Genomic DNA, 135,197 nt, shown 5'->3' with positions numbered 1-135,197 from the left:
TCTATCCATCCACCCATTCATCTATCCAACAGTTTCCAAAGTCATTTCCTATTGATTCTCCGTCCTCAATATCTTTGACACCGCTCCCTTCTGTCCGTTTCCACTAGCATCACCCAAGGCCAGGGCATCTTTGTCTGTCTTCAGGTCAACTGCAACTGCTCATCTATTTTTCACCCAATAGATAAAGTGACCTTTTATAAATGAACATCAGATTATGTTATGTCACTGCTTAAAACCCTGTTGTGGTTTCTCAATGCTCTTAAAATACAGACTCTAATATTTCTTAGGTGGAACTCATATACAGTAAAGGATATAGCTTGATGCAGACCGACATATGTGAACACACCCAGATGAAGATCCAGGACATTTCCAGTTCTTCGTGTCCTTCACAGTCAATACCCACTCCCCAGAAGTAACCACTGTTTGAACTTCTGTGCTATAGATTGGTTTTATCTGTTCTTGAACTTCCTATAGACAGAATCATATGATATGTACTCCTTTGGGTCTGCTTTTGCTCAGCATATGTCTGTGAGATTCATACGTGTTATTGTATCAGTCACTCATTCTTTTTTATTGATGTTTGGTATTTCATTTGATGAGTGTACCATGACATGCTAGTCTGTTCTGCTGTTGATGGATATTGGGGCTTTTTCCAGTTTGCGGCTCTTATGAATAAGGCTGTGCTATGGCTTGAATGTTTGTGTCCCTCCAAAATTCATATGTCAGGACTTAACCCCCAAGGTGATGGTACTAAGAAATGGGGCCCCTGGGAAGTGATTAGACCATGAGGGCTCTGCTCTTATAAAAGGATGTGAGGGAACTAGTTAGCCCCTTCAGTCCTTTCTGCCAAGAGGCACCATCTTAGAAACAGAGTGAGCCTTCACCAGATACTGAATCTGCTGGCCCTTGACCTTGGACTTCCCAGCCTCCAGAAGTGTTAGAAACAAATATCTGTTATTTATAAATCACGCAGTATAGGTATTTTGTTATAGCAGCAGGAAGGGACTAAGACAGCCTGCTATGAACATTCTCATACAAGTCTTTTGGTGGACATTGTACATATTTCTCTTGGGTAGTGTGGTAGGTAGAATAATGCCCCCCAAAGATGTCCACATCCTAGTCTTCTGAGCCTATGAATGTGTTGCTAATCAGCTGACCTTGAGTGGAAAGATTATCCTAGATTATCTAGATGGGTCCAATGTGACCACAAAGATCCTCACAGGTAGAAGAGGGAAGCAGAGTGAGAGGACCAGAGAGACAGCAGCATGAGAAAGACTTCACCAGTCATTGCTGTCTTTGAAGATGAGCCAAGAAACACAGGCAGCCTCTAAGAGCAGAAAAAGGCAAGAAAATGGGTCCTTTCCCTTGAGCTTCCATAAGGAACACAGCCCTGCTGCCACCTTGATTTTAGCCCAGCGGGATCCATTTCAGACTTCTGACCTTTGGAACTGTGATAATAGATAATAGATTTGTTTTAGGCCACCAATGATAGGAAATGCATACAGGAGTATGCCTAGGAGTGGAATTGCTGGCCATCGGACAGGCTAAAGACTCAAATTGTTCGCATGGTCTCCACCACCCAGCAAGGCTGGCCCCGCCAACATGGCTGCCCTCATCTGGTGCCACTCTCTGCCCCACCCACCACACTCCAGCCACACCAGCCTTCTTGCTGTTGGGTCAGGTTCCTTGTTCTGTATTCTCTATGCACTCTGTTCCTTTCTTTCAGGGTGCTTGTCAAGGTTTGCACGAGGTCTTCATTTTAGTGTTTATTTAACTTTGTCCCCTCATGCCCCACCCCCAGACGAGAAGTTCCATGTGGGCAGGCACTGGGCCACCCTTGTATCCTCAGCACTTAGTAGGCTGTGTGCCTGGCACATAATAGGCCCATGCTGTGAATTGAATTGTGTCTCCCAAGGTCCATGTATTAAAATCTTAACCCTCACTGTGACAGTTTTAAGAGGGTGGGAAATCCTATAATGGCAATTGAAAGGAAGGACCTTGAAGAGGTGATTAGATTGTGAGGACCATGCTCTAGTAAATGGATTAATCCACTGATGGTTTAATGGTGGTCATGGGCATGGTTCTGAGGGTAAAAGGAGAGTCAGTGAGGAAGTTAGTCTCTCTCTCTGCTTCTGCCATCTGCCACGTGACACTCTGCTTTGCTGTGAGGAGTCACTCCCACCAACAAGGCCAGATGTGTTCCCTGGACTTTGGACTTCCCAGCCTCTGAAACTGTGAGCAACATATTGGGGTTTTTTTGTTTTTTAGAAATTACCCAGTGTCAGGTATTTATGTTATAAGCAATAGAAACAGACTAATACAGCCAAAAATAGCTATTTGCTCAATGTGGAATGAACTCTTCCTGTCTGATAGGAACAGGGAGTTGTCATCTGGATGCAGTAAGGATGTCAGAGAGTGAGAAGAGGAAGGGGAAGGAAGGAAAGAGAGAGGAGAAGAGAGAAAAACTCACACTCTGAGGGTCATGACGGCCTGAGTTCTGCCTCCAGCTTTAGTCTCATTTCAGCATCCCCAGGGCAAGAAGACTCTTGAAAACCATTCTTTCACATGACAAATGCTGATTTCTTAGTGAGAAAGGCCTTTATAGACAGCTTAATGCCTTTCTAGAGACCTCTTGACTCATGCTTACTGCCTTGGAAACAGTCAGTCTGGCCCCAGAGGCAGGAGGAATATTTTAAGTAGGGGAGGTGACCAAGACTCAGAGAAGTGCAGTGAGTTGCACAATGCCACCAACATGTTAGAATCAGAGGTGAGACCCAAAACTGGGACATTTGACCCCCAGTTCAGTGGTGGGGTGGGATAGGGTGGCCACATTTAGCAAATAAAACAACAACATATAATTCAATTTGAGTTTCAGATAAACAACAGATATAAGTACATCCCAAAGATAGCATGGGACATACTAATATTAAAAATTATTTGTTGTCCATCTGAAATTCAGATTTAACTGGGAATCCTGGATTTGATCTGGGGGTTGGGGTGGAGCTTCAGGAGGTGGTGCGGTTGATCCCTGCTTTACTACCAAGCAGGCCTTTCTGGGGACCTGTCCCATGCTGTCCAGACACAGCCTATCTGTTCTGTGGACAGAGCTGGTCACCCTCTGACTCGTTTGGCCGCCTCTCTCATCCTCTGAGCAGACCCCAGCCTTCTGCCAGGTCTCTGGTTCTCAACTTAATACCTTAGAATCACCTGCCTAGGCTGCGACTCAGGCCAATTACAGCAGAATCCCTGGGGTTTAGACTCAGGCATCAGGAATTTTTAAATCTCCCTAGGTGATTCCAACATGCAGCCAAGGCTGAGAACCACCATCCTAGAAGGATCTGCTCTTTGCTGCTAACATTGCGTTAGTGCTGCCTCTGCCTACTGGAAGAGCCTTGGGACCTCTGAAGTCTCAGCTGCTCCTGCATTTGCAAACCACCTTGGAGTAGGTCTTTCTTCCCTTGGCCGTTTCTCAGCCCTTTCTGGTTGATTCTGAGGAGTTTCCATTTCAGAGAATGAAAATTTATGTCTATCTTCTTGCTCATTAGAAAAACAGGGGTGGGAGCTGCCCGTTTGGGATCTGAAGCCCTTGCTGTACTGACTCCAGTGGTGGGGATCTAGACCACTCAGGGGCCTTGGGGTTCCAGGGGAAAGCCCAGGCAAAATCCGGGTTGTTTTTTGAGCTGCTTTTCTGTTCTTTGAGCCCGATCCCTAAGACTAGGTTAGATGTGTTGACTGTGGGTACCTGTACCCCCTTAGAATTCTCCCCCAAAGTGCACAGTGTCCTTATGATTACTTGTCAGTATCTCTCTTCCCCACTAGACTCAGCTCCAGGAGCAAGGGACGGGTCTGTCTTGCTCCCAGCTGTGTCCCCAGAGCTTGGCTGGTGGCTGGCTCAGTTAATACTTGTGTAATCAGTGGATGAATCCTTAGCAATCAGAACTCCAAACCCACTGCTGTACAGATAAGGAAACAGAGGCACAGAGAGGGGAGGGAACCTGCCCCAGGTTGTACAGCATGGTAGAGGCTGCATTAGGACTAAAACTCAAGGTTCTGAGTCCCACTCCAGGGCTCTTTCCACTCGGTTCCTATAGGAGTGTCGACATCCCTGCACCTACCCACCCCACCCCTCTCAGCCCTGTTCTGAGCCATCAGTTTCTCCTCCACTCAGGATACCCCCCACCTCCACACACATACACACACACATGCGCGCACACGCACGCACACACACACACACACACGTGCACACACACACACACACACACACACACACATACGCTCTCTCTTCCCAAGGCTTCCCCTTCTGGGAAGGGTAGCATGGCCGTGGCAGTGGGCAAGGGGGAGGAGAGCTGTATTCTGTGGGAGACACAGGAAGTCCCTCTAGATGGAAGCCTCCTCCACCAGACAGACTTCTTTGTGAAGAACCCCTGCTGGGTCTGCAGGAAGCCGGGTCATCTGTTTTAATAGGCCTTGCCGGAGGTGGCAGAGAGCGGACTTTGCCCTCTCCCTCCTGCCTCCCTTGTCTGTGAGAAAGGGCTGAGCCTCCACCAAGTTCACAGAGCCTGCGCCTCCCCAGGCCAGCCATGAGCCTGGAAGATTCACACCAGCATTTGCAGCCAAGTGGAGCCGGCTCCGAGGTCTGAACCCCCCTGTTTTGGTTGTGAGACTGTCTTTGAGGCTCAGTTTCCTAATCAGAAACATGGGTCTGATAATATCACCCTCGTTGGGTGGCAGTAGGGACCCCAGGTGTGGTGCTTGTGTGTAGTAGATGTTCAGTCAAGGTGAGCCTCTGCCCTGGGCTTTTGGCAACACGCAAAGCTAGATGTGAGCACAGTTAGCAGAAACTCAAGGCTGATCCCTCAACTGAACAAATCGATGTCATCCAGCCCCTCCTGAGATGTAAGCCAGAAGGTGGCCCATTTTAAAACTCATGAATGATGATGGCTTCCTAATGGGCCCCAAAGGGACTGAAGCCCCTTTCAGAGACTTCCCTGCCTTTTGAAGCTGATGTCGAGAAGGGTGAGCAAGCACTTGGACCCCAGAGCACTGGAGGCAAGTTTGCAACGGGGCCTCACAGAACAGGACCAGCTGAAGGGGGTGGGGTGAATCCAGGAAACCTCAGGGCCAGCTGTGAATCTGTTGGGGCTCAGAAAATGATACCCCAAAGTGTGTCACTTTGGCATGCTAAATACTTTAAATAAAGGAGATCAGAGGTCTTCAGAAGCAAATTCTCTCTCTGACCTTCTACTGCCCTCCTGTCTCCAGGCCCTATTTCTCCCCCAAAGTGAGTCACAGAAACCAGAAATCCTCTTCCCCAAGGCAGGTCATATAAACGAGAATCCCTCTCCCCCAAAGCCAGCCAGAAAACCTAGGAATATTACTCTAACCTTCCCCTGCCTTTCTGTGCAGGAGCTGGCCATAAACAAATTATCTCATCTGCCTTGTCCGATAGTAGGTCAGAGCACCCTTGTTACAGAGGGGTCCTGCTCTCTACCTGGGGGCAAGGAGTGCTGCACAGAGAGGCCAAGAAGAATCTGGACAGACAGGCCTTGCCGAGTTTCCCCACCTCTGTCACCATCAGATCATACCCTTTCGTTCAATCACATTTCTACCCCCTGTCCACACTTCACCGAACCTAAGCACAACAGCAGACAGTTTTCCCTGGGTCTTTGGGTCTTCATTTCTGAAGGCTCCCATGTCACATAAAACTCTGATGAAATAGATTTGCTATGCTTTTCTCTTGTTAACCTGTCTTCCATGATGGGAGTGTCTGCTGTGACCCTTGTGATGGGCGAGGAAAGATATCACACCTTTCCACCCCAGCAGATCTCAGACATTTTTCTTAGTAGTTCTGTTTTTTAATTTATTGTGGTAAAATATACCTAACATAAAATTTGCTCTTTTAACCATTTTTAATTGTACCGTTCAGTGGCATTCAGTGTATTCACATCATTGTGCAACCGTTGCCGCCCTCCACCTCCAGAACGTCTCCATCGTCCCAAACAGACTCTGTACCCATGAAACAATAACTCCCTCTTCCCCTCTCCCCCAATCTCTAATAACCACCAGGATTCTACTTCCTGTATCCATGAATTCGATTGTTCTAGAAACTTCCTATAAGTGGAATTTGACTATTCTAGATACTTTACATAAGTGGAATCATACAATATTTGTCCTTTGGTGTCTGGCATATTTCACTTAGCATAATGTCTTCAAGATTCATCCATGTTGTAGCATATGACAGAATTTCATTCCTTTTTGAGACTGAATAATATTTCATTGTAATGTATATATCACATTTTCATCCGTGGCTGAAAACCACATTTCATGTATTGATGGATATTTGGGCTGTTTTCACTTGTTGGCTATTTTGAATAATGCTGTTATGAACATGGGAGTGCAAGTCTCTGTGCAAGCCCCTGCTTTTGGTTCTTTTGGGTCTATGTCCAGAAGTGGAATTGCTGGAACATATGGTAGTTCTATGTTTAATTTTTCGAGGAACCAACATACTGTTTTCCACAGTGACTGCATCATTTTATATTCCCGCCAGTAGTGCACAAGAGGTTCAATTTCTCCTCAGTCTTGTCAACACTTATTTTCTGTTTTTCGTTTTGTTTTGTAATAGCCATCCTAATGGGTGTGCCGTGGTATCTCATTGTGGTTTTGATTTGCATTTCTCTAATGATTAGTAATGTTGAGCATCTTTTCATGTGCTTATTGGCCATTTGTGAGTAGTTGTGTTTTTTTTAAATTGAGATAAAATTTACATCCTGGGCTGTCAGGTGGCTCACTTGGGAGAGTGTGGTGCTGATAACACCAAGGCCACCGGGTTCAGATCCCTATATAGAGATGGCTGGTTAGCTCACTTGGGTGAGCAAGGTGCTGACAACACCAAGTCAAGGGTTAAGATCCCCTTACCGGTCATCTTTAAAAAAAAAAAAAAAATTTTACATTCTAATCCTAAGTGTACAGCTTGGTTATTTTGCATATGTATACAATGGGGTACGCATGATCTGGATCAAGGTTTAGGACATTCCAACATCCCAGAAGAGTCCTGGATGCTCCCTCCCAGCCAGTACTCCCCAGAAGAAACCACCATTCTGACTTCCGTCACCGTGGATAATGTTACCTGTTGCAGAACTTCTAATAAGTGGAATTGTAAATCATGTTTATTTTTGTCTTGGCTCCCTCCACTCACTGGGTCTGTGAGATTCCTCCACATCACTGCATGTAGCAGTAGCTCATTCTTTTTTATTGCTGTGTAGGACTCCACTATATGAATATATTACAATATATTAAGTTAATCATATGAAATTGCTAATGTTGACCTTTTTATCTGTAAATGAAGGCCATTTCATATGGTGCAACCTCATATTTATCCATTCCTAGACGGCTGTTTGGTGCTATGAACGCTCGTGTGTATGTCTTGGTGAGCAAATGTACCCGTTTCTGCTGAGTATCTCCCCCTACGATTGCTGGGTCATAGGGGATATGTATGTTGGATTTGGTCAATTCTTCCAGGTTTTCAAAGTGGTTTTACCAATTTACACTCCCAACAACCACGTATGAGAGTTCCAGTTGCTCCACATCCTTGCCAACAGTAGGTCCTTGTCATTTCTTTCAATGTTGGTCAACTCCCAGCAACCTTCTGAGGAATGCGGCCCTGATTGGCTCCTTTCTTCATCCACTGCAGTGGCTCCATTGGTCACAGCTGGTTGTCCTGAGCTGACCTCCAATCTGAAGGCACCTCTACATGGGCTGGCCAGGAGGCCAGTTAACCCCCTATTGGGGGCTAGCCTAAGCTCTGCCCCATGGAATTGGTCTATAATGAATGGTGTTAGGACCACCCAATCAAAGCCTTTCTTCAGGGCATATACCAGCAAAGAGTAGGCGACATGGATCAGGACTGTTGTGGTGACCCTGAGTCACCCCAGTGGGATGATTGGGGGCCTGGGGGATAGTGGAGCTGGTGCATCGGCCACTTCTTATATGGCTTTTCCTAGTCCCCACCTATGCCTGTTACACAGTATTGTCTGTAGGTGCCCCAAGCAGTGTCACTGGAGAGCATTTGGCTTCCACATATGTAATGTTTCTCAAATGCATGTGGAACCATTGTGATTAACAACATTCAAATTCTCGGAAAGCATTTCTGAATTCACAGTGGTCTTTTGTGCTATATTTTCTCAGCCAATGAATACATAAAAGTAGAGCTTTTAACAAATGGGGTGGAAATAGGTGAAGCCATTGAAATTGAAGAGTTCAGAAAACAAGAGTTCAGATGGGCCCTGGATATAAGCCAATATGGCCATTTTGGGTTCCCATTAGCATAGAAGGCTTCAAGTCTCCCACCCCGGGGATTCATCCTTCCCTGTAAGATCCAGTTAAAATGGCTAAGTCCCTGTCCTTTGCACTGGGCAGCCTAGCATCCTTCTCAGTGTCTCCAAGAATCTTCAGTGGATGTTTATGTATGACCTCCTGTTGCCTCTTAGTCCAAATTTCTGCAACCCTGTCCTACTCCCTGCCTGCTGCTGCTATTTCTCCCCACAATGCCTCAACAAGCACAGGCCCGATGCCATTTCTCGGGGCCTGCTCACCACCCACCTCTCTGGACCCTCCTCCCGCCTCTCCCAGTTCCACAGCCTCCCACCCGCCTCAGCCACAAGGAGAAGATGCAAAATTGCTTTTGCAGGGTGTCTATATCTTGATCTCAGTTGTTGTCATTACAGAAGAAGTTCTAAGACAGTGACACTCAGCGTGGCCAGGACGGCCCTCTCAGAGGAGTCTGGGAAATCTGTAGGGCACTTTTCTTTGTCATAATGGATGTGTGTGCATGTGTGCAACCTGTTTCAATGTAAATGCAAAGTTCATTTTTGCATGCTTTCAGTATACACAGAATGTTCTAGGAACGCGACTATTGCATACACAGAGGGAAGACTGTCCTCTGTTTTGTTCAGAATTTTGCCAAGACTCATTGCCCATTTCACGTTCCCGGCAACAGTGCCACTCATGGTGTCTGAGTCACTGTCACAACCACCTGTGTCCGTCTGCCTTTGTGGCTGCTGTGGTACCTGCGGTGCCACCTCTAGGAGCGAGTGTGGGGCCACGTCATCCCATTTCCTGCTGTGGTCAGCTTGTGCATTTTCATCCTGAAATTCATGTTATTTTTATCATAAGTGACTTTCCTTTTATTTCTCCTTCATATTATAGTTAGGATATTACACTGATTTTTTTTTAAAGCACCTGTGAGAGTAGGTTAGATTACTTATGAATTTCGTTTCAGCTGGGTAAAGCAGACACTACAAAATATCTGTTGGCCAGCGGGGGCCGGGGTGGCCAGCCTCCGCTCAAGGGCCCATCTCTGCCTAATTCGAGAAACCCATTTCTGAGCTCTCGTCGATTGGGAGTGGTTTGTTTCTGAAATGAAGTGCTCAGCCCGCTTGGCTGTGGAAGCTGTTGCATCCTTTATTCTTTTAAGTAGCTCCTTTTCCTCTCCCCAGTAGTGTTCTGGGTTAACACGGCCACTACCGATCTCCTTGCTGCCAGCTCTCTCCCCCCACCCCCCACCCCCGCCATCAATCTTCCATAGAGAGGCCCCAGGAGATGTTCCCAACATACAAGCACTCCTCAGCTTAAAACCCTCATGTGGCTCTGCATCCCCCATGGTTTAAGTTGGAGTCCCCTGAGCCGCACGCACGGCACAGGCACAGTCCCGTCTCAGCCCACTCCTCCCCTCCCATTTAGCCATCCAGCCGCGGTGGCTCTGCCTATGTGGTGCCTCCGTCTGGAATGCCCAGTCACCACCCTCATGCCCCCATCCCCCCTGCTACCCTCCCCTCCACTTCCCGCTGTAGCCAGGGACTTCTATACTTCCCTTCATTAGAAACTCAGTCCTGCAGTCCCCACCTCTAGAAGATGCCTCTGAAAAATCGGCTTCCACCTGGGCCTGGACTTGGGCAGAGGAGAAGTGGCCGCTGGGAGAGGGGGAGCAAGATGTCAGATGGTAGAGGATCCAGTAAAGAACATTCCTCTTCCCCATCCAAGTTTGGAACCAACTGAGAGACACACACACAGTCACAGAGAGATCAAAATATCTCCCCACATCTGTGACTGCAGATCGGTGGCCAAGTGATCTTCCTACTATGTCACCATTGAACTTGACATTCACCCTCCAGAACTGCTCAGTCCCTGGCCCCGTGGGGATGCCAGAGACTGCTGACTGCCAGGCAGAACAGACCAATAGCAGCTTCCAAAAGAGAGAGGGCCGGCTGGCAGGCCTAGGGGCTCCTCCCAAACTTGGCCCTGACTTGGAACTGACTTGGTAAGTCAGTTCTCTGCAGGGGAGGAGGAGGGAGTGAGCAGAGAGAGAGGCTGGAGTGTTACTGTAATTCAATGGACACTCCTCCACATGGAAACGCCGTGATGGGAGGAAGGGAGGGACGGAAGGGAGGGTGGTACTTGGAGGTGGGGAGGCCATGGCCTGAGCCACCAATGCCCTGCTCAGTGTTGATGGCGGGTCCCAGATGGAACAGGCACTAGGAGAGAAGGCAAAGGCCAGAGGAGACTGTCAGAGTTAAGGACTGTGCAGAGAACTTCTCTAATTTAAAATAATATTTTATTATCACCGAAAGTGTGTGGGGCAGAAAGGTGTGATATCTTTCCTCGCCCATCACAAGGGTCACAGCAGACACTCCCATCATGGAAGACAGGTTAACAAGAGAAAAGCATAGCAAATCTATTTCATCAGAGTTTTATGTGACATGGGAGCCTTCAGAAATGAAGACCCAAAGACCCAGGGAAAACTCTCTGCTGTTGTGCTTAGGTTCGGTGAAGCGTGGACAGCGGGTAGAAATGTGATTGAACGAAAGGGTATGATCTGATGGTGACAGAGGTGGGGAAACTCGGCAAGGCCTGTCTGTCCAGATTCTTCTTGGCCTCTCTGTGCAGCACTCCTTGCCCCCAGGTAGAGAGCAGGACCCCTCTGTAACAAGGGTGCTCTGACCTACTATCGGACAAGGCAGATGAGATAATTTGTTTATGGCCAGCTCCTGCACAGAAAGGCAGGGGAAGGTTAGAGTAATATTCCTAGGTTTTCTGGCTGGCTTTGGGGGAGAGGGATTCTCGTTTATATGACCTGCCTTGGGGAAGAGGATTTCTGGTTTCTGTGACTCACTTTGGGGGAGAAATAGGGCTTGGAGACAGGAGGGCAGGAGAAGGTCAGAGAGAGGCTTTGCCTCTGAGGCTGCTTCTGAGGCCTTCTGATCTCCTTTAGTACTCAGCATGCCAAAGCACGATACTTTGGGGTATAATTTTACAAGCCCCAGCAGCTGTATATGTACATTGTAGAAAGTTGGAACACCCAGATGAGCAAAAATAAGAAAACAAAAGCACTCTTTTCCTACCACCTGGGGAGTATTACTGTAAACACCTTATTGTCTCTCCTCCCAGATCTCTTTTTATGCCCATATAACTTTTTTTAACCAAAATAAGATCATATTTCCTCCTCAGTTAACAATCTCAACCTCTCCCTGTCAATACATCTTCATCTTATCCAATGCACAGTCCATATTCAGATTTTCTTCTTGTCCACCAAAAGTCCCTTATACTGATTCCTGAAAACTAGGGTGTAGTCCAGAACCCTGCAAAGCCTCTGGTTGGATGTCCTTAAGTATCTTTTATTCCAGCAAGTCCCTTTCTCATGACAATGACTCGTGAAGCCTGGACCAGTTGTTTTGCAAAATGCCCCACCTCCTGGATTTGTCTTGTTTTTCTCTCTTATTTATTTGTCTGCTGTATTTCCAGTAAACCAGAAATTGTTCCGACTCAAGTTATTAGGCATTTGGGGCAAGAAGGCATCACAGGTGACAGTGGCACTTCATGCTGTATCACCCCAGAAGCACCATATAATCTTCACAAGTGATGCTGAGTTAAGGTGCCAATTTCCTATGGGCCTGGGTTGGAGGGACCTCCCAGCCAGAAAGGTCCTTTGAGCTCCTTATGCTTTAGAGATAGGAACTGATGACTGAGAGCAGCCTCCTAGAGTACAAGCCCTTGCAGTTTATAGAGGGTCTTCTCAAACCTCCAGGGACCCCCTTTGGAGCTTCTTTCAGGCCCAAGATATGGGAGTTATGATTCCTATTTTAAGGAAATAGACAACAAGGGGCAAAGTGACCACAGCTGAGACATCCTTTCTCTTTCCCCTGTGCCAGGCCACAGGGCTCTGCCTGGTCTCCTCCATTGGTAGAGGCCTCGGTGTGCTGGCCCTTGAGCCCTCTGGGCCGAGCCTGTGAGTCAAGCCCAGGGCATGCTGCTGCCCCAAGGAGGCCCTGCACCTGTCCTTGCCTTTCAGAGGGCTGGGCCTTCACTCTGGGCTGGGGGGTAGGGGACACAGCTGCCTGCACCCCAGAATCTGCCAGCTCAGCAGGGCTCAGATTTCCTTCGGGGAAGAAAGAAGCCTTTTTGCAGGCAGTGCAGGATGGGGGGTGGGAGTGGAGGTGGGGTGGGTGGTAGCTGTGGGGCTCTGAAGGTGGCCCTGGTTCTGGCTGCCCTGATGCTCACTAGCTCTCCATCCTGCAGGATCCTGCTTCAATATGGGAGTAAACTGGGCCTCAGGGAGTGTGGAAAGCAACTGGCCCTGGGACACACAGCTGGACATGGCAGAGCCAGGACTTGACCTTACATCCCAACCCAGGGCAGCTTCCATTGTGCCTCAGCCCCCCCAACAAACCAGGGCAGGTCCCCACCCATCAGCCAGTCCCCAGCCCAATTAAAAGCCAGGTGAAGTAGAGAGCACTGGAGAAAGACTTCTAGTCACAGTCCAGCCTGCTTTCCATCTAGCTCTGCCTGTTCGTTCATTCATTCAACATTCATCGTTGCCTGATGTGCACCAAACTCCCGCTAAATGTGGGGGATACAGAGATAAAAAATGGTCTGGAGTCAGAATTGTTTTCATGCCTTGGCTCAGTGACTCACATGTTGTGTGACCTTGGAAAAGTCATTTGACCTCTCTTAACCTCAGTTCTATTATCCACAAAACAATGATAAGATTCTTTGGTTGTTTTGTTGACAGAATTAAATGCACGTAGAGTAATTAACAACAGGAGCTCATGCTTATACAATATTTACTATGTGCCAGACCCTGCTCTACACATTTGACACAAAGATTTGTTTAATCTGCACAACAGAGGTAAGCACTATTATTATCATCCTCATTTTACAGAGGAGGAACCTGAGGACCAGAAAAGTTAAATGACCTGTTCAAGGTTACACAGCATGTAAGTGGTGAAGCTGGGTTTTAAAATTGATGCTTGTCGGGAGGGAGGTTTCGGTAATGGGCCACAATAATCAACCACATTGTATATTGACAAAATAAAATTAAATTAAAAAGTAAAATAAAATAATTAATAAAATTGATGCCTGTCATCACTATGCTTAGACTAAAGCTTGGCTATAACCCTCATAAATGCTAGATGCTATCACTGGATCCCAAAAGAGAAATACTCTGTTCAGCGACTCTCTGCCATTGTGCTAGGCCCCTAAAGTCCTCTGGGCCAAAAGTGCTTAGGGCTGGTATGTCTGCCCAAGGCACAGTTTAAGAAGGTGTATTAGGCAATCAACACTGCAATAATGCTGCATAACAAACACCCTGAAACTCAGTGGCTTAAAACAGCAATCAGGTATTCTCAGCCCACGGGCGTGCAACTTGGTTGGACTTTGCCATGCGGCTCAGCTCCAGGCAGGAGGTCCAGCTCAGCTCAGTTACATGTCTCATCCCAGGGCCCTGTATTAGTCAGAGTTCTCCAGAGAAACAGAACCAATAGTGTATATAGTTGGCCCTGTGTATCCATGGGTCTTGAATCCATGTATTCAACCAACCGTGGATCAAAAATATTTTTTTAAAAATTATGTCCTTACCAAACATGTGCAATCTTTTTTTTTCTTGTCATTAACCCCTAAACAATATAGTATAACAACTATTTACACAGTACTTATATCATATTAGGTATTATAAGTAATCTAGAGATGATTCAAAGTATGTGGAGATGTACATAGGTTATGTGCAAATATTACGCCATTTTATATCAGAGACGTGAGCATCTGCAAATTTTGGTATCTACCAGAAGTCCTAGAACCAATCATCCTCAAATACCATAGGACGACTGTGTATATATATATATATGTCTATACTATATGTGTATATATGCATATATGTCTTTTTTTTTTTTTTTTTTTGTCGGTTTTTCATGACCGGCACTCAGCCAGTGAGTGCACCGGTCATTCCTATATAGGATCCGAACCCACGGCGGGAGCGTCGCCACGCTCCCAGCGCCGCACTCTACCGAGTGCGCCACGGGCTCGGCCCTATGCATATATGTCTATACGATATGTGTGTGTATACATATTGAGACTTGCTATAGAACTTGGCTCATGTGACTATGGAGGCCAGGTAGTTCCACAATCTGCCATCTGCAAGCTGCAGAACCAGTGAAACCAGTGATCTAATTCAGTCTGAGTCTCAAGACCCAAGAAACAGGAACACCAATGTCCAATGGCAGGAAAACATGGATGTCCCAGCTCAAGAAGAGAGCATTCTCCCCTCTGCCTTTTTGTTTTCTTCAGGCCCTTAACGGATTGGATGCTGCCCACGCCCAAGGGTGAAGGTGATTTTCTTTACTCAGTCTACCGATACAAATGCTAATCTCTCCCAGAAACACCCTCACAGACACACCCAGAAATAATGTTCTACCAGCTCTCTGGGTATCACTTAGCCCAGTCAGGTTGACACATAAAATTAATCATCACAGGCGCAGACTGATGGGGCAGCTGTCATCAGGGACATGTTCTTCCCGTGGCTACAGCAGAAATGCAAGAGGCCAGCTCATCCAGGAAAGTGCATTTCAGCCTCTGCTCACCTCACAGCCCACTGGTCAAAGCAAGTCACACGATCAAGCTCAAAGTCAAGGAGCAGAGAGTATGCCCCACTCACCATGAGGCCATGCATAAGGCCACTACCGGGCAATGAATAATTGGGGTCAGAAAGTCAAACTTCCACAGAAGGGAAGGGTCCAGGGCCGGGTGACCCAGCCTGTGGCCAGACACCAGTTTTAGCATCTCTAGAAGCCAAGAGAGTCTTGGGCCCCTTCCAGTTTTGGAAGCTCTGCTTATTTAAAAATCAAGGCATGCTAACATGGCTTATAGTAATTGTGGCATATTTTAGATGTTTACATTTAATAAATTAATGCTTTTAGCACACTCACAAATTGCCAAGCAATATAATTATGCTATTCACAAGAAAATTACAGGATTTATTAAAATTATTAATTGCTGTACACTCTGGGCAGTGAGGTCTAGCAATGGGCCACAGGTGTGAAGTTTCCTGATGGCCGTCTTCATTTAGCTGGGCCAGGCTCCCTGTTACTAGACAGACAACCTCCTTTGGAGGTAATTCTCAAAGTCTATCCCTGAGGCCCTAACTGTGCGTTAGAAACACCTGAGAAACTTTTTAAAAATGATGATGCCTGGGCTTAATCCACAAAGTTTCTGATTTAGTAGGACTGGGGTGGTGCCCAAGCATAGGTATTTTTTCAAAAACTCCCTGTGTGATTCTAATGTGTAGTCATGGTTGAAAACTATTGGATTATGGGATGGGCAGGTCTAAGCCAATTTGGGCTAATGAGATGTGAAATGAGGTTTACTAGAGAGGCTTTTGGAAAAGAATCTTTCTGATTCTTGAAAGCAAGCCCAGTCTCTCTTCTGGACAGGGATAAGAAAGCTTTCTGCCCTGGCTGTTACTGGTGGCCATCCTGCAGCCGTGAGGGAAGCCAGCATGAAAACAAACAAGATACAGAGGAAGGCAGAGAAACTGCCAGAGCCTTGATTCCACCATACCTGAAACCTACCAATCTTCAGATGTGTGAGCCAATAACATCTCCTCTTGCTTACGGCAGTTTGAATCTCATTTGTGTTGCTTGCACCTGCGCACATCTAGTAATGAAGCCCTCGCTGTACAGGGCTGTTGTGAAGAGTAAGTGAGACGTTGCGGGTGGAGTGCTTGGCTCAGCACCCTACATGAGTTAGTGCTCCGTAAATATTAGCTATGACCGGTCACCCCCACAGAGGGGGTGCACAGAGAACGGGCTACCCTAGCAAAGAAGTCTGAGAGCCCGCTGCATCGCAGAACCCAGGCTTGTGGCCTGTACACAGCAGGTACTTGCTAAATATCTGCCCAATGCAATGGAGGCTTTATGCTTTCATTTCCCTTTGCTTAACACACTGATCTCTGCCAGATGCGAAGGAAGGGAGTAATCTGATTATCTGATTAGAGTGACATGGCCCCTCGTACCAGCAACTCCAAGGCTTAAGCCACCGGGGCAGATTTGTGCGGGTAAGAGGCTTACTACCCAAAGGGTGAAATAACCAGGCAGGGGGGGAAACAATTAATTAGACAAACATGAATGCCTACTATGTGTGCAGGCACTACGCCAAGCCAAAGAAGCTGGGAAAACCCCAGGGTCTTTGCCCCTGACAGAAAGCTTGAGGTGTGAGGAGGGGAGGAGCACCCCGTCCCTTACCTATGTAGTCTTCTACATACCTGGGAAAGTATAGTGGGGGTCACTGCCCCTAGAGAAGGTACAAGGCTTCACGCGTGAGTCGAACCACCAGACACACAGACAGACTGATTGACGGGTGCAACCTCGAGGTGTGGCCAGAACACCCAGAGTCACCACAATCCAGCAGTCCCCTTCCTCTTCCAAGACTTCATGCCTCTGCGATGGGGGGACCGGGGATTGGAAGCCACTCTTTCGTGTGTGCTATTCTTAAAAATAATGATTATTTTTGGACCAGGAATACAGTCTCATGGTTCAAACATCAACACATAATTAAAAGGTAGGGACTGCAAAGTCTTATTCCCACCCCTGTCTCATTTGCCCTGTTTTCCCATCTCTGCAGGTGACTCCTTCATTCATCCCTTGGATATCCCTTCACCGTGCTGAGTTAGGCCCCTGTAGTCTGCTCTGTTCTGGTTGTTAAATACTTTGATTTTCACCCTGTCTTCCAGCATCTCTGTGATAAAGTGCAAGCAGACACATTTTCTCCCCTACTGCAATGGGCTGGATGTTTGTGTCCCTCCAAAATTCATATATTGAACTCCTAACCCCCAAGGTGATGATATTGGGAAGTGGAGGCTTTGGAAGAGGATTAAGTCACGAGGGTGAAGCCCTCATGCGTGGGATCAGTGCCCTTATCAAAGGGACCCCAGAGAGCTCGCCCATCCTTTTTCTTTCTTTCTTTTTTTTTTTTAAAGATGACCGGTAAGGGGATCTTAACCCTTGACTTGGTGTTGTCAGCACCACGCTCAGCCAGCGAGCTAACCGGCCATCCCTATATGGGATCCGAACCCGGGGCCTTGGTGTTCTCAACACCGCACTCTCCCGAGTGAGCCATGGGCCGGCCCCGTCTCCCATCCTTTTTCCACTATGTGAGGATACAACAAGAAGACGGCAGTCTGCAACCCCGGAAGAGAGTCCTCACCAGAGCCTGACCATGCTGGCACCTGCTCTCAGACTTCCAGCCTCCAGAACTGTGAGACATAAATCTCTGTTGTTTATAAACCACCCAGTCAGTGACGCATCCTGAGCTAAGACACTTCCTTCTTTCTTACACGGAAGTAACTAAACATACCATTCTGTGTCTGGCCTTTGTCATTAAAACTACCCCAGTGCTCTTTCTTCATCAGTATAGAAGCTTCCTTGTTCTTTTTTTTTTTTAACAGCTGTATAGTATTCCCTCCACAGTTTATTTAACCAGACCCTTGTAAAATGCATGCTTATGTTGTTACCAATCTTTTGCTATTTACAAGCAACACTGCAGTAAATAACCTTGCACATCATCCATGCACAGCCCTACCTATGGGAATGACATGTAGACTCAGGATTGCTGAGTCAAAGGACAAGTGCATGTGCAACTTTAATAAATATCACAAAATTGCCCTCCATGGGGGGTATTCCATGTTGAATCCTCACCAGCAAAGTATGAAAGTTGTTTCTTACAAACAAAATACTTTTCTTCTTGAAAACAAAAACATACTCCTTGTAGAATGTAGGGAAAACACAATCAACAAAGCAGAAAGTAAAAATTACTCATAATCTGAATGTGCAGAGATCTCTATTCACAATCTGGCACAGTTCCTTCAAGTCTTGATTCATACTCTGCATACTGTTCCATAACCTGATTTATTCACTCAACCAATATTTTGTGAACAGTTTCTCATGTCAGTAAATATTTTTTTCTACCCTCAGAGAGGAGGTGGAGCAGAGATATTAATTAAGCAAGTGGACCTGGTTCAAATCTCAGCTCTACCTGCAGATGTTTATTGCCCAGTAATATTCTATTGTACCATGTTTCTTAAATCCATTCATCAGTTGGCAGATGGTTTTAAGGCTCTGATTTTCTCTTGGCCAAGAGAGTGACCCAGTTGACCCAGGTGGTGGGGCTGAGAGAGTTATCAGGAAGCCTGTACACTGCCCCTTGAGCCTGCAGGAAGGAAAACTCAGAGAAGAAGGGATTGTAGCCCAACGCTAGAGAGTTCCAAGGGGGCACCTCAGGGTAGAACTGAGCAGCCCTGAAAGATGGGCCACACCCGTCCCCTTACTTCCCTCAGCAAAAGTAACCAGGGAACTGGGTAAAGCTGTGTCCACAAAGCTGCACATCACAGTATTGATTAAAACAATGGAAACACAGAAATAACCTGTGGGGAACATAGAATAATTTAGTCAGGCTCCCTAGGCTTAGGTCTGGCTGGGGGGTCCAGCAGCACATTTCTTGTAAACAAGTTGTGTGTGAGTAGAGTGGGTGTGCATGTGCGCCAATGTATCTTTTTAGTTTTGTAGCTATTGTGTGTTCAGCAATTTGTGAAGCGGGCTGGTGGCAGAGAGCTCCTGTCTAACAATAGGGCATGTTTACTGTGCTGGCAGCTGCTCGGTTTCAGTTTTTCTTTGGACTTTGCCAGTAGCAGTTGAGTTTCTGAGTTTCTCTTTGGACTGCTTAGCTGTTAGATGTGTGTGTGCTGGATAAAGACTACTCTTTCTTCAGCCAAGGGTCCAAGGACCATTTTGTCTGGTTACCTAGCTCATAGACCTGCATGTGAATGGTTTGTGAACAGGCTCAAGGGGTCTGTGAGCTTCAGACCCTAGCCCTAGCTCTACAATTGGTGTCGTCGGCAGGATTATGCCACAAAAATGTTTTGCAATCTGATCACGATGGTTGCACAAACTTGTGAATGTGCTAAACCCCACTGAATTGTACCCTTTAAAGGGGTGAATTTTGTTTAATATACAAACAATACAAGGTAATTGAGTAGACTGGGCAGGGTTGGGGGTGTAGGGGAGCATGGGCAGCCTCCACAGGCTTAATACCTAGCAGAATAATGTTTAATCTCTGCACCATGGCCTGGAAGGCTCTTCTCAACCCTCGCTGCTCATTAGAATCACCTGGGAAGCTTTAAAAATGCCAGTGCCCAGGATGTACCCAGAACAAGTAAATCCAGTGAATCCAATGTGAAGCCAGGGCTGGAAACCAGCGCCCACATAGTCTTAAAACAACAACAATAAAACAAAACAACTGTACTGACAGAGGAGGATTCTGAGGCTCTGAGAGGAGAGTGAATGTGCTTGGCAAGTCATGGGCTGCCCCACTAGGCAATCATATTACCTCATGCAGAAGAGCTTGGGCTCTGGAGCTAGATCAGCCTGGGTTCAAATCCCAACTCTACCACTTTGGCCTGATCACTTAAACCTCCCCTTGCAACAGCTTCCTCGTCCAGGCTAATGCTATCTGTTCCACATAGATCTCACGAGATGCTATATGCAAGGGGCTTCAGCCCTGTCTGGCCCATCACGAGCACTCGTTTTAAGTGTGTTTCTAGTAGTTTCCAACATGCTTGGAGAGGAGTGAGGGGTGTGACTCCTCCCCCAACTTATCTGCCCTTTTATGCCTTTAATAATTATAAGAAATTTTGAACTCTTGATCATTCCAGATACTCTACAGGGCACCTCTCCCACAAGGTCAATATGGAGAACCCAGGCACAGGAGATGGGGTGTCTTGCCCGAGGTCCTCTCGTTGTGATATGGACAAGCCCAGAAAAACTTAAACCTGCACCTGTACTTCTGCTTTTTGTTTTGCTTTTGTAACACTGACCGCCTTTTGTATCAGCTTAGCCCCCTCTGCGTGGATTTGAAACCTACAACCCCGGAAGAACGTAACCTATATAACCCTTTGCAAGCCTGGAGTGGGGGCACAGATTTTGGAGTGTGAACTCCTCTGGGCCCCCTGTGTAATAAATCTTTGAGTTCTCCAACCCTCTGAGTGATGCTTGGTTTCTTGGCAGTCTGTCTGCCTCTGTTCCTGTAACATTTCAACCCTGAGTTCCCTTCTGTATAGATGTTGTAGGGTTGGGGGTAGGAACAAGGTGGCTTTTCAGCTCTCCTAATGGTGGCTTCTCTGGGTGGGAATCACCTCCTCTCTACATCCACAGCACCAAGCCTAAGCCCTGGCACTTTAAAAGGAGCCCAAGAAACATTTGCTGAGCCTGGGAGGGAAAGCCCAGAGGTTCCACGCAGAGAGGTGCAGCCCTCTGTATGGTCACTAGGGGTCCCCACGCTCCACCGAATGGCTCCTCCAGGGTTGCCCGGAAAGTCTGCGGTCCAGGCAATGGCTCACTTGGAGCCCCAGAGCACCCGGCTAGATGGTGACCGGGTCGGATGCCAGGCCCTGGCCCCCTGGATGCCATTGGTCCTCCATGTAGTCCCCTAGGGTCACGTCATAGATCAAGGTGAGGACCAGCCTCTGAAGCTGTCAACCTATTGTGAATGTGGGGGAGGACAGGTGTGTTTTTACACTGGCTGAACACCTACTATGTGCTAACTCTGTGCCAGATCCTTTTCTTTAATTCCCACAGCCACTACCCTGTGAAGTAGATGTTTTCTCTGTTTTATAAATGAGGAAGCAGCCGCTCAGAGAGATGAAGTGACAGGTGGTTTGGTGGGGCTGGGATTTCAACCAGTTCTGCCTGGTTCCAAAGCCTGTGTTCTTTCTGGGTGGCTCTGCTTCTCTCAGTACTCCTGGGACACCTCGGGCCTGGCTTCCAGAGGGACCAACCATCCCCCACTTCACACACGGGGTCACTCACATCCACTATCACAGTGACATACTCACACTGACACGTGCACACGCACGTGCATGCACACATACACGCAGACACATGGGCCCCCACCCCGCCTCCACTTGGAATCTCAGAATCCAGCCGGGATTTGATTTTCTCAGTCCATCAAACCAGGCGTCTCATTGAGGGTGTGTGATGGGGAGTTATTACAACAAGATCAGTTGTTCTAATCTAACCATCTCTGTATTTTTCATCTTCTCTCTGAATATGCTTTGCATTAAAGCCTTGTCTTCTTGGTTCCTATGAGAACACTGTGCTTTTTCTTAAAAGGAGTTTCATTTCTAGTTTTTTCCTGTTATTATAAAAGCAATTTGTGCCATTGCAGAAAACACAAAGGAGCCAAGAGAACAGAAACTCCCCCATGCCCGCCTCCAGGGACAGCCGAGCTGACATGTGCGCAAATGTCCTTCCCACACCTTTTCCTCCTCAGCACACCCTTCTCCCACCACAGAGCCCTGGAATCCCCTTGGTGTCTGAGCTGGATCCTCCAGATGGGACTCCCAGGCTGGGAGGCAGAGGTGAGGTCTTCATCCTTCTGCCACTGGGTCCTGTGTGTCCTTGGGCAGGGCCTTCCCCTATTGGGGTGAGCCCTGGGATGATGTTAAAGGGCCATTTGCCCTAACACTCAAGGATTCTGTTCTCTCATGTTGGACAAAGGAATCTGGGGCTGGGCTGATGAGAGGAAGCCATCAGGAGTTCATCGGAAATAAGGGGTCACCTGGAACAATCTGGAGACCAGGGGAGGAAGGGATGGGGAAGCCTCCATGCAGTGGCAGTGTCAAGCAAACAGACAGCCCTCCTAAGGACAGACAGCTGAGCCCAGACTCTAGTGTCCTGTCTCCTAATCAGGGCCAGCATCACCAGCGTGTGACCTCTGCAGTCGCCCGGTGCCCACACTCAGAAGGCCCCGTGCCTGATGTAATGCTCTGCTGTCACGCATCTTGAAATTCTTAATAATCTTGAGCAAGGGCCCCACATTTTCATTTTGCATCAGCCTCTGCAAATTACGTAGCTGTCCCTGCTCCTAATAATGATAATACCTGTTACTGACATAGAGCTTGCTGTACACCAGCAGGGCATATTTTTCCCATACATAGTATAATTCATCTGTCCCTCACAGCAGCCAGGTGTAAATTGCCTCCCTTAGATTCAGCCAACCCATACGAAGATGCGTGCTGGGGGCTAGGCTCTTCATATATGCTAACACTCCTCAGACAGTACAAGAAGGTTCTATTACCATCCACATTACAGATGAGGAACTGAAGCCTGGGGAGGTTAAGCAGCCCACCTGCAATGGCAGAGCTAGTGAAGAGTTGAGCTGCTATTTAAGTCCACACTTGTAGCCCCAATATCTGCCCTTGTTGCGGGAAGCAGCTCAGAGACCCTGCCCTCCCTGACCGACTGGCCAGGGCCTCTCCCGCAAGCTCTGCAGCCCCCCATCCCTCATCCCCCACCCCAGCTGGGGTGGCTCCAGCAAGCAGTGCCTGGGTGGGTGAACAGTTCCATCCACACTGTCAGTTTCTGTTCCTGCCACCTCCTGATCCGCTGACAGCTGCTGTGGTCCACCATCTCCCTTGCCCAGGTGTGCGATCTGCTTGGCCTTGGGGCCAGGAAGCGTTGGTTTCCATTTCTCCCCACGGTGCTGAGCTCCCCAAGTGTCTGAGCTGCAGCTGTGGCTCCAGGACCTGGTTCATCCATGCTGGCTACAGCTGAGATGACAGCCCAGGCAGAGAGGCTGGTGCCAGGGGTGAGCCCCGCAGGCTGGGAGAGGGGTGGACAGCCCAGCCCTGGGAGAGTCTCGCACACTCAGCCCAACTTGCTCAGAGTCTGTGTCTCAGCTCCCACATCTGTAAAACGGGGTGAAGACACCAGGCCCAGTAGTTAAGAATTCAGAGTCTGGGGCACAGAGTCCTGAGATCAAATCTCAGGTCCAGCACTTAACAGTCATATGACCTTGGGCAGGTTACAAAACTGAACTTCAGTCAGTGTCCTCTGTAAAAAGGCATCAAGAATGGAAGCATCCCAGTTAAGAACTCAGACCCAACAGACTGACTTGAATTCAAATCCCAATCCAGCATTTATCAGGGGACCTTGCACAGTCACTCCACCTTTCTGAGCGTTGGTTTCCTTGTCTACCTAATGGGATAGCCCCTGTGGCATCCTCATGGGGTTCTGTGAGGACAGAGTGAGCTGGTGACCTGGTGCCTGCTGAGCCCTTTCCTTAGTGCCTGAAACTTTATAAGTGCTCAGTAAGTCATGGTTACAAGCATGCCCAGGTGAGATTGCTGGGACGTCACAAGAGATGGTGCCCTGCTGGAAGGGTCTGTGTAGGGCCAAGCTGTCAAACGAGAAGGTCAAGGGCAGAGCCATCTTCCCATAGCCAGGATGCCCTGGGAATCTGATCATGAGTCAAGTGACTGAGGGCCAGGGACTAAGTCACCAGGAGGCCTTTGACAGGTATGTGGGGACAATTTTGTTCAAAGGCAACTGTGGCAGTGGGGTGGGAGAGACAAAACTAGGCCCACTTCAGCCTGGGCCACCGCCTAGCCTCTCGATGACCCCTCCTGGGGGTCTCTGGGTCAGGTCACCTTTCCCCAGCCCCCAGCAGATCCCACCCTGTAAACCCCAAGGCTGTGCCCCCAAACTTTACTGTGCACAGGAATTCGCTGAGGAGCTTGTTAACATGCTGCTTCTGATTCAATAGTCCAGGGTGAGGCCTAAAATTATGTTTCTAACCATCTCTCAGGGATGCGGGACCACACTTTGAGTATCCAACATCTAAAACATTATATAAACCTAGGCCATGAAAATTAATAATAATTTGGGATGTTGAGTCATTACATGGTCTGACTCTAGTAGACTTCAAGGGCCTATCTGGAAGAAACTTTTCCCCATAGGTCAGAGGGGACTCCCACTCAAGGTTCAGGGGTCACTAGGATCTGATATTGTTCCTAAGAGCAAAGAGACAGGGAGAGAGCACCTTTCAGCTTGAGTGGCGTGGACAGTGGTCCTGCAACACCAGGTCACATAACAGCTGCATCAGAACTACTTGGGATTTTTTAAAAATACAGATTTCTGAGTCACAAAAAGATAAATAGTGTATGATTCCCTTATGAGAGGTCTCTAAAGCAGTGAAATTCAGAAACAGAACTAGAATGGTAGTTGCCAGGGACTAGAGGGAGGGAGGATGGGAAATTGTTTAATAGGTGCAGAGTTTCAGATTTTGCAAGATGAAAACATTCTGGAGATCTGTTTCACAACAATGTGAGTGTACTTAACACTACTGAACTGAGTACTTAAAAGTGGTTAAGATGGTACATTTTATGTTATGTGGCTTTTTTTTATCATACACGCATACAAAAACAGATTCTGGCCCTGACCCCTGAGATCCTACTTAACTGCATCTGGGGTAGAGCCAGGAATCTATTTTTTAAAATCTCTTTGGGGGATTCTGATGCACGGCCAGATTTGGGGACCACGGGTTGGGGGAGGCTATATCCGGAATATCTCTCAAGTCTTCCCACCTCTCCCGCCTCTGCCTCCACCTCCGCCTCCACCTGCTGGGTCCCAGCCTGGCCCTAGCCCTCCGTTCTGGACAATTACAGAAGGCTCGTGCCCCCTCTCCTGCCTCCATCAGCCATGCAGCTGCCCCAGCGATCTTTTAAAGCACAAATCCGATCTTGTCGCACAGCTCTGTTAAAACTGTTCCATGGCCTCCTGTTGCCCTCAGCGCAAAATAGAAAAAAGCTCAACCTTCTCAGCAGAGTCAAGTCAGAAATTCAGTTGCATGCACAGAGCATTACGCAGGATGCCTTTGGAGCTGTGGCAGAGGTCCGTGCAAGGGCCCCAGGAGGCAGAGATTAATTCTGCCGAGGGGAGGAGGGGTGGTAGGAAAGCTTCCCAGAGAAAGGAGCATTGCACTGGGCCTTGGAGGATGAGCTGGTTTTTGTCAGGAGACCAGGGTAAAGGCAAAAGCTGGGGAGCTGCAAGGGGGAAGGGTTTCCAGGACCAGGGACGACATCTGCAAAGGCTAGGAGGCGTGAGAGGCTATGGCCACCCAGCGGAGAGAGGATGGGTGAGCTGGGAGCACAGGTGGGGGTGGGAAGAGGTGGGTGAGGGGAGATCAGGGAGAAGGGGAAAGCCCTGTTCAGCTGGGGTGGGTGGAGATGGGAGTTGGGGGTGCACACCTTCAGGGCTGGCTCAACCATCGCCTCCTGGAGCCGTCCGCAGTCTCTGTGTGTCTGGTAATTTGTGAATGTTTCTTAAAGGCTGATAAGCCACAGGGCACCCCCTTCCTATTCTTAGCCCCATGGTTGAGGCGCCTGGGCCTTCCTAGGATGTAGAAGGTGATACTAGGGTCTGCAGCAATAGGGACCCAGCAAGGGGGAGCTGGGAGGGCTCCAGCCCCATTATTCCACCGGCCCCATTGCCAGCCTAAGTAAAAAGAGGGAGTCACCGTGAAACCACAGCATTGGGCCAAGTTGAGTTCCCCCCCAGTCCCAGTACCAGCCCCACCACCATCAGAGAGGAATTTGGAACTGCTGCTGTTACCCAGCATGCATTTCAGAAAGGGTCCCTTCAAATAAGGGTGCTCTGGGGCTGGGAGCCCCCTCATGCATCCCCCTTCCCCACTGGGGAGGCCTCTTTCCTCTGCTCTCCTTCCTCCCATGCAATCCTCACCTGGAGCAGAAGCATGTTTCCACCCAGCCCGTGAGGCCCTGGCCAAGCAGGTCAGCCTTGGTTCCTGGCGAAGGACCCAAAGTCTCCACGCTCAAGGCCAGCGTCGTGTGGCCCCAGCTGGGGGGACATTACAGCCACTGCAGGGCTCAGGCAAGGCTTCTGTTTTCAGGAAGATGGGAATAGAGATATCCCTGCAAACGCTGGAAAAGAAATTACATCCCATAATTGTTGGCAGGAAGGTTAATTGGATGTGCTCATAAGCTTGTTCCCAAGACGGGCATGTTAATAGTGCTAAAACATCTGAAAACGCCCAGAGCCACATGGAGGAATAATAGACCTGGAGAGTCCAGGAGTCCTGGAGAGTCCCATGGAGACAGCACCCAGGAGTGGAAAGAGCGCCAGACCAGGAGTCTGAACCCCCAGCTCGGCCACCAGCTCGCTGCAGTCCTCAGGCAAGCCCTGCCTCTCTGGACCTGGAAAACATTACCGGGTGTAAGGCAGGCTGCCTAGATCACCCGACTGAGGCTTGGCTGTGGTCCTGTAAAGGGGTGGTGTTGTCATTATCTCTGTTTTGTGGATGATGAAACTGAGATTCGCTGAAGGAGGTGACTTTTGCCACAGCTGGCACTGATGTGGTAGGTAGAGGACCCTGACTTCAAGCTGAGAGCCATAAATTACAGGTCAGCCAGGGGAGACATTCCCTTGGTGTCCACTAGGAGGTGCCCTAGACTGTATCTCCTGGTTGGTACCAGCCTCTTCATCCCTTAGCCAGAGCAGTCTCCCCTGGGTGGCCTCTGAGCTAGGTGGGGTTGGGGGCTGCCAGCTCCTGGGGCAAGGTCAGGAGGCACACCGGTCATCCCTCCACCTTCTAATCCACACCCGTGGAGGAGCCCCTCCCTTCACGTTCCAAGGTTAAGGGAGGGAAGAGTGGAGTGTCAAACCCGCAGGACGTGGGGGCCCTTTGGTCCCCTCCTCAGGCCCCTTGGGAGCCCCATGTGTCAGACTGGAGTCAGCTACAAATATCAGAGGCTTAGAGAGGGTTAGTAACTTGCCCAAGGTCAACAGCTAGGTCCATCTGATTCTAAACTCCAAAACTCAGTCCTAGTTCAGGCGAGACTCAGGGCAGATGCAGGGACTCAGCCTATCATGTGGCCCATAGCAGTCAGGAAGGTGCTGGTTAGCTGGGCCTGCAAGCCCTGGTGGTGACAAAGGTACTTCCACCCTGTGGAAGGCTCAAGTGTTAAGTGCTGGGTCCAGGTAGTCAGGGCCGGGCATGGGGGCTTGAAAAAGGGCAGGGGGAGGCACTCTGCTGACAGCTGGTGGATGTCCTTTGTGTCAGTGTTGGTATCTTTGTCTGAAAGTGGGCATGTAAGTGAGGGGTAGGGTCAGAGGGGTGTGGGTTGGGCTCAAGACCCCAGGTCATGCTGGCTCAAAATTCACATTTGTCAGCCTGTTGGGAGAATGGGGTTGGTGACAACTGGGGGACTGGGCTGGAGGGAGGCCTATGGGGATGGGCATTGGGGAGGCTATGATGGGAGTTGAGCAATGGCTTGGGGATGCTGAAGGATCCAGCGTATGGAGCTGACTGGGAGGGGCTGGGCTGGGTAAGGGGAGGTGACAGTGACATTGAGTATAGGGACACAGGGCCCTTCTCTCCACACTTGGCTTTCTGGAGGGTGTCTGCATCTGCACCACCCATGGTGAGAGGTCTGGACCTGTTAGAGTAGTGGGAGGGTAGCTGAGTGTCAGAAGAGAGAGCCCCCCCAAAGTGACAGCTCTTCCAGCTGGGACCTCCAGAGTAGGCCTGGCCCTGCTCAGTCCCCTCCCCAATGTAGGGACCCTGTGACCCATCCCAGTTACTTAGGTCAGCACAGTAATGGAGATAGGGTCAGGCCCAGGGCTGGGGGGACCAGCAACTGCCTGGATGCATGTGGTGAGGGCTGGCCAGGTGTGGGGGCTCTGGGTCCCCAGTAGACAGATGTTGTGAGGGGGACATTGGGCAGAGGAGGTGTCCTGGAAAATCCCAGCCCTTTCTCAGGCTGGTCACAGAACCTGCTCTCCCAGCCGGGGCCCTTCCCTCCTGGCAATGTGTCCAGGGGCACCTGACTTGAACTATAAATAGAGGATGACGGAAGGCTCCAGAAGCCCGAGGGAGGGCAGGAGAAAGGGATTCTGATTCTCCCCCAGAGGGGCCCAGTGAGGCAGCACTGACAAGGCAACAAGACCCCCCGTGGTGGGTTTTCAAAATTGGACATGAGTTCCATGTCAGGGGAGGTCCAGGAGGCACATTCAGGCAGAGGGAACAGTCTGTGGAAGCAACACATGGAACAGGAGGTGATGGAGTGGCTGGGTAAAGGACATGTGGGGTTGTAGCAGGTGATGAGACCCAGTGGCCAGGGACCCTGAATGCCTGGGTGAGGGCTTGTTCTGGGGGTCCGAGTCTTGCTCTTAGGGCAGTTCTATTTTTGTGGTGGGGAGTTAAGAATAACATACAAGAACAAGCAATCCAAGCCTGCCTGGGGCGTGGTGCCAGAAAGTACGTGGCTGACTTTCCCCAGTGGAATAAAGGAATATTATGGAGTGCCAGGGACTGCTAACTATTCCCCACTATCTATTCTCCCCGTCTTTACCACAGAACCCCTGAATTTTAGCTGGACATAAAACCACCCAAAATAAAGACTACGTATTTCCCAGCCTCCCTTGCAGCCAGGTACGGCCAAGTGAATAAATTATCCCATGGGGTGTAAGAAGAAGTGTTGTTCGAGGACAGGGGATTGCACTCTTTTTGCCTCTTCTTTTCTGCTGGCTGGAATATGTATGTAATCTCTGGAGCTGGAGCAGCTATTTTGGACCATGAGGTAGAAAGCACCTGTTAAGGATGACCAAGCAACAAGAAGGAAGTGGTCTGAGTTCCCAGTAGTTGCAGAGCTGCCACACCAGTCCTGGAACACATACCTCCAAATGTTGTCTACTTGTTAGAAAAATAAACCTCTATATTGTTTGCCGCATGGTTTCTTTGGGTTTTTCTATCTCCTTCAGATGAACATATCCTAAACACACACAGGTTAGAAAAGAACCTCAAGAGCCCTTGTACATAATTGTTCTGCCACTGAAATAAATCCATAAACTAGATTAAATAAGAAAAACCATGGCTGTCTAGTTAGCTCAGTTGGTTAGAGCGTGGTGTTATAACACCAAAGTCAAGGATTCGGATCCCCATACTAGCTAGCTGCCAAGAAAAAAAAGAAGAAGAAGAAAGGAAAAGAAAACCTCCAGTCACATTTTACACCTCTTAGCAGGCATACTATGATTACAATCCAGGTATCATCCCTCACGGACCCTTTCCAGAGTCTTCCTTCCAGGGAAGGAAGTGTCAGTAGGCACATGCTTGCAAATGCTCCGTCTTTGGTGCAGATGATCTGCAACATCCTGAAGAGCTGGGTTCCTGTGCCAGGCCCCCCATGCAGACGGGCCTGGTCTCTGGACTCGGTGACTCAAGGCCTCAGAGCTGCGGTCTCATGGGGGCACCAGAAACGTGCTGCTTGAGGAACGAAAACATGAGATAAACTTTATTTGACCCCTTGGGCATTCCTGGGTGACTCCTCTTATCCCCTTCCCAAATACACAGCATTGTGTGGTCTTATCTCTGCCATGATGACCATACAGTAATAATAAATAATGAAGTTATCATTTAAGGAAGACCCTGCAGTGCATCCCTTGCTCTGTTCAAGTCCTATGAGAGGACTGGACATACGCCCTCTCCCCTCTTGCTGCGGTGGAGACGAGAGAGATGCGATCCTTGGCTAAGGATTTCATGGAGCCCTTTACGGGAACAGCCTTCTCCTGGTGTAGTGGAGAGAGTGGGCTTTAAAGGCCTGGGCGCCACTCTGCACGGTCATGCCGCTGCCTGGATCCAGGGCAGGAGCCGTGTGTGCAAGTGAGAGCGGGAGGCGGCTGGGAAAACATCACCTCCCCCTTGCAGCTCAGTCTGTCTCCGCATCTCATGTTTGCCTTCAGGAGTGGCTCCTGGTGCTCCTAGGTCACTCGGGCCACGCCTGTGGAGGGAGGGCAGGGCCGGATCAGGACGGGTGTCCTCCTTATCCCGACTGCCGGTGGTGAGGTCCCTCCTGGTGCTGGGGGACACACTTCCCAGCATCCTGGGGGCAGGGGGGATTCACGCTGGGGGAGGCAGAACGAGGCAGTGAGGTCGGTGGATGAGGGACTGAAGCCAGACTACCTGGGCCTGATCCCGACTCCACCACCAGCTCAGGGATCTGCCCGGTGATTTGATCTCTTGGAGCCTCAGTTTCTTCATCTGGACAAGGAAACTCACATGTGGTACCTTCCTCCCGGGGTTGCTGTGAGTATTAAATGAATCAACACACATCAGGTTTTAGGAGGGGTGCATGGCTCATAAAACCTGCTCAGAGAATATCAGCTGGGGTGTATCAGCATTATTATTATTATTAATTATTATTATTATTAGACATTTCAAGAGAGGAGCTCAAACTCAATGAGCCCCCTCAGTGAGGGGAACTTCGAGTGAGGAATTTAACTTCTGAAATGCCACCCCAGAAATGCTATCCCCAGCACACAGCCTGAAGTGTCAACTCCCACACTGGAAAGTTGTCTGATTGCTCCAGCCCATCGGGGAAAAGGTCTCATCCTGTTCAGGGAGGCAGAAGAATATAGTGGTTTCGAGGACAAACTCTGGGACCAGACTGCCTGGGTCTGAATTCAAGCTCTGACCTTCTGGAAGGTTCCTTAACTCCTCTGTGCCCTGGTGAGCCCTGATGACAACCTGGAGGTGGTGGCATAGGGAGGGTAAGGGCCTGGCAGTAGAGGGGCAGGTGCTGCCTCCCACCACCCCTTACTGGTGCCCCAAAGGATTGTGTCCAAGAGCTCCAGTGTGACCAAGAAGTGGGAGTGGGGGTTGGGATTGGGGTATGTGGCAAAGCCGCACCCCTGCTCCCTCCAGGGGCCTCCGGAAGTGCCCTCCACAGAGGGGTCATGCCTGAGTGGCTGCCTCAGGTGACTGGAGAGGCTCAGGCTCCGTTCAGCTCCCACTGAGCTGGAGGCCACTGACCATGACAGGCACAGGGCGGGGCATACTGGTGCCCACTCAATGGTCTCACTCAATCCTCCCTCCACCTCTAGGAAACTGGCATTTACTTTCCCATTCTGCAGATGAGGACCTGAGGTCCAGAGACCCAGAAGTGGAGGAATTGATCCCAGGCCTGACTGACCCTGGAGCGCCCCCATTCCTGACCAGGACATCCCTGGCCTTCCTGCTCTAGGATGAAGCCTCTGTCACTCATCTCAGGTGCAGAGCAGGCCAGGCACACTTTCCTTTAGCTGTCTTTCTCTCCCTCCAAGTCCAGATTTTCACCCCAACTCACATTTTTTTATTCCCACCTGCTGGTTCCCCCTTTTCCTATTTATCCCAAAGATCAATGACTTGTAATTCACATGAACTCTGTCCTGGAATCTCAAAGACTCACAGAAGCAACAAGCAAGTCCTCCCCTTCTAGAACCTGTCGCGGAGCCAGGGAGGCAGTCATGGTCTGGAGCAGACATTTTGCTGCTGGAAAACATAGCGGGACCTGCACTGGAGTCAGCCAGGAAGGCTTCCCAGAGGTGGCAGGACTTGAAACAGGCTTGGAAGAGATGTGGCTCCTTGGCCAAAATGATGCTGGGAAAGGTATAGCTGCTAAGGGCTTGGATGCCTGCAGACCTGGGTTCGAATCCCAGCCTTGCTGCCAACAATGGGGTGACCTTGGGCCTAGTAATTAGCCTTTCTTATCTCAGTGTCCCCATCTGAAACAGAGGCATCAGGAGTCCCTGATGAAGGAGTGTGAGTTAACGGAAAGAGCACTAGAGTAGGAGTCTAGCGGCCTAGGTCCCTGTTGCACTGCTGATATGCCAAGCAACCTTGGCAATAACCATGGCTGAGTCTGTTTGGTGCTTGCTTAGTGCTCCATGCTTTTCATGTATCATCTCATTTTAACCTCACGGCCACCTCATTTGTTAGGTCCTCATTTTTCAGATGAGAAAACACATCCAGAGAGGTTTGGTGACTTGCTCAAGGTCACACAGTTGGCAGGTGGAGGAGCAGAAGCTGAGATCCTGGGACTGTCTGATTCCTAAACCTGTGCCCCTAATACTCTGGACACTTTCCCTGACCCTCCCTCTCAGGCTTTCCCATCATTAAAAAGGGCGGGGAGAAGGCAAGTGGCATTCTGTTCCATCATAACTCACAGTCCTAGCTGCCAGCTGCCAGCTACAGCAGGAAGGGTCCCTTCCCTAGTGCTCCCACCTGCTCTCTCAGAGCAAGGTCCCTGACCCAGCCCCAGGATGGGGAGAAGCCCTGCCCTGGGGCTCTTTTCCTGCCTCCACCAAGGGCGGGGGTCTTGGAGAAGGACGAGTTGGGTCCCCAGTGTCCAGGCTCTGCTGGCTAAATTTAGGCACTGCGATGCAGAAGGATCGAGGTAATTAAGGAGTGTTGTGTCACTTTCCAGCTGCCTTTCACATCCCCTGAACGGTCACATGCCACTTGGGTAGGAAGGAGAAGGCGTGGGTGACACAGAGGGTAGAGGAGGGGAGGAGTGGATGGACAGTTGGAGCTAGAGATGGGGGAACCCACAGCCTCCCCCCAGGCCCAGGTTCCCAGGAGCAGGGGCTGCTATGGCCGGAGACTGCCCCTGTTGCCCTGGGTCCTTGAAGGTGGGGATCACAGGGAGGCAATTTTCAGCCAAACATCCCAAGGGCTTCCTCCAATGAACCCCACCCATAAATGGAGAGTTGTGTCCTGAAAGTTGTGACCCCTGTCATCAGCAGTGTTCTGCTTAGGGGGAATCCACCAAGTACTGATGATGTGCAAGATGTACAGGATTTATATGTATGTTCTCAGCAAGTCCTTCCAACAACTCTGTAAGGAAGGGCGTTATCATTCCCAGCTTACAGAGGAGGAAACTGAAGTTAGCAGCCCAGGTTTGCACAGCTAAGGCTTGGGGGACCCGGGGCAGGAACAAGGCAGGGACCATGCTTTTAGCCACAGCTGCAGCTGACTCTGGTCCACTGCAAATGGCAAGTGTCACTCGGTGATCAGAGAAGAATTCCAAAGGCCTTAAGGAAGAGGTGAGGAGAGATGACATTTGAGTTGGCAACAACTGCCTTTGTAGAGACTAAGAGGTGAGTCTGCTGGTGTGGAAGCAGGCATAAGGCTTCTGCACTCGGGTCTTCATGAATGTTGCTTTAAACGAGACCTGAATTGCCCAATTAAAAAAATGAGCAAACGATTTGAATAGGCATTTCTCCAAAGAAGATTTATATTGGCTGTACAAACGGCCAACAAGCACATGAAAGATGCTCAACGTCATTCATCATGAGAGAAATGCAAATCAAAACCACAATGAGATACCACTTCACGATCATTTGGATGGTTATAATGAAAAAGACAGACAATAACAAGTGCTGACAAGGATATGAAGGAATTAGGACTGTGTGCATTGCTGGTGGGAATGCAAAATGATGCAGCAGCTTTGGAAAATGGTTTGGCAGTTCCTCAAAAAGCTAAACGTGGAGTGACCATATGGCCCAGCAATTCCGCTCCTAAGTATATACCCAAGAGAACTGAAAACATATGTCCACAAAAATCTTCACAGGAATGTTCATAGGAGCAGTATTTGTAATAGCAAAAAATGGAAACAATTTAAATGTCCATCAACTGATATGAATGGATATATCCATATAATAGGATACTATTTGGCAATAAAAAGAAATGAAGGACTGATACATGGTGCAACACAGATGCACTTTGAAAACATCATGCTAGGTGAAAGAGCCAGACACAAAAGACACATACTGTGTAATTCTATTTATATGAAATGTCCAGAATCAACAAATTCATAGAAACAGAAAGTAGATTAGTGATTTTCAGGGACTGGGGGTGGGGTGGGGTGGGGGGGATGGAGAGTGACTGCTAATGGGGGCAGGGTTTCTTTTGGGCGCGAGGTAAATATTCCAGAATTAGGTAGTGGTGATTGATGCTGGACTTTGTCAATATACTAAAAACCACTGAAGTGTACACTTCAGAAGGGGGAACTAGAGTTCCCATAAATGGCATGTGAATTATATATCAATAAAGCTGTTATTTCTTTAAAAACCCAGACCTGTGTCTAATATTTTCAAGAGCTCGAATGAAGACCCACATACCATATGCCCAAATATTTAAAAATCAAGGAAACAAGCTGTTAAATAAAATATGTTCTTTTCTCTTACCTTGACAGATATACCTTCACAGTGGCAAAATTGAAAAGTACATGTAAAGCTCTGGTTTTTATGTGCTTGAAAGCTGGTGTGTTTAGATATTCTGTTGATGGGCTGGCTGTGTTTAGACAAGTGATGAAATAAAGATATACATAACTCATAAATTATTATAGTTTTATTCCATAAAATTGTTCATGCCTTCACTTCACCGAAATTACTAATTTATGTTCTAGTGACAGTAGTGATTCAAAAAGACTAAAGAAATAAAATATAGTTTCCATCGCAAAGGTATATTACAGTAAATGTAAAAGTCTAAAAATATTTTTCAAAAAGGTATTTTTCTAAAATATTCAAAATTATTTATTGAAATGAAAAGGCAAAATACAAATTATAGCTAATATGTTAAATCATCAGTTACAATTACATCTGATTTTTTTAGTAATGTAAAGAATCAGTATCACATTTCATGCATGTTATATCTAAATTCGTATATACGAATATAATAGTGATATGAATTGTTTAAATATTGCAAAAGGTTCGTCGCCGCTCTGGGCGTGGTAGTGGATATTGCGTTCATTCACAAGAACTTCTGGAACCAAGAGTTGGTACCTGAAGAAAAGCAAGAAAATGGAGCCAGCTGAGCATGCAGCCCTGCTGAGAAAAGGCTCTGGTTTGCAAGAATCTATTGTATTCATGCTCTCTGACAAGGAGCATTTGACAAGTTAATTTATTTTTTCTCTCACATCAGCACTTCCACGGCTCAAGTCTCCCTGTTCTCAGAAGCAGAGCCCACCTCTCAGGTCAGCAGAGGCACAACCCACAAACCTTCATGGCATTTGGACTCAGGTCACCTTTTGACTCCAGCACCTAGCACAAGAGAAAGAAGTGGTCCCCTGGGGCCTGGGAGGCATTAATCACAGAGCAGGCAGTAGACGTTTGCTGGTGGCGCTGAGCTTGGGGAAAGACGGTCACTCCCTCTTTTTTTTTTTTTTTTTTTTTTTTTAAAAGATGACCGGTAAGGGGATCTTAACCCTTGACTTGGTGTTGTCAGCACCACGCTCAGCCAGTGAGCGAACCGGCCATCCATATATGGGATCCGAACCCGGGGCCTTGGTGTTATCAGCACCGCACTCTCCCGAGTGAGCCACGGGCCGGCCCCGGTCACTCCCTCTGATAGTCTACGAGTGGGACTGAAGGAAACTGGAGACCTTCCACGGGTTGCTCATCCTGATGGATTAATGCTCATGAACCTCTGCATGTGGCCAGCACCCATTTTGCACAGCTCTTTTCAGCTTCAGCCTCAGAGACTCTGAATGTTCCAGCCAGGAGAGACCTGAAGGATGCTCCAAATTCTAACCAGTGCCTGTTCCTTCTGGCTTGAATATTAAGAGTCTTTGTGGCCACCCCCCAGATACATATAGTCCAACATGAATCATCGAGCCCCTGGGACCAGACCCTCACTTCCCACCCAGCCCTGTCTCTCATCTCTGCCCCTCAGGCTGTCCCTGCTGAGCCCACCAGGCCTTTGCACAGGCTGGTTCTGCTCTTTGGAACATTCTTTCCCCTCTTTACCTGGTGTCCCTTCCTCTTCCTTTGGCTGTGGCCATCACCTTTCCCTGGCCCTCCGTGTCTGGGATGGGTGCCCCTCCCATGGCTCTCTGACCTTCCTGGGCTCACCTACAGCATGAGGCCATCGGGGCAGGGACCTGCACCTCACTCTCTGCTCTACCCCAGAACGGGGCCTTGCCTGCTGGCCAAGCTGACTGACCAAGTATGCACCACCATTTGAGGGGGCCAAGGGGGGAGTTGGGCCCACTCCCTGATATCCTGCCTTTCCTCTATGGTGATGTCTCTAGGGAACAAGAGGGGGTCCTCCCAGAAGGGTCTGGGGAGTTGTTAGGGCCAGGTGGGCAGCTCCTGTGGTCCCCTCATGGTCCAGAGAGCCAAGGTCAGAGGACTGGAGACAGATTCCTCCTTGCCTGGTCCACCATAAGTCTTCTGGTCCCCTCCCTCCCAGGTCCCCTCTTTCAGCCTCCCCTGAGTTCCAGCCCTCAGCTCCCCAAGCTCAGCACAGCAGCATGTGATGGTCGAGACTCAGTGGGCCCCAGGGCCACCCTGTCCAGCAAGGCTGCTCTCCATCCCTATACTGTTCTCTGTCCAAAAGACAAAATGACCAAGCTGGGCCCTTCAAGCTGAGGATGTGAGATGGGGGAACAGAAAGTGCACTGCGGAGCCCACACACTCAGGCCAAACCCCAGCTTCACCATCTACGAGCTGTGTGACCCATTCTGAGTCTCAGCTTTCCTCATTTGCAAAATGGGGGCATTAGGGTTCTACCTCACAGTGTTACTATAAGGATTACATGAGATAATGCTTCAAATGGAGGTATAGCAAGTCCTCAATACACGGGGTTGCTATAATAATTACATGATATGATAGTTTATTATTATCGTGGACTTATATAAGTATGATCCCTGTTATTCATTCATTCCATCAATTAGTGGGTCAAAAGGTATTTAATAGTGCCACCAAGGCACAGCGGCCACACATCCTAAAGTGCCTAGAGCAATGGAGACGTACACAGACAGATTCTAATCTGTGTCTGTGAGGAACACATTTGGTCCCAAGTTGGAGAATACCTGAAAACTGTAGCTGAAACACTTCTGGGCTGCTGCTTCTCACACGACAAGGAATCTGGAGGTGAGTGGCCCAGGGCCATGTGCTGGCCTCAGATGTCTCCCGCTTCCTGCTCCACCAGCCTTTGATGCTGACTTTCAACCACATGGTGCCAGAATGGCTGCTGCATCTCCAACCATCGTGTCCAGATTCCTGGGGGAAAAAAAGAAGAAAGTTGGGGCCAAAAGGAACCCTACTACCCCAGTCTGCTCCTAATTTTAAAAAGCAAAAATGCTCCTGAAACCCCACATAGTCAACTACTTTTCATTCCTCATTGGTCAACCATAGAGTCAGGGAAAGCTATAAAATTGGGGATCATGATTAGCTTAGATTAGCCCTGATCTATCTATGGAGATGGGGATATGACAAGCCCACAGAAGACTGGAGTATGGTTAGCAAGTTGTCAAGCCCCCTTCAGGGGACTGCGGGGCTGGGTACCCTCAAGATTCTGTACTCAGAGCCTGCAGGATGAGGGGAGACATTAGCCATAGTGGGAGGTAAAAGAAGCCTTCCCTACTGTCACCAACCCCCAGGACAGAGCCGGCTCCTTGGGGTGGCTAGCTGGCAGGCAGCTAATTACCCTTGTCACCCACTCTGTTCCGGGAGAGACAGCTGTATAATCTGCCTGTCAGCTGGGGAGGGGGGCGGGCCCTCTCCTCCACCCCCTGCTAAGGCTGACTCTTGGTAGATACGAGGTAGCAGGATAGCCAATGAAGGAGGGAGTGATGGGGCCCAGCTGGTGGGCAGAGAGACATGTGAGGGAAGACAGTAGGACCAGGGGCAGGGCAAGGATGCCAAGCACCACGGCACTGTCAGGATGGGCAAACTGAGGCAAGACCCAGACAAGGCCCCTCCCCAAGGGGAGAGAGCGAGCTAATAGGTAGGGCTTTCCTTGTTGATAAGTCTCCAGGCTCCCTGGGGGATGGCCCTGGGAGGCATCCTGGGAGCCCCTGCTGGGAGACACCCAACCCCCAGTGGAGAGGGGGTCAGAACAAGGGATGCTTTACGTTGGATCCCTAAGGAGCGCTAGTGATTCTGGAGGGAAAGGCACCTCGGGCAGAGGGACAGCATGAGCAAAGGCATGGGGTCTTGCCAGCACGTCAGGGTCGGTGAGGGCAGCAAGAGGCGTGGGGTGGGAGCCATTGGCCCAGTGCCTGCTGTAAGCCAGGTGTTTTCATTCTCTATTTTATGAAACCCAGCAGCAACCGCGAGGGCCTCTTCGTATTCCCATTTTACAGGTGAGGGATTGGGGGTCAGGAGTCACACCACCAGTGACAGAATGGGGATTCAAGCTCAGATCTGCCTCACTCTGTGCCCTTATCCTCCACGTGGTCCGGCTTCTCTGCAGTTGGAGGGGTGGGTGAGCAGCAGAGAGTGGAGTCCTTTATGTGCCAGATAAAGGAGGCAGGACTTTGAAAACGGGGAGCCATTGAAAGTGGGAGTAGGAGGAAGGCAACTAGGCCCAGTTTGTGTTTATAAGCATCCTTGGTTCCCTTTCTAAAAGGTCTCCCCCGCTGGCATCCTTTATTTCTCTGTTTATTTCCTTTATAGGGACATGGAACAGTGGTTAAGTGTGTGGGATCTGGAGTCAAACTGCCTGGGTTTAAATCCTCCCCTGCCATATACCAGGGTGTCCCTCAGTTTCCCAGCCTGTAAAATGAACACCACTGAGCACCTACTTCATAGTTTTGGTGTAGTGATTAACAGAGACTTGTAACAGTGCCAGGCAGGTGTCAAACTCTCGGTAAAGGTCAGCTACCACTGCCAGCGTATCACGTCTTGTGACTATGTATTTACCTGTTAACTTGCTTCATGTGTCTCCATCTCCCCCACTACCTTGTAAGCTCCAGCAGGCCTAGGACCATGTCACTCACTCTATTAGTGTCCTAGGGCTGCTGTAACAAAGTACTGCAGACTCGGTGCCTTACAACAACACCTATTTGCTGCCTCATAGTTCTGGAGAGCAGAGGCCTGCAATCTTGTCAGCAGGGCTATGCTCCCACCTAAACCCGCAGGGAGCACCCTTCCTCGCCTCTTCCAGCTTCTAGTCACTGCTAACAATCCGTGGTGATTTTTTTGGGTTTTTTTTGTCTTTTTTTTAAAGATGACCAGTAAGGGGATCTTAACCCTTGAGTTGGTGTTGTCAGCACCACGCTCTCCCAAGTGAGCCACGGGCCGGCCCTTGTGGTGTTTCTTGACCTGTAGACACATCACTCCAGTCTCTGCCTCTGTTGTCACATGGCATTCTCTTGTGTCTGTGTCCTCACACAGCTGCCTTCCCCTTCTCATTAGGACCCCAGTCAAATTGGATTTAGGGCCACCCTGTTTCAGTATAACCTCATATTAAACTTGATTACATCTGCAATGACCCTATTTCCAAATAAGGTCATATTCTGAGATGCGGGGGATAAGGACTTCAACATATCCTCTGGGAGTGACACAATTCTTCTGTAACACTCATCAAAGCATCCCCAGCACTTGGCCTGAGAGAGATTTGAGGGATGAGCGCCAAATATGAATAAACAGATTCTTCTGATTGTGAATGCCCAGGGGCAGGACTCAGTGTCCCGTCACTGTTACTGGGACCTAGGTCAGAGCCTGCAGTCTTGGAGGGCCAGTAGATGGGTTTTAATATAGATGTGTCTTGGGGAATTTGCCCAGACAGCTGGCTGACCAAGCCACCCATGACAAGCGTCCTCCAGGGGCCAAGCGGAGGTGGGATGTGTTGGGGAGGGGTTTCCATCCCTCAGAGGCGCAAGCCTGGCTGCTGAGCCCAGAAAAGCTGACAGCATGCTCAGTGCTGCTGCCACTCAGCACAGACGAGGCAATCCCTGGGGAGACATCACAGGCAGCCAGGAGCGACTTATGTCTCAGTGACACTGCTAATCTGGGAGTTCAAGCTGCCCGTGGGTCAGGCAGTGACTCACAGTGAGGGGCAGAGGGGATCCTGGCTGGGGGAGAGGGACGGCTGATGCTGAATCAGGGGACAGTGGGCTCCTCCTGCCTGGTGTGAGGAGGGGAGGGCAAGCTGGGATCTGCAGGGCCCCACCTCCCAAGCCCCCCGTCTACAAGGCCCCAGCATCCAGTGGCCATCCCAGCTGAGCCTGGAGGATTGGAAGGGGAAGAGGGACCGAGGCAGCAGCTGTAAAGGTCAGCGGCTCTTGGGGCCAGGAATATCCACAATGTAAATGTGGAATTTACACTCCAGGAGTGCCCGCTGGCCAGCCTGCCTGCCCGTCTGTATGCCAGCCAGCAGCCTGGGCAGCGAGGGCACAGCGGATGTTCTGGGCACTGGCTGGAGCCAGCTAGCTCTGGGACTCCCTGCAGCTGTGGGGTGCGTGAGGGGAGGCGCTCAGTGGGGGGTGGGAGGGGGGCTGGGCAGCTCTGCTCTAGCCACGTGGGTGGGGCCTGTCCTTTGGATCTGGGCTGTCTGCCTGCAATTTCTACCTTCAGCTCTCCTGACTCTGTGGCTGAAAGACGCCAGGGCCAGACATGGGAAGAACAACTAGATGCCTGTCAGTCCTCTTTCCCGTTCATCTTGCTTTGCCCACTTCTTCCCAGAGCCGATTCCATTCAATGAGACTTCGCTGATCTTCCCATGAACTTGGGATGGAAGGAAAGGCAGAATCGTGGAGCCCTACTATGTGCCAGGGTCTTTCCTTTAAACCTCCAAACAACCCTGCTATTATCATCCTGCTATCCCAGGAAAGGAAACTGAGGTTCAGAGGAGAAAGCCCCCTGACAAGATCACACACCTAAAGCGTGGCGGAGCTGGGACTCATGTGTCCATCGTCTCCTCCACCACGGGAGACTCTAATCTTTGCTCAGCACCCAGTTTTTCTGGCCCCCTTCCCATAAATTGCTCAGGCTAGCAGACCTGAAAAGAGGTCCTCTGTACCTCACACCAGGCACCGAGAGTCATACCCCTTCGCCCCGTGCAGGAGCGTGTGTCCCACTCAGCTGTGTAGTACTGTGGCACTGTGCAGAGAGCACTGGGCCAGGAGTCCCAGGACCTCGGGAGCTTCACCAAGCCTCTCTGGACCTCAGACTCATTGTGCGTCCCCAGGGGCGCTGGTCAGGTCTTTTTCTGAGTCAGGAAGCCCCAGGGCAGAGCCGACCTTCTCTCTTTGCTCTTCCAACTCCCCCTGCTGCCGGCAACCACTGCAGAGCTTGACACCCCGTGGGTGCTTGATACATCTCGTCCTTGCCTGAGTGACAAACCTGCCATTCTGAGTCCCTGGGGACGCCGTCCACGGCTTCCTCAGAAGACTTCCTGGGGCAGAACATTTCTCAGTGCTCAGTCTTCATTTTCCTCGCTCTGTTTACAAACTCACTCGTCCTCCCCCCCCCCCCCACACACACACGCGCGCACCCCTGCCCCGGGAGCCCTTGCCCACCATCCATCATGTCACCTCATATCACACTTGTCTCCCGGACCATCAGAGCCTTTAATCCTGTTGACATTCAGTTAACGAGTTTCCCGCTGTTGACAGAACTCCTGCTCCACCCGCACTGGACAGAGCAGGATCAGAGCTCAGGGTTGGTGCTGGGCCATGTGGGGCCTGGGGGGGTAGGGCAGCGGGACAGGAGGCCTTGGCAGTGAAGGCCTCACAGCCTTCGAGAGCCACCTGATGGGTGGTACAAAGGGGAAAGGCCCCTGCTGCCTGCTGGAGTCTCCTTGGCCTGCCCCGGGATGGAGGCCAGGCCTGGGTGAGCAGATTTGGGAGGCACTTGACAGTTTGCAGGAGGCTGTGGATGCAGGGAAGCAGGGCCCAGGGCTATATGGTGAGGTGGACTTGTGACTCTTGGCTCAGTGACCTCCTTCCCCCATCTCTGGGCTCACCAGAGGGTAGGCCAGGAACCCTTACCAGCTGATTGTTGGTTGTGCCAGAGAGATCTGGGGGCAGGGACTCAGACAGCAGAGGACCCAGCCCGAGGGACCCAGTGCTAAATGTGGACAGGCTGCTGGAGCTGTGGGTTGTCTGGGGAGAGCAGGTGGGAGGGCTCCGGAAAGGGAGCAAGGCCTGGGGGAGCGGCCTGGGGGAGCAGCCTGCGGATGTTGCTGCTGGGAAACGAACCCCTGTTAGTGCCAAGGGAGGAGGTGTCGGCTCTGCCCTTTGGGGATGACTGCCTGCCCGGATCTTAGGACCAGTAGAGCCCACCTCCCACTGAGCCCTGCCCTAGGAGGGCAGAGCTGGAGCTCTGGGGCTCCTTCTCAGGGAGGGCTGTGGGGGACCAAGTCTCCTTCCATGATCCCACTCCTGAGGAGCAATATCCCTGATGGGCCCAGATCCTGGGTGGGGCTGCAGAGGGCATGGCGGGGGTGGTCCCCAGGCCTGAGCTATCTTCAGTGGCCCATCACTGGAAGACAGCCTGGAATGAGGAAGGAACATGGGCTGAAGTCAGACAATCTGAGTTCAAATCCTCACACTGCTCTTCAAGGCTGTGGGACCTTAGGAAAGTACCTAACCTCTCTGGGCCTCAGGTTTCTCCTATTTAAAATGGAGCAACTGATATCTGCTTCCAGAGGTGCTCTGTGAGAAATGAGCATCATGTCAAATATAACATGTGCTTGGCATGATACCTTTCTGTTCAGTAAACAGCCACCAATATAATCGCTGTTTTAAAATTTCTAGCCACACTGACATACCATTATTCAATATCAGATTGGCAGAGCACATGGAGTTTGATAACACTCTGTGCTGGCAAAGCTACGGGGGAACAGGCAAACGCAGATGAAGCTGGGAGCATAGCCTGGTGCAACCTCTAGGGATGGGGTGGGCCATCTGACCTCTCCATCCCTTCATAGCTGCATGTAGGCAGGGCAAACCCTGCAGTGCCACTCGTGGGAATTTCTCTGCAGGTTCACTAGCACACATTTGAAATGGCATATGCACAAGGTGATTTATTACAACAGTTAATGTAATTGCCAGACTGGAAACAAGCTAAATGTGTATCAGTAAGGGATCAGTGCAATAATGTGTGATTCCTCCACGTACAATGAAGTCATGTGCAGTCATAAAATAAGAATGAGGAAGCTGTTTTTCAAGGGACATGGAACAATAACCAAGATATATTTTTAAGGGAAGGAAGCCAAGTACAGAGCAGGATGTGGATGCATTTTAACAGGATAACAAGTGAGAATACATACAAAGGGGATGGCTTATACGTGGGATATCTCTGGAAGGGGCTGGAGGGGTAGCTCAGTTGGTTAGAGTGCAGCCTTACAACGCTAAGGTGATGGGTTCAGATCCACGTGCCAGCTAGTGCAAAAAAACACACACAAAATAAATATCTTTGGAAGAATACACCAAAACTGGCAGCAATTCTTCTCTCTGGAAAGGGCACCTGGGTGGCCAGGGACAGAGTGAAGGAGTGGCTTTTCACTGTATGTCCTTTTTGAATTTTGAATCATGGCAGTCTATTACCCACTCAAAATATAAATATAAATAATTTATCTATTTTTATACATTATTTTTTAAATATCCCTTTTTATCATTAGACCCTTCTGGCCAAAACTGAGCTTCAAATGTGCTTCTGGTTCCATGTAAAGGTTCCAGGGGTGAAAATGGCATCCCTGGTGGGGGTGTGTGTGTGTGTGAAAGTGCAGAGGACGGTCCTAGGGTTGAGGTGTAGGGAAGGGATGAACATTCTACATCCTCCCAACAGCCACGGTCAAATGCCCAACCCCTCCCTGGGGATCCTGACCCTGCTCGTAACTAAAATGTTCCAGATCCCACCACAGGAAGATTCTCCCCATCACAGAGTGCCTGCTGTGCACCTGTACCAGGTACTTTTTCTTACAATGGTGCTACCAGGACTGCAATCTTAGCTGCCCACACTCCGGGGGAGGGGGACACCATGCTGGCACCTGCCCCTGGTAAGCAGGCACCTTGGGCTAGCCCCATCTCCAGTCTTCCTGCCTGGATCCCCCTTCTCATTCTCAGGATCTAGTCAGCTCTGATGCTGAGTGCCTGCAGCCCCCAGGCAGGTGTGGCAGAATCACAGACACTATGTGGGGCGGCAGGCGCTCTGCTGCCAGGAGACCGTCTCCCTGGAATCTGACTCTGAGGCAGCAACAGCGTGGAGGAGGCAGGTGCCACCCACCCCCTGCCAGAGCAGGGATGGTTGGTGCTGGGCTCCTGCAGGTGGGCTGAGGCCCTCCACCAGGACTGGTCGCTGGGGGCCACCTGGTGTACAGTGACCCCTTCCCAGCCCTGTTGTTAGCGGTGGGACCAGAGCAGAGAGGCACTGAGGGTAGGTGTCTCCTTCCTGCATTGCCAACACCAGAGGGTCTTTGCTTGACTTCCCAAGTGGAGGAGGGGTCTCCATACTTGTCACAGTTATGGATCTACTGTGTACCAGAACCTTCACATACATCATCATTAAACCTCATGAGAAGCTGGAACAAATATCCCCATCTTGCAGAAATTGAGGCTCAGGGAAGTGGTGACTTGCCCTGAAGTCCCAAATCCCTCAATCTCTTCACTACCCACCCCTACACACACACACACACACACACACACACACACACACACACACAAACACACACACACACACACACACACACACACACACACACATATCACTGCCTCCTCCTGCTGGGCCTCCATAGGTGCTTGTATGTCCTGGGTCAGCTCAGGCATACAAGGCAGGAGTCTTGGAGCCAGGGAGACACAGAGGAATGAACACTCCAGGAAGAAGGCACAGCCTACACAAAAGCCCAGAGGTAGGACTGTTCAGAAAGTGGGTAAGACGCTGAAGTGGGAGATGTGAGCTCAGTCTCTGAAGTGTGCAAGATGCACATGAGGAATAGAGTGCAGCTGGAAGGTTAGTCAGGAAGAGTGGGGTCCAGATGCCAGGACAGAAGCCTATTCAGTGAGCACTGGGTACCACAGAGGTTTTGATCGGAAGACAGGCATGAGGGGAGGTGTCTCTCCAGAAGATGATTAGCAGGGTGGCAATAGGGGACTGACTCAGGCAGAGAGGCCCTGGGGCAGGTGCAGTGACAAAGCAGAGGGTGATAGTTTAAAGAGAGGCTTTCAGAGTAAGGATGCTTGGGTTGAAGCTCAGCTGTATTGCTCACTGGCTGTGTGACCTTGGGCCAGTTACTTAACCCCTCTGGGCCTAAGTTATCTCAGTTACAAAATGGGGATGATGATAGTACACCTCACAGGGCTATGGTGAAGGACAAAGTGAATTAAAATATGTGCCTGTTAGAACATAGTAAGCACTGCGTAAGTCTCAGCCATTCGCTATTTGCTATTATTACTACCACCCTGGTACCCAGCCCCACATCCCAGCCCTCGGCCACTTGCACATGTTGGTTCTGTGTTCCTACTCTGAGAGGGAGCAGAGGGGAAGACTGGAGACAGTGTCCCTGGCCTGAATCTAGGTGGTCCCCACTGTGTGCAGACCCCTGGTAGGTGACCAGACAGACAAGAACTGGCCCTGGTGGCTGGGTCCCTGCCATGCCCTGTCCTTGCCCCAGTTCCAGGTGGGCAGGGGAGTTTTATACCTATTTCCCTGATCAGGGATCTCTATGCCCACTTTCCAGGCCCCAAATCAGGCTCCAGTGGGAGGGGTGATGTCCAGACAGCTCTAATGAGGCACCCAAAGGCCACAGAGGCTGGCACGGCTGTGGCGCGGTTGACGGGAGGGCAGGGGCGAGGCGGGCCTGGCGTGACAGCAGTGGCAGTCATGTGCGATCAGCCCTTTGCCGGCGGTTGCTCCGGTGAGCAAGTACGCTCCGAGTCATTCAGCTGTAATAACCCTAATCCGCTCATTACCACTCCTGGAGCTGACGGGTGACTCAGGCCCGAGCTGCCAAGGGTTCCTACCTTTGTATTCCCCGTTCCACCCTCCCCTCTCACATCTGTGCAACAGCTGGGCTCCAGGAGAGCTAGTTCCTGGCAGGCTCTGGCACCATCTGCTTCCCCTGGGGAAGTCAGGGTGTGCTCAGGGTGGTTGGGCCCTCTGGAAGGGCTGGGGTGGAGCTAAGGTACACCCGGCCTAGTGTTAAGGAGCCCAGAGCCTCACTCTGCTCCCCACATATGGGGCAGGGGTCCATGACTTGTTTCCCTGGCATGTGAGCCTCAGTGTCTCCCTCTGCATTATGGAAGAACTGTCTGGCTCCCTCTCTGCTTCTGCAGCCAACCAGACCCAGTGCAGGAAGGTATTTTTCCAACATGTGACCTGGGGCTCCTGTGCGTGTGTGCAGAGGGGTCCATCAGAGGATAATTGAACTGCTAAGTCCTATGGGGTGTAGATGGAGTGCAATGGAGCTGGGCGAGGGGCAGAGGCACTGCCTCCCAGCACCTTTTGTCCCACCCAGCCCCAGACTGTCCATTAGTTGTGGGGTCCTCAGTCCCCTCTTCCCTACACCTGCCTGGCTCATGGGACTTTTTCCTCCTAGAGCTGGGAGGGGATGTTGGTGCCCTTGGTAATAATAATAGCAACTAAGGCTCATGGAGAACCTTGTACCCTTGGCAGGAGTTATGCCGGGCGACCACAATGCAATCTAATAGGTCAGTGTCATCATCCTCGGTTCACAGATGAGGGACCCGAGGCACAAAGGGGTGTGAACCACAGTTTATGTGGCTTCTCACAGAGCCATAGAGCCACCTGTGGCCCCAGTGCATGCCGAGATTGGAGCTCCTCTTCTTAAGAAGGAACTCACTGAAGCTGGAACACCTGGCTGCCACGTTTGACTTGATACCCTCCTGGCATGGAGCAGGCATTCATCAGGAAGGAGTCATCAGACCCACTGCTCAAAGCAGAACTGCTCTGGCTGAGGCAAGGGTAGGAGTCCCATCGGCAAACTGCCAATATACTTCTCACCCAGCCTCTCATTTTCAAAGAGTAAAACTGGAGTCAGAAGCAGGAAGTGACTGACCGGGGTCACCCATCAAGTTGGTGGCAGAGTCAAGACTTCCCCAGGGTAGCAAGGCTGGAGACATCTCTCCCCTCCCAGAGGGGGGATGAGCCACGCCCCTGCCCCTTTCCTCAGGCTGTCAGGGAGACCAGGGAAGAGGGCTGGAGACCCCACCTGGGCCAAGCTCTCGGCGCACCCCAATTAATGGGTACATTGGGCTCCCCAGCTCCCACCAGCCAGCGTCCTACGTGGTGCTCTCAATGGCTGGCTCCAGGGACAGCCCATGTGTGTGTAGCGCAGGGCCACCTCATTCCCCACTGTTGACACACCCAACTCTCTTATTCCATCAGCAAACATTGGGCCTGGAGAGACAGTCTAATTGCCTGGCGGTTTCCTACTCCTGGCTCCCCTCCTTGCCTAAACACACAGCCCTGTTTGTCCTGTCTGCCTGGCCACCAGGACTTCACTATCATCCAGATCCCTGCCCTGTCAGCAACTCACCCCCTCACACCCACAGAATCCCCCTGATGGAGCTGGAGAGGCCCGTGGTAAACTTTTAGGACAACCCCTCACCCCCCACCCAAGCAACACCACCTCCACTTTTACAGATGAGGAAATCAAGAGTGGAGGGGGTGGCCCAAGGCCATGCCAGGCAGGAAGACAGGGCCAGCATCCCACCACTCGGTGTGGAGTACGACCTCTGCACCTTGACACATGCTGTTCTTTTGGCTAGGAAAGCCCTTCCTTCCTCAACGAAGCCTCAGGCCACCAAATGATTGGCAACCTCGACTGCACGCCCACATCACCCTGAGGCTGCTTCCACAATGGCTCCTAATACCCACTGGTATCTCATCACCCTGCGAGCTCCTGAAGGTCAAGACCTGGGCTGATTCTTCTCAGGGCCTCAGCCCGGGGCACCTAGAGTGAGGCCCCGACAAAGATGAATGAATCAGAGGCCTTGAGCCAAAACAGGTCCTCTCAATCTTGGCCCAACTTGGTCCCTCCAATCCCTATCCCTGCTCCCTAGTCCAGGGCTATTCTGGGAGGCCTTATAGGTCCCCCGTTCCAGAATCCCAGTGTGCTTTTAAGAGTGTGGTCTCCCTTGATTCCCCCGAGCCTGGGCCCAGCCTTCTCTGGGCTGTTGTGAGTCACTGGCAGGCTGTAAACATCTCTATGGAGCACTGGCTGTACCACCAAGGCCTTGGCACTCATCCTAGCTGCTCCGAGGGGATCTAAAAGAAGACACGGCTCCCACGCACCCACGATGGAAAGGAGAAGGTGGAATAGACACAGGGGGGAGGCTTCCAGATTTGCATACCAACACGTGCATAGGAGTCTGTGATACGGCCCAGCCTAGGAAGAACCAAACAGAACCTGCGAGATGGGAGAGGGGGATTAATCAGGATGCCTTCCAAGAGGAAAAGAACCTGCAGCGAGAGGGTGGGGTGGCTGCTGGGAGTTTAAAAGCCACTGATGTTTACTGAGCACCTACTACATGACAGGCACTGCTCAGGGGTAGGGATACTGCAGTGAACAAAACAAAGACCCTATGCTATGGAGACAGAGAAGCAGAGCAAGGCAAAGGGAGGGTGCGAGGCAGTTGCCTGGTTCAACATTTATAAGATATTGTAGAAGGTCTGGACCTTGGAGACCTTTCTAGACACTTGACAGATGGGGAAACTGAGACCCAGAGAGGGCTGAGGATTTGCACAGGGAGACAGGGCAGAAGCAGGCCCCCAGGCCCTGTGTGTGGGCTCAGAGGTGTGGCCGACCCCTTTGGCCTTCAGAAAGGCCCTGAGCTCAGCCTCTCCCCAATGTGGCCCACATGGGGCTCCATTACCATGATCCTGGTAGGGGCGACACTGGATGAGGGCAGGCTCCCTCTCTCAGGGCACTCAGAGAAGCAGCAGAGGCTCGGGGTAAAACAGGCTCTCAAGTCACTCTGCAGTGGGTTCCCTTGGCTAAGCCTCTTCCATCTGCCTGTCTGTACGGCATTTCCAGGACCAAAAATGATGCTTCTTTACTGCCCCCGGGTGTGGCCAGATGGAGCCGCCAGGATGGTCTGGTGTCTAAAAACCTCAGGCTTCTTCCAGCCCCACACCCCTACCTACAGCACAGCCCAGCACGGGGCTTCATGTTTGCTGAGTGACTCCGTTTCCCAGGCTTCTGTGGCCTCGGCTGCCACAGGGTCAGCCTGCGGGCGCTGACATTTCGGAGGCTTGCGCTCTCCTAAGTGAACATTAGACACAGATTACTTAGCTGCTGAAATTTGTGGCTGCCTCCTACATGCCGCTTGATAAGCTTTTATTGTCATCTCGCTCTGGTGCTGCATCCCCAGGGCCTGTGGCAGCTTGTTCATTCGGAGCCAGGAGGCTGCCAGGGGGTGGGGGCGGGGCAGTGGACGGCACAGAGCCCGGCTGGGAGCTGCTGCCCAGCTGTGTTACCTTGAGCATAACACTGGCCCTTTCTGGTCCTATCTGGAAATGGCTCTGCATAATATGACTCCACTTTCCTGTCCAGTGGCCCTCTTCACTTGTAGAGGAAGCTCAGGGAGCAGCGGAAGCACATAGCAGGGCTACCTAACCCTGGGTAAGTCAGGGAGGGCTTCCCGGAGGAGGCAACATATAAACTGACACTTGAAGGATAAGTAGTAGTTAGCCAGGTAGGGAAACCAGTTCCAAGAAGAGGAAACAGCCCAGGCAGAGACCTGGAGTATAGAGAAAGCATGGTGTATTTTGGCTTCTGCTCCTCCCTATTGACTGGCTTTTTCCCATCCCTTTAATAAAGAAGGGAAGGTAATTCCCTCCCGTCGGGTGAGCTTCTCAAAACTCTATCCCTGCCTGAAGAGACCAGAGAACTCCCAGGAGGCCAGCTACTTGCCCCATGCCCCCTAATCTGCCAGTCACTTCTCCACTTGGTGCCTCAGTTGCCTCATTTGTTAAATGGGGTGGGACACTCATGCACACATGTTAATATTACAAGATACCTGTAGGATTCGGCCTGGGTCTGCAGGGGGGTAGGGTAGGGGGAAACTCTGATTGCTAGTGCCCACCCATCTGAGCCTGGGGTGGGCTGCTGGCACATCTCCCATCTCAGAGTCTTTCTCCCTGGGCCCCCTCACTCCCAGCCACGTTGGATGGTGATAAAAAAAGAAAAGAAAGAAATGGTCCTCCCACAACCTGGCAGGCATGCCCATGATGAGAAATGCCTTTCCAGCTGAGCGTGGTCTCCGCAGAGTCCTCACCGCCACCCAGCCCTACCTGTCGTGATCCTCTGGCTGCCCACCTTCTATCTTCTCCACCCACCAAGTCCCCTGACTGAGCGGGGGTGTGAGGAGAGAAATCACTTCTCACAGTGGGGCTGAGGACTCAGAGCCCAAGCATGGGGCCAGGGGGATCGAGGTCTGGGAGGGGAACCCCAAGACCAGCTTGAGACAGGTCATTCTTCCCTTCCTGGTTTACAGGGAGGGGGAGGTATGGGGTGGGAGTGGAGTTGATGACCAGCAAACACTCTATGCCCGACTCAGTTCCCACAAAGGGCTCCACAAGCTTATGGAATCACATCAGCAGAGCCAGGGCGACTAGGAATGGTCTCATCCAATAAATGTGAAAACTGAGGCCCCAGAGAGGGGCTGGGGCTTCCCCAATCACACGGTGAGTTAGAGGGGGCGGAGTCAGGACTAGAACCTGGGCTTTCTGAGTTCAGTCCCAGGGCTGAGACCAGTGGTGAAAATGGAATGCAGTGTCACCTCGAGGACTGTGGCAAAGCCAGGCCAGGCCACTACAGGGGCCAGGTCCAAGCCTGACCATGGCTTCTATTCCTCCCCTACCCTGCAAAGGCTGGCTTCCTCTCCCACAACTGGGAAGTAGTGGCAGTGAAAAGACAAATTCTTGCCTGGATCTTCTGGGGAGCCAGATTTCAGGGCTTTTGATAGTCCAGAACTGTAGAAGTGCCGGAAAGAAACTTCTGGATCACCTACGGATGAGGGAACGGAGGTCCAAGGAGGGAAAGGCTGTCCCAAAGCCCAGACCCCAGTGAGTGACCAATACATGTTTTCCAACTCCCAATCCAGGGCTCTTTCTGGTATATCACAGTGGTTAAGAGGCCAGGCTCTGGCTGGAGTCTGAAAAACCTGGGTTTGAATCCCTGCTCTGCCACTCGCTGGCTGAGGGAGTTCACTTGATTCCCCGGTCATTGAAGTTCTCTGAGTCTCAGTTTCTCTGTCTGTAATTGGGGATTGCAACACTTGCCACATAGGGTGTAATAAGGATGCAATAACATGTGCTCTGAAAGGGCAGACTTTGTCCCATTCACCACTGAGTTCCGAGCACCTAGAACACTGCCTGACACATAGTAGGTCCTCAATAAAAGGGAACAGTTACTATCACTCTGCACTATGCTACTTCTGGCATTACTAGTGGGGGCAGAAAGAGGTAACTTCTTTTATTCCATGCTCCCCTAAAGGAAAGAGGGGGAGTCTGCCTGTTGTGGAGGAGACAGCCATCTATCTCAGAAAGAATGGCTGTGCCTCATAGGCAAGTCCCATGCCCTTTCTTGTTTGGTTTCCTCCACAGTACAGGGAGGGCATTGCTAAGTGATGACTGATGTCTCCCAGCTCGAGGATTACTCCTTGATCCTGTCATGACCCTGCCTGAGAGTACTGACCGTTTCTCAGTGGAATGTTCAGAGAGAGGGGCCGAGGGGCGGGGCTGGACACAAGGGGTGGGAATGGGGCAGTGGCTCGTCTCTGCCAGGCTCCTGGGAACCTGTTTGCAGGACACATGAGTGATTGGGGCAGCCAGGTGTCAGTGTGGGCACCAGCCTCCACCAGGACGTGAGAACAAAGCTCCTGGTGGATGCTGGCCGGCTCATTAATGGGTCGAGGGGCTGGCCTTGCTGAGCGCTTCTGCCCTCACCCCCGCTCCAGCCTTAACACTGCCTGGCGCTTAGCAGCTTGCTCCCCAGCCCTCCCCACCAGGCCTTTGAGAGTGGTAAGGAACACTGTGGCTCTCTTAACAGTCTATAGAGTCCATTCTGGCCCATTAACTCTCACTCCTTGCAGGCCCCCTGTGAGGGAGTCTTTATGGCTACGACCCCCAGGTAGTAGGGGGTGGGGAGTTAAGCTCCAGGAGAAAGAGGCTCCGGCTGCGCATAACAGGACAGGTCCCCATGCAGGGCTGTGAGCCCTGCTCCCAGGGCTGCCAGCTCCCGTCCTGTGGTCTTTCCATGGTCTGTTGCCAGCCACACACACAGACACACACACACACACAAACACAGAGGCTGGACACACCGTCAGCAGAGCCCCACCCCTCTCCGCATCACAGCCTCTGGAGAAGGGCTAGCCAGCCGTGTTTTCTAGGGGTCCCAAAGGTCCAGATCTGGAGGTTCAGAAGTCCAGAAAACTCTGGGATCTGGAGAGACAAAGCAACACCCTGCTCCAACCCCTTGGAGGAAATGACCTCCAGGGCCCAGGGAGGAAAAACAGGAAGGGCCAGGCTGGGGAGGAAGTCCTGAGGGCGGGCCCAAGGGAAGAGGGGCCAACTCAAGCCCAGTGGGCTCTGCCGAGAGAGCAGCCAGCGTGGCCCTAGCCCTGGGCTGAGCTAGGGACTGTTCTGGGCTGCTCTGGTGGGTCTGTCCTCAGCGGGCCACTGCCTACTTGAGAGCTTGTTAAGGGATCCCAGGTCATATGGTGGGAGCTGAGGTTGGGGAGACAGAGTCCTCCATCAGCCCGGGCATAGATGGGACACCTGCCCTCTTCTCCCCACTCCTTGTCATGCAGGTGCTGAGAGCAAACACCCCTCCCTCTCTCACCCTTCGCTCTTCATTTATCGAGCCCTCCTCCGTACCAGGCAACAGGTACAAAATAGCAACAACACAGAGTGCTTACTACTACCATTGCCCCTATTTTACAGATGCGAAAACTGAGGCATGGAGACATTAAAAACAAACAAAAAACTAGCCCCTAGCCCCAAGTTAGATAGCAAGTGAACTAGAATCCAGATGGAAGAGAATCCAGATGCTCGCTGTCTGACTACACAGCCTGTGCTTGTAACTGGAGCACTAACGAAAGAAAGAGACCCTCTCTTGGAGGAAACAGAGCAGAAATGCGTAAAACTCAGAGAGGTGGGAGAGCCCCAGGAGCCTGAAGGTGGGCAGCTGCCCTGGGCCTGGGGTGGGGCAGGAAGGCTCACTGCTGCAGATCCCCCCACTTCCACTCAGTGGTTGACCTTGTTTCCCACTCCCCGAAGATAATCCAGTCTCTCAGAAGTACTTCCAGATTCGCATGGGCACCTCCACCCCCGCCAGCATCTGCACCCACACACTCTGCCTCCCCGAGTCCTAGGAGAGATGACTGCCCACGCTCCCACCCGCCACCCCATCCAGCTCCGGAGCCCAGCCCCTCTGATCTGCTCAAGGACACCGCTCCAGCAAGTCACTCCCACCCCACATCACCAATTTTTCCCTCTCCAGCAGATCATTCCCATCAGTGAACAAACGTGCTGCTTTTCTTCCCATCTGACACAAACCTGCTCCCGATCCTGCTTCTTCTGCCACCTTAACACCCATTTCCTTGTTCCCCTCTGCAACAAAACTCCTCCCAGGATTCTCTCTATCTGCTATCATCAGTTCCTCTCATCCTGTTCTTTCTTAAACCCACTCCCCTCTGGCTTTTGTCCCCACTACTCCATTAAATATTCACCTGCCAAGATCTCCAATGGCCTCCATGTGGCTACACCTAGCAGTCAGTTCTCAATCTTCCTGCCACTTGGCTCCCTGCGGTATTTGACAAAGTGCAGCCCTTCCTCCTCCCTGAAACACTGTTTCCACTGGGCTTATAGCCAGCTGTTGTGCTCACTTGGTTTTCTCCTACCTCTCTGGCTGTTCCTTCTCGGTCTCCTTTGCTGGTTCTTTCTCTTCTCCCAGACCTCCTGATGTGGGGTACTCCAAGCTCAGTCTTTGGTCCTGGTCTCTTCTATGCTCGCTCCTCTGATGAGCTCACCTAGTCTCATCTATGTGCTGATGACTCCCAAATTCACACCTCTAGCATGGACCTCAAATGCCCAACTGTCCACTCGACGTCCCCTCCCTGTTCTGGACAGCTTAAATCCAACACGTGCAAAGCTGAGTGCCTGCTCCTCCTTGCATCACGTGCTCTGACACATGCATTCTTCACGGGGACACTGTCTCCCCCAAGGGGACACAAATTGGTTCTTGGGGGACAAAAAAATCTTAGATATTACAACGGTTTGTGACTTGCCAAAGGGCCAAGGTACATAAACATGTATACATTATAACCATGGTATTAAAATCCCATAGGGAGGGATGATTAGTAAAACAAAGTCTAAAAGCCCATCGTTGGGGGCAGGCAGTAATGAAAAACAGGTGGAGAAACGGTTCTGTCTCACCCCGACTTCCCATTTCAGCCAATGGCAATCTTACCCTTCCATTGCTCAGGCCAAAACCTTAGAGGCCACCTCGCCTCCTCCTTTTTTTTTTTTTTTTTTTTTTTTTGTCTTTTTGGTGACCGGCACTCAGCCAGTGAGTGCACCGGCCATTCCTATATGGGATCCGAACCCGCGGCGGGAGCGTCGACACGCTCCCAGCGCCGCACTCTCCCGAGTGCACCACGGGCTCGGCCCGCCTCCTCCTTTTTTGTCACCACTCACATCCAATCCATCAGGAAATCCTGTTGGTTCTGCCTTCAAAATAGATCCAGAATCCGATCCTCCCACCACCCCCGCAACACCCACCCTGGTCCTAACCGCCATCACTCCTCTCCTGGATTATTGCAACAGCCTCTTATCCAGTCTCCCTCCACGCACAGCTGGAGTGATGTTTTTACAATATAAGTCAGCTCCCGTCCTTCCTCTTCAAAAACACCCCAGGAGCTTCCCATCTCCCAACGTTCTTACAAGTGACCTGTCCCCCGTTACTCTCCTGACTTTCTCTCTCCCTCCCTCACTTGACTGCAGCCCCACAAACCTCCTCGCTGTTCCTCCAACACCCCAGACATAGTCCCACCTCAGGGCCTTTGCAATGGCCATTCCCTATCCCTGCTATGCTGTTACCCAGATAACCTCAGGGCTAATCCCCTCCCCTTCCTCAAGTATTTGCTCAGAAGTCATCTTCTCAAGGAAGCCTGCCCTAGCCACCCTTTCTTAATGCTGCAATCCACCCCTAGCAATCCACATAACCCTCGATTCCCCCTACCTTTTATTTTTCCACAACACGCATCATCTTCTAACATACTACAACATTTACTTCTTTTGAGAATTGCTGATTGCCCACCTCCCGCTGCAGGATGCCAGCTCCCTGAGGGCAGGCATCTTTGTTTTGGTCACTGCTGCATCCCCAGCTTGAGAACAGCGCCTGGCACACAGGAGGTATGCCAGAGACACCCTGGCCGCTCCTCCCAGGCTCCTGCCTTATCAGGTTTCTGATTTCCCCACCCTAAGCTCCATCACATCTCCCCACCTTTGTATCTGCTGTTCCTTCTCTCTGAAATGTGAGCCATCCTTTAGTGAGCTCTGTCTCAGCCTCAGAACCCTCTCAAAGGTGACTTCACCTTTCTGGTTTGGTCCAAGGGCCCCGCCTGCCAGACAGGGAGTCTGAGATTTTTCTTAAGAGTGGTGGGGATCCATGGAAGGGCTTTGAGATAAAGAGCAACATGGTCACACTTGTGATTTGGTGCCCATAGGAGAGTGGACAGGAGGGGAGCCAGGCTGGAGGCAGAGGAGGGGACCCTGGGAGAAAGCAATGAGAGATGAGGGGCACGGGGGAGGCTGAGAAGGTCAGCCAGGAGGGGGAAGACCAGGACTCGTTGCCAATGAAATATGCCAGGTAAGGAAAAGAGGGGAGGTAGGGACATGGCCCAGGTCTCTGCTCTACAAGGTCAGGGGGATGGTGACACATTAGCTAAGGATGGGGAATAGCAGGGGGCATACATCAGAGGGGGTAAGGGGAGCCTATGGTAGAAGCTTCTCTCTCACTATGGCCTCCATCCCCTTTCACTAGGGGCATCTTGTACCCCAACACTTCTGGCCATAAAGGGGAGAGGTCAATGGGGATTTGCAGGGGGATGGGGCTTCCCAGGGGGAACTCAGTCCCTGGACCTGGGAGAGAGGGGCTAGGCCACACAGGGGGCTTTTCCAGAAAACAGGCATGAAGCCCCTGCCCCAGAAATTATAGGGAAACTTCTGGTTGAAAAGTCCACACTTGCCACACTTTCTGCATGGTCTTGTTTGGCCAGAAAGACAAACAGGACAGGGGGTGGCCTTGGTGACATCATGGGGACTCCTCAGCTCAGCCCAGGGTGTGGCAGGCAGGAAAGGACAGAGGGCATGCCCTGGTCAGACACAGCTGTCCTATGGAGCATCTCACTGGAAGAGCCAGAGCTCCTCAGGACCATCTTATCCCATGTCCTCATGTTGCAGATGGGGAAACTGAGGCCCAGAGAGAGAAGCAAATTACCACAGGGCACATCTGGCTTCCTGGAGAAAGTGGCATTTAAAATGGGCTTTGAAGAGTGGAAACCCATAGGCAGAAATTCAGGAACAGTTTTTAGCTGGACGTAGGGCATTAGGCAAGACAAGGCAGGCAGGAAGAAGAGGGCCACACTGGGGAGGACTCCGTTTCAGGCAAAGTTGGTTGTGCCTGACTCCTCAGGCAGTGGGGAGCCATGGAAAGCCGGGGGCTAGGGAGCAAGCAGAACGATCAGATCTTGTCTCTCAGAAAACCACCCCGTGAGAGAGGGCACCAGCTTGAAGGGACTGAAGGAAGCAGGCAACGGGTCAGGCTGCTGCTGGGACGCAGGGTGAGAGGATGTGAGTCTGACTTAGGGAGGTGGCTGTGGAGTCTGAGACGAGGGTATGAGAAGCTCTGCAGAGAAAAGGGTCTGAAGGATGTGGAAACTGATTAGATGTGGGGGAAGAACATCAGCAGGATTTGGGGAACTGATGTGGGGGTTGGGAGAGTAAAGGGGCCTTAACAGGCATGGTGTGATCCCAGGGAGGGGCTGCTCCCCAAGGAAGGTAATGAGTGCACCCCACCTGGGTGGAATTGCTTTATGAAGACACAGATGCGGAGCTCAGGAAGGAGGGGGGAGCCCCAGAGACAGGGTTGGTAGTTGGGCAAAAGCAAAAGCCGAAGCCGTGGGAGTGAATATGGCCATGAAGAGAGTGAGTGAGGTGAGCAATAAGGTGGAGGCGGAGGGAGGGCCTTGGGGACGGCCCAGAGTTGGGAGGGGTGGGTGTGGGAAGAGAAGGGGCCGAGGAAGAAAGGGGGCAGCCAGAGAGGTGGCAGGGTCCCCCACGTTCTCCCCTTTTCCCAGTGCTGTGGGGTCTCTGCTCCCCCTCACCTCCAATGCGCTGCGCCACACCGCCTGGGGAGCAGCCCCTGGTGCCTGCCCAGCCTCCAGGAAACTCCAAGGAGTCAAAGGCAGCAACGCCCAGCGTTGAGCGCTGGGGATCGGGGAGCGGTCCCCCACCCCTCCTGGCTGCCCACCTCAGGCCAGCCACGCTCCCTCTGCTCCTCCGCCTCTTGCCTCTTCGCTTTCCTAAAGGGATCGCACGGGACGTCTTCACCGGGCTGCTGCCACTATTAAGTGGGATAATGCGTGTTGTGCACTTGGCACTCGGGCCTGGCAAGCCCTCAGAGCTCAATAAATGGTGGCTGCTGCTATTATGATTATTATAGACTAGTCGGGCTTGATTCTGGCGCTTGGTCTGGCAGGGCCAAGGAGCCCGGCAGCTCCCCCAGGCCTTGGTGAGGGAGGGGGCCCGGCGACCTGAACTCGTCCAGCTCCCGGAGGGCTGGGGCCCCTCCTGTCATCATCCCGAGCTCAGAGCCAAGGATCGTAGGAGTGGGACAGTCACAGCTCTCCCCGCGCTGATAACCCTTGGACCTACGGAGGGATGGGACCCCACCCCCACTGCGGTCTTCAACTCCAGCTGGGGCGGGGGGTGGGCCCTCGGTCCCAGGGGTGGGGATCCTTCAGGGCGTGCCACACCCTCCCCCCACCCCCGGCTCTGTGCACCCCCCTTCTCCTCCCCGGCGGGCGCGGACGCGTCCTCTCCCGGGCGCGGTAATTTGCCTGCTCACGCGGGCTCCGCGGCGCCCCCTCCGCGCACGCGCATCCCCGCCCCGGCCCCCGCCCGGGCCCGGATCCTCCCGGCGCTCTGGGTGGTGGGACGGTGCAACTTGGAGAGGAGGACGCCCGCGTTGGGGGCGCCCGTCGCGGGGAGGCGGCGGCCCCGAGCAAGAGCCCGGCGCTTGCTAGCGCTCCGCTATTAGGCGCGGAGACGCCTGGTCCCCCGCGCCCTAAAAATTCTGCAGCGGGGAACCCGCTCCAGGCGCGCCTCCTGCGCGGCCCCGCAGGATCGGGAGCGCGAGGGACGAGTGGCGCCGGCTGGGATGGGGGCTGCCGGATCGGGCCAAGGTCTTGGGACGATGGGTTGCGGCTCCTGTCCCCTCACACACCGAGGCCTGAACCCGGGACTTCTCAGAGCCTCAGTTTCCCCTTCTCAACCTCAGGCTAAGGGAACTCGTTTACCGGACCCTGGAAACAGGTCATTCGATCCCGTGGGCCCGTATTCCTGTCTATGCAGCTTCAGTCCGGCAGGAAGAAGAGGCGTGGTCCGCCCAAGTCTGGGGGACACTTACCTCCGCCCCATCCTACCCAGACCCGGCGGGGGCTCCCTGGGAGGAGCGGGGCTTGATCCCCTACCACGTGGGCTCGAGTCTGGGGTCTCGAGTGTTCCTGGTTGGAGTCGTCTGGCACCGGGAGGCCCCCATTAACTAGGCCACCTTTGGGGATGGGCCGCGGAGGCTGGTGCTGTCTTGGGGGAGGTGGCGGCAAGGGCCAGGCTTAGAACAAACCACAGAAGGTTTGTGCAATATCAAAAGAGCTCTTAGAGACTAATCATGTGGGGGGATGGGGGCAGTTGGTGAAAGAGCCTCTGCTTGGTTCCATCAGCAGAGGATCAAAAAGCATTTGGTCAAAAAACCTTTAAATACCTTGAAAGGCAGGTGAAGCCGGTTCAATGGGTTCCAAGAAGGATTGAACCGCTGGTCTGAGCTGCTGACAAGCTGGCTCCAGCCACAGCAAGTGCTGGGGGAGGGGGCCACTGAGGCAGGAGAAAGAAATGGCTGCGATAGGACAGAGAACAGAGCTCAGACTGTCAGAGTTGGAAGCCGTCTTGTAGGCCTCTGGTCCAGGGATTTTTATCTGAAACCTGTAGGACACCTCACCCCCAACACACACCCAATTATGGGCAGAATATTGTGTCTATATTTGTATATGCATTTTTCCAGAAAGTAGAGTTACATGGGGTTCATTAGATTCTCAAAGAGGTCCAAGACCCAATAGAGATTAAAAAACAACATCCTTATGGTACAGACTGGTAAACTGAGGCTCAGAAGGATTGAGTGATTTACCTCAGGTCACTCAGGTAATCACAAGCTGAGGTGCTTCCACAGTGCATCCTCAGAAGGAGCCTCACCAGCCCCCATGGCCCTCAGTCAGTCTCTAGGGGTCCCAGGGGTGATCCAGATCAAGAGGCAGGGAATGTCTCAGAGCAGAGGCCTAACACCAAGATTCTGACAGAAGCTGGGGCTATCCCAAGCCAGATGAAGGGGTGCCAACTTTCATCTTTTGGGGGCACCAGGGGTTAGAAAGACTGAGCTAAGCACATGGGGGTGTCAGGGTGACCATGGAGAAGAGAGACTCAGGGCCAGACTCTGGATGGGGAGGAGGTTACAGGGAGAAAGGACGTGTGGGGACAGATGGGGGTGGAGGTGGGGTTCTGGCAAGTGAATACTTCTGGCCCTGCAACATGGCCTGAGAGACCCATGGGGGCCTGTGGCTATGAAAGGTCAGCCTGGGACAGGGCCCTTGGTGCCTGGGGTCACCCTCAGGGAGCCAGGAAAGATACCCAGCCTTTGCCACCTCCCCCCAGTGTGTTCTCACATCTCTCTGCAATGCCATTATTAGCCCTATATATATTCTTTTATTGACTAATTCAAAGTTTCTTTCTTTTTTTTTTTTTTACTGAAACATAAATAATTGTATGTCTGTGGGGTACAGAGTAGCATATCCATACCTATGTGCAATATGTGATGTATTAGACCTATTTTATGAATGAGAAAACTGAGGCCCAGAGATGGCAAGTAACCAGCCAAGGCCAAACGGCTTGAAACAGCTAGAGAAACAGGCAGAGGCAGACCAGAGTTCAAGTCTAGGAGTCTTCCCTTGATGCTGTGGGCCAGACTTTGCCTCTTTAATACCAGGCCTCCCTCCAAAGCAGAGCCCGGCAGAAATGTGACAAGTGTGGGCCCTGGGTAGGCCTCCGAGATTTGGTGGTTTCTGGGTCTGGAGCAAGGAGGTAATTAATCAGCAAGTATTGATTCAGTCTTCATTGTGATGAGGAGGACATATAGCTGGGTGCAGCTGCCTTCTAGGAGTTTGCTGTCATCTCCTTTCTAGAGAGATGACATCTGTTAATTTTATGCTTTTACCTTCTCCAGACTCTGTCCTCTGCGGAGGAGGAAGGGGTAGACAGGGATAGCTGCAGGGACAGGGTGGCAGAACAAGTCCTCGCTCGGGCCTGGCACTGTCAGTGCGCTCTGGTGTTGCCCGTCACAGCTGCTTTCTAGCTGGTCTTAGCCTGTCCCTCCTGGATTAGGCAAATGCTGAGCCTGAGTCTCTTGCCACATGGACAGTGGCAAGGAGAGAGGTGTGTTTGTTCTGTCACATGAGCTGCACAAACAGCTTTCTCAGCATTTTTATTAATAATTCAGCCTATAGCCAAGGGGGCGGGAGTAGGGGACAGGAGCTGTGGGGAGACAGCGACGGTGGAGACCATGCCAGGTAGAGGCCAGAGGGGAACCCAGGAGCCCTGCTTACCAGCCGTGGCCTAGCAACAAAGCCAGGTGGCCTCAGGGGCCCTGTTTGGGAGAATACAGGCCTAGCATCTGCTCCTGAGGGACAGAACGTCCCTCCGTGAAGCCGACGCAGGACACCTGGCTCTGATGACAGCTCCAGATCGGAAACAGGCCTGAGGGGTCGGTCCACAGCATGTAGCATGGCAGTCCTTGGGGAACCAGGTGCTGCCAGCATTTCCTGCCACGTCATGGAACCCAGGACACAGGGGCCAGCAACGTCATGGAACTAGAGGGCCTCTCTGGGCCCCCCCTCCACTGGGCACTGGAAGGGGAGAAGCTGAACACCAGGGGCCCAGGCCCTCCCCTTTGGGAGCAGGACCTGAGGACTGGGCGGGGGTGACTCACAGCCTCTGATCTCCTTTTTCAGAGAACCTGCTCACTCCTGCAGACTCCATTTCCTGCTCTGCCCAGTCCTCAGTGAGTGCTCAGAAGACAGGAGCTCACAGTTAGCTTGGCTCTCTCTCATTGATGCTCCTGCAGGAGAGAGCAGCCTTCCAATACAGCAGAATGATTCAGGGTTAGACATCTGGAAGAACTTCCCTGACAGGCAAAACATGGGACTAGGTAGTATATAGTGTCTCGAGGATAAACAATAATATTTATGATAATAATAACAATGGCTTTCAATACCTATCAAGAATAAATTATGTCCTCCAAGTATCATGTTTAAGTACTTTAATTGTATCATCACACTTCATCTTTTTTTTTCATATTTGAATGCTGTGTGTATTTGAATAGCTAGTCAAAATGATGTTGAATCACATTTAATCTTACAATAATTGAAGGAAATAGGTGTTATTGTTATCCCCACTGTACAGATGAGGAAACTGAGGCCCAGAGGTGTCTGCCCAAGATAAATGCAGCTATGAATGGCAGAGCCACATAAATCTTTATTCTTTTCTCTTTCCAGTGACTCTGCATTCCCTAAACAAAGTGACTGTGTTCCAGAGAAAGGGTGTCTTCAAAGTTTCTTCCTGTGTTAATGATACAGGCAGGAAATAAAAACCACACAAGACTCCCAATGCCCTGGAACCTCAGTTTGCACAACTATATCTTGGGGGGGCTTATCTAGTATGTCTGAGGGACTGATCAGGTCTGCATTCTGGAACAATGGCTGTCTAATGCCTCCTGAGAGTGAATGAGACTGGGGTTTTTATTTTTGTTAGGTAGAGGCTGTAAGCTCTCAGATAGAGGCAAGCACTGGGTATTCTCATGAAACACAGTGGTTGGCAAAAAGCTGGGAGTCAGGACCAACGGTTGTTCCAGGTTCTCTCACCAGCTCCCTGGGCTGTTAGCTCTGGAGGCTTTAGCTCCCTGGATCAGTTCCTTCTCCTCTAGAGGCCTTGGCTTCTCCATCTGTTACCCAAGAAGGGGTGGCCTGGGTCATCTCTCAGATGTCCTCTCCATCAACTCTGAATGCTTAGTAAAGACCTGCTGAGTTGCAATCATGAGAAATTCTGCTGTCCCTGTGGGCTCTCAGGTTGATGTGGGGAGGGATCTGGGGTGGGAAGTTTCCTAAACAGGAAACCTCTCTGCGTACTCATGGATGGCGGGGTATGGGAGTGGGTGGGAGGGGATGCCTTATTTGTTCTTTACAAGGGCAATGAAAGAGGCAGCTGGAGGCAGCTGGAGCCAAGGCTGAAGACCCTGGAGTCCCAGCCTATTGGCTTGGCTTTCTGAGGTTTGCCAGGCCCCAAAAGAAGGTGTGCATAGCTCCTGTATTCTTGACTGCATGTGGGTGAGGATAGCTGCAGGGTGTCTGGAACAGAATGGCCCTTGACCAGAGCATGAGGACTGAGATTTCTGGCCACTGAAGAATTGTGGGCCTTAACCTACAGATGCCTTTTTCTTTCCATTTTTAATTAGAACATTCAATCCCTGGAAATCTGTTCTCCACCGGAACAGTCTTCATGGAGGTTTGCTGGGGGAATTTCCTTGTCTGTTTCTCAACCGGAAAAGCTGTGGGTGGAGGTGAATGGGGGGTGGTGTTGGCGGGGGAGATAGGCTCCATGTGAGTTCAAGGGGATGGGTGTGTGTGTGTGTGTGTGTGTGTGTGTGTGTGTGTGTGTGTGTACGGAGACTTGACACAGAAACTTGTCCCTGTGTGTGCTGACTGCCTATTGTACTGTGGGCAGGTGTAGGTGTGGTTGGGTGTGAGCTGTGCAGTATAAAGCAGGTTAAGTGGATTTCTCCGGGTGGGAGTAGGAATCCTTGGCCCTGGAAAGCCTGGCTCACCTGCCAACTGCATTCTCAGCAGAGGGGAGGGCAGGATTCTGTCACAGACCCGGGGATTTTGCCCTCCTGCCTACCCCCTTCAGTACAGGGTATGGGTAGGAAGTGTGCTCACGGATGGCAGGGGTGGGAGTGGGTCGGAGGGGTACTGTGGGAAGCTTCGTTGTCTGTGTTTCTTTGTGCGGAAGGCGTGTATGTGTGCCTGTGTGTTTGTGTAGGTGATTAGGTGTGCAGGTATGTGCAGGAAGGTCTCTGTACCTGTTACCACCTATGGTTCAGTTCCAGGCCTTTAAAATCCTTGGGAACAGGTCCCTTCTCCTCCCTGCCTCAGAATCAAATAGTTCCAATGCTATAGAGAAAGGAAGACTAGGGTTCACCTTATTTGGACTGTGCTGAGCAGACAGGAAGGCAGAGAGGGTCAAGAGAGCCCCAGGGTTGGAAGGAGAGTGATTTCCTTCTTAGCGACTGAGGTGCTGGGGTCAAGGAAAAGGGGAAGACCAAAGGAGGAGCTGCTGCTGGGGAGGGATGAGCAGAGACTGAGAGGTCTGTTTTCTTCTTTTGTGGGGCTGACTTAAGTGGGGAGGGTCACTACACTTAGTCCCCTACCGAGGGCAGGGATCTTAGCCTTTCGGCTCCAGCTGTGTGCGAGCTCTGGAATGACAAGTGGAGGACCCAGGCTCAGGGCTGGCAAAAAACTCCACTCCTGGTTTTTCCACACACCAGCCCGTCTTCCCGGGACCGCCGCGGAATGGAGTCCGGAGCTGACGCCCTAGAGCCGCCGCCACGCGGAAAACGCGGAGTGGATCTCTACGCCTTTTGGAACGGAGCCAAAGGGCACCTCGGAGAAGGTGGCCGGCCCGGCCCGCCTGGTCGGTGCGAGGCCGCTACCATCCGAGGCGCCCGGGCCGGGTTGGTCGCGTAGTGCGGCAGGACCCGCAGGCTCCAAGAGCCCAGCCGTGGGGGCTCGGCTGCCCTCCTAGCGGGGGCTGCGGGCGGGCGTGGCGCGCGGGGCGGTGGCCGTGCCCTCGGGGCGGCTCCGGGCGCGGTGGGCGCTGGCTGCAGTGCGGCGCGCGGCCAGCAGCGGGCGGCAGCGGGCGCGGGCGGCGGCGGCGGCGCTGGCGGCGGGCGGCGCCGGCGGTGCCCCGGGCGCGCTCACACACGCTCACACACACACACACACACACACACATACACACGGCCTCGTACACACTCACACACGCTCCGGCGCGCACACGCGGCGCGCAGGCCGGAGGGAGGAGGCTCGGCGCGGCTCGGCGGCGGCGGCGGCGGCGGCGGCAGCGTGCTCCGCGGGCGGCCGGGAGGGCTGGCGGGCGGCCCCCGCTCCCCGGCTCGGCGGCTCGGTGCAGCCCGCGCGGCCCCCCGCCCTCGGACCCGCCCTCGGGGGTCGCCCGGCCCCATGTCCTGCAGCGGCGGCGGAGCAGCGCGCGGCCGCGGGCGGCTCTGAGGAGCCCGGAGGGAACCGGCGACGAGGGGACCATGTACCGGGACCCGGAGGCGGCCAGCCCAGGTAAGCGCGGCCCCGCGCGGGCTGGGGACGCCCCGCACCGGCGGGCAGGACGGCGGCAGCGCTGGGCGCCGTCTCGGAGCCCCAGCCTGGGGCTGCTGTCGTGCCCGGAGCCGCACGGACTCCCCCCTGAGGGTCATCCCAGTCCCGGGGGTGCGGGTTCCAGCGGCAGCGGCTCGGACGCCGGAGCCCCGCAGTCCGGACACGGCCAGGCTTGATGCCCGGGGCCGGCTTCGCAGTGTCCCCACAAGGACCAACCCCCACCCCCCCAGCAGCCCAAGGACAACGTGTGTGGCGGAGCGAGAGCCGCTGCCCCCGTGGGAGCCGGGCAGTGCCCTCAGAGGCACCCCTGGCTCCCCAACACCAGTGCCCTGGGGGTGCCAGCGCTGCGGGACCCCGGGGCTAGGATCCCGGCAGCTTTCGGCCAAGGTTGTGGGCACAGGGCAGCGGAGTGGCATCGGCGGTGCCAACTGAGAATTGAGAGGGTGCCGGGGGGGGGGGCAGGTGGGGATCTGGTGCAGCGGCGGGGCACGGAGGCTTCGGGGGTGGGGAGCCGCAGGAGCGTTGAGAGGGGAGGCAGGGGCACCTGAAGGGAAAGAGAGCAGAGGCTGATGAGCATGGGGGAGCCAGGGGCATGTTCTGCTAGGCTTGGGGAGGGGGAGAGAAAGAACCCCAAACTCACTCCAGTCCTGTCGGGGGAGGCAGGGAGAGGGGCCGCACTCCTTTGCATTTCTCCTCTGCCTGGGGAGTGGCCCGGGAGCCCACTGTCTGCTTGGCATCCTCCAAGCCAAAGCCGAGGAATCGTTCCTCCTGCCTGGGGAAATTGCTCTGCCATTTCCTCCTTGGCTCGGAACGCCTCCTCACACAGTGCCCACCTGTAGGCAGGTTCCCTGCAGCTCCTGCCCAGGCTCAGTACCAAGCTCCCACCCAGGGTGCTCTACTCCAGACCCAGCACCCCCAGTCTGCCAGTTCCGGATCAAGGTCTCCCCTTATGGGTTTCTCTCTGCTGCTAAAAGCACGACACTCCAGCCCAGGACCTGCTTCCAGATGCAAAGCCTCTGTATTCCCTGCTGCTAACCTCCTGGGGGTGGAAGTGCTGGGGGGAGGGGACAGCTCTAAGACCCTCCACAGAAGGGGCCCAGAGCCCTGAAGCGATCCAGTGGGTGCCGGCCGTGCCTGCTCTTGACCCAGCCCCGCATTCGCTCTTCCCCCTCTAGGGGCAGCCTTAGCCTGTCCCTGCCTCCTGAAGAATCAGCTCTCACTCCCATGAATTCATTTCAGCCCACTCGACTGAGGACCACCTACTGGGAGCCAGGCATTGTGCTCACTCAGCACTTGGGTATGAGAGTGAAAGACTCAGTCTCCTCTGGAAACTCACGCCCTTCTATGACATCCTCTAGGTGAGGGCTGAAGGGGCAGTGCCTTTAGAGAGCCACCTCTCATCTGCCTGGACCAGGTCATCTACCCTGGCACCTTCCCCCAAGAGGCTGCCAGCTCCCAGCACTTGGACCAAGGGCAGGGGCATTCGCTTGCTTGGTTCACCCTTGCAAAAGCCAGCAGCTTAGTTCAGGACAGCTCTGGGGTATGAAGATGGGAGGGGAGGATGCATGGAGGACACTCCCCTCCACCTGCCCTGCCAGGCTGGCAGCCTCCCCCTTTCCTTTTGGGCCACTGGCCTGGGGCCATGCCCCGGCCCCTTTCCTCCCTCCCCTTCCCTCCCTCCTCTCCCCTCTCATGCCTAGCCACCATGACATCACTCGTCCTGCAAGCACCCCTGCCTTCCCCATGGGGGCCAACTTGATGTGCCTGGCATCTTCTGGGCAAAGAGTCTGGACTTCAGTGCTGCCCCTGGCATGCTGTCTGGCGCCCTCCAGCTGCAGCTGCAGAGCCCACCAGTGCCTGTGACAGGGGCAGCTGTGAGTGGGAAAGGGACTGGCCCAAGGTTGACTTCTCTCCGGTGTGGGCACCAAGCTGGGTGGGGTTAAAAATAGGCCAGAGAGGGCAGAGTCTGCTTTTGATCCTAGTCCTCGGGGGATCTCTGAGGGTTCAGAGACTCAGTCTGTCCTCTGCGCCCCCTGGCATTCCTGCCCACCTCTTATAGTCACTATAGCTCCAGGTCAGTCTTCTCGCCCCAGCTTGCCCAAGGCCTCCCAGACTCCACTCCCCAGCCAGGGCTCTGTGTCCCCCATTCTGTGCACGCCCCATCTCCTCTTTGGCTGGCACCAAGTGGGAGTGAGATATGCATGTTAATTCCTGTGTGACTTGGACTGGTCCCTCTTCTGCCCTCTGGTCCCACAGGGGCCGGTACCTTTTACATCCAGATCTCCTCATCCCGCTCCCAGGAACACCTGTGGCCTAGTCCTTTTTTAAAAAAGTCTCCTGTCCTCTCCTGCTCCTCCATGCCTCAGACTGGTTCCCGAGGGTCCCTGGTACTTCCTCCCTCATCTTGCTCACCCTGCAGGTCCCCACCCAGCTTGGCCTACTTTTACGAGGGTACCGGACAGGTACAGTTCTCTCCCCACTTAGGCCCCTGGCCCCCAGGCGCTTCACTCCCTGATCTATTATGGATGAAAAAAGGGACTGTGGGAAAAAAACAGAGACCAATGAAGAACGCAGACCAGCCTGCCTCCCATGCGCACTCTGGGCTCCTGCTCCAAACTCTGCCCAGCCTCCTTCCCAATAACCCTCCACCCCCTCCATAGACTCAAGGCCCTCAGTCTTCATCCTCTGTTCATCCTGAAGCTGGTCTGGCCGGGCCTCCTTATGTCCCTCAGACTGCCTGTCTCCAGGCTGGGCACAGCCTCAGCAGACCTGTAGGGGTCAGCGTTGCAGTGGGCAGGCAGGATGGCAGCAGGGGAGGAAGGAGGGAGGGAGAGGTGACCTTGCGGTGAGCTAGTGAGCACGGCCAGAGAGAGAACCACTAGGGGGGAGGTAAGGTCCTGAGGCCACCTGCCCTGCCCCCCAGCCCTCTATGAGCTTGTCCCTGGAGTAGTAGTGCTTGAAGCCTCTTTCTGTCCTACCTGTTAGTGGGCTCTGTCCCTTGTAAACACTCTGCCAGGAGGCCATTCCTTTGGGAATATGGGGGGGGGGCAGACTCATGCATACTGCATGGGTCAGGGGGCCTTGACACAGTGAGTCTCTTATCTCAAGTCAGAAGGATCCCTGAGATTGTCCAGGCCAAACCTCCACTCACTGGGCACAAGTGAGGGGCAGAGGCTGATGGGTGATGTGTGGGGCAGGAGCTCAGCGTATGGCTGAAAGGGCAGATCAAGAGTATGCTGCTAGGACCACTAGGATTAGGACCAGGGCTGGGGTGTGGGGAGGTCCCAGGAGGCCTGACTGTGTCAGACTATTTCCCTGACACCCACTTTCCCTACCTGCCTGCCCCCTCTGCACAGGCCCACATCCTGGGCTTTGGTCAGAGTCTGGGACTGAAGATCAAATGATCTCCCAACGGGCCAGGGCAAGGTGGGGGACCTGAGTCTGAGTAAGTCTAAAACCCAGGGCAGGAGAGAATGATTTCTGTGGGGCATGGGCCAGAGTAGTGAGCGTCCCCAGGCTGTAGTGTTACCATGGAGACAGGTGCCTCCTTGGCTGTGTCCCTTGTGAGGACAGCTTGACCAAGGGGCTGGGTGCTCAAGGACTAGAAGATAGGGAGAGAGAAAGCCCCAAAACCCCCCTTATTGGGGGGTAGGGGGCTAGAGCAGGCTGGATTGGGGTGGGAACATATAGGCTAGCAGGTAGCAGGTGAGGGGACAGCTGTAAAGCAGGTAAACAGGTGGGTGTCAGGTGAGCAGAGACAGGCCCTGGGCAGCTGGGTCCTAGCTGGCCCCAAGCTCAGTCCTAAGGGTAACTTAAGAGTGCTGGGGGGGTGTACCCTTCTCAATCCTCTAGCCCTGCCGTTGCAGGGTGTTATGGGGGGAAGGCAGAGGAGGGGTGTATGGTCCTCTCCTCTCCCCACTTCTTGCCCCCACCTCCATTCCCCGCCCACCCCCTATTCTCTCAGGGACTTTGAATCCTTATTGAATCTGATGGACCGTTTTCAATAACTGCTTCCCCCAGGGGAGAGAGGCTGAGAACAGCAGAAAGAGGAGCTGGAGAGGGGGGCCCTGTGGGGGTGGGAGGCCCGGTCCTGAGCAGAGGAGTCTTGGCAGGAGGAGGAGTTGGTTCGATGGCCTCCTCAGAGCACTGAGGCATAGCAGGTGGACACAGTCTCCATGGACAGTGCCCGGCAGGTGGCACATGTGGCTGGTGAGGTCAGCTTTCTCTGTTGGGGCAGTCACGGGTCTGGCCAGGTGCCGGAGTCAGCCTGTGCCAGGCCCAGCCCCGGTGCCTGCCTGCCTTGCCAGGGAACCCCAGCCGGTGGTGCCAGGCAAACTGCGCCAGTTCCATGGACGTGGAGGTCCCTGACCTTCCAAGCAGCAGGGGCAGCCCTGCTGGGCCCTGTCCAACTTGTGTCTGGAGGATAGGGCTTTGGTCTCACCCAGCAGAATTCCTCAAGGGTTAGAACAGAGTTGGCAGACAGCATAGGACCTGTGGAAAGGGCTGGATGGAGCCCAGAGCTTGCCTCTGGAATTCTGGACCAAGTTGATTGGAAGGTGGGCTGGCGCATCAGACCCACTCTGGGGGGCTGTGCAGCTTCCATCTGGAAGGGCTCCTTGAGAGAGGTGTGTTGCCTGTGGGGTGGGCCAGGAGCTGACTTGCATCGTGAGCTGGGATGTTTTGGGAATTGCTGTATTCACGCGATTGAGCGTGTGGGGCTACCGCGGATGGAGGGGGCGGGTGGGGCCAGTGGGAAGAGCTGTGTCTGTGTGTATACCTACGTGCGCGTGCGGGCAGCAGCTGGACTGATGGCCATAATAGCTACGCTCATCTGAGTGCCGTGCCTGCTGTAAACAGCAGCTAATGAGCGTATTAGTAGTGAGGTGTGTCCGGGTGCATGGGGAGCTGCCATGGAGAGCATTGGGGGAGGCCCCTCCCCCGGCCCTATACCCTCCAGGGACCCTGCCTGCCCCCGCCACACCCTTCCACCTGCCCACTTGGCTGCTTCTGAGACCTTCGTGTGCTGGGAGCAGGGCCTCACCTGGCTGTACAGCATGGGCGGGTGTGGACGTGGGGGTGTTTGTGGGAGCTTTCACGTATACAGACACAAGCATTTCCACAACTGTGTGTGGGTCTGCTAGTGTGTGTGTGTGTCTGGCTGGGTTGAATTGAGCTTGTCTGTGTTTTGTGACTATGTATGCTTCTGTGCATGTGTGTTTGCACCCCTCCGCCAGAGCCCTAAGAGGAAGACTGCCCTGGCTCGGCAGTGATCCTGATAGTGACAAAACCAAAGGTGCTGGTGGAATAGGCACATGCTGCTGCCCTGCTCCTTCGATGCCCTTCCTGGAGTGCAGGAGGCTGGGGGCTTCCAGGCTTTTCAAGGGAGAAAAGGGGGTGGCCCCATGCTGCCCACTGGAGGATGCAGGAGGGAGAGGTCTGAGCTCCTGTAGCTATTGCTTGCATCAGAAAGGGGAGAACTGGGGGCCTAGAGGGCCCCCAGGATCCCCAGGAATGAGAGAGGAGGGGTGTGGATGGATGGGTCCCAGCTGGTAGGTGCAGCGTGCTCCCTGTCCCCAGCCAGGGTGGAGTGACATGAGGTGTGGGGGCCAAAAGGGGCACCTGCGTGAGGCTCTGCATGAGGGGAGTGGAGGAGAGAGCGTGTGGCTAATGTGTCCAATTAAATTACTTCAAACCCTGCCGTGGCAGCTGCTCCCGGCGGGGCCCTGGGTACAAATTGGATCCGTCTCATTACCGCGGGGTGGTGTCAGCAGGGACAGAGAGCGGCAGCCAGCAGGGCAGCACCCGGCAGGCCCTTCCCCCTCTGCCCTCCCTGAGCCGGGATAGCCCCCTTGAGCCTCTGCTCACTGCACATCCCCCTGGTTCCCCAAGTCCAGATATTAGGGTTCCCAGCACACCTCCTTGCTATCTCTAACCCCTATCCCTGGCAGCCCAAAGGCCCCTCTGAGCCCTCACTTTCTTTCTCTGGGAATGAGGTTTTATACTTTGCAGAGGGGCCAGTTTAAGGAATCCCCTCTCAGGTCACCTAACACGCCCCATCCCCTCTCTTGATGATAACAATAGCCCAATAATAGCAAGCTCTTATTTGTGGGATGCCCTGTATGCGCTAAGCACTTTGTCTATGTGCAGCCAGGGATGACATGCTTAAGCTAGGACACTGGGATCTAACAGCTGTCCATGTGAATCCCAGCAGAGACACTGGCTGCTGTGTCCCTGGAGCAGGTTACTCACCACTCTGGCCTTGGTTGCCTCCTCTGTTAAATGGGTATGATAGTGGTTCATACCTCCCAGGTGATTGGAGGATGAGGTGACACAAGGCGGGAAAAGTATTTAGCAGAGAGCTTAGCAAGTAGTAAACACTCGACAGCTGTTATCAACATTCTCCTGTCCCAAGTGATTGATGTGTGGGATGAGGGTTCCAGAAGCTCCAGGGAAGACGTGCCTGCCACCTCCTTGGTGGAGGAGTTGGGGAGGGCTTCAGTGAGGCAGTGTCAGTCAATAGCAAAGATACGTTAAGTGTTCACTATGTGCCAGGTGCTGGCCTAAACACATAACGTGTTAGCTCATCTATCCTCAGAACCACCCTGGCAGGTGGGAGCTTACGATTAGAAGTCGGTCTGGGATTCCAGCCATGCTGCTGGACACAAGAGCGGGAGTTTTGGGTGCAGGGCCTTGGGTCTTTAAGGAAGAATAAGAGCTTGCCACGTGAGCAAGCTAAGGTGAGGCATTTGGTGAAGTGGGCACTGCACATACAATGGCCCAGAGGTTTGAAGGGTCTTGGCCTGTTGAAGCAGCTGTGAGTGCTTGAACACAGCTTGAAGGGAGACCTTTGGGGGACAGTAGCAGGAGTTGAAGCTTGGAAGGTAGGTTGAGCCTGATTATGAAGGCTTGGCATTCTGAAATAGAAAAACTGGATTTTTTAAAAGTTGAGTCCATGTAGGGCTGTGGATGGCTTTTGAGCTCATGTCTATAAAGAACTTTAACGACATGGCAGTGTGGAGGGTGGGAAGCCTGGAGGAAGGCAGGGAGATGGAACTAGAGTGTCAGCTGTTAACTTATCTATCTCTGCTTCTGCCCAGCCCCTCCTCTGACTCTCGCCTGCACCCACACCAGGAGATCTGCAGTGTCCAGCTGGATTGGGCCCTGCCCTTGGAAAGCTTGTGGGGGTAGTAGGCAGTCAAGGGAGTAGCATGTTCAGATAGGCATGAAGAACGCCTCAAGGGGGGTTACCCCACAGAGGGATGTAGAGCCAAGGTGGGCAGGCTCAGGACCCCATGGACACAGTTAATGCTCCTGAGGATTGGTTCTCCAACCACCCCCCACTGTGGGCATCAGGGCCAGGCCCGGGGAGGGCCACACAACTGACGCTCCAGCTGCCAGGCCTGAGCTCCAGAGCCCCACCAGAGCCAACGCATCTCCATTGCAACTAGGCAGGCTGCCCCCTCTCTGTGCCCACGACCCCTGGCACAGGAGCCCATTCATGGCAGGGCCTGGGTACGTCTTCCCACTTCCCTTGGGGGTCATCCCAGGGCAAACGCCCTCACACTAAGGTACTGGCAGCACACACACATGTTGGCATTTGGGTCCACGTGCACACATGATGTGCATGTGTGTGTGCCCTGCAGTAGGAAGGTGGGGATGGTCTATGTTGCCCACCCACCTTAGCTGAGGATTTGTTCCTCTGGACGCAGGGATGGTCTGATGGGCACCAAAGAGCCTGATGCCAGGACGAACTGTAGGCCCCTCCTTTGGGGATCATGGTAAGAAGCCAGCCCAGAGAAGGAGTGGTTAGGAGGAACTGGAGGTCAGAGAAAGCATCAAGGGAGAATCTCCTAGCAGTGCCTGGTGGGTCTCCAGACCACCTGTTTATTTACAGACATTTCATGTAATCTTCACAGCAGTCCTGCAAGGGAGACTTCATTATCTCTGTTGTATGGATGAGGAAACTGAGGACCAGAGAGGTGGAGTGTCTTGCCCACGTAACTCAGCAGAGCAGGGATGAGATTTTAAGTCAGAGTCACTCCCAAGCCTAGGCCTTAACCACTGGGATACACTGCCCAGTGCCTCCCTTATCCTACTAGGATCCAAGCCAGCCTGTCTCTCAGCCTGCCACTCAGAAGGGAGCACTAAGAGTTGGTTTTGGCTGCAGAGCTGGATTTAGAGGATGTCCCAGCACCTGCTTTAGTGCTTGGGGTGTCCCTAAAGCCTTCGTTCTCAGATCCCTGGAGTGGAATAGAGTCCTCTTCCCACCCTGCCCCTGTTCTCTCTACAGGCAAGGTGGAAAGATCCTCTCACTTAAGGGGAGGCTCCCAGGAGAAGGGGAGGAACCCCTCGCTCCCTGCTTGGCACCTGCCAGCCCTGGAGAAGCCTGATGAAATGCATGTGTGTCCCCCCCACCCCAACCTCATTCCTCCCTTTCCAGCCCCCGCCTGGTTGGGGAGGTGCGAAGGGAGCGATTTCACAGCCTGTCAGCTGAGGCCTAAAAATACCCAGAACTCTGAGATGCTTGGGCAGGGGGAGGAGAGAGCAGGGACCAGGGATGGGGTGGTGGGGGGTGCAATGGCAACTGGGCCAGAGGAGCCCTGGTGGCACCACAGTCCCAGTCAGGAGCAATGGGTAGACCCTCTGTCCCCAGGTCCCCCATCTGGACCCATATCTGGCAATGAAAAATGGGGGCTGTTGTCTCTAGGGTCTTGAGAGCTCAGCTCTGGCACTCAGACCTAAGGGAGGGCCTGAACTCAGATAGGAACCGTGGACCCCAGATCCCCCAGAGCCTCCAGTTGATACCTCTTTCTCCCTCTTCAGCCCCGGGTTGGCTGGCATCTCTGGGGCATGGGAGCCAGACAGTGCCTGAGCCTGCTTCCTCCCTGGAGAAAGTGCCTGCTTCTGTTAGTGGAGAGCATGAGGCAGGCAGTAGGGGTAGGGATGCCGGTAGGTACGGAATGTGATATGCCAGCCACCCAGGCACTGGAAGGGGCAGAGAAGAAGGGGTGTGGTGACCCACGTCACTGCCATGTGACTGTGCACTGCAGCATGGCACATGGTCTGCACAAGTTATCCAGTGCCCAGAGAGGCAGACACGTGTGTGTGCACACATGGACCTGCTGGAGTTGGCCTGTTCTTGGTGCTGAATGTTTGTGGTCATGTGTGACCCAGCATGGCTGTTCCAGGTAGAAATGGGGTGAAAGCACAGGAGCAGGAAGCATGAGCAAACACACGTCACTTCACGTACATATGACCATGTGTGTGCTTCCCATGTGGAAACATGACGGCACCTGTGCCTGTGCAGAGGGACCTGGGCAGACCTCTCTGGGGCACCAAGCAGGGGCTGAGAGAGTCCTTAAAAAATAATTCAGACTGAAAGCCAGAGTATGGGGGGCTCTGGATCTGAAGGAATGGGTTCCAGTCCCATATCTGCTATGTATGGATTTGCTTTGTGACCCTGGGCAACTTTCTTAACCTTTCAGTGCTTCATTTCCCATCCATAAAATGGGGATAATAATAGCACTATTTGGGGCTGTTGGGAGGATTTGGTGAGTTAATATATGGAAACTGCCTAGAACTGTGCCTGTCACAGTCAGCACCATGTATGTATTAGCTCTTATTATTATCTGGTCCTACCCTTTGATGCTATAAGTGGGAGCACCAAGGCCCAGAGAGGGCAAATTACCTGCCCAAAGTCACACAGTAAGTTAGTGGCCAAGGCAGGACTAGAACCCAGACTCCAGTGTCTTAAGACAAGGCTTGTTCAAGTCTAGGGCCTCATGATACTATCCCCCTTTGGGCCACAAGAAGCCCCCACACTACAGGACTACAGCCACATTGACATCTGGGGCCTAGATTCTGCCGGGGTTAGGCTGCGATCTTGAGAACTCAGGGACCTGAGCATCTTCAGATAATGCCCTGTTGGAGGGATCCTCGGGGCAGGGGCCTCAGAGTGGCCAGCTGCCTGAGTTAGGACTATGCCACTGGCTAGTTCTGTGGACTTGGCCGAGTTACTCAACCTTCTCAAGTCTCATTTTCTTCCCTCTAATGGAATAACAGTAATACCTACTGTATAGTGTCGTCGTGGGGATCAAATGAGATCCTGCATGTAATGGCTTAAGTGGCTGGCACACTGTACCTAGTAAGTGCTCAATAATGTTAGCTGCAATTATAATCCTTACAGAACCCTCCCACCCACTGCTCCATAAATGGTGGCTTCCTTTGCTTCCCATCCAGCCCCTGGCCACCCTCACTCCCTTCCAGTTGCCAGCGCACACTCCACAGGGCTTTGATCAGGGATTGACTTGCTGGCAGCCAAGACCTGTCTTTGTCTCCTAGTATTGCCCTTTGCCCAGAAGGGAACAGGACCCACACTAGGACTTAGCCCCTGAGCCCTCTGCTTCTGGCCTTATCACCCACTTGCTGTATGACCTTAGACAAGCACCATTTCCTCTCTTAACCTTGATTCTCCCTCTGAAAAGTGAAGAGACTAGACCACACAGTCCCAGAGACTCCTGGTCATGTTCTGTGTGACCCAGGAAGGCCCCTGGCTCAGCCTATGGAGGGGATGACAAGATGGCAGGAGGCTGGTCCCAGGTGAATGGAGTATCCGGGACTGGTCCCAGCTGGTGGCCTGCCATCATGCCTGCCCGCACCTGTGGCTGCGTAGGAGGGTGTGCAGGCCCTGCTGGCTGGGCACTGACATTGGGGGAGGCTCAAGGACAATGACGTAGAGAGAGAGCCCTTCTTGGGGCCCTGGGAGCTGTCACTCCAAGCCATCCTCCCCACTCTCCCCACTTCTCCCTGGGGTTTCCTTCAGCGATTCCTCCTTCCTCCCTGTCCTCCTTCTCTCCTTCCCCTTCCTGGAGTCTCCCTGTATCTCCTTCTCTCTCCCTTTCCTCCCCTGTAGTCTTGACCATTTTCCGGGTATCTTCTTCCTTCCTCTCCCTCTGCAGAGGGGATATCCCTATTCGCTCCTCTGTCTCTCTGGTTTCTGAGGTTCTCCTTTTTTTCTTTTGATGTCCCTATTTTTCTGTATCTTCCTGGCTCCCTCTGCTGCTCCAGAGCCTAGGACTCTCTCTCACTCTGCATGGGCATGTCTAGGCTCCTTCCAGCTTCTTGTCCCCTGGCGCTCTCCCACCTCAGAGTCCTTCCCTCCCCAGCAACCCCATCTCCTTCCTTCCAGCTCCTCAGAGCTTCTTGCTCCTTCACCACCCCCCTATCCTGATAGGGCCTTGACCCAGGCTGTTTCTGTGGCTAGTGCTGCCACCCAGTACCTCCACCACCCACCACCCCTGTGAGTTGAGAAAGGGGTCAGCCCAGGGCCCCGGGACTGGCAGCCTTGCCTCCTAATTAGCAGGAGGTAATTGCCTGGGGAAAAAAAATTTCATTTAGAATGAGACTCAGAGACTCCAAATTAAGGCTGAGCCAGCTGATGGTCTCTGGTGAGCAGGAGGGGGACAGCAGCCCAGGTCAAGACTTCAGAAGATGAAGTCCCTAGAACTCCCTGCCTTGCTTACTTCCAAGACACTAGCCTTGGAGAAATGGGAAGAGAGCTTTGGGCTAGGAGTCCCATCTTCACTTGAGATCTGGTTCTGCTGCTCACTGTGTGACATAGGGCAAGCCATTTACTCTTTCAAGCCTTAGTTCTCTCTCCTGTGAAATCAGAACAGGGCCATCCATGACTGCCTCACCCCTTGGTATTAGGAGGGTCGATTCAAACAGTTTCAGCAAAAGCACTTAGCAGGCTGTAAAGTGCTACAGAGTGTGAGGTGTTACTGTCTACTACCTCCATGTGGCTCTCAGCTGAGAGGTGAGGATCGTGGAAGGATGGGATTGTCTTGGAGATATCCAAGGGATAGTGAGGGCTCCAGACATGGAAGATGGTGAGGAAGATCAGCTGAGCTGCAAAATTAGGGGCAGTCAGACACAGTTTCCCTTGCCAGTATCAACACTTGCTAGCTGCACCACCCTGAGTGGTCACCTCACCTCTCTGAACCCCACTTTCCTCATCTGTAGGATGCTGAGCATGATGCTTCCTCCCAGGGAGGGTTGTAAGGCTAAATGGGGTAATGTTTGCAGAGCTCTTAGCACAGTGTGTGACTTATAGTAAGTGCTCAATAAATGATACCAGCTATATCTACTGTAATTAAAGGCTATTATCTTGACTCCCTGCCTGGATCCAGAGAAGCTATGATTTTGGGTGTTGTCTTCAGGTGGTTTTATTTGTTTTGCTTATTTATTATTTATTTTTTGGAAGGAGGGAATTTCCACACCCAGTGAGGCTAGTATCAAGCAGTCCCTGGAAACATCAAGCAGATCTACTTCCCAAAGAGCCCCCACCTTTAGGGCGGAGGAACAGGAGTGGGCCACAGTTGTGACCTTCTCCCCAACCCCTCACTTTTTCCTAGAGAGGAGCTGTGGACAAGGCTCTCGTTTGGGTGCGTGTGCAGCATGGGGCCTCTGCCCTGGGGAAGGCGTGTTACGGGCCTTTGCATTCATCTCAGTGAGGCTGGCCCTGTAGTGGGAGGAAAGGTTGGTATTTAGAGAAGTCTACTCCACCCATCTTGGAGGAGGGAACAGGAAGTTTTGCCTGTCCCAGGTCTGGCCAGCTGGATTGAGTCTGCACTGTGACCCAGGCAGCACCACACCCAAGATGGCTAGGGTGCAGTCGGACAGGCTGGAGTGTGCATGTATTGGGCAATGCTGCACACTCAGCTCCAGACTGCCCCAGGAGCGGTGAGGGGGTGGTGGGGGCTGAACCGTCTGCCTCTCTTACCCTGTCTGCCCAGAGCCACCACTGGGGACCTCCTGTGCTCCCGCTTTGGGTGCAGTGCCCATGCCAGCCGCCAGGAGGCAGTGCAGCAGGCTCCCCTTGAGGGAATAGGGTGTGGTGTTTACCATTTCAGCGGAGATGCTCTTTTTGTCCGAGTCAGGCTGCCGACAGGGGTCCTCAGTATCTAAGGACCTAACTCTTGAGAAAGGGAGCTCTTAAGGTCAGCTGGCCGCTGTCGTGGCCTCAGCTGGGGGCTGGCCAAAGAGAAAATGGCAGAGGAAGGTGGAACCACTACGCTATAGTTGTGGAAAGGTCTCTTCGATCCTGTTCTTGAGGAACAACGTCAAGGGCGGCCTGGAGGAGGGCGCAGTCCTGAGACTGAGACTGAGTTAGTTCAGGACCAAGGACAGAGGCAGTGCGGCAGGCGGTTGTTTCAGCACCGTGAACAGCGTTCCGGGCGGCCGCTCGTGGCTGTCCTACTACTTGTGCTGTAAACGATACCAGAATGTGGTAGAACGGCACCTCCAAGAGGGAATCTCAAACGCCCTATATTCCAACGAGGAGGCTTAGGGCCAGAGAGTTGAGAGAGTAGCCTAAGGTCATACAGCCGGCGAGTGGCAGAACGGGATTCGGATCCCCAGTGGTCTCTCAACACCCATCACTCCCACACTTGATTTCCACTAGTTATCTCTCTCCTCCTTTAACATCTCTGGGAGCTGCTTCACGTTACATTGCATCCCTGAGAGCCCTTGAGCTGGCAAAGATTAAGTACACTCCCCTCCCCCACCAAAAGTCCTGGCCAAGCATTTGAATCCCAGGATGGAAGATTCCTAACCCCTGTAGCCTTCATGGCTCCAAGCCTCAGGTGGGAGGGTGTCAGGACAGGACAGGTGCCCTGGCCTGTAAGGAAGCCTGTGACTTGGGGAGGTAAAGTTGAGTCATCAGTATGAAGAACTCTTTAAGTGCTCTGAGATCCTCGAATGAAATATAGCACACTGTTCCAACCCCAGCTTCTTTGCAGCCGTGTATTATTAATAACAATAAGATGCTGATTTAGGCCAAGGCACAACAATGCATTATTCAAAGGAGTAACTAGTGGTCAAGGCCTGCACTTAATCATCACACATCCCCGATCCTGCCTCCACTCCCCACTCCTGGTGAAGAGGCCCTCCATCTGAGTGCCTCCTTTCTTGGGCTCCTTGCTGTTCTGATGGACGTGATCATTTTCATGGCTGCCCAGGCAGCTCATCAGCTTTGGGATCAAGGTGGGTGGGGAGGGCAGTGGGTTCCAGGCTAATTCCTAGGTAGACACCCTTTAGCCTGGGCTCCCTGCTCAGAGCTGGCAGCTGTCCCTATCCATCCTGAATGGCTTTGACCCTGATGACTTCTGGACCCAGCAGCTCTCTGGGGTCTGCAGGTGATGGCCTCCCTCCCCCTCCCCCTCTTTTGAGGCTGCAGAGGAGCCAAATGCACTTGGCCTCTCTAAGCCAGGAATTGTGGGAGGTGGGGTTGGCTGTGGTGAGGAGAGGGAGTAACCGGGCAGAAAATAATCCCATCACCTCCATTAAATGCAATAATGGACGTGAACCCCTTAGTAAACTATGGAGCACTTTGTAAACTGTTCTGCACTGTGCAGATGTGAGCCATTATTACCGAGGTCGTGCTCTCTGCTGGAAGAGAGTGCAGAGGTCCAGAAGGCGTGGATGAGGCCCTCGTAGCTCGCCAGGCCTCACTCCCTGATGAGGAGCTGGAGTGCTTGTGCATCTCGACATGTCCCTGTCCAATTTCTTGCTGGAATGGCTCCTGGCCCATCGGATAATCCTTCATTCGCTGTTTACTCACTTGGCATCTCCTCTGAATTCTAAACTGTCTGCATCCAGCCGGCCTCTGCGGCCCTTGCCAGCACGCTCTCCCTCACTCACTCGTGCATTATCTGTTTTTAGTACAGTCAAGGTTGAGGAAGCTTACTCGTGCTAAACCCCTATTTTCAGCTACTTGTAACTTTCCAAAACAATTCCCCTCTGGCCTCCTCTTTCGCCAGCCTTGTTCCTGTCCTGGGTGAGGCCTGAGGGGTTGTGGGTGCCTGCACTGCTTTCTGAAGGACACTCACACTCAGAGAGAATGTCCAGAGGGCATGGGGGTAGAGCCAAGGCCCAGCTTTCCTGGGAAATGAGTGTCAGGCTCTCTTCCCTCCTGTTTCTTTTTCCCTTCTTTCTGTCCATCTCACTTTCTTTTTCATCTTGCCGAGAAAGAGCTGCCCTGTTCCCAAGATGGGTGGCGTGGAAAGGGGAGTTTTAGAATGGAGAAAAGACAGAAAATTCTACATGATGGCAAGACCCAGAGCTTTGCCTGGCTGTCTGAGATTTGGGGTTTAGCTCATTGGTTTTCTGTTCCTTTCTCCCCAAGCCTGCCTCTTTCTGGCTTGCTTGTGTGTGTTGGGTTTCGGGAAGGAAGAGAGGCAGGATAGGCACCAAAAATGTCATGTCCCCCCTTCCCATGCCCAAATCGCCCTGGGGTTGTTAGGCTCTGCCCACTTGCAAACGCCCTCCCATCTTCCCCCATTTCCATCTGCTCAACATGTACATAGAGGGGTGCGTCCTATGGAAATCTGTGACTCCAGCTTTCACTGTTTTCTGCCTTGAACATCATCCTGGAGCCACCAAAGGATGGAGGTGGGGGAGGCACTGGGGTGTGCCGCCTAGTGCAGAATCAGGTGGGAGGAGGTGGACTCAGGATGGGAAGGCACCAGCAGACAGAGCCCCACCCACCCCCAACAGCACTCTGCTTTATCTACAGAACAGTGGTTGCACCCTAGTTAGTACCAGAAACAAGGTCCTGGGCAAGTCCTCAGTCCACCCCATTCTCCTCTTCTTCCCATTCCTAGCCTATCCAGCCCCAGGTGCCCAACCCCCAACCTGTTCTGTGACCCTTAGGTGGGCTGAGCTTCTATCTAGTGAAGGTGCTTTACCAAGGCCAGTGCTAGTGGAGGGGGAAAGGAGCTCCAGGAAAGGTGTGTATGTGGCAGAGGGGTCTCTGAAGTGCTTGGAATAACTTGCGCATGGCTCTATTTGGTAAAATTCTTGGGTAAGTGGGAAAATTCTTTTCCCCAGCTGCATTCTATTTTGTGTTCACTTGGATTCTTTCTTCTCTTCCCTCTGTCCTTGGAGTGACTTGTTTCAAGGCACAGCTCCTAGAGTGGAACACGATGAGAGTTGCAGGGTTTGTGGTCTTACAGACCTGAGGTCTATTTCTGCCTTTACCTCTCTTCTGCTCTGAGCCCCTGGGCAAGTATTTAACCCTTCTGAGCCTCAGTTTCCCTCTTTGTAAAATGGGCATAAGAGGATTTACCTTCAGAGGGGTGTTGAGGACTGTGGACATGATTCAATGCTGAGCACACATTAGTTACTATGACCAAAGGTACGTGGAAAGGAGAGCAAGGGCCTGGAATCTGGGGAAGCCCAAAGGAATCTCCAGGAGGGGGAGCAGTCTAGGCTGGGTGGGTTTGGGAGGTACAAGACAGCTCTGGAAGGGCTGGGAACAGACAGCGTGCATGTCACCATCTGAGAGTGTAAGAGCAAGTAAATTCTGGGGGAAAGCCTGTGTGCACAGATTTCCAGCATGTCCAGCAGCCTCTTTATACTGTGACCTGGGCTGCAGGCTGTGGGAGACCTGTGAAATGGGGAAACGGGATATTACCCCATTGGACCTGCTTAGGGCACAGCTCTACCCCCAAGAATAGGGGATTGGACAGTTAATTCAAGTTTGGAGAAGGAGGAGTGCTGTGAGTGCCTGTCACTGGGAAGGGCTTCCTGGAGGAGGTGGGCTTACCTGGGGCCTTGAATAATTTCGTCCATCCGTTTAGCAATTACTTGTCCATCCTCTCCTGTGTGCCAGAACTTGGGCCACAGAGATGAGTGATCTTGGGTCTCAGCCCTCTAGGTGCTCCCAGTGGGGAAGGACAGAGAAAGAGCTCATTGTTAACCCAAAACGATGAATTGTCATAGATCCTGGGGAGGCAGAAAGGATTGTGGGACGGAAAGAAGACCATCTTTGTCTAGGCACATTGAAGGCAGAGAACAGGAGGACAGTCGTTTGTGGCAGAGGGAACAGCTTATGCAAAACCTCACAGATGTGAAAGGGGCTGGCCTCCTCGCAGGAAGGAGGGAAGTTGGGTGTGGCTAGGTTGTGCAGTGTAGCACATTACAGAATTCTGTCACATCCTTCAGCTCGGAGGGAGGCCACTGTAGCATGGTGGGAAAGGACAGGCTCATGTGCCTTTAATTCTCCATGGCTTAGTTTGTTCCCCTGTGAAATGGGGATAATAATGGTCCGAGATTGTAGAGATGGTGCGTGTACACTTGCTGGCACTGGGTCTGCCACATGGTGTGTACTCAATTAATCTTAGCTGTTACTTGATCTTGACAGCACCCCAGCAGGGAAGGTCAGGAGTCATCATCATTTGAAGGTAAAGCACTGAGGCCCAGCATGGGCTTTGCCCTGGGTCACGTAGCTGGCCAGGGGCAGAGCTGGGACTTGAACCCAGGTCATCAACCTCCAAGTTTGCCTTAGAAGGACAGACAGAATTTGAGTAGACAAATGATGGCAAATTCATGTGGAGAAAACTCCAGGCTAGAGGAAGCACATGAATGCCTAGACCTCACGAATGGCAGAGCAGGCTGGGCATCTACTCAAGACCGTGGCCATGGGTGTGCATGCATGTGTGTATATGAGTGTACACAGGGGCGTCTGTGTGGAAGTGAGTCTCCATGGCATGTGCATATGTGTGCATGCCCTGGGTGTCCACGTCTGGGGCCTGTGTATATATACCCGCTCCCCCTCTGGCTCCCCTCTCACTCCCCCCTGGGCAGCTGGTGAGCTTGCCCTCAGAAGTCCATTCCTTCTCCAGCAGCTCCCTGGGGCATCCCAGCAGCCAGCGGCCCTGTTTGATTCTGTTCATCCATAAATCATGGCTTGCTGAGGAGATAAGAAGGAGTTGGGAGTGGGAGCAGAGCCCGCAAGGGAGGAGGTTGGGTCTGCAGTTCACACCTGGGGCCCAGCCTGGCTTCCAGCTGTTGCCCCCCACCCTATGTCCCCATGCCTCAGCCTTTCCCCTTCCATGCCCTAGGTGCACACTGACGCTTGTGCTGGTCAAGCCCTGGCGAGGTCCTGGGCTAGGGGACTGGGGATACACAGAATTGAGTGAGATGTGACCCCTGACCTCTGCTGTCCTATGAGGAAAACTAGAGTATATCCAGTTCAGTGTTTCATTCAATGCTCTTTGAGTCCAGCTCCGTACCCCAGATATCTCTACTACAGGGCACGACGTGGTAATGCTATGGTAATAACTAGCATTCGTTGTCTCTTTATTCTGTGTCAGGTACTGTGCTAAGCACATTGTATGTGCTAATTCCTTTAAACCTCACAATAGTCCTATGAAACCTGTACCATTATTAACCCCTGTTTATAGATGGGGAAATCAAGGTATGCAGAGATTAGGTCACATGACTTGGAAGAATCAGAGCCAGAATTTGAGCCCAGGCAGTCTGGCTCCAGAGCCCTGGCATTTAATTACTGTGCCAGAAAAGAAGGATGCAGGCACAGTTTGAGGGGAACTCAGAGGCAGGTGAAATGAACTGGGCAGGCAGTGGGAACTGGGCAGATTAAGGAAGGCTTCATGGAGGAGGTTTTGTCACCTGGGTCTAGAAAAATCAGGAGTTTGTCAGGCAAAGTTGGGCACGGGGGAAGAATGGAAGAGTCCTGGTGTGTGTGTGTGTGTGTGTGTGTCTGTGTGTGTGTGTGTGTGTGTCTGTGTGTGTAAGAGAGGATCTCAAACTCTGTCACTATAGCCTCTCTCATATCTGGTGTGTGTGTGTGTGTGTGTGTGTGTGTGTGTGTGTGTGTGTGTGTGTGTGTGTGTGTGTGTGTGTGTAAAAGAGAGGATCTCAAACTCTGTCACTATAGCCTCTCCCATATCTTCCCTTCCATCTTGTTTGGGTGCCAAATGAGATAACACGTGCAACATTGAACATTCAACAAATATTTACTGAGCAACTCCTGTGTGTCAGACACCAAGCTTGTCACAGAGAATACTGAGTGAGCCGAGCAGATATAACTCCTGTCTTCATGGACCCTGTACTGTGGTGCACATTAGGTGCTTAGTAAATGGTAGCCTCTATTAATATCTTTATTCCTGGAAGCCTGGGATTCCTCCTCATTGATTGTTTCAGCAAGTATTTATTGAGCACTTACATGCCAGGCCCCATCCTGGGTGCTGGGAATGCAGTGGTGAGCCAGAAAGCAAGCCCTGCCCTCACAGAGCTGACCTGCTAGAGGGGAAGACTGCAGAGGCATCTTGTCCAATGCAGAGGTGGGCCACTTCCCAGGGTCCACAGGCTTCACCCTTAGATCTCCTTGGGGGTGGCATGCTGAGGAGCACAGACTCTGCCTGCAGGACCCAGCAAAGCACACAGTACTCCACTGGATCATTAATCCTGAGCTATGATCAGCTGGCGTGGCTGCCACAGGCCTGGGCAGAGGGGCAGCAGCATGTCTGAGCTCACACCTCTCTCAGGACACCCCTGAGACTGGACCCAGGAGGCCTGGCTCTGCCTAGCTCCTGGCTAACCCTGCCTCCCAGGCCTCCCCATGTCATCTGTCTGCCCTTGTCTGTGTCTCAACCTCTGGGGCCCAGGATATCTCCTCTACCCAAGGCTGAATAGAGCTGCATTATTTTCTTTCCCCAAATGTTAATATGCTGACGATAAGGGGACTTGAAACCATGTATGTCATCTGAGGAAGGGTTAGAAGGGCTGGGCGACTTTGCCTGGAGAAGACTTGAAGGGGACATGAGAACTGTCGGCAAGGATTTGGAGGCCTGTCATGTGGCAGAGACAGCCGGCTTATTCCCTGCAGCTCTGGAGGGCAGGCTTAGCACCACGGGGGGAAAGTTCTAGGGAGACGGATTCGGCATGGTGCAAGACACAGCAGCCCTCCCTGACGATGCCCTTCCATGGAGGGTCTGCCTCCTGCAGAAGCAGCTCCCTGTCTCTGACAGGGCTGCCCAAGAGGGTTTGTGCCTTGTGGGGCCTGACTCTGTGACTTTCAAGGTCCCTTCCAGCCAGAGACACAGTGACTCCATGCCCTGGGAATGGTTCACTCTGGCTGGCAGGCGAGAGCACTCTCACACCCCTTGATGGCAACATCACTTGAGGGCATGCTGGCCGAGGACATCATGTCACTTTTATTCACAACATCAGTGCAATTTGCAATGGAAAGCATTTGTTCCACCCTGCTTTCAAGGGCTGTCCGAGGAATGCCTGGAAGCTGACAGCATCCACCCACATCGTAGGGTACTTTAGGGTCCCTGATCCAGAGGGGTTTGATTTTCTTTAGCAACACATTCCCTTCTCCAAATGGAATTTTCTACAAAAGCCCAAGATGTGAAACAGAGGGAAATGACACTGCTCTGGTGAAGAGGCCTTGGGGGACCATAGCCTTTTCTGTTCAGCATCCACCTCCATAACCCCTGAGAGATTCTGGGGAACCCTAGGGGTTCCAAAGAGCACACGTTGAAAATCACCAACCACCCACTCATATAGTGGGTGTGATGTCAAGGCTAAGAGCACGGACTCTCAGCCAGAATGCCTGGTTAGAACCCTGGCTCTCCACTTACTAACTGAATGACCTTAGTCATGGTATTTGACCACCCTGTGCCTCAGTTTCCCCACCAGTAAAATGGAGACAGTCATAATACTTATCTCGGTTGTTGTCGTGAGGACTAAGTTGGTACTGCATGTACAGCACCTAGAACTCCTGGCTCATCATCTGAGTGAGCAAGGGTCAGCTCTTGCACAGATGAAGGCACTGATGTCCCAGAGGCTGAGTGACTTGCCCAGGGCCATGAGCTGGTCAGTGGCTGGAATCAGGCCTCAGCCTACTTCTTCTAGACTCCAAGCCCAAGCTCCTTCTGCTGTGCCCACAGATGCTTAAGAAGGCTGTTCCCTTGGGTCTCTAGGGACCTTTCAGAGTGTGCCCACTGGCTTTTGGGATTGATAGGCTTCTGTCCATAGGGACTTTCTGGCCTACAGCAGGGAATGAGGAATGGTTTTCAAGAAGGACCTTGTTTGACAAGAGAGGAGGGAGCTAGGGAGCTCCAGGGAGGTGACCCCTTGGAGAATTGCCCCATGGCCAAGAGGTATGTGGGGGAGGGGTGTGTGTGGAGATGGCACCAGGGCAGAAGAACCCACCTGGAGCAGGCCATGACCTCCAACTAGCCTCCTACCATAGCTACCAGATCATGAGCTTGCTAACACGCCTTCTGATCCTGCCCCTCCCTTCCATGGCTCCCGTGGCCTACAGAACAAAACAATAGACATACTCCTTCCCCATCAGGACCTCGTCCTCCTCCCAGCCTGCTCTCTACCTCCACTCCCCAAACCCTTAGTCCAGTGCCTCAAACAATGTGCCCAACGCTTTTCCCACTTCCTTGCTTTTGCTCTTGCCATTTGCTCTGCCCAGAATGTCCTCCCCTCTCCTCGCCTCCATCCTCAGACCACACCAAACACCACCTCCTCAGGGGAGCCTTCCCAGATAGCCGCTTAGTCCAGCAAGGTTAAGCATTCTTCATTTGCGCTCCCATAGCCCTCTGTTTACATCCGAGATAAAACTAACACCAGCAGCCATAATAACAGTACCCACCTATTGAGTGCTAACAACAACCCCATGGGGTGGGTGCAATTATCTTCATTTTATAAAGGAGAAAACAGAGACACTAAGTGATTAAGACACTTGTCCAAGACCCCACAGCTATTAAGAGGCAGAGTTGGTACTCATGCTTGGCTCTTTTTTGGGTCTTCTGGAGTCACCCAGGAGGGGTGTCCTGCTGCTTGCTGGTTCTGGGGCACCTGGCATGCTCGGAAATAATCAGCTGAATTCTCACCTGTGTCCCCCATTCGAGGGTTCCTTGTGGGCAGGGCGTCTTTCCCCTGTGCCTCATAGTAGATTCTTAATAGATAGTCACTGAAGAAAGCTCAGCCTAAGAATGGACTTTACTTTGTTTAAAAGTGGGTTCAACAAAGGAAAGTGGGAGGTCACTGCTTTCCCAGCCCACAGAGCGCTCTTAACTCTTCCAGTGGGGCAGGGGCAGGCTCTGGCAGGGAAAGCTGGGGAAAGCACAGGCCCCTTGCCCAGAGGGCACATGTGCCTATCTCTTCACTGTGGGCCTAACCTTAGGGCCCTGGGGTTATGCACTGCCCCCACCCTCAGAAGCCTGGAGGTTAAAGACCTAAGCCTCCCATTTGGCCTGAGACCTTTGGCAAATGTGTCCCCTCCAGTCCTGCCGAGCTGTGCTCCTCAGCCCCCGGAAGGGAGGCCCAGGCTTGGTGTCTGCAGATTGCCCAGGCCAGAGTTTATGGGTGCTGTGGGCCCTGAGGTTGACAGTGAACTGGGTACAGAGGCTTCCTGGGGCTTGAGGCTGCGGACTTGGTACCAGAGGAGGCTTAGCTGGCCTAGCAGGTTGACAGGTGGGGCCAGGTGAGTGTGGCCTTTTCCCATAGCTAGGAGGCTCAGGAAGGTGGGAAGAGAGAGGTGAGGTCCATGCAGGATTCTAGGAAGAGCAGGTGGTGGACAGGCTGCCCAGGGCACTGGAGTGGTGGTGGGAGGGAGCCCAGAGGGCCCTGAGAGCTAGGGATGATCGCAGGGCTCTTCTCCACGAGGCTCCATGGCCAAGCAAGAGAGACCAGAAGAGGATGGGAGGCAGAAGCTAAGACGGCAGGAACCAGGACCAGCCAGATCATTGTCAGTTCTTAATTACCACGATCACTGGCACCAACAAGCCCACGTAGGCTCCTCTGTAAATAAACAGCGTCTCCTTGATTTTAGGATGCATCCCAGTGCATGCATATTTACCCTGCACGTGTGATCCACACTGCTCTCACTACACTCACTCCCCCACAAGATAATTTTTGGTCAAAGTTTTGCCTTCCTTAATTTGATTTGGGCTAATGTTTATGGCCACCTGTGAGGAAGGCAGGGGAGAAGCTTTAATCTGTGTTTACAGAGGAGAAAACAGTGGTTCTGTGACTTGTCCAAAAATCACATTGCTAGGAAGAGGTGGGATTTGGACAGAAACCCGGGGTTTTCTTCCCAGAGCAGGTCTTGTCTTCTGTGAGGGGCATCCAGGTTCCCACTTCTGAAGTATATGGCCCCTCAGAGCTTGGAATGGAAGTTGCTGGGTAGTCCCTGTGAGCATTTAGGATACTACAAACCTTGTAGAAGGGACTGGGGCCAGTGGGGTGGGAGGCCCAGAGATGAGCTTGGGGATAAGGGATAGAGGGGGCAGGGGGTGCAGAAGCCAGTTAAGTGGGCTTCCAGCCCAAGGAAAGCTGAGCTAAAGGTGCAATGGTCAGAGAGCTCCAGAGATTCCCCTCTGTATTAGCCTGTTTCTGTTGCTTATAACAAAATACCTGGAACTGGGTAATTTATAAGAAAATAAAATTTGTTGCTTATGGTTTCTGAAGCTGGGAAGTCCAAAGTCCGGGGAACACATCTGCTGAAGGTCTTGGTGGTGGTGATAGTGATGGCAGGGTATCACATTGCAAAAATGGTGGAGCAGAGAGAGAGCAAGAGGCCCACTTCCTCCTTCACTCTCCTTTTAAAGCCCTCCAAATCACACCCCTGACCTCCATTATTAATTCATTCACTACAGCATGGTCCTACAATCTATTCACCTCTTCAAGGCACCACCTTTCAATTACCATAATAGGATTTCCCACCCTCAACAGTTACAGTGGAGATTAAGCTTTTAATATATGAAACTTGGGGATGCAATTCAAGCTTCAGTGAGTTTTGGGGGACATAATTCAATCCACTACACCCTCTGACTACTACACATGTGGCTGTTGAATCTTGGCCAAACATTTAAGAGGGTCTGTAAGCGCCCATGAGGCAGATATCCTCAGAGGGACTGTAGGAACTAATAAAAACCCCTGGGTACATTTTGCTGGAGTTGAGGCTCAGAGTATGGGTGGGGGGAGTGCTGGCAGGAAGGTCATGGCAGTGGCTCCTTTAGAGGGACTTGACCTACCCGGTGAAACCTGGCTGAGCTGAGGGGCACTTTTGCCCTTCCCTTTGAGGGGGTCAGGTTTGAAGGATGCACAGATCCCAAGGACTCACACAGGGTCCATGCTGGGAGAGACCAAGAGACACCAACTGGCACAATTCCCCCATTGTACAGATGAGGAAACTGAGGCACGGCGAAGGGAAGGGACTTGCCAAGTCGACCCAGCAAGGCAGAGCTGGGACTAGAATCTGGGTTCAGAGCTCCCAGTGTTGGGGCCAGATGGAAGGGTAGGGTGGTTATTCTGGGGGGCTCTGGGCTTAGGGAATGTGGCTGGCCCTGGCCAATGAGGATCTGACCTATGCGTATCCTCCCCAGGGGCACCCACCCGCGATGTCCTGCTGGTCTCTGCCATCATCACCGTCAGCCTTAGCGTCACTGTCGTCCTCTGCGGCCTCTGCCACTGGTGTCAGCGCAAACTGGTGAGGCTCCTGAGGGCCCCTGGGGGACAGGGCCTGCCCCCCCGCCCCACATTACAGGCTCGTGAGTTCTTTCAAGCGCATGCGCAGATGACCCACCTGCCCACGTAGGCCCCCTTCTGTAGAAATGTTTGCCACAGACGCCCGCACACATGCCCTGCGTCTGCAAGGTTGTTGGCCCCATACATCTGTACTCAGTGTACACCCAGAGCCACACATCTAAGGACGCATTCGGGCACAGTCTGAGCCTCACAGGCACTCGCACGCTCTCAATTACACACACACGCCCCCTCCTCGCAAGGAGCCCCGCAGGGGCACACGCGCAGACTGTGGCTGAGGCCGCCTCCGCCCCCGCCCCCCGCCGCGCCCCTCCCCGCTGGGCGTGGCCGGTCCGGGCCTCCTGGCCAATGAGGAGGCGCCGCCCGCCCCGCCCCGCCCCCAGCCGCCGCACATCCATCCTGGCTCTCCGGGTTTGTACAAGCACAAACGGCGTCTTTTCATTTTTAACGAGGGCTGGGGAATTAACGAGCAGGATTAGGCCATCAATAAGTAACGAGACCGTCAGGACGGACATTCATCACCCGAGGGCGCGGGGGGATCGTGGGGAGGTGCGGAGGAGAGCCGGGCTGAGTCAACCTGCCGGCCCGCCCACAGCCCGCAGCTCCCCGAGGGGACTGCAGGGGCGCCCCCGACGCCGGGCCTTTGCGGGGGTCAGGCGAAGAAGGGTCCCTGGCAGGCACCCGCCATCCCCTGGGGTGAGAATAGTGGAAGTGAGGGCACGGTGCCACATCTGGGAACCCCATTCTCTCCCTGTCCAACCACCGAGGAGCCTCAAGGATAAGGGGTGAGGACTGTGGCCGTGGGCCCTGGATGGGTGGGGGCTTCACATCCCGCTCCTATGAAGGAAGAAAAAGGGCAGAGACCCCTGGGAAAGGGCTTTAGGGTCTTGTGAGGGTCCTATGGGAAAGATCCAAAAGGCCCATAATCCAGCTAGCCTCCTTCAACACTGGCAAACTCAGGAACTGGGAGACGCCTCTCCATCCCCAGGTGTGGAGCTTCAGGCAGCTCCCACCCCCGGGGAGGAGCCATAGAGAAGGCCGGCTCTGCTCCACATGTGAGCATGTGCGAGTGTGTGCGGGACCTGGGCCCACTCCCTGCGTGCAGGTGTGTGGAACCCGGCTGACTGCCCTGCCTTGTTCCTGGGTCTCCTGTGTCTGCATTTGTCTCAGAATTTCAGGAGAGGTGGTGGAGAGGGCTTGGCCACCTGCCTCCGACTGAGCGTCCTCAGAGGCCGTGGGAGTGTCTGAGCGCTCACTGCAACCCTATGTGTCTTGTTGCAGGGCCCAGTAGGCTGTCTGTCTATCTGTATTTGAAGCAAGGGGAGATGATGAATGAGCAGGCACTGCTGGTGACTTTGTGTGTGGGGGGGTGAGGGGGTCTTTGTGCTGAATGTGTGGACTTTGAGGTTGTTGGTGCAGTGCGTGGGTGTGCGTGTGTGTGTGTCTGTTCACCCCTGAGCAGTGGGGTGTAGATCATCTCATGAAATCCTTCTGTGAGCTGATGCTGAGGTCTGTCCTGGCCTCCCCTGCATATGTGCTGCAGTGTGTGTGCACCGCCCTGTGTGCACATGCGTGCATGCGTATTTGTGGTGGGAGGTGCCTTCCAGGGCCAGAGTACAACTGGCTCACCTCCCCACCCCCACTCACCTCCAATCAGGGGCAGAGCCTGGGGACAGGAGTTCAAAGATGATGGCTTTTGTAGCAGGCGGGGGGATTGTCAGCGCAGGAAGTACCTGAAGCAGCCTAAAGATGCAGACCCAGCCTCTTCCCTGGTCCTAGCCCCTCCTCCCAACCCCCAGCCAGGAACCTTCCCAAGGGTCCAGACCATAGTCTGTCCCTCTTGATTTGCTCTTGATAGAATGTTACTTTTTCCAGCCCCCCAAACCCTGTCACTTCCTCCCTGCCACCCCCAATTGGTCCGAGAAGCCAGGGCTCTTTAGCCCAGACTGTCTCCTTGCTCCATGGAAGGGGCTTTAAAATGCCATTCCTCCTCCACGCACAGTTGCTGGGCTCTCCTTGCCCACCTGTCCCCTCAGCAGCAATGACGTGATACCCTGACAGCCCAGATCCCATTTCCAAACATTAATAACTTCCTTAATCTCCAGCTAGCTTTTTCTGGATCAGCCTAGCCATCCCCCACACTGATGAATAGGCTGGTGGTACTGGGCTCCTTTGGAGTCACTTAATGTCTGCTGGTCCCCGCCTGGGTTTCCTATTAACTTGGGTTGTCCCCTTACTCCCCAAATCAAGCCCTGCCCTGGTTCCTATGCCCCATAGTACCCCAGCTCCTGCTGCAGAATAATAGTCGCAGGCAGAGGGGAAGGTTCCCTGAGCCTTGGAAGGAAGAGGGGCAGGCAGAAGCTCCCGAAAGGCCCTCGGTGAAGCAGGGACAGTGACCCCAGCCCTGCCTGGCCTTGGGGAAAGGGCAGCTGAGCAACCTTAGAAGAGGGTGCTGATCAGGGCAAGTTCTCCGGCCAAGACCAGAAAGAGGAGGGAGTGAGGGATGACACTGGGAATGCCATCAGCAGGGCCCACCCTGCCCCATACTGCCTGAGGCTGGAGAATAGTGGGCCCTGGGCTGCATGAGTGAGGGTCCTGTCAAAGAGGGCCCTTGGCCACCATGGAGTGGCTCTGCCTCTGATCTTCCCAGTTGGAATTGGGAATTGTTTGGGCTTTGAACTTCTCAGTAATGATGGCAGAGATCAGAGACAGCCGAGAGAAGGCAGATTTTGTGGAGCCAGAGGGTCCAGAATCTCTGTATTTTAACTCTTAAAGTTCTGGCTTAGAGGCAGCAGCTGGGGGCCCAGACCCTAAGGCGGGTGGTGTGATAGACTATTAATTTCCAGTTAATGATTTTTTGAGAAATGCTGGTACCAGGTTCCACGCTAGGTACTAGAGACCATACAGCCATGCCTTTGTGGGGTTATGTTCTGGGGGTGGGGGCTGAAGTATGTAATCAGAGAAATAATAATACCTGTGAGAAGAGCCTTGAAGGGTGAGGAATCATCCTTCACACCATCACAGAAAGGAGGAAGGACAGGCCAGAGAGGGTAAGGGACGTGGCCAGGGTGGCATGGGGGATGTGTGGTGTTGCTGGGGCCTAGACCCAGCCACCCTGAGATGCAGGGGCACTGGAGGTGGGATGAGCGCCCTTCCCCTGACCCGCACACCTTTCTGGGAGCTCCACAGAAGCTGATCTCCCTAGACAGGAGGCTCCTGTGCCCGAAAAGGGGCTGCAGCTGGCAGGAGCATTGGGAGCACGGCTGTGGCAGCTCTTATTTTGCTTTAGGGAGGATGAAATAATAGATTGTTGTGGCTGTGGTGCTGGTGCACATGACAGATATTGGGGAAGCGTGTACCTGTGTATGTCCCTACTCAGCTGGGCAGGGGCAGGCCAGTGTCCAGTGGGAGAATGGGCTGGGCAGGGGGGCAGCCTCAGTTCCTGCACATCCCCCATCCCCCCACTGCCCACATCAGTCCTGGGCCTGGCCCAGGCCTGTGGCCCATGGGTGCACGTGAGGACACTTGGTGGCAGCCAGGAATGTTAATGGGGCTGGGTTTCGCATGAGCTAAATTTAGAAACCCAAACCGGGAAGGTGAATGGTGCTCACCTTCGCCGAGGCAGCTGTGGCTCTGCCTTGGGCTGGAGGACCTGGGGTGCCCAGTCCCTGCCCTGCTGCCCCTCCCCCTCCTCCTGCTGGTGTGAGCAACTCTGGGGGGCTGTCCAGGGATCCAGGCTCTACCCCGCCCCCTGCCTCCAAGTCAGTGGGTAGCCTCTCTTCCTAAGGCTGCCTTCCCCAAAAGGCCCCGCTCCTAGCTCACATCCCCATGGCACAAGGACCCTCAGGGAGCCCCCAAACAGTGACAGACACAGCCTGGGCAGGACTGGGCATGTGGCCTTCTCCCTGCCCCCGCCTCTCACATCACTGGCCGATGACAACCTTGCCCTGCAGGATGCCACCCCCACCATTTGGGGGCGGTGACGTGGACAGCGTGACGTGGCGCCTGACAGCCGTCTGTCCATGGCAGAGGGAATTGTATTTCTGGGAGCCCAGCCAGAGCCCCAGAAGACAGGAGTCAGGGAAGAGGTGCAGGTTGAGGGGGGGTGGGGCAGTCCTAGAGCCCAATGGGGCCCAGGAGCTGCCAACCAGGGCGCAGGGATCCATGGGGCTGGAGCCCCAAAATGGTGACTCTTTCACACACTGGCTCTGGACCTTGTTGCCAAGGCTAGACACCAGACACAAGTCTACTCTCTTTCCCCTGGGGTCCATTCTGGGGAGGTGGGGAGGGTCCAGCACTGTCCCCCAGGAGTGACCCTGGTACTATCTCCACAGGGCAAACGCTACAAGAATTCTTTGGAGACGGTGGGCACGCCAGACTCAGGGCGTGGGCGCAGTGAGAAGAAGGCCATCAAGTAGGTGCCAGGCTGCCAGTGTGGGGCGGGGCATGCAGGCAGCCCGGGTGGGAGGAGGCCCCACACACACCCTGAGGCCATGCTCTCTACCCCACACACACTCCCAACACCTCGGGGTGGCCCCAGGCCCCACCTTTTCTGCCTGTGCCCACAGACCCTCACGGTGTTTCAGAGCCCCCAGCCGCTTTTTCTGGCTGCTGTCACCCCCAGCGCTGTCTACGCCCTACCTCAACCCTGGTTGCTGGCCCCTCCATCCAACGCTCATATCATACACACTGTCCCTAGCCCCCTTCTCTACTCCCCTGGACCTCTAAGCTCCTCCTAGTGGACTCAGTTCTTTTCTCAGATCCCACTAAGAGAGGATACCTGGAAGGGGGACAGACAAACCTTGGGGACCCCAGCTGGCCCTGGTGCTGGGCCTCTCAGGGGAAGCAGAGACTCTTCCTTCCCCTGTCACCCCCGGTCCCCATGGCATGTCTTGGTGCCTCTGACTTGCCCCGGTTTCCCTATTTTGCTCTGAAAGCCCTTTCAGGTAGGCTGGTCTGCCTTCCCATTGCTGACCACCATGGCCAACCACTGCTGAGGGTTACTGGGAGACAGCAGGAGAAGCCCCCTGCCCACCTGGCAGCGCCTCAGTGGTCACTCAGGCTCTGGGCATGGAGGCTGTCCGTGGAGGGCTCTGTACCCACTGGCCCGTGGCCCCAGTCCCTTCCTCTGCTGAGCCCAGCTCTTCACTGGGAGGCTGTTGGGCCAAGGTAGGGATGGGGGGCCCTTCATCTCAGCCTGGACAGGGCCAAGCCTGCCAGCTAAGGGCTCCGTCCAGAAGCCGACCCTCCCGGCCTCCTTCCCATGCCTCATCTCCCCTGCTCTTCCCTTGGGTGTCTTTCCCCTTCCTTCCTGTCTTCTCTTCCTACCTTCCCCCTCACCCCTTCCTGAGGGCTCCCTCCCTGCCCCTCCTGTGCCCCTCCTCTTTTCTCATCATTTGCTCTGACCCCATTTTGGGCCTTTGGCAGAAGCTGCGGGGGTGTGTCTGGGGCGGGGGTAAGTGGAGGGGTGGGCCAGGCTGAGGCTGGGGGTGGGAGGAGGCTGCGGGGAGCCTTTGAAGCTGGGCTTGGTTGCACACTCTCCAGTCTTCAAAGCCAGGAGCTGGCAGGTCTCAGGGGCTGTTGTGGAGCGCAGGCCCCAGGCTTCCTGAAGGCGGAGGGACCACATGGGGTGAGCGTGGGCCGGCCAGGCCATGTGCAGACATGGACTGGGGCAGGGGGCCTGTCTCTGCCAGGTGATCATAACTGTCCTGGATATGGGTGCATGCAACAGGGCCGGGAGTCCTGGAAAGGGCCCATGAGAGGAGACAGGAGGATTCCCAACAAGGGGAAAGGAGGGCAGCAGGGCAGGCAGTGGGCCCTGCCAGGCTGGGACCAGTGCCCATGAGGGCTCTCTAAGAGGAGTGAGAGCAGCAGCGGGCATCCAGCCCACCTCTCTGTGGCTCTGCAGCCCCCTCTCCACAATCCCAGCCTGCCCCACCCTGCTGAGCAGCCCCTCTGCCACGGGGGAGGAAGCCACCATTCGTGTCTGCATGCACCCGGGCCTTTGCCTCTAGCCAGGCAAGAGCAAAAGAGCCCAAGGTATTGGAGTGGCAGGGAGCAGAGACCACTTTCTGTGCAGCTGACCATGGGCTTAGGACCTTCCCCAAAGGTATCATCTTGTCAGGGATTCCGGGAAGCTGCATTTCTTAGCAGTGTGTCCCAAACTGTTCCTCAGAGCACTTGTGCCCCATACATGATTAACAGTTATTCCATGAATCAAGGGTTCCATAGCCAACTAAGTTTGGGAAACATGGACACTTTATCTCCCTCTTGGCGATACTGATATTTATTGGTACATTAAAGGCTCTGAGAAGTCCTGCAGTAAAGAAGTCAGTGTTTCCCAAACTTCTTTAATTAAAGATCCTCTTTTCCAGTACTACAGTGGAAACCTATGAGACATTGGAGTGCCTTGGAACACAGGGTGGAAGACCAGTCTGGCAGCGATGAGTCGGGGTGGATCTTTTTCTCTAGGACCCAGGGCTGCATGGCCCTGTACTTTGGAGGTCTGCAGGGAGCAGGGGAGAGAGGCCTTCTACCTGCTCCATCTCTGTGTTACACCTGACACAGAGAGGCCCAATTCATACCCCATTGTGTGATGCCCTGCTGGGGAGGGGGCTGGGTAGGTGACCAAAAGTATCTCTGGTGGGAATGAGGTCTTTCGTTGAGGGAGCAGGTTCCCCCAGGGCCTGTCCTGCCCCCTCCAGCACCCCCCCGCCGCTCCCAGACCTGGCTCCCACTGACCCTTTGAGCTGGCTCAGGGCCTTGGCTTTGATCCCTGTACAGAATCTCCTATGGGACATTTCCAAGGTGTATTCTGGACAAACAGAGAGTGCCTACACCAGGGAGGCCCAAGGCCACTGTCTCCTCTGGGCCTACAGTGGCAATCCAGCTTTTCTCTTTGTCTTTGTCTCCTTTGTGCCTGAATCTGAGGTTGAAAACCGAGGTCAAGGTCAAACTCTCAGAGGGGAGACAAGCAGGTCCCCCAAGCACATGTTTGCTTATCCTGAGGGGATGTGCCTCCCCACAGTGCCCTCCCCCAACGGTGGCCTCACCTTGGCCTGGAGCCGTGGTATAGCCTTGGCACACTCCAGGCCCAAGCATGGCTCCCTTCCAGAATGGTCCTGTGGCCTGGGAGCTGCCTCTCTTCTCCCTGTGCTCCCAACCCTGCTCCTTGGGACCTCAAGAGCCTGATAAGCTGGGAGAACCCCTTGTCTTTGGCTCCTGGGGTTTCCAGGCTGTTCACCCTACATGAAAGTCCCCACCTTCCCTGTGCTTCTAGCATGTCTGCTTCAGCATGACATGTCACAAGCAGGAGGGCGTGAGGAAACTGGGGTGAGAGGCCCTTCCAGATCCAGCAGCTCCACCTCGGAAAGGGACAGGATTATAGGGTGGGACTGCCCCAGCCAGCAGGCTAGATGCACACGAAGGGCCCAAGGCTGGAGTCTGCCCCAACATCTCCACCCAGACAAGAGTAGGCCCCTTCCACACAGACCCCAGAGAAAAGGACCTGAAGGGCACCCTGGTGACCTTGCTGACATCCTCAGTAAGGCCAGAGTCCTAGGGATGCTTCCCTTTTCTTCAGGGTGACCCAACCACCACATTTGCAATGACTAGAGATGGTCTTCAGCTCAGCGGAGACCCCCAATCTCATGTAAAGGCTGCATCCCAGCCTTGCCAGAGGGGGAAAGAAAACAGGAGGCCAGGGGCACTCAGGCCAGTGGGAGGAGAAGCGAGACGGGCTGGGAGCTGGGCCTGCCCCAGGAGTGGGTCAGTGGGGAAGAGATGGAAGAGGAGAGTGCATTGGGCCTCTACCCCGCCACAGGAAAGCTGATGGCTCAGCAGTTACAGCCAACCTTCCCTGACTGGCAGGGAAGCTGAGGCCAGGAGAGGTCTACATTTCTGCTCCCTCTAGCCAGAAACCAGCACCCTCTCCTTCTGCCCCACCCCCAACCCTCCCCAGGTCTTGTCCCCACCCCTGCCCCCCTCCCACTCCCTCTTCTCTCATCATCTTTCTCTCTCCCACCAGCTTCCCAGGTGCAAGGCTCCGGTCTGCCCGCCTGCAGCTTGCCTCCTTCCTGTGTGGCTTCCCCTGGCCCTCGAGCGCGTCCGTGTGTTTTCGTGTGCGTGTGTGCGCTTTCGTGTGTGTGCACGCGTGTGCATGTGTGCACGTGTGCCAGGCACAGGCTGCGCTGCCTGCCTGCCTTTCTTCCTCCTGCAGGAGCAGACCCTGGAAGCCCCGCCCTCTGTGTGCCCGGGCCCCGGGGTCCCGCGTCCCTTCCGCCCCCCGCAGGACTTGCTGTTCTTGTTTCTTCTTGTATCTCCCTGTTTTCTCCCCTCTCTCTCTGCCCCTCCAGCGATCTAGACAGAGACTTTTGGAATAACAATGAGAGCACAGTGCAGCAGAAATGGAGCTCCTACCCTCCCAAGGAGTTTATTCTAAACATTTCACCCTACGCCCCTTATGGCGACCCACGACTGTCCCTCAAGTGAGTGACTTTACCTGGTTTGATCATATGTACCGAGTATCCGCGCACGCCCTCCTTCCCTCTTCTGCCCCCTCCCTCCTGGCCCCCCTCATTTCCTCTCCTCCTCCTGCCCCTGCCCACCCCTTCCCCACCCATCCACCCCATGGGCAGGCTGACCATGGAGACGAGCAACCCCTCCTGCCCCCCCTCGCCTGCCTGTCCCTCTTCTGTCCCCTCCCCCAGGGCCCACCACACAGGACCCCCCTCTGCAGCCTCGCCTGGCCCCCCAGTGGGTCCCGGGCCCCCCATCCCACCCTCTGTGCAGTCAGGATGGGGTTGCCCGTTTGGGTCCCTCCCTCGGTTGCGGCTCGCTTTTTCCTCCCCGCTGTGTGCTGCTGCCGTGGCTGCTCGGTGCTCCGTGGTCGGTGGTCGGTGGTTCGTGGCGGTGGTGGCGGTGATGGTGGTGGTGGTGGTGATGGACTCTGACTAACACGGCTTTCTCTTTCTCCCTGCCTTGGGGCCTCCTGGCCTGGACAGCCCGCTCTTCCTCCGTCGTTAACCCTCCGTTGTCCTGTGGGATAGAGTTGGAGGTGGCTGCCCTCCCCCCACCCCCGCCGCCCCTGCCCCAGGCGGTGGGGAGGGGCCCCCCCTCCGTTGTCGTGGTGCGTTGTTCTCCGACCCCCAGCCCGCCCGGTCCCCCTCTCTCCTCTCTGCAGGCTCCCCGTTAACCCATTTGCAGTGCTGATGTCTCTCTCTCTCTCTCTGTCTGTCTCTTGTCCGTCTGTCTCTCTCCGCCTCCTCTCTCACTGTCTCTTTCTTCCTTTTATCTGTCATTGTTTCTCCTCCTCTTCCTCCCTCACCCCTACGTGTGGCCTGCCCTCTCTCCCCCACCGCCGCCCGCCCCCGGTGCCCCTCTGGCCCGGCTCGTGCACACACCTCCAGTGGCACCCTCCTGTCGGGTGCCAAAGTGGCCGCTGCGGCGGGGCTGGCGGTGGAGCGGGAAGGCCGGTTGGGGGAGAAGCCGGCGCTGGTGCCGCCACCCGGAGAGGACGCCTTGAGAATCGGCGGGGCTGCCCCCAGCGAGCCAGGCAGCGGTGGCAAGGCTGGGAGAGGCCGCTGGCGGATGGTGCAGAGCCACCTGGCCGCAGGGAAGCTCAACTTGTCCAAGTGAGTGATGGCGCCCCATGGCCGCCGGAGCCGTGAGCTCAGGCCTGCCCCTGCCAGGTTGGACAGAGGGACCCCTGGCATGCCCGCTGCTGCCCCCAGAGGTGCCATCCTCAGCCCCTGGCTCATTCCATCCCTTCACGAGACTCTGCCATCATCCTTGCCATTGGGCACAACTAACTCAGCCACACAACGTCTCATTTCAGCCTCTGGCTGCTGCCCTATCCACCTCTTCCTTTGCCAGTGACCAGGTCATTCCATTTCCTGCCCCCAGGCAGCTTCATTCCAGCCCTTGGGTCATCACATCCTCTTTGATTGGCCGCCCCATCTCAGCTGTCAGGCCATCTCTCCATGGGCACCAGGCCTGTCGTGGGTCAACCATTGGACCATCCCATCCTTGGGGAGCCACCCACTGGCAGCCTGTGTTCTATGCTGCCCATCAGCCACCGGCCTTCCCTCTTACAGCCAGCAGGTGGCTCTAGACCCAGCGGTTGAGCCATTCCATTTCTGACCATCGGGTGACTGCACTGGCTCATCCCGGTCTTGCTTGTGCCATAACACCATCTGCTGCCGAGGCCACCCATGAGCAGCCCCTGGCTGCCCCACTGGCTCATCCTCATCTCAGCCATCCCCATTGGCTGTCCCAGTCTTGGTCAATGAGCTGTCCCACTGTTGGCTGTTGGGATTGTGTGTTCTTGGAGGTTGGGTTGCTGAGTCCCAGCTAGCTTCTCTTTTCAGATCTCAGGCAGAGAGCTGTTCCCTTTTTTATAGAAGTCTGAGCTTGTCAGTCAGTCCCACGCTTGAGTGATGGGTTGGCCCTTATTCTCTGCAGATGGTATATTCCCCTCCCCCTCCAGCCCTCCTATGGGGCAGCCTTATTCTCATCTTGACTTTTAGAAAATTCCAATTCCCTAGAGCAGATCCCTTCCAAGCCCCAAGTCCTTTGAGCTGTGACTTTTCTCACCCTTTGGGATGAAGGTTCCATTTTCAGGTACTGGAACAGCCTCCTGTTTAGAAGGCCAGTAGCCCTGACCTCTTCTTGCTGCTGGGCAATCCTGTTGCCTCGATTTAGGGGCCCCCCAATTCTCTTCAGAAGAACCTGTGGGTCCTGCCATTGAGACCACTGAGGACCACCATGCTGAGACCTCACTTGCTTTTTGGCTTGAATGAACACAAGCCAGTTTCCCCCTGACGTCTGGCCTCAGAAGGGTCCCGGAGGGAAGCCCCACACTCCTTCAGAGAGCCAGGCCCAGCGCCCCACCCTCCCCAGGCTGCTCCAGCCGGTCTCCAGGCTGGCTAGGCCTTCGTGCCATCCACTGGCTCCAGGCCTGGAGGAACCAATTTTAGTTTCCTGTGACTGAGAGGTTGTAAATTGGACTAATTTTGGATGTGATAGGAAACCAAAATGAGGTCAGCAAGGAGGAGGGGGAGGCCACCAAGGTGCCGTCCTCCCTCTGCCTCGGCCTGCCCCGGAAGCTGCAGGCCCACCTGGCCAGTTGGCCTGGGCCTGCCCTGGCAATAGCCCTGGCTCAAGGCTGAGTCAGGCAAGGCTGCTGCCCCCTCCAAGAGCCCAGCCAAAGCCACATCCTGCTTTCTCTCTCTCTCTCTCTCTCTCTCTCTCTCATTCTCTCTTTACTGTACTGACTTTCTCTCTCTCTTTCGTTCTTGCCTTTTCTCTCTTCCTCTCTCTCAGCCCACAGGGGCAGCCTAACTGTTGCCTTTTGGTTCCCAGGGTAGGTCAGGGGTGAGCAAAGCTGGGGTCTGGCTGCAGTGGTGGAAGTAGTTGCCCAGGGCCCTGGGGCCTCCATCCTCAGGCAGCCCATGGCCCTAGACCAGGGGTCGGCAAACTTTCTCAGTAAAAGGCTAGGTAGGAAACATTGAAGCTTTGCAAGCCATACGGTCTCTTTCACAGCTACTCAACCCTGCCTTTGTAGGATGAAAGTAGCCATAGACAGTATGTAAACTAATGCCGGTGACTGTGTTCCAGTAAAATTTTATTTGCAGGCCATAGTTTGCCAACCCCTACCCTAGACCATTGGATTAGGAGATGGAGGGAAGGGAGAGAGGAGGAGGAGGTTGAAACCAGAGAGGGGAAGTAACTCACCCAAAGCTGGCTGGGCTCTGTTGTGCCCTGGTGACAGCTGGCTCTGGCCTTGCCTGTGGAAGGTGCTGAAATCTCTGGCCAGCTCACAAAGCAGGCAGGTTCTCAGGGGAAGTTTTACAGATACAGCACGTCCCTGGGCCCAGCCTCCTTAGGTCCTCATGGCAACTTTGTGCTGCAGGCAGCACAGGGATTATTTTATAACCCAGTTTTACAGATAAAGAAACTGAGGCCCCAAGAGGAGGAATAACTTTTCCAAAGCCCCACAGTTAGTAAGCAGCAGGGATGGGGGTGGAACCCAGGTCTCTCTGATCCTGTACCGCATCTGACCAGCCATGTCCTATCTCCTGTCTGTCCTTGCCCCACTTCCCAGCATTTTTCAGAGATGCTGGTGGACCCGCAAGATGAGTACTCTTTTACAAATGCATCAAAGACAGGACAGCCACTCTGTCCTCTGCCAGCACAGTGGTGAGGTGGCCACATGAGAGGCTACTGGGGCTCCCCCTCATCTGCTCTTTCCTTGGTCCCCTCCTCTGACTGGGAGTCATTCCCAAGATAGCAGGAGAGGACCCCAGAAACACAGATCCCTAGAAAGAGGGCAAAGATCCATGCCGGAGGCTGAATCCTGAGGCAGCCCTGGCCACAGGGCAGAGGTCCGAGCACGAGGCCACTTCCTCGCCTCTGCAGACAAAGTGTAAGACTTGCGGGCCTCCCCAGCCCCACCGAGCATTACTAGGCCAGCTCGGCACTGGCCTGGATTTCCTCATGTCTCCAAAGGACAGTAGCGCTTACAACACAGAGACAGACTTTCTTGGTGTCCCCCAGCGAGACAGCGGGGGCGGGTGGCAGCAGCGCCCTTCACCCCTCCCACTGCAGCAGGACAGGCAGCCACAGGGCCCCGGGACCTGCCTTCACCATGCAGCCGCCGCAGTTCCCAGGGCCCACTCAGACCAGCAGAGTCGGCCCGGGCAGGAGGTACTGGGGCACTAGCTGAGTCAGGGCCACAGAGCAGGGTGGGTGGGGCTGATGTAGGGGCCTCAAGGTGGGTGCTCGGGTGAGGCGGTGGCAGCGACGGCGGTGGTGACAACTGCGATGGAGGCCTGGCGAGGTCCGGCAGAGCGTGCCCTGCACTGGGGCCTCCTAGTCCTGGCCCTCAGCATCTTTCTCCTCCACTGTGATCCCTTCACCTGCTTCTCCTTTCTCTCCTCTCCTCCACCTGCCCCAAGTTTCGAGGACTCCACCCTGTCCACGGCCACTACCCTTGAGTCTATCCCCAGCTCCATGGGAGAGCCGAAATGCCAGCGACCCCGCACCCTGATGCGGCAGCAGAGCCTGCAGCAGCCGCTGAGCCAGCACCAGCGGGGCCGGCAGCCCAGCCAGCCCACCACCAGCCAGAGCCTGGGCCAGCTGCAGGCCCACACGGCCGCGGCACCACCGGGCACCAACCCCCGGGCCTATGGCCGGGGCCAGTCTCGGCAGGGCGCCTCGGCCGGCTCCAAGTACCGGGCGGCTGGTGGCCGCAGCCGCTCCAACCCAGGCAGCTGGGACCACGTGGTGGGGCAGATTCGAAACCGAGGCTTGGACATGAAATCCTTCCTGTAAGTCCTCCCCTTGAGCGGGCTGGCTCCCCACTCCCCCACCCAGCCTTCTTCCCCCCAAATCTCCTTGGGAGCAGCTGGTTGCTCATGATTCTTGGCCCTCTGTCTCCTGGGCAGGATGCCAAGCAGACTTAGATGTCCCCCCCCAACCTCTTGGGGCTGGTGCCTGAGCACCCCCATGGAAGGATTCTTATCTGAGCCACCCCACCTCTTAGGACCCTAGGCGCCCTTGCTGCCTCCAGGGCTCAGAGAAGCATCTGTCTCCTCCTCCCAGCTAGCCGGCTAGTCCCAGGCTGCACTTGGCCTCTGTGCCAGCCTTGGCCCACCTCCCTGCGCTCCCCTCCTCCTCTCCTAAACTGTCAAGGGCCCCGCCCTCCTCTCCTCCACTTAACTTCTTCCCTGTAACCGGACTCTGCTGTGCCTTCCTGCCCCACACTTCCTCCCTCCACCTCAATCCCCCCGGTCCTGCCATCAGCCCTGTCCCCTGTCTCTCTGACCTTCTCTAGCCACCTGTCCTCCAGCTCCCGCCCTGGCTTCCCAAAGCTCCTTCCTCCCGGTAATGACCTATCCCCTGAGGACAAACCTGAGATGTTCCCCCAAAGCTTTAGAAAATGTTGTTCCTAAATCAGAGCCTTCTTCCCAGTATACGCGTCTGAGAAGTAACAAGACACGTTAGTGCCTAACCTTAGCCATTCCTCCCAGCCATTTGGCGCCTGCCCCCCCCATCCTGTCCTCACTGGGAGGAGCCCCACCCAGGGATCCCCCTCCCCGGTATCTCTCTGGGAATCTGCAGTCACTCTCAGAGCCCACTGAGACAGGTCTGGGCTGCGGTCCCTGACATCACCCCCTCCTCTGGCCTAACATGAGCTTCCTTCCAGGCTTTGGGGATTATTCCCATCGCCCAGGTCTTCCCTGGGAGTAAGAGACCAGCACACTAAGCCTGGGAGAGGAGAAAGGGAAGGAGGAAAGGGAAGCCCAAGGCCAAGGCCCTGCTCACTGGCAAGATGTAGGGATTCTGAAAGCAAGCAAGTTCCTCAGAGCATCCTGCCTCTCCAGCTGAGACCTCAGCAGAGCTTCCAGGACAGAAGGAGTGCTGCCTTGGGAGAGGCACCCCAAGAGAAGGGGCCCCACACCCCGGCTTCCCTCACCTGTGCAAGTGGCTTGTGGCCCCAGCCCAACAGGACATGCAGCCTGTGACTCTCCTTGGCAAATGGGGGCAGATTATCCCCTGGGGCTCTGCCCTACCCAGGAATCCAGCTGACGCCTGCATGAGACAAGACGCCCAGCAGAGCCTCCTGGCTTCCAGGTGGCGGTTTGTTTGGAGATGGATGCTCTGGCCCTGGCATGGATCTAGGGAAGTCAAGGGGAATTGGTTCTGCCGGGACTTGGACAAAACTGAGCAGAAGCCTGTAGCCCTCTGCACTTCCTGACCTCAGGCGCTCTTTGCACAGCCATCAGCCTGGGCCAGAGGCCATCCCCAGGCTTTCTGCAGCTGCAGGAGGAGCCCTAGGTGCCACCTCTTCCCTGACCACCACCTTCCTGGTCAACCAGGATTTGCCAGGCCAGCATCCTGTGTCCTTGCTTCTGCCCCCCACACAGCTCTCATGCCCCCTTACCTGCTGGCCACCTCCAGAGCTCACCCCACCCCCACCTCCTCCACCTGTAGTCCCTCACAGAAGCGGCCACAAACTTTTCCTGTAAAGGGCCAGGTGACAAATATCTTAGGCTTTGCAGGATACCTATGGTCTCCACCACATTTTTTTTTTTTTTTAACAACCCTTTAAAAAAGGTAAAAATCATTCTTAGCTTGTGGGCCATACAAAAACAGGCCATGGGAGGTAGTTTGTGGACCCCTGCCTTACCCCTGCCGTGCCTCCAAGGCTCTTCTCTTGCCCCCAATGCTGGTGGCCCTGCTGAAGAGTCAAATTGAGAGGGCCTTCTAGGCCCCTCAAGGTCCCACCAGCCCCTTGTAGGAAGGGTGATGAGTGGGACGGTGGGACCCCCCGCAAACCTCACCAGCGTCTCCTGCCCCCGTCCTCACCCTTGCGGCCTGTGAAGCTGGAGAGAATGACAAATTGGGCATTTATGCAGAGGAGCCATTCTGTTTTTAAGAAAAGCAAAAGGAGTATCTGAAAAAGGCATTAACCAGGGAAAAACATGTTGTTTTCGTTGGGTTTGCCTCCCCCTCCCCCCCCCCCCCCCCCCCCCCCGCGCTCAACTAGCTCCCAAGCAGCCAAATGGAATTTTACCAACTCTAAAACAGTACCGGTGGGCAGAAAACAAAGAGCGAGGATTTGTCCTGCGGGAAGGGGGGAAGTGTTTCCCAAAAGTTAGATGCCAGCGCAAGTGTCAGCCTGGAGTAATCATGTCCAGGACAAAGACACAAAGTCAAGGAAGGGCACTGTGACCACTCAGCTTCCTCCCCTCGCCCGGACCCTGGTGGCATCTCCCATTTTCCAAGACCCCCATGTCCTTGTCCCTCACCTCCAATGCCATTCCTCACCTGTCCGAGTTCCCTTTTTGACAACCTCTCTGGGAAATAATCCTTACCAGCTCTTCCTCTCTAAACCTTGCCTTCCCTTTGTTTGAAGTTAGACTTCCTGACCCAGAATCCTCTCCCTTCCAGAACATTCCATCAGCCTTACCACCTTTTCCTTGGCCCTTCTGATGACACGCTTGCACATCAAGAACCCCTTTCTCTTTGTTCTGATGAGAGACCCAATGCTGGATGAGCTCCACAAAGCAACCAGAAATTGCTCACGGCCTCTGATGGCTTTGAGGGGCAACGGGTCACTGGTGCTTCCCTTTCCTCCCTGGAAAATGCAGGCGACCCCACAGAGCCCCTGGGCCACTGCCTGCTGGTTCTCTGAGAATGCCCTGTACTAGAGGTGCCGCACCTTGACCTCTGGCCCCACGCTGCTGCCCACACATCCACTCCGAGAGACTCCCGCCTTCTGGTCTGCCACCTGTACTACTGTGACTGCGCCGCCCTCAAAGCACCATCTCTCACTGCAGGCACAGGCTCTGCATTCCTGCCAAGGCTTCTCCAGACCTTGCCAAGTCCCTGCACTTTCTCTCCGCCTTTGCTTTCGGATGCTTCTAGACTGCTCCTCCAATGAAAAGCCCTTGAACTGGACCCAGAGGCCTTGGTGGTCATTCCCTGGACCTCCAGGAAGGGGGACACAGGAGACAGCCCACTATGGCTGGAACACCAGTTGCCAGAAGGGACTTCTGTTCTCCTTGGATGAGCTGTGTATCCAGGAGCCTGGGGGAGGGAGCTCTTTTGACCCCTCTTGGCTTCAAGGACATCTGGTTGACAATGACCCAGAGTTGTCTAGAATGGGCTTCCATAAGCACACTGTGCAGTGCCCACTGCATTTCAAAACTTGCTAAGACCCTCCCACCTGTGAGCCCAAATCCGCCTGCACAGTCCCAGTGCAAAATGGTGGCAGAGCCCCTCCCTCTTCTCCCAGTGGCCCAGATGGTCAGAGTGAGCTCAGCTGGGGATGAATTAGCCTTTGGAAGCTGGCCGTGTCCCAGGACCCAGGCTCCATTCCCCCAGCCTTCCCCGTATGTTCCCTTGGGACCATCCAGTCACCGGCCGGCTTCACAGGCCTCTGTCCCACCCCTTCCCTGTTTCGCTCCAGAGAATCTTGCTCGTGGCCTGAGGTGAGCTGGGTCTCAGGCCGTGGACACCTCCCCTCCGTCCCCTCCGGCCCTATCTCCACCCGCTCTGTTCTGCAACTGTTGACAGTGCTGAAGTTTGGTTTCTTTCCTGCAGGGCCAGTTTCTTACGCTGTTTTCTTCTCTCTTTGTCTCTGTCTCTGTCTCTGTCTCTTTCCTTCCCCCCCCCCGCCCCTGCCCACGGGGCCTCCTGGCTTCACCCCGGCTGGTGGGCTGCCCACACCGGGCAGGGAAGGCCGGATGGTGGTGCTATCCTTGGTCTTAGGGCTTTCGGAACAGGATGACTTTGCCAATATCCCTGACCTGCAAAACCCAGGAATCCAGCAGAACCAGAACGCTCAGGGGGACAAGAGGTACGAGCACAGGCGACAGCCTGCGGTGGCAGCAGCAGCAGAGATGGAGGCGCGGAGAGGCCGCCTGCCTCGGCCGGCCCAGCTGCTGGAGTGGCGGTGGTGCCCTCAGCGGATGCTGGAGCGGGAGGACGAGCCCCCTCCCCAGCTGGTGCCCTCACACACAGTCACCGCGGTGGTGCCCCTTGGGTCTGAGGTCACGGGAGGCTGTCCTGGGACCATTCTGGATCAAGCCTGCTCCCTGGCACGCTCGCCCTGGCCGGAGCAAGCCCAGCCTCTTCTGCCCCATCTTCCTGCTTGGCTCCCCTTGCTGCCCTCTCCATCTCTCATCTCTGTCCCCACCTGGTGACCCAGAAATCCCTGTTTCTCTGGTGGTTGGTGGGCAGGGGGGATGGAAGGGAAGGGGCACCAGCCTGTTCCCCCTCATCCCCACCACTTCAACCTCCCTCAGGCCTGGAGTTCCCCTTGGGCTGCTTGGCTGATGGAAGAGGAGCCTCTGATGGGAGGGTCTGGGGCATGGGAGAGGCCTGGTGACCAGAAAGAGCCAGAAGGGCAGCCCCTGAACCCAGGGTTCCAGGAGGAGGGAGCTGGGTGCAACTGAGGCAGCTATTCAGGCCAAGGCTGAGGCCTGGCTGGTCAGGGCCCTGTGGTGACCAGGAATAACTGGTGTGGCCATAGCACAGGCCGAGCAGTGGCTGGACATTGACACTTCTTTAGGAATTCAGGGAAGTGTTTCCTACTTTCCCCTGTCTCGAGGGGTGGGGGGCGGCACTGCTTGTGGGAAGGGGAAGGGTTGGAGGTCCCAGGGCTTAGGTGGCATCACAAAGGCGGGTCCATCCTGCACCTGGCCTGGCCATGTCCCCCCACCTGGCCTTAGGCTGGGCCGATCACACCCCTGTAGTCCCCAGAGGTGGGGACTACCTCACCTTGGATAGAGTGCATCACCTTGGTCAGGTCTGCTTCCTTCCCCGTCAGACCCAGGGCCACAGCCAGGACACCTGCCTTCTAGCTCTGGTTCTGTCAGAGCCTCGCTCTGCAACCTCGAGCGAGCCACAGCCCCTCCCTGGGCCTCTGCTTCCTCATCTGTCAAGTGAGGGATTGGACAGGGTGACCTCTAAGGAACGGCCCTTCTGGCTCAAACATGCTAAGCTTGTAATGAGGAAAAGGGGCCCCTGGGCTGGGGCACTTGTCAGATCCTATGAGCTGGGCAGGGACTGCGTTTGGACAGGTGGCCCTGATGCTCATTAAGAGGCCCTTAGGGGCAGGAAGGGACTCTCCCAGGCTGCTGCTGGGGGCTTGTGGGTTAGGGAAGGGTGGACAGGCTGAGAAGTACACAGCTGACTCGCTTGTCCCTCCGGTGGCTTCTGGAGACCAGTGCTTTCTTTTTCTTCCCATCCTGAGTCCATAGTTGCATGTCTGTGGTGGGCAAAGTCCCCAGACAGTGGGACCAGTTCTTTCACTCCATGACACTGATGGCGTCAGGCCCCGAACCCATGTCTAGGGGTATGGAAAGAGCGGAACCTGCCACTCCTAACCCACCTGGGCCCTGCAGGAGCCGCGACCTCCTGGCTGAAGCCTCCAAACTGGGCCGCAGGTGGGCCAGAGGGTCACTGGGGGACAGGACACAGGGGGCTGGAGGCCTCTGCTAAGAACCAGAGCCCCTTGCTGGGGAAAGGTGTGAAGCGTGAGGGGGCAGATGCAGGCTTGAAACGAGATTTCATATCACCCGTGTGTTAATTAACCGGCTCCATTTTCACCCACGGCCTATTTTTACCTCCTTGCCTCTTAGGTCTCGCTCCATATTTTCACACTCCCATCCCTTCATTACATCAGCGTGTCCCCTGCCTTCCTGGGAAAGGTGGGTGTGGAGGTGGAGGTCGTGGGCCCTCACCACCACCCTGCCTGACCTTCCGAGTGGACACATGCCATTTCCACCTGGTCATGCCCACCCATCCTGGCAGCTCATTTCTCACGGCCACTGGGCTGTTCCCCAGGTGGCGGGCCACCGTGTGGGGGTCTAGACTCGAGTGCTTCCTTCCCAGCAGACTTCCCCATCCCCATACTTGGCATTGACACCACCCACCAGACCCCAGGCACCTTAGGGCTCTGCCAATCTGGGCTCCTAGACTCTCAGGCCTTGCAATGGTGACCTTGGGGCAGCTGTCCCTTTCCTTCCTCTTTAGCTCTTCCCTTTAGACCCAGGGTCTGGCCCTCTGCCCCAGTCCCACCCTTCCCACCCCAGATGAACCCTGGCCAGATGTTCCTGGAGGCCCATGGCTGTTGTTGGGGAGGCCATTCAACCAACCCTCTTGGACTGTTAGCAACAGGCCGTGGGTGATGGCCCCATTAGGAGAATGTTCACTGCAGGTCCCCAGGAGGGTGTGAGTGTGTTCAACAGGCAACAAGGAGGGGAGGATCAGCCACTGCCTCTGGTCCCCATGATTGTGGCTGCCCTGAAGCCTCCCACCCAGACTTCCCCAGAACTTCAGAATGCTCTTGGGCCAGGAGGGAGGAAGGCCAGGGTGGCCCTGCTCCAGACCCTGCTGTGCCCATTCCGCCTGCTCCCATGGCACCCGCACCCATCCCACCCCATGCTCTGAGCCATCCCGTTGCCATCGCTCCTTGGGATCCAAATGGTTTCCACCGTGGCCCCACCCCCACCCTGAGTGGGGGGCGGGACCAGCCCACCCCATTACTGTCCTTGCCCCGAAGCCACCATGTCCCTTCTGTCCCGGTGTGTGTTCCCGCCTCCTCTCTGCCTCTCCTGTTGGCCGCCTCGCTCCTCCTTGTCCCCTTGTCCACCTGGCAGCCTTCACACGTCTCCGACTAACCTTTCTCGGCCTCTCTTTCTCTGTTTCTGTCTCCTTCCTCCCATCTGCTCCTCACAGGGATGTCCCTGGGCCGCTGACGGGCCCCTCGGCCTCTCCCCTGCCTCTCTGTGCCTCTCATCTGTCTCTCTGTCCTGTGACCTCCGACAGCTTCAGTGGCGCTGACCATCTTTCCCAGGCTGCTTTGCAGCTGTGCTGACACTGTGGCGTGGCCAAAAGAACTCGACTTTCTCATACCTTCAGCAGTCAATCTCACGCTCTCTCCTCCTCTCCTGCTCTATTTTTAACCTGACTTTACCTCTCCAGCTATTTCGGTCTCCTCTTCCTCCCTGTGCTGTCTGCGTGAGCACATGTCCACGTGTGTGTGTCCGTGTGTGTGCGTGGCCGCGTGTGGGCCCACCTGTGTGTACTGCTGGGTCGGTGCCTCCGGGAGGGGGCGCCCCAGTGTGTCGCCAAGTGGGGTGGGGCATTTCTGTGTTGCCAAGGCAAGGCCAGGTTTTCACAGCAGGTGCATCATGCATCTGATCCTCAGGGTGTCTGTCTCTAAAACTGCTCCCAGCTTTTCTGTGTCATTTTGTCCCAATTCACGTGTACACCCTGGCATGCCTGGGTCCTCCCATCTAGGGAGATCTAAGTGATGGGGAGATCTAAGCGTGCTCATCATGGCTGCTCTGGTTTACCTGCCTGTCACCTGTGCCGTTCTCTCTGTTTCCTTGGCTGTCTGTCGGGCTTGTGTGTGCGCGCGCGTGTGTGTGTGTGCGTGCGCACACGTGTATGTGCATGCACATGCACCCTGCTGTGGGATCCTGGTGTCCCCCTCCAGGGCCTGGCATATTCTGTGCATGTCTGTGCCTGTCGTGGCTGCCTGTGTGCTGGCGGCTGGTCTGCACCAGAGGGCCATGGCTTGTGTCCAGTCTCTGTGGTTCTGAGTCTGTGGCTCTGTGCTCTCCAAGCTGTTCTCTTTTAGCCTGTCCCAAGCCTCGTGCTGCCAGTCCCGTCTCCTCCTCACTGCCTCCCCCACCTCTCTTCCTCCTCATGGGACATTCCAGTCTGGTCCCTGGGCAGGCTTTTAGTGCCCTTGACCTGAGCCCCAGGTGAACGGAGCCTCGGCTCACCACCCAGCCACTGGGCCAGAGAGCCCAGCTTCCTGGGAACAGCACAGAGTCGGGTGCAGACAGGGCTTCTCGGTGTGCCTGGCTCTGTGACCTCGGGTGAGAGCCTTATCAAATGTGCACTCTTCAGAGTGGGAGAAGGGTAAGGACTGGGGAGCAAGGGGGTGTAGATGTGTCCTCTCCAATATTAAACCTAAGTTAGTTTATATTAAGTAAAATACAAAATTCAGTCCTCAGCCACACTGGCTATGTTGCAGAGGCTCCGTAGCCACCTGAGGTTCGTGGGTGCTGCACCAGACAGTGCAGATATAGAACACTTCTGCCATTGTATAAAGTTTTGATGGACAGAGCTGGTGGGCAGTGGTCCTGAGCTAACCTGGTCAGTTGGGTCTGAAAGGTGGGGAGAGCGCCTATATGCTCTCCCCGAACCTGAGCAAACCCAGGTGGGGCCTCTGGGAGACAGACACTCCAGGTGTGTTTGCAGAGGGCAGTGACGCAGAGGGCACCTGGACACACCACCCGGAGCCTCCCTGAGCAGCATGGTGGCCGCTCAGCACTTGGTGACTGAGAGAGTAAAGCCTAGGTTATTTTCCCAGCTCTTGCCAAACCTTGGACACACCACCCAGAGCCCCCCACCCCCAGGCTGGGGGCAGGCAGGATGGAGAAGGCCTCTGGGGAGCAAGCTCTGAGACCACCCATGCAAGCCAGTGATTGGAGGCTGTGGGTTTTCTGGGAAACATGAAGAGTAGGAGGACCTTACAAAATAGCCCCTGCAGGGTTAGTTAAGCCAGAGTCACCTGGGGCAGAAGCTGCCAGGAGGATGGGCCCTGAGCGCCAGTTTCTGGGGGAAAACCCATCCCCCATGGACAAGAGCGCTGCCCTGCCAGGCTACAGGAGGTGGCAGCTGCTTGGGTCCTCAGAGAAGGTCCCGCTGCCACTCAGGCCCATGGTTCCCAGCCCAGCCTACCTCCCAGCCCATGCTCATTCAGACTCCCCCCACCCACAGGTTGCCTGCAGGAGGGAAGGTGGTGAACACAGCCCCAGTGCCGGGCCAGACACCCCACGATGAGTCTGACCGCCGGACCGAGCCACGCTCCTCCGTCTCGGACCTTGTCAACTCCCTCACCAGCGAGATGCTCATGGTGAGAAGGGGGGAGGCCTGTGCCCCACGGAGCAGCTGGGCATGGAGAGGGTGCGTGTGGACGTTGGTAGTGGCATGGAAGTGGTCCTCTCAGGAAGGGAGACCAGGTCAGAGAGCCAGGCCCCACATAGTGGCTGCTCAGCACTGGGTGACTGAGGGGGTAAGGCCTGGGTTCTTTTCCCAGCTCTTTTGCCAAAATGTCCTTTCTGTGCCTCAGTTTCTCATTTGTCAAGTGAGAATATGAATGCTCATCCTCCTTTGTTCCCTTTCTGGATTGAGAAGGGCCCTAAGAAAACCTGCTCATGCGAGATAGTTTTATGGTCCTAGAAGGAAAGGCTGGTGGGCAGAGGATGTGGGGCAGAAGGCGTCCCCTACCTTGGAGTGGCGCCCCCTTGAATGGAGGTCTGGGACAGAGCTCCCAACTCAGTAGGTTTCATATCTCCACACCAGCAACCTCCCCACCCCACCATTGCTGGAGGGCCTGGAGGGCAGGAGAGCAGGAGCCCGCTGGTCCTGATTCCTTGCAGGAGACAGCTGTGCTGTGTGTTCCTGCCACACCCACACCGTCCAGCCCTGAAGGATACAAGTTCCAGGTGGTTTCCCCAAGGCACGAGTTGTGGCTTCACATGGCGCCCCCTGGTGGCAACAATGAATCACAGCCACTTGCCCCAACTCTACTTTCCAAAGAGCCCCTGGAGGGGCCAGAGCCCCAGAGGGAGGACCCGTGATTGTGCAGCCGGAGATTTGCAGGCAGGAATCTGTTAAAGGTCTGGCAGTTCAGAAGTCCCAGGAAGGCTTGAGGAGAGCATGAGGCTGGGAACCCCAGCACCTGCTCTGTCCCTACTAAACATGCCCCAGGACAAGTCATTTCCATGGTCCCCCTTCCTCCTGTAGAGAGAGGAGAGTGGGCTTGGGAAGCTCTGAGGTCCTCACCAGGGCTGACATCATTCAATTTAGAGTTCCCTCGCCCACTACCTTTACACCACAGCCCCCACCCTCCAAGGCCCCAGAGATTCCAGGGCCTGCAGGCCCCACCCTCTGCCATTCAGGGTTTCAGCCAGCTCTAACTATCCATCCACACTGCCTCTTTCTAGCCTATATTTTTCAAATTGTTATATGCACACTGGGGAATCTTGTTAAAATGCAGATTCCCAGGCTGCAGGCCTTAAGTGGGGATCAGGAGTCTGCATTTTTCTTGGATCTGGATTAGAGCATCAGCTTTTCCCCATCCCAGATCTGGTTGCCTTGGGACTCCCCACTTCTCCCCTTCTCCCCCCACCCCCATGTCCCTGCATGCCTGGCCCTCCACTACTCCCTCTTCTATCTGCACAGCCTCCCCACCCACCCCCGACCCCCCCTGTAGGCCAGCCCTGGACATCCTCTCTTTTGGATGGGTCATCACCATGGCCACTCTGCCTCCCTGCACAGCCCCTTAATTGGTTACAGCTTCCCAGTAGCCAAGTTCCCAGAAGGGACGGCCCTTTCCCAGCCAGCTTGCCTGCCCCTTGCTGCCCCCAGGGGCCTGACTGCTGCAGCCAGCGGAAGGAAGTGCAGGCCTATCTCCCACTCATGTGCTCAGCGGATGCTTGGGGGTGGGCAGGCAAAGTCTAATTGCCCAGTCCTATGCCAAAGCCGGGTCACTGGCATTAACAGTGATGATAAAAATAAGCAGGGCAGAATAAACTCACGATGACCTGGACCTGTTGGGAGATCTAGACTCCAAGTTGTAGAAGCTGGGGGTCTGGAGACAGCAGTCAGGCACCCAGAGCTGGCCAGAGGAGGGACTGAGGGGAGGGGGTGTCACAGAGGAGGCTGGGCCACACCGTATCCGAGGCCTTCCCACCCTGGCACAGGAGCTGGCTTGATGCTTTTTGAGGCTCACTTCTACTGGGACAGGGGCTCAGGCAGCACCTCCCCTGGGGCTGTGGTGGGAGTGGCCAGCCTGGTTGCCATGGAGATGGCTCTGGGAGCTGCCCCAGCTGGTTAATCAGGGCTCGGGGCTGTGACTTAGGAAGTCGGGGAGTGGGCGCAGAGCCTCTGCCCCCTTCCCAGGTGAGGCCCACCTGGCCAGCCCAGGCCTCCCCCAGACCACCCTGTTTGGGGGCCAAGAGTCAAGTGACCAGAGGGACCTCAAGTGAGGCTGGGGCCATCTGGGCTCCATCGTCAGTGACTCCACCCCAACTTTAGAAGGAATAGGGAAAGGCATGTGGTCTTTGCTGGCACTGCCTACTCATGGCATGCCTAGGCTCTCAGTCCCAGGCCAGTGGGCCAGGCCATGGAGCAGGACCGTGGAAGGGATATGGGCCCATTTAACCCTCCCAGGAACCCTACACGGTAGGTCTCAGGGTCCCCATTCTGCAGGTGCAAAGGGAGTGGGGCTGGTATGAGCAGAGGGAAAGAGCATCAGGAAACCGCAGGCTCTGGGTAGGGAATCCTGGGATGGAACTTCCAGGTCTTCTGGATTGGGGAAGGGACAGGGGCTGGAGGGACTCTGTTCCACTGTGCAGGAGAGCAGGGAAGCAGCTCAGCATCCCCTTCCCCAAGGGGGACCAGGTTAAAGCCCCAGGCACTGGATCTGAGTGTGAGAGTGAGGGACAGGTAGAAGGGGGCTCATGATTACTGGGTACTGACCCAGGTTCGAGTTCTGACCTAGGTTGTCGGTGCTCCAAACCAAAACTGGAGCACCGTAGCACCTGCCTCGTTGGGATGTCATGAGGAGTAAATGAGGTCAAAGCATGTGGCACAGGGCAGGGCCTGGCATGTGGCAGATGCCAGCCAATACGTGGTAGTTACGATTATCAGTGTGATTTGGATGCCTTTCACCTGGCCCCAGCGAGTCTTTGCTGGCTTGGGCGGGGGGAAATGTCACCATTGCCCTGGGGTATGGGCCTGCTTTGGTGGGAAGAGCAGGCTTTCAAGTCAGAGAGGATCCCTACTGCTGCGCACTCTTGGACATGTGACTTAACCTCTCTGAGCCAGTCTCCTCAGCTGGAGGGAGGTGACAACTGCCTCGCCTGGCTATTGTCGGGATTCAGTAAGAAGGTGATGTAAGAGTCTTCTGCCATGGTAGGTGTGGACTATATGCATTATTTTTATCTGTGTTATTTAGTATTTCAGAGCCTGGGCTGCCTCTCCTGGATGAAGGAGGGGCACAGAGAGGGTTTCTGCAGGGGGAGTGGGGGGGGAAGTCAGGGACACAGTTTTGTGTTAACTGTGGTACCTGGGTCCCTTCCCTGCTCTCATCCAATCACCAGGGGGGCTTATAGAGGTGGCGATGCCTGGGCCACACGGACCCTCTGACTGGTCTGTTAGGGGGGCGTCTGGGGCTGGGCACAGGTGGCTAGAGGGTGGCTGGAGGTTCTAAAACCTCCCCAGGTACTTCTGCCAGTGGGGAACTGCAGTTTCAGACACTTGTCTGGGAGACTCTCCCCATCTGCTTCCTATTTTTCAATGTCAGGATGGGAATGTGACACCCACCCCACCCTCCACGTGACTGTCCATTTCAGGGTTAGCCCAAGTGCCCACCCTGAGCACAGCCTTCCTTTCCAGCAGTCCTCGGCCCCAGGTGCTAAGTTCAGTTACCTGAAGCGCCTTGTAACCATCACGGAGGCCCAGGCCGCCCAGCTCCATCCCATCAGACTGCCGGGGACAGGGCCCGGGGAGTCTGTATTTCGGTGTCCCTGGTGATTCTGCCTTATACACATAGACATTGCCCCTGAAAACTCACCTCTCTCATTTTGTAAGTCACATCATCCCCAGCACCCTGGACAGTCCCAAAGAAATAGTGTGGTAAAGTCTTGCGATGTGAACAGTCTCCCACACTGGTTTTGCAGCCTGGTGTGTGTTGGTGTCTGAGGGAGGGTGAAAGATGGGAGAGCTCAGGATCCCAAGCATACTCCTGGGCAGTGGGGGCCGGAGGAGGTGGCGGCAGCCTGTGCAGGAGCTCAGGGCAGAGGGCAGGGGGCAGAGCCAGGGCGGCGAAGCGAGGCTGAGGCTGGGGAGCGTGCTGTCGTGCCCACTGCCCTGGGGTTCAGGAGATGGGGCTGCCCCGGTTGTGCTCGTCCTTCATTCCCTCCCTCACTGTGAGACCTTGGTCGAGGGACTTGCCCTCTGGGCCTGAGCATCCTCCACTGACTGTGAATGTGGGACGGGCCGCCACCACTGCCTGACCAGCCCCATGTTGTGACCAGCAGCAGAGGGCAGCTATCAGCAGCTGCACCAGCTGCAGCCCAGGACAGCCTCTCAACCATGCCGGGCCCACGAGGGGCGGGTCGTGGGGGCAGCAGAGTCCTGCCCAACCCTGCTGGCCTCTCCCTGCCCCAGCTCTCCCCAGGCTCCGAGGAGGACGAGGCCCACGAGGGCTGCAGCCGAGAGAACCTGGGCCGGATCCAGTTCAGCGTCGGCTACAACTTCCAGGAGTCCACGCTCACCGTGAAGATCATGAAGGCCCAGGAGCTGCCGGCCAAGGACTTCAGTGGCACCAGCGACCCCTTTGTCAAGATCTACCTGCTGCCAGACAAGAAGCACAAGCTGGAGACCAAGGTGAAGCGAAAGAACCTGAACCCCCACTGGAACGAGACCTTCCTCTTTGAAGGTAAGGCTGGGTCCCCTCCTCACCCACGGTCACCTCTCACCCTCTGCCATCTGTTCACCCAACCGCACACAGTAGCCACCTGTGCAGATGCATGTGCCAACACATACCCACAGGCACACAAATGCACCAGCTCACATGGAAGCAGACACACGTGTGCACACCTGCATGTGCGCACACGTACAGACATGCACACGCATGCGCAGGCACAGGTCTTGGTCTGGTTAACCTGATACGTCTTGCGTCTAGCTGGGATCAGGTCACAGGATCCCAGTGGAACCAGCCTCACAGCCAGAGGCTGAGGGGGAAAGCTGGGTCACCGCCTGGGGTTTCAGCCCAGACACAGTACTCCTCCTGAGGAGGGCAGGAGGCAGGGAGGCACCCATAGGAGTCAGCGGTGGAGCACCCCGGGACAACCAGAGGATAGTGGTTAAGAGCATGGGCTGCCTGCATTTGAATCCCAGCTCTGCCACTTACTGGGTGTGTGAACTTGGGCGAGTTCCTGAGCCTCTCTGCCTTGGTTTCCTCATCGATAAAATAGAGATTGTGATTGTGAGGATTAAACAAATTAGTACATTGTAAAATCACCTAAAACAGTGCCTGACACCCAGAAAATGCTGGATACCAGTTTGTTAAACACAGTCTGTCTGTTGCTGTTCTCTGACCCCTCCCCTGCATGGGACAGGAACAAATGTCCTTGAAGGCCCGTTTTTATCTCTTATCTCTGAGGATTCAAGGTAACCAGGAAGCTGGGCATGTAATTAGGGGGCAATTTCTCTCCCTGGGCGTTTGGGTGCCAGAACCCCACTTAGAGCAGTGATAACCCTTTCCTGGCAGCTCAGTTCAACCAGTGAGAATAAATCCTGTGATTCCAACTGCCTGGTACCCTGGCTTTCTAGAACCTTCAGCGTGCACCCTAGAGACTTCTCCATCTAGCGCCCCACATGCTCAGCACCCCACCCGTTCTGCAAGGTGACATCCAGCTCACCCACTAAATAAGTCATGGCGGGTGAGCAGCGGACACCCATGTGTTTCTGGACCCCCTCCTTCCCAGGTCAGCATGGGGGCCAGTTTAGAGGTGGCACAACCAGCGAGAGGCCCCAATCCCCAGGTCCCTTCTGCAAACATTGAGCCAGCATCAGCTCGGAGCTGGGCACTCTCCTGGGTACTGGGCGTGCAGAAAAGAATGAAGCAATGTTATGGCCCTCCTGGACTAATGGAGGACATCGATGTGCAGATAACTAAGCCATACACAGCATGACAGGTGCTGTGGGAACCCAGTATGAGCTCCCCTTGGTGGTACTGAAGAAACTTTCCCGGAAGAGGGGTCACTCAGGATGGGTTCTGATGGATGAGTAAGAGTTGTCCAGATAGGAGACTGGCTCCTCTGATGTTGAAGAGAGCTGACTCAGGTGCAGGGACCTCTTGGGGACTCCAGCATTCCCAGCACTCTTGTTCTCATGCGCTTCACCTGAATGGATGCCAAGAGTCACCTGAGCAAGGTCCCTGGGGGACTCAGATGAGCAAGACACAGCTTTTCCCTCAGTATGAGGAAAGGGATCCTGAACGAGTTCTGAGGATCTCCTCTTCCAGCTCACCTGCTCCTGGCAGGGGCTGCTCTGTGTTTCCAGCATCTCTGGGTGAAGGTACCACAATCCTCAGGAGCTCTTCCCTTCCTCTTCTCCACCTGTCAGGCTGAAGCATTAGGTGTCATCTCCTCCCTGCTGACACCCAGGTTTAGGATCTCATCACCTCCAGGCTGGCCTGTGGCCCCAGCACCTCCCGATGACTCCAGCTTCAGACTGTCCCTGGCCTCCCTCTGACCTTAGTCCACCTCAGCACATTCCTGCTGCTCCATCAGACCCCTTCACTGGCATCTTTTCATTCGTTCAATGATTTATTCACTTAACAAATATTTACTGAGTCCTGCCACATGCCAGAAACTGTGTTAGACACTGGGATCCAGCGGTTGATAATAGAGATGGCTTCCTGGAAATCCTAGCCCAGTGGGAGGTCAGACAGTAACCAAGGAAATGGATCAATCTCTATCATAGCTTGGGATTCACTAGAGCATAGAACAGGGGATCCCACCCCATCAGGGAAGTCAGGAAAGAAAGCAGAGACCTGAAAGGTGAGAATAAGTGGGGAGTGGGGCATGTTGGGGGCCAGCACGTGCCAGGCCCTGAGGCAGGAAGAGCCGGGGCATCAAAGGGCCAGGAAGGAGGCTGGTGTGGCTGGAACCCAGTCACTGAGTGAACAGCGTTCACAAGACAAGTAGGGAGAGGACAGCCAAGCCAGATTGTGGAAGGACTGGAAGCCAAGGTAGAGTGCCGGCTTTTATTCTAAGTGCACGGAGAACCATTGAAAGGCTTTAAGCAGGAGAGTGTCATGATGTGATTTCTATTTTTAAAGATCGCTCTGGCAGCTCTGTTGAGAATGGACTGTAGAAGAGAGCGTGGAAGTGGGGAGGGCTGTCTGTGCAAGAGGTGCCGGTGGCTTGGACCAGGGAGGTGGCAGTGGAGGGGGAGCTGCTGCAGGAGGAACAGGACAGGCTGGTGCATCGGAAGGAGGTGAAGGGGAAAGGTGGGGTCCTGGGACCCTCGTCCACTCCTGTTTCTACGCCTTTGCCGTTTCCCTCCGCCCTGAATCCTCCCAGGGCTGCTTTCTGGCAGCCGTGGCCACCTCAGGCACAGCCACTTGCCCACGCTTGTCTCAGGACGATTGGCAGTGGCTGCCCAGAGAGCAAGGGGGCCACTGCCCAGCCACCGAGATGGACACAGGATGAGTCCATGAATGGATGGTCCCAGTTCTGCTCTATATTAGCTGTGGGACTTTGGGCAAGTAATTGAAGCCATCTGAGCCTCAGTTTCCTCATCTGTAAAGTGGACAAGATGCCATCTCTGTGGAGAATTATTGAGGGCTTCACGTGAAACGATGACAGTTCTTGCTGGCACTTCAGTGAGGTCTGATTGCAATTGGGTGTTGCCTGCTGGCCTAGGTGGGGTGGCAGCAACAGGGCACAAGGCCAGACTCCTCGTCCTCTCAGGGCCTTCCTTCCTTCCCGGGCCCTGTAGGGCCCCCCTCTCCCGCTGACCACCTGTGCTTGTCTGTCCCCCAGGTTTTCCCTATGAGAAGGTGGTGCAGAGGGTCCTCTACCTCCAGGTCCTGGACTATGACCGCTTCAGCCGCAATGACCCCATCGGGGAGGTGTCCATCCCCCTCAACAAGGTGGACCTGACCCAGATGCAGACCTTCTGGAAGGATCTGAAGCCATGCAGCGATGGGAGTGTAAGGCCCCCTGGCATTCTCTGGCTGGAGGGGCTGGCGGGTCAGGGCTGGCAGGTCTGGGCCTTGTCGCTTGTCAGCCTCAGGAGTGTCAGGAGCTCCCATGGGTGGTCTGAGTGCCAGTGCCTGGTACTTGGAGCATTCATCTGAGTTGTGAGAAAGAAACTGGGGCTCTGTTCAGGGAGCAGGGGCCCTGGGTGGGGGTGTGGTGCACAGACCAGCTAGGTGAGGGGAGACAGTGTGACAGAGATGACAGACAGAGGGAACAGGTAAACACCCAGGTCACACAGAGGGTACCTGGTGGCAGGTAGGCCAACTGGAGAGTCTTCAGGCTTTCCTCTCCCTGGTCCCCACACCCCTCCTATGGTCCCTTTCAAGGGAGCTGAGGGGAGCAGCCCCATGCCCCTCCCTGTGACCTGCCTCACCCCTCCCATTGTCCCACCCAGGGGAGCCGAGGGGAGCTGCTCTTGTCTCTCTGCTACAACCCCTCTGCCAACTCCATCATCGTGAACATCATCAAAGCCCGGAACCTCAAAGCCATGGACATCGGGGGCACATCAGGTGCTGGGCTCCTCACAGCAGAGGACGGGTGGGCTGGGGAGGTTCTAGGGACATGTGGGTCATGCTGGATGTGGACAGCAGAGTCTGTGCTGTGGCCCTCACCCCTGAGCCCATGCACACTGACCCCTGGTCCCAACTCCTCTACCCTAGAGACCTTGGTGGCCCCCTTTGGAGCACCCCCAGGGTCAGCATCATCTTGGACTCTGTCCTTCTCAGAATCCGGAAGAAAGGGAATTGTGGGGACCCCTGGGTTCTAGCCCCAGCTCCAACACTACTTCTCTGTGACTTTGGGCAAGACCTGGCCTCTTGGGGCTGTAGGTGATGGCTAAGGACCAACCGCAGACTCCCCCAGATCCCTCTTGTTCTTGCTTGGGTCTTTCTCACCCTCTGCGGAAAGCATAGAGCCCCTCCTGCCTCAGCTGCCATATCTGGAAGGGGAAAGGGAGCCTAGGAAGTCCCCCCCCACACACACTGTCCTTCCAACCCTTTCCCTGTTCCTGCCCCAGACCCCTACGTGAAGGTGTGGCTGATGTACAAGGACAAGCGGGTGGAGAAAAAGAAGACGGTGACAATGAAGAGGAACTTGAACCCCATCTTCAATGAGTCCTTCGCCTTCGATATCCCCACAGAGAAGCTGAGGGAGACGACCATCGTTATCACTGTTATGGACAAGGACAAGCTCAGCCGCAATGATGTCATCGGCAAGGTAGGGACGGGGCAGGCAGGGTGCCGCACACGGCTGGTGCCCAACGAGGGTCTGTTCTTTAAAAGAAGCAGGATAGTGGCTGAGCACGGGGCCAGATGCCAGGAGAGACTGGGGTCAGTCCTTTCCCCCTTGGGCCTCCGTTTCTTCATCTGAAAATGAGGGGATTGGATGAGACCCTCCCGAAGGTTCCTCCCTGAGTGTCCTCACTTAGGTCGATTATATTAAGACAAACTATTGGAAGGGCAGGGAAAGAAGGAAGTGGGAGAGAGAAGTGCCCTGGGTCCCTAAAGGAAGGTTTTCTGGGCAGGACTCTCAGACAGGCTAAGGGCCTTGGAGCATTATTACCCAGGGTCCCATCTGCACAGGGCAAGCTGTGTGGGGCAGTGTCTGGAGCTGCAGCCAGACTTCAAAGACCTAACTTCAGTTCTCACCTCCTTTGCCAATGAGCAGCTGTGTGACTCTGGGCAAGTCACTTGGCCTCTCTGAGTTTCAATGTCCTTATCTATAAAATGGAGCTACTAATACCAGCCCTACAGAACTTCACAGGGTGGTGTAAGAATTGCCTGAGATACGTGGACATTCTCCTTGTAGAAGGACCTCTTCTTATCACATATTTTTTTTTTTTTAAAGACCAGTAAGGGAATCTTAACACTTGACTTGGTGTTGTCAGCACCACGCTCTCCCAAGTGAGCAAATCTGCCATCCCTATATAGGGATCTGAAGCTGTGGCCTTGGTGTTATCAGCACCACACTCTCCTGAATGAGCCACGGGCCAGCCCCTTCTTATCACATATTAACAAAAAAAATCCATCCCTGGTCTTGAGTTTTTCCAGGATGTGATTCTCTGACATACACTCTTTCATTTTTCTACTTTGAGATGTCTATTCCTGAATGTGGGCTTAGGAGTCAGACTACCTGGGCCCAGGTCCCAGCCACACCTCTTAACAGCTGTAACCTCTCTTGAGCCTAATTTCCTCTCCTTGAAATGAGAGTAGGACAGTCATAACCTCACAGTGTGCTGGGAGGATTAAATAAAATAAAACAAGTGAAATGCTTAGCATAGTACTTGGTACATATATGTTAGATACTATTATAACAAAATTTATTTTTGAAAAGTTCCTTCTAAGGGTATGTGTGTCCTTTCAGACATGGAAGTTTGACCAGAAGCAGTGCAAGTAATCAGGATTATGGCAGGCAGAGGGAAGGGCAGATGCCAGGAGAGAGTGAGGGGACAACACAGATCCCCTGAGACATTGCCCTGTATGAGAGACCTAGACATCCTCAGGGAAGGGAGCTGGGGTGGAGGCATCCCTCAGACAGATGGGAGTGGAGAAGTCAGCTGTTGGGCATGAGGGAGGCAGCCTCGCCTCCAAGAGGAGAGTGGACCTTCCTGCCCAGGGAGTGTGACTGGCCAACCTGTGGTCACAGGTGGTACAGCTCACAAGGATGGCACCATGCACATTCTAGTGAGAGTGTGCGCTCCAGGCTGGGCTTGGGGCCAGCAGAGCCCCCCTTGAACAGCTCAGGCCAGGAGCCAAGTAACCATATGTGTTACTTTTGAAGCTTAGCCTTTGGTGTTGAGTGTTCCTTAGAGACCAACTATAGCTCCTTTTGAAACCATCCTAACTTCTGTTGGCTGAACCAAGGAGAAGGTGGATTTTTTCTCGCTTTGGCCTGGTTAGCTTAGGGAGCTCAAGGGTCTCTGATCCCTTCAGACTCCCAGCCCCAGCTTAAAAGCCAGGAATCTGCCCCTCCTGTCTGCCTGGTGTGGCTTAGGCTGTGGGCATCATGCCAGGCTGAGGTTGCAAATGTGGGCCAATCGCAGAGCAAGCTCCATGACCCTGTGGGGATGAAGAGTCAACCAGCTTCAGAGGGAGGAGCCCACTGACTGAGAGAACTGCCCAGGTGGGGGTGTGCCACCATACAGCTAGCGCATGACATGTGCCCTCCCAGCTGTCTCTAAGGCAGCTGCCACCATCAGCCCACCGTGCAAAGGCGGCCCGAGGCTGAGAGAGGTCACCCCACCTGTATATGGAGAGCTGGGCTTTGCTCCCCTTCTTTTTGCTTTCAACGTACTTTTTATTTGGGCATAAATTTAGATTTACAGAAAAGTGGCAAAGATAGTGCAGAGAGTTCCCGTATACGCCTCACTCAGTATTCCCGGTTGTCAGCCCTCACATTACTACGGTACATTTGTCACAGCTTAAGGAACCAACATGACTGCATTACTATGAACTAAACTCCAGACTTGATTTGTATTGCGCCAGTTTTTCCATCAATGTCCTCTCTGTCCCTGGATCCAATGCAGGGTACCATGTTGCATTTAGTTGTCATGTGTGCCCAGTCTCCTCTGGCCCATAACACTTTCTCAGTCTTTCCTTATTCTCTAGGGTCTTGACAGTCTTAAGGAGTACTATAGAATGCACCCCAATCTGTGCACCTACTGCTTTTCCCCAATGCCTATGCTGTTAGCCACCTGCCAGTCCCAAGGCTGGGGTCAGCTGGGTATACCGTGGGGTGTCCTGGGGGTCCCTGCATGCAGCCTTGTGAGGCTGTCATGCCCCTACCACAGAGGTTCGGCAGGATTGGGTTGGTAGAGCTCAGAAGACCTCGATTTAAATCCCTCTGCACCATTTATATATAAACTTATAAACTCTGTGACCATGGCTAAGTCTCTTAACTCTTTGTACCCTCTTTGTACCTTAGTTTCCTCATCTGAAAAATGGAGATAATAATAGAAGACACCTACCTCACACTGTAAGGATTGGATGACCTATGTGTATAATCCCCCAGTTTAGTGCCTGGCATGTCGTAATGCCCAGGAGGTGGGAGCGATGGTAATTACGGTGAGCTAGACAGCATCCCACAGGTAGCGCAGGGAAGGCCTCCACCCCACCTTCAGCCCCCCACTGCAAAATACCTGCAGTCTAATTCCAAAGGGCCAGGCATGCCCAGGCTCTGGCAGGGAGGCACAGTCAGGAAGATAAGTCAGGCAGGCAGGGCAGGGCAGAGGGAGGAGAGGGGCTCTGTTGGTAGGTTGTCACTATAGGTGGAGGTCCCAAGGTCCCTGTTATCACAGGCTGGGATGTCACAGTGGAGACAGAGTGTCGCCCCCTGCTGGGAGCAGGGGGCAATGCCCCAGAGACTGCGCTAATGCCATCCTATCCCCTTTCTCCCCAGATCTACCTGTCCTGGAAGAGCGGGCCAGGGGAGGTGAAACACTGGAAGGACATGATTGCCCGTCCCCGGCAGCCTGTGGCCCAGTGGCACCAGTTGAAGGCCTGAGTGGGGCCAAGGGAGGCCCAGGGGGCTGAGGGCCTGGGTCCCCATCATGTCCTCGCCACTTTATGCACAACGCCCAGCCTGGCCCCCCTGCCATGGTGAGGGGAGGACCCTGAGGGCTCAGCCAGGGAAGGGTCCCAGGACTCAATTGGGCCCTGTGTCTAGGAAGTACCAGCCCCACCCTCCACCGGTCCAGTCAGCTCGGGGGAGGGGCTCTAGGAGCCATTTTACTGCTTTGCCCCTTAACTTCCTGACTTACTGATACTGAAGAGGTGGGGGAGAGCTTGAGAGCCAGACAGGCAAATGGGCAGATCCCTCCAGAGGCCCGCCAGGTGGGCATGGTCCCCCGTTTTCTTTAAGGCAGTGCCTGGAGTGGAGAGAGGCTGTTCCCTCCCCAGCCCCCATGCGGGCCCAGGAGAAGGGAGGCTGAGGCGTTTGGCCCCAGCCAGGCCCAGTGAGTCCCATCCCCAGGGCAGTTTCAGGTGCCGGCTGGGCCCTGAATGCTGAGGATACTATATAGCCTGCTCCTGGGTCCTGGGAGCCGTGGCCCTGTGTACTTGTGTTGTGTTCACTGTGTGTGCGTGTGCACGTGGGGTAGGGGGGCGCTCGCTGCCTTTCCTCCTGGGGCTGGCAGTGCTAAAGACTGTGCAGAGAAGCAGGGTTTCATGAAGGTGAGGTGGGGCTGGGGGCTGGGAGAGCAGTCAAGGCCACAGAACCAGGGGGTGGGAGAGGGGAGGCTGGTAAGGGTAGAGTGGGGTGGGGAAGAGAGCAGACTCAGCTGGGCTGAGAACTGGGCTGCCTCCTGCCTTCCCGTCTCCTCCCTGACCCCTCAGTGCCCCCCCGCTGCTCACAGTCCTCCAGTGGCTCCTTCCCCAGAGATTTCATCTCGAGCATTGATTCATACCTTTTAGGCATCTACTGTGTGTCAAGCATTCCACCAGGGCTCACCTGCTGCCTTCCTTCTCAGGGGTCCCAAGCTCCCACTGGCTTTTCCCTAATACTCATCCAAAGACCCACCACCACCTTCCCAGAGCTCACATCCCAACCAAGTTGGCAATGTCCTCCATGCTTTCCAGCTTCCTTGCCCTTTCTCATCTCTCCCTGCCTGTGCAGACCCCACCTTCACTCCCCCACCCCTCCATGCCCCCATGCTTCCAGACCTTACTTCCGTTCCCTCTTGTCACGCGTGGCCCCTGATCTTCCAGCACCTGACCTTCTCCAGAACTGTCTTCTACCCCTTCCCCACTGACCCTTGGTCCCTCAGAGCAGCTTCTCCTGCCCCTCCCACTCACTGCCCAGGCAGAGGTGGCAGAGAAAATTTTACAAAAAAGCTAAGTTTCTCTGCCTCAGCTACTGCTAAGACTAGTACTGGCTTCTCCTTGGAGACAGCAGATTTCAGGGTGATCCCTGCTTAAGCCCTCTCATCCCCATGCTGATCCTGGTAGAGATACACCGCCCAGCTGGTGACAGATCCTCAAATCTAAGGGGTCCGCGCGCCTGGGCCCGACATTCCCGGAACACGCCGCCAGGTGGCGCCAGGACCCCACAGTCCGGCCGCGGTCTCGGCCCACAGTTCTACCCTGGATGGGCCTGACACCCCAAGGAAAGGAAGGGACTCTGGAAAGGGCCCGTTCATCCCGAGCATGGCGAAAGCACAGACATTTGGGAACCATTTTCCTTCAGTAGGTTTCTCTTCAGCTGAGCGTTCTGCTCTGTGAGGTCGCCCATATCAAAATTTTTTTAAGTTGAATCTCACAGCCCCGCCCCCATCCCCTCCCCCTGGGATCTGCAGGAATGTCACACACAGTAGGTGAAGCGTTCTGTAGAGTGGAGAATGCTAATGTGAAGCAAATAGTCACCCACAGTCCTTGTAAATCCACACGTTCCTGCATTGTAGCTTTGCTTAAAATGGGGTCTGCCCCAACTGCCCCGTCCTTATCGGGCAGGCTGGGGACCAGCCCCGGAGGGGACGGGAGGGCGGCGACCCCAAGGCTGTGTGGAAGAGAGAGGGTGCTGTCAGAAGTCTTGAGGGCAGAAGCCATCTGTCGTTCTCCTACCCTTCCTCGGATCCGCCTCGGTTTCCCGTGCTGCCCCACCCTGTGCCCCGTCGCCTGCTGGAGAGTCCACGGGGGTCCAAGCAGCTCGTGTCGCGTGGGTGGGGCGACGGCACCCCCTCTCCCAGCCCCGCCCACGGAGCTCTTAGCCACACATGCGGAGTCCCTTTACAATCAGACCCCGCCCAGCCACACTGGTCACCCGGCCTGGGGTTCCCCAATCCCCCACTCGCAGCTGGAGCTCTGGGAGGGGGAGTGGGGGGCTGGGGGACTGTGGGGTTGCACGGATGGCGTGGGGGGGGTATGGAGTGGGGGCAGTCTAGGGTGATAGGAGAGCAGGGACTGGGGGAACTTGAGGGTGGGGGGAGGGCACCAGAGCCCTGCCACCATCCCAGGACCTTGGGCAAGTCACCCACACTCCCTGGGCCTTAGTTTCCCCATCTGTAAAATGATGGTAATAATACTTCACCTACCTCATAGGGGAGGTTGGGAGGCCACCATCACCTGACCTGGGGGTCAAGGCAGGAAGACTCTGAAGGTGCTACCCAGGAGCAAAGTATTATTACCGAAACCTGAGAGCAAGGCCCACCTGCCCTTCCCCCACAGAGCCTCCAGAGATAGCCAGGCCAGCCAGGACCATCTGTCTCTTCACTGTGTCCCAGGCCCCTTCATGAGCGTCATCTGCCGTCTTCGTGGGTGCCCTAGACTTAGTTGTTATCTTGTTCAGGTATCCTTTCTTGTGACCCTCTCCCCGTGTAACTGCTGTACAAATTTCACCTGCCCTGGACCCCCCACACCTGCCCACCGGCACTAGACGCCAGGGAAGGGACGAAGGAAAACAGCCACAAAAAAGCCAACGGGGTCCCCAGTCCAGCTGGGCTCCCAGGGGTGGGGATTGGTGGCCATTGTTTGTATTGTATTTGAGTCCTTGAGTGCAAGTGTTTTATAAAAAATAAAACAAAAACCCACTAACACCAAAAAGGAAAAAAAAAAAAAAAAAGTTGCAGCGAAGAGAAGAAAAACTGAAGGAAAAAAGAAAAAAAGAATCATACAGAATTTTTCCACCACATGCACCCTCTAAGCCAGCAGATTTCCTCTTTGCAAAATCATATTTTTGTGGGGATGGGCCTGCTTTTTGTGGCAAGGCCTGTTCGGATTAATAAAGGATCGTGAAAAAGTAGGGCCTTGGCTGTTTCCTCTGTGGGTCCCAGCCCTCTCTCACCTTCCCAGGGGAAGAGGCAGTGGGGTGAAGGGGATGGGGAGCTTGACATGAGTCTCCTCTCAGCTTGTCACCTATGGGATTTGGCTTCACTGGTGACCAGGTCCGTCCTGAGCTTCCGGACCCCTCAAATCTCAAATACAATCCCACCAGCTGCCCAGAAAGCAGGGGAGCAGCTACATCTTCCAGGTCAGGCCTGAAGCAAGGCTTACTGGAATGTTGTTTCCAGGCCTCAGGGGTGTCCCTCCGGCTCACCCAGCCTGACAGGGGACCCTTACCACCCTCCAAGGCAGGTCAGATCAACCAAAGGGGGACCCTCCACCATCCCTACTACCACCAGTGGGCCACTATGGTTTCAGGATAGTGTCTCTTGCCTGGTCCCCATAGGAGAAAGACTCAGCTCTGGGTCTGTTGCTGGACCTGGGGCTTCTCTCCACCCTTTTCTAGATGAACTCTTTAGGATTAGGAAAGTCCCTCCAGTTCAAAAGAGCAGATTCCTGCCTGAGGGCCTGCAAGGCTGGGTTCCAGTCCCGTCCTTCTGCAGCCTCTGTGGCCCTGGGCAAGCTATTTCCTTCCTCCCACTCAAGTTTTCTCAGTCTACAACAAAGCAATAACCTTCCCAACTCCATCCCTTTCCCTCCCCACACGGAACCCAGGGGCAGCCGAGGCCTTGCAGCTCTCCGTACTAAAGAAGAAAGGTGCTACATCTGTTTCAGACACAGGCACAGAAGAATCGAGCGCATCTCTATTGACATGTGACCACCTGCTGGCCCCTGCCCCACTCTGGAGTGAAGGGGGCCTGTTGCCCAACACCTGGGCCAGCAGCTGCCTCCTTGGGCTGCACTACGTACCCTTCCCCCTGCCCAAGCTTCCTGTCCTCTCCCTCTTTGCCCCCTCAATTTCTTAAAACCTGGTTTTAGTGTCCCTTTCAAGGTAGTTACTTCTTTTGGCTTCTGATCTCTGTTTGAGAGATTGGGGAGGGAGCCATCGGGGTCAGGTAAGTAGCCTCAGAGCAACCCCTTGCCAGAGCTTCTGTTCGGCTTTTTCTGTGAAAACAGACCTGGGAAACTGAGCCAGAATGCACAGACAGCTCAGCCCCGGCAGAGGTGGCAGCCCCTTGCCACCAGCTCAGGGCCTCTTCCCTGGACTTTTTGCCTCTTTCCTCCACTTTCACTTCTTTGGGTCTGTCTTCATCCATGTCGACTCTGAGATGTTCACCCATCCCTCCCTGTACCTGGGACCACTGCGCTCTGGTGTTTTCTTTGTCCTGCAAGTCCCTCCTGGATCCCACTGCTTTCTGGAAGGCCGCCCTGGGCCACATGTCCTGTTCTCTCCCTCCCCAACAAAGACAACCAGAAGGACAAGGCCTGAAACACACTGTGTGCCCCAGCCCGTGGCTCCCTGGCCATCTGTTTCCTGTGAACATGCCCGCTTCCCATGTCTGTGTCCTGCGTGTATGTGTTGTGTCTTGTTTAGATTGTGAGCCCCCCCACCGGGCAGGGATCCCTGTCTGAATACACGTTCTCTGTGGCACACCTGCCTGGGTGTGCTAATAAATGTTCATCTTCAGAACAAGAGTGCCCAGGTGTCTTGCCGAAGCTTTGGGACAGACGGCTGAGTAAGCTCGTGTGGTGGCATTGGAGGTGGGGAGGCGCTTCTGGGTAGGGTCCCCAGTTCCCAAGCACCTTGTTCTCCCCTTTCCCAAGCACCCTGTTCTCCCCTTTCCCGAGCCCCTGAGGATGGATGGCAGGGGGCAGGGGATGGCAGTAGCAAAGCTAAGAAAGACCCACTGCTCCAGCTCTGTGCCCTGAATCTCTGCTGCTTGTCTGGAGGCTGCAGGGGAGGACGAACGGGCTGCCACCGGCATCCATTCCACTCTCAGACCTGACCAGCAGCCAAGGACGCAGCAGCTGCTCCGCACACGGCATGGCACGGAGCGAGCACTGGGTTGGGAGTCCTCATGCCCATTTATGGGCAGTTTGCTTACCCCCCTGGACCTGTTTCTCTCCCTGCCACTGCCTCTGCCCTTTTCTCATCACGGTTCCCACAGCCTCTCTTCCTGCCCTGACTGCCAACTCCCTGAGCATCTGTCCCTGAATCCCAGGCACAGACACAACTCTTCCAGGGCTTCTCCGCCCTGATCCCCAACAGCCCACCCACCTCTGACTGCCCCAGGACAATGTGGGGAACCACAGATGTGCCTTCTCCCTGCTTCCCAGAGGCCAAGTGAGAAGTCACAGGAAGTAGGGGGTGCTAGGACTCCTAATACAGTACCCTCTCCATCACCCAGGGGAGCTGCGATGCCCAGCTGTCCCTGGCAACAGCCCCCTCCCTACCCTGGTCTCCCTCATTTCCATGTGAAGAGAAAAACCCTCAATAGTTCTCCAAAGCCAGGCAGCAGCACCCACTTTAACCAAGCTCTCTAACTTTCTAGAAGGAACTGGTTCCTGATGCTGGAGAGCAAGTGAGAAGCAAAGCCAGGTCTGAGCCCTGACAACGTCTCCTCTTTCTCTGGGGAGAAACTCAGCCTTGGCAGCCCCTGCTTGGCCGGCAAGGGGCCATGGATAAAGGCAGGGCCCTGTGTACCTCAGGATAGCCCAGGGGGGACTCATCGCAGGGCCTTTGCCCAGACCTAGAGTCCTCAAGCAAGAACAGCAGGAGGAGGCACAGGGAAACAGACCAGGGGGAGCAAAGAAATCTGGGCGCTCCAATGCCCGCAGTCATTCCAGGGTGACTGTGGCTTCCTCCGCACCCCCCATCTCATGTCTAAGATTTGCAAGAAAGGAAAGTAGACAAATACCTTGCATGGAGTATTGAGCTGCAGCATCAGATCTAAATAAACCAACTCCTGTACATCTGTGTACAGACTGAGAAACTGAGGCCCAGGAGGGCCACGACTTGGTCAAGGTCAATAGAACTAGGATTGGAACCCAGGGGTATTTCCCCTATGCCATGATACAAGTTATTGGTCAAGAGGGCAGTTCCTGGTTGGCCGCGGCTTCTACCCCACCTGAGTGACCATCTGATCTCTCAAATTCCTTCCTCCAAGTTCCCAGACCCCAGAAAGGCCCACTGGCCTGATGGGACCTCAACAGGGGGAGCCCTGAAAGGGACAAAGTCTGCAACCAAGCCCCAGATCGCTCCTCCTCCTTGGGAAGGGGGCAGCCTCCGATCTTCCCCACCCCAACACCGCCTCTGTCCGTTCAAGGCCTTCTCTCTCACTTACAAGCTGACTGCTCCAGATCCAGGCCCAGCCCAGTGCAGCAGCAGGGCTGCTGGGCAGGGCCTGACCTTCTGGCCCCGTATGACATCAGCCCCTGTTGCCATGGTGATGGAGGCTTGGCAGGATCTTCTCCTGGGAGATGAGCCTCTAGGCTTGAGGTTTTACAATTTTCTTTCTTTCTTTAAATCTTCATCTTTCCCCCAAACATTGAGGGGAGAACGTAATTCCAAACTGAGCAAAAAGTGAGAAAGAAGAAAACGGGAGAGAGATGGAGAGGGGCAAGTGGAGTCACAGGGAGAAGGAGAGGCAGTACCAGCGAAAGAACAGAGAAAGCTCAGCCCAGCTCGAGGGGGATCTGAGCACATGCTAAGAGTCGGGAATCTGAGAATGAAGCTGGAGAACACCGACAGCTGGACCAAGGGAGGCGCCCAGGGAGCAAGATGCCGCAGGACGGGAGACTAGCCTCGAGTGGCCAAAGCCATTTCTGTCTGACAACGAGCACTTGTTCCCCAGACAGGACACGACAGTTGGCCAGGTCAGCCTGACACAGAGCTGGGGACAGGGTAGTGCCAGAGGGAGTCCAGGGACCCCACAGGAGTAGGATCCAGTGCTCCAGGGATTATAAATAAACAGGAGTGTGGGAAACGCACATTCTTTCTCCAAGAAATATAATTTATGTTTACAGCCAGTTTTTTTTTTTCTTCCTAAAGAAAACACTACCATGTGGGGCCCCTGTCCCTGGCAGTGTCCCTGAGTGTCCTCGGCCCTGACCCTCTCCTCCTGTTATTGCTTGGATGGGAACAATCTGGCCCTGGGAACTGCAGAGCAAGGCCTGTCTCCTCACACCCTGGAAGTTGTCCCTGGTGACGGATTGGAGGCACATAGTGCCCGTCCCATGCCCCACGCCGTGCCAGCCACCCTGGCTGTGCCCATTTAAGGGAATGGAGAGTGCAGGCAGTGGGAGAGGAGCTGAAGCAGCTTCCCAGAGCAGAGAGCCCCTCTCTTCGGTGCAGGAGGCCTTGGAGGCACAGTGGCTTCTTTTCAAACTTGACAGCTGGAAGGCTCAGGCTGTGGGGAAGGGGAGGGATCGCTCTCTTTTCCCAGCAAGATTTCAGGCACTTGCTGGGAAAAGAGAACAGAAGAAAAGGCAGGGGAGGAGACCCTGCCTTCTGTGTCCCATACAAATCTTAGGGGGTCTGGGGAGGAAGGCATGTTCCATGAGCCCCGGTAGAGGGGTGAGGGCAGCTGAGGTGTTAGGGCCCCAATCTTAGTTTCCCACTTCTGTGCTGGCACCGGCACCTCTGGGCCAGGCCCTCCTCCCAAGGGCAGTTCTACCTCACAGCGGCACACAGTCCACCCCAGAGGTAGCAACTCTTGCACCAGGAAGGGTGGGCCCACGAGATCCAGACCGCAGGAGGAAGGAGGTGGTGGGCACCCTGGGCATCCAGGCTTAGTGAGAAGTGACGATTCCATGGACAGCAGTGACCCTGGTCCGGGGAGGAAGCTGGCACCTCTGCTGTGTTGTCAGCGCCTCTATCTGGGCCTGAAGGGAGCCCAAACTTCTTGGTCTGACGACGGCCCGCAGATCAGCCAGGGAGCAGTCTTCTTACTACCCAGAAGTGTCTGAAGATGGCCCCCAGGCCTGCCTGTGCCGGGCAGCTGGCCCGAAGTGGCCCCTCCACTGCCCCAAATCGGAGCCCACCAGACCGAGGTAGCCACAGCTTCCCAGAGCCTCCCCTCCCAGAATGGCAGAAGCCCATCACCCAGAGCACAGGCTCAGGTGCCCAGCCCTGGAGCGCCTTCCAGGGCACGGAGGCTGCCTCCGGGGGGCCCCAGAGCCCGGGAGCCAGCGCTCCCTATTAGCAGGTCCTCTTCCTCCTCGTCCTCAAAGGCTCGCGCCGGGCGCCGGGGAGGAGGCCTGGGCGTGGGCTCGTCGCGCTCGGCCATGCGCTCGACGGCGCCCTCGCCCACGAGGAAGACGGTGTCGGCGACGCGCGGGGGCCCAGTGACCGGGTTGTGGTCGTAGGAGAAGACGCGCAGCGCGCGCAGCGGGTGCAGGTCGGGGAAGCCTCCCAGGCGGTTGCGGTCGAGGTCGAGGATGTGCAGGCGGCCCATGCGCAGCAGCGCGGGCGGGAACTCCTCGAAGCGGTTGCCGTAGAGCCAGAGGCCGCGCAAGCCCGTCATGCGCGGCAGCTCGGCGGGCAGCGCGCGCAGCCGGTTGTCGCCCATCTGCAGCGACTGCAGCGCCACCAGGCGCAGCAGCGGCCGCGGGAAGCGCCGCAGGAAGTTGCCCTCGATCCACAGGCAGCGCAGGCTCTGCAGCTGCGCGAAGTCGGCGGGCAGCGCCAGCAGCCGGTTGCCGCCCAGGTAGAGGCGCGTGAGACGCGGCAGGCGACACAGGCCGTCGGGCAGGCGCTCGAGCTTGTTGAAGTCGAGCGCCAGGATGCGCAGCTCGCGCAGCTCTTCGATCTCCTCGGGCAGCTCGCGCAGCCCCGTGCCGCTCACGTACAGCTTCTGCAGGCGGCTCAGCGCGCACACGGCGCCGGGCAGCCGCCGCAGCCGCCGCCCGCTCAGCTCCAGCTGCTGCTCGCCGTTGCGCAGCTGCTCCTCCGCGTCCGACGGCAGCTCGTCCGGCGTGGACTCGGCGATGCCCATGGTCACGGGCCCCGGCCGGGGCCGCCGCCGCCGCCGCTGCCCGGCATCGCCCCGCCCCGGCCGCCCCCCGGCCGCCCCGACGGGACCCGGACCGCGCCGGCTCCGGGGCCCCCCGCCCCGGCCTGCCCCCGAGCCGGGAGGGGGGCCGTGCCGGGCCGGGAGGAGGCGCCCACTTGGGGCCCCGCCGCCGCGCGCAGCGACCAGCCGCCCGCCTCCGGGCCTCCCCCGCTGCCTCCGCCGGAGGCCGACTGGCTCGGGATGGCGCTGACTCGCAGCTTAGCGACCCGTCGCCCTGGCAACCCCCGACGCGCGTGCGGCTGCCAATGAGGCGGAGGGAGGGCGGGGCGGGGCGGGGCCACGGCACCACCCCAGCGGGGTCCGGGCGCCCGAGCCCGCCCCCCGCCGGTCCCTCCTTCCCGCCCCGGGGGCCAGCACAAGCCGGAGGGGTCCGCTCCCGACAAACCTGGCACTGCGCTGGCACCGAGACCCGACGTCCGACGCTGTCTACTCCTCCAGTGGCCCCTGAGCCGCGGGTCCAAGAGGAAGAAACCGGGGACCCAGGACTCTGGACAAGTGACTCTCGTGGAGGGGCTGAGGGCGCGGTCACTGCCGGCCATTCACGTCCAGCGGCGTGCGACCGGTCTCCCTGCTGGGGTCACTTCGGGATAGTAACTCAGAACAGTGTTACTTTGTGGCCCTTCTCACGTCTGAGGATTGGCGGGGCCCTCGGGCTTGGCTCCGCCCCGGCCCCGTCCACTGCCCAGCAGCTTGCCCATCACCCCATGCACTCGCGCCTGTGCCCTCCGTCCATGCTCAGGGAATGTGTGTGGCTGCGGTGGACAGGGGAGTGCGACACGTGAACGCCTTTGAGCGCCACCGAGGATGACCGCCCTAATTCTGTGTCTCTTCTTGCACATGCTCCCCCCAGCGGCAGCCGCTCGCCCCTGCCTCCTCCGCTCGCATTCGGAGCCCTCCTGCCAGAGCTCCTGGCGGGCAACCTCGCTCCCACCTGTTGCGAGCCTCCCATGTGCCCAACACCGTGCCAAACACATTGTATTGAATCCTTGCCACAGCCTGTGAGGTAGACACCCTCGTTACCCCAATTTTAAAGATGGGGAAACTGAGGTTCAGAGAGGTTTGACTTGAGCTGGGTGATGTGTCCAAGGTCACCCAGCTGGTGAGCGGCTGGGATCTGAAGCCAGGTAAGGTGACTGAAGAGCCCGTGCTCTTAACGATAGACCAGTGTGTCTGTCTCCTCCCCTGCTGGCACAGGGTCTGGAGACATTCAAGGAAAAATTTTAACATTTGAAAAAACGGAGGCAAACTCTACATCCAGTGAAATGCATAGATCGTAAGTGTACCATTGGATGTGTTTTGACAAATGTACACATGTCACATTTCTGTCATCCAACAGTGCCCTTGCGCCTCTTCCAGTCCATCCCCACCTCCCAGAGGCAACAATGATCCTGACCTCTACCATCACGGACCAGCGTTGCCTGTTCTTGAAGTTCATGGAAATGAAATTACTCAGCACGTACTGTTTTTGCTCCTGGCTTATTTTTGCTCAGATACTCAATATATATATTTGTTAGATGAAGGAATGAAAGGGCAGAGTAATAGTAGTACTCTGGCAAGGGATGTTGTGGAGTGAACAGGTGATGGGGACACAGAGGCAGGTGTTACTCTGAACCGGGGACTAGCCATGGACCCCCATCCTGGGAAAGATTGACAAGATGCAGCCAGGACTCCAGGCCGAGGTAGGGGACCCAGGCAGAGGCAGAGTGCAGAGAGCCCAGACACCAGACCTGGGATCTACAAGGATTCTCAGCCCCAGCCGGAGGGGCTTCAAGCTCCTCCCAGACTTCACATGAGCCCCAACCCGACTCTGTCCCTTCTACTCATTCGGGAGACTTCTCAGAAGAGGTGAACACTTCAGGGAGCAGAAAGCCGGGGAAAACCCAGGCAGGCTGATGGGATAAGATGAGCACTTCCTTACTCCTCTGCCCCCAAAGGAACATTCGCTGTGGAGGAGGAAGCCCAGCCAGCCCACCCTCAGCACCTGCTTGCGGCTGGCACTCCAGCACTAGGCGCCCTCTTGGGCTCTGTCGCATGGGCAGCAGCTGCATGGGACCCTACGCTCCAGCAGGAGCTTGGCAGGGCTTCCTGGGGCCGGGAGCATGGAGCACCAGCCCTCTTCTTTCTCCGAGTCTTTTGCTTCCTCTCGAGTCTTTTTCTTGCTCTGGGTAGATCCTGTACCTTCACCTCCCACCAGGCCCTTCTCAGTGGGTAAAGGTAAAATGTGCTGGCGTTCCGAGCCCACGCAGGCTGGCAGCGGGGCAATCATGATGATGAA

At 54.5% G+C, this 135,197-nt stretch overlaps 2 protein-coding genes across 2 annotated transcripts; one reads left to right on the top strand and one right to left on the bottom strand.

Annotated features, from left to right (window-relative positions):
• Window positions 1-64,343: 64,343 nt before the first annotated feature.
• Window positions 64,344-123,696, top strand: SYT7 (synaptotagmin 7). The gene is made up of 13 exons (XM_063095318.1): window positions 64,344-64,414; window positions 88,666-88,769; window positions 93,160-93,239; window positions 97,180-97,311; window positions 98,233-98,457; window positions 101,782-102,153; window positions 106,068-106,190; window positions 111,134-111,269; window positions 115,592-115,862; window positions 118,978-119,147; window positions 119,591-119,705; window positions 120,212-120,411; window positions 123,592-123,696. Exons 1-13 carry the CDS (start codon window positions 64,384-64,386, stop codon window positions 123,694-123,696), a joined length of 2,064 nt encoding a protein of 687 aa, XP_062951388.1. The 5' UTR covers window positions 64,344-64,383.
• Window positions 123,697-131,965: 8,269 nt separating this feature from the next.
• On the bottom strand, window positions 131,966-132,844 carry LRRC10B (leucine rich repeat containing 10B). The gene has a single exon (XM_063092589.1). The coding sequence runs from the start codon at window positions 132,842-132,844 to the stop codon at window positions 131,966-131,968; it is 879 nt and encodes a 292-aa protein (XP_062948659.1).
• Window positions 132,845-135,197: the final 2,353 nt, after the last annotated feature.

The sequence above is a fragment of the Cynocephalus volans genome, chromosome 4, assembly GCF_027409185.1.
Source record: "Cynocephalus volans isolate mCynVol1 chromosome 4, mCynVol1.pri, whole genome shotgun sequence".
Taxonomy (NCBI): domain Eukaryota; kingdom Metazoa; phylum Chordata; class Mammalia; order Dermoptera; family Cynocephalidae; genus Cynocephalus; species Cynocephalus volans.
Note: the sequence above shows the minus strand (reverse complement) of the source record. Positions and strands in the feature narration are given on the sequence as shown.

Coding starts and splice junctions, on each gene's coding strand:
- SYT7 (XM_063095318.1), top strand. CDS start 64,384: ATGTACCGGGACCCGGAGGCGGCCAGCCCAG. Junction 98,458..101,781: donor GGGAAGCTCAACTTGTCCAA/GTGAGTGATGGC, acceptor ACCTGCCCCAAG/TTTCGAGGACTCCACCCTGT. Junction 119,706..120,211: donor GGACATCGGGGGCACATCAG/GTGCTGGGCTCC, acceptor TTCCTGCCCCAG/ACCCCTACGTGAAGGTGTGG.
- LRRC10B (XM_063092589.1), bottom strand. CDS start 132,844: ATGGGCATCGCCGAGTCCACGCCGGACGAGCTGCCGTCGGACGCGGAG.